Source organism: Bactrocera oleae, chromosome 3 (genome assembly GCF_042242935.1).
Source record: "Bactrocera oleae isolate idBacOlea1 chromosome 3, idBacOlea1, whole genome shotgun sequence".
Classification (NCBI taxonomy): domain Eukaryota; kingdom Metazoa; phylum Arthropoda; class Insecta; order Diptera; family Tephritidae; genus Bactrocera; species Bactrocera oleae.
The window spans coordinates 65,002,588-65,146,766 of NC_091537.1; the positions used below are offsets into that span (position 1 = coordinate 65,002,588).

At 33.8% G+C, this 144,179-nt stretch overlaps 1 protein-coding gene and 8 pseudogenes across 1 annotated transcript; 5 read left to right on the forward strand and 4 right to left on the reverse strand.

The window, feature by feature from the left end:
- Positions 1–24,828: 24,828 nt before the first annotated feature.
- Positions 24,829–29,629, reverse strand: LOC138856113 (uncharacterized; annotated as a pseudogene).
- Positions 29,630–43,768: 14,139 nt separating this feature from the next.
- LOC118682395 (uncharacterized) lies at positions 43,769–44,758 on the forward strand (annotated as a pseudogene).
- A 28,352-nt stretch (positions 44,759–73,110) lies between these two features.
- LOC138856434 (uncharacterized) lies at positions 73,111–78,909 on the forward strand (annotated as a pseudogene).
- Positions 78,910–94,463: 15,554 nt separating this feature from the next.
- Positions 94,464–95,445, forward strand: LOC118682392 (male abnormal protein mab-31-like). Its single transcript, XM_036371054.2, has 2 exons — positions 94,464–94,948; positions 95,004–95,445. The coding sequence occupies exons 1-2, from the start codon at positions 94,464–94,466 to the stop codon at positions 95,443–95,445; spliced, it is 927 nt and encodes a 308-aa protein (XP_036226947.2).
- A 1,095-nt stretch (positions 95,446–96,540) lies between these two features.
- Positions 96,541–100,298, forward strand: LOC138856435 (uncharacterized; annotated as a pseudogene).
- A 16,329-nt stretch (positions 100,299–116,627) lies between these two features.
- Positions 116,628–117,552, reverse strand: LOC138856436 (uncharacterized; annotated as a pseudogene).
- A 1,387-nt stretch (positions 117,553–118,939) lies between these two features.
- LOC138856437 (uncharacterized) lies at positions 118,940–119,827 on the reverse strand (annotated as a pseudogene).
- Positions 119,828–120,224: 397 nt separating this feature from the next.
- On the forward strand, positions 120,225–126,240 carry LOC138856438 (uncharacterized; annotated as a pseudogene).
- Positions 126,241–131,611: 5,371 nt separating this feature from the next.
- On the reverse strand, positions 131,612–135,991 carry LOC138856439 (uncharacterized; annotated as a pseudogene).
- Positions 135,992–144,179: the final 8,188 nt, after the last annotated feature.

Below are 144,179 nucleotides of genomic sequence, written 5' to 3' on the forward strand. Positions count from 1 at the left end.
GAAGGTCACTGGGTGTTGGAAATGGTGGAAGATGGCAGCGAGGACTTGCGGTTGACGTTGGTAATGACAGTGTCAGGTTATGTAAACCAAGTTGAAAAACCAAAATTCACTTTTTAATATCGCGTAGCTCTTTCTTTTCTTCGGACTACTTCTTTTAAACGTCTTGGTATTGATTCGACCAACTTTCTTGTTATGGATGTATCTATTCTATTTGAGTTTTGTTTTTAAAATGGCGCATCTTAGTCTTCTTTTTAAATGATTCCATTGATGCTCTATGGGATTTAGATCTGGACTTTCAGCAAGAGTTTTAATTACTTCAGGGCAATTCTTTAAAAGCCAAAGCTTTGTATTTAATGCAGAATGCTTCTGGTCGTTATCTTGGTAAAACTGGAAAGTCGCTCCGATTCCGAAATTTTCTGCACTAGTTCAAAGTTTCTCTTTGAAATACCAATATATTTCATGTGGTCCATGATTTGGCGAATAGGTTTCATTTTCCAACTCCTGCTGCCGACATACACCGCCAAATCACAACGCCTCCACCTCCGTGTTTCACAGTCGCCACTGTATTTCGCTCTTCCAGCTCTGTGTTGGGTTTCCTGTACACAATTACTTTGCCATCACATCCAAAAAGATTATATTTGCTCTCATCTGCGAAGATCACATTACACCAACATTCAGCGGGCTTGTTTATGTACGTTTTTGAAAAGCTTAATCTTTCCAATCTATTTTTTTTAAAGACATGTGGCTTTTTGCGCTGTAGTCATTCATTTTCAAATAATTTCGAAAGGTTTTGGGTGTCACATCTATATTCAGGCTTTCTTTAAGACTTTGCGAGTGGGGTGGCATTTGTTTTTGGTTTTCTTTTGACCTGGAGAACCAACCAACGCTTGTCTGATTTACAAAAGATCAACCACACCTTGAATATTATATAATGAATAGTTGTAAGTGGCCTATCAACTAATTCGGCTATTTTGCTTTCAGTTAATCCACTTTTAAAATATTTTACGATCAAATTGTTTATTTCTTCAGACACTTCTTTCTTTTTACGACCCATGTTTAATACTTCACTCATTTACTTTAAATATCGCTTTTAAATTGATTGCTGCAAAACAATGTTAAGCAAAATATTAAAACCGATTGTTACTTTTTACCGTTTTGTTGTTTTTATTACCATAAAAGTCATCCAGTTACAAACTAAATAAATCATTGCTTTAAAAAACACTGATTTTTGGTCTTTTATTGGTTTATATTAAGGAATATTTCAAAAATAATTAAAAACATTCATATGTCGAATACTTTCTTTGGCCAGTGTACATACATTTTATTAAGCTATTGCATAGCTTTCATAGCGGGCTTTGAGCGCGGGGTCCGAATCTAGAAATTTCGTAAGGGAAATAAACCAAACACGATCACAAAGTATGCGCAAAATGTTTATATACTTTCAGGCTCATTTTCGCATATCTCAAGCGATACAAATCAATTGAAGAGCAGGGTGAATCCAAACTAATAATATTTAATTCAGGGTATTCAGAAATATCAATGGAAATTTTTGATAGAGACTTGAGTAGTACTTCTTTGATACCAACTATGAAGGTGGAAACTGCGACAATTTCTTCAGCAATACCTAGCAGAAATATTTCAGGTGCTGAACAATTAAAAAGACTTTCAGAAACTGAAAAGAGAAATATAAGAGTGAAGGATTCCGCGAATATACAAAAAAGTCACAGCTTTTGTATTCCATCCCAAAACGGACACTTCTTTCCAACACGATGTTGCCTGAAAAATATAATGAAACACGGGAAAAAAACTTCATAGCATTTAGGAAAATATGTCACACATTTCTGTAACTACATATACATATGTGGACTTCTGACCATCGTAAAGGGGAAGTAGAGAAAGAATCAGCTGATCTATGTCCACAAAGCACAGCTGAGAGTGGTCCATGGAGCAACGTCAAGTCCGCCTAGGGGTTGAGTTTCTATTGACAGCCAAGATGGCTGACTTTTAACCGGAAAATTGTTGCATCTTGCTATTTTCTTTTAATTTATGAAAAATTTGTCCAAAAAATATTGGTTATATGTAAAACTTTAATATGTTTTCAAAATAAAATCAGTTTATTTTAATATACATATGTATGTTCTTAAAGGAGCGGCTATTATTGGCAAATCCTAGAATAATTACGATATATATGTATGACTTTTTTAACTGTGGTAAATTAATAAATATTCACCACAGAAAAATGTAAGGTGCAATTAAGCAACCATGTCAAATAACGGGATACAGAAAATGTTTATTCAACGGCAAGGTTTATAAATTTGCAAAACAATCTTCGTAAAATAACAAATATTATTAAAAATATTAAATAATGCTCCTGATAAAACTGAGCACGCAAAAAATTTTTTTATTAGCAGGTGTGTATTAGTGCACATAAAGAATAAAATTATTTTTTTCCAGAGGAAACCTGTAGAAAATAATAAACCTATTTAAACCCGCCTACAATGTGCATGATATTTATATCGGGGTCGGCTTTAGTTTAGCATCCCACGATTTCAGGGTTAAAAGAGGTATGGTTGGAAAGAGCAGATTCTCCAGATCACGAATTTATATAATTATTGTCGCCGGAAACCTATAGTTTTCGAGATATTTGCATTTTAAGTTGAAAATTTCACAAATTTTATTTTACAATTTCTCGATTTATGGTTAACTTTTCTTTTATTTTGTGCATTTATTATACACTAACACTTCACTACAATGTTGCTACATATTTATTTTATATTAAATATTTGCTTTAAATAAGCATTTTATTTTTACACAATGGTCGTTATAACAACAAATGGGTTATAATATGTTGACAGCTAACAAGTGTCACCTATTATATATATATATATATATAATAGATATGGCTATCATAGGTAAAGTAAAAAGTTCGTTCGGTTTTTTATTGATTTTTCAAAAGATGATAACTTTGTGTACATTTGTCCGAGTTAAGTCAAATATGCGCCGTTTCGTTCGTAAGCTTGTTGCCAACGAGATGCCAACTTCATTATAACTCTCGCAGAAGGCTGCATCCCTATTGCCAAAAAACTCGGAGGGCCAATTTTCACAGGCCTCTCTTGAGGCCAACTTCTCACCATTAAGCGCGTTCGCCATGAACAGGAAAAGATGGTAATCGCTTGGTGCCAGGTCCGGACTATAAGGTGGGTGCATTAGGACCTCCCATCCTAGCTCCCGGAGCTTCTGGCGCGTCACCAAAGACGTGTGTGGCCTGGCGTTGTCCTGATGGAACACAATTCGGCCTCTGTTGATCAAAGATGGCCTCTTCTGGATGAGTGCTACCTTCAAGCGGTCCAGTTGTTGGCAGTAGAGGGCCGAATTGAGCGTTTGGCCATAGGGGAGCAGCTCGCAGTAGATGATTCTTTGCCCATCCAACCAAACACACAGCAAAACCTTCCTGGCCGTCAATCAGGTCTTGGCCACCATCTGGGCCGCTTCCCCACATACATATGTGGCTAAATGACCACTCAATCCCCCCTCGCCGTAAGACACTGTCACACTACACCAATTCACACCATACATTCCACACCAACATACCATATATTCCACATCACTACACCATGCACCAACACGCATACAAATACAACTTAACACCGATCACACCACCATGAAGACATCAGCAGATATATAAGGGACTAAAAGAAGGATCCCACCCGCTTTTTAGCATTTCGATTCGGTTACGACCACATCGCTTTATATCGAGCACGCGCCTCTGCACATCGCTTTCTATCGAGCATCCACCTCTGCACTTCGCTTTATTTGTACGAACGGTGAGTGACATCAAAATTAATTTACTACTTAAGTAAACATGGTCCTTCGAGCCCTAGTGGACGGCACTATGGGGTACAAAACAAAAAAAAAAAAAAAATATTAACAAACAGTGGAAGAAAAAAAAAACCGGTGCATTTATTAAAAAAAAGTGCAGTGACAAAGTGACCAAAAAAAAAAAATGAAGGAACAGTGGAAAAAAAACCCAAGTGCAGTGACAAAGTGAAAAAAAAACCCAAAACGATGCAGTGACAGTTAGTGAAAAAAAAGTGCAGTGTAATAGAATAAAGAAATATATACATATATATTATATGTTATATATAAAACAAACACATAAAATCAAAAATTACTTCAACACAAAAACAAACGGGCGCGAAACTAAAAAACAAAAAAAATCTAAACGCGGCGCAAAACCCGAAAATATACAAAAAAAAATTAATCAAAAACGGGCGCGAGACCAAAAACAAAACATATAGCAGCCAGCAACACCAAAACACAGGAAGAGAGCTGCACAACAGGCATCAGGACAGCTGGAGTGAAGGAAGTTGGGAAAGAAGAACCCAAAAAACCTTCAAAAATTAAACCTCTTACATTCTCCCCAAAACCCCCTTGAGGCGAGACAAAGTGAGTGTATCGTTTTCATTTTTCTTATTATTTATAAATGTATGTTTGTAAATCCTGTATACCATTAAAACTAGGAAAATCCGTTTTAACAGTTTGAAACCACGGGTACAGGAAACGTTAACGGAAAATATATATATAAAAAAAACAAAAACGGAACTAAAAATTGAAGTACTGTATACTTATAATTTTTCCTAACGTTAACGGAAAATTTCAAAAAACCGATACATAAAAAACAAAAAATTGGATTAATATACTTATATACATATATACTTATATTTACACATATATGTATATATATATTATATTAACAAATTATTGATTGCCTAAACTTATGTGCTTACATTTGTATATATATATACACACAACAACCACAAAATAAAAAATAAAAATTCAAGTATTTACTTGCAAAGAATTTCCGGCAGTACCCCTTAGGCTTAATAAAGCAATAAGCAGGACTGCGTAACGATAAGTAAGCTAAAGGCACAATAACAATTACAACTAGAATCCACAGCGAAAAGACAAAAATACAAACATACATATATACATATATATACTTTCAATCGGCAAAGAATAAGCAAATTGCATTTACCGATAAGTCTTATAACTAAGCATTCTCTTATATTTTTACATATGTATGTATATATTATATCAGAATATATTAACATAAGCGCAGTCGATAAAATACCTGCGTATTACAATTTTTATTTTTCTCCACACTCTTCTCTCACGCCGAAAAATATCACGCGTGCACAAATACACATACACACTTGTACATACGGCCAAATCAGTTATGTTGTATGCGGCACCTGTGTGGGCACAAGCACTGACCCATAAAATATATGCCAAAATGGTGATTTCAATGTTCAGACTAAGCGCCATCGGAGTAGCCAGTGCATTCCGCACAGTATAGCAAGAAGCTGTTGGCATTATATCCGGTATAACCCGTATCACCGGATAACTTAGTACCACATATGCTGCGGTCTGAGCAGGTGTGGCTCGCCGTAAAAGACCTGGCCGCAAAAGTTCTAATAGAGCTGAGAAGAGCAGAACGGCTGCGAAAGAGAGAAATGAGAGCAATAGATAGAGTATAAGTACACTGAGATGGAAGAGCCCATAGGCTAAGCTAACCTTGCGAAGAAATACTTTACGGTAGTCCCTCAAGGTACATACAAAGCTGACGGAGTTAAGGGTTTAGCACGTAAGCGTACCGTTGCGCGAGTTCGGCATATTAAAAAATATGGACCGGGCGTGGTCCCGAAAGAGGTGCACTTAGCGCACGGTATGAATCGTGCATGCTGTCACTTGTGGCAGTATCTATCAGAAGATTCCCCCTTCGGATACAAAAAAAAAAAAAAAAATCATACGATCTGCCTATGCTCACATAACCCATATACAGTGGGCACAAATACATATTTTTATTAAATTTAATCGTTTAAATATCGATCATTTTAAAACTAATTGAACGGTGCGGTTAAATCTTAGCAACAAAAAAAATAATTAATTCCATAATACAAAAAAAAAATTTTTTTTTGCTAACAGACAGCTAAATAAAATAATATAAAAATATTCTCAACTAAAAATTGCTTCAAAGTCCATTTTGGCAAATATCCCGCAATACCCCTTGTTCTTTGGCAAACAAACACAAGCAGGATTGCGAACAAACATTTCAGCACAATAATTCGTGTATACCTAGGTACAAAGTGCTTTGATCTCTTCAACGAGCTCTCAATTGCTCAAGTACATAAATACATATCTACAAAACCACGCATTAGGGTGTACCTACATACCCCTACATAAGGACATAAAAACATAAAATAAATACGAGTTCGATTATTAATAAATTAAAAACAAATACGACCAGTAATTATAAAAAACTAAATCCGCGTATTTAAGAAACTTAATTCGAATTAAAAACTCTTATTAACTAAAAGAGTTTGCGGTTATACACATATACGAAAGCTAAAATTAATTTTGTCGAAAAAAAAAAACTCTATTTACTTAAAAGAGTTTCGTTATATACAAGCATATAGCTTGAATTCCATCGGTCGACACTGAGGAATTTTAAATTTATTTCTTTATTTTCTAAATGAGCTCAGATTCAAAAGAATCCAAAGCAACACAGTCGCTAAAAATACCTAAAATGATTTCTGAAGAAAAGAGTCCATGTACACCTGCAGAAGCTACACCCTCAAAGCAAGGTGCTACAAAACAAAAACGGGTGAAAGATATTTCATACACCAAATTTATCTCTGAGAGTGACAGTCTAATACGATACTGCACTCGATTTTCATCTTCGCCGATTCAGGACAATTCTAAATCGGTATTAGAAATCAAAAAGGAAAATCTTGATCATTTCTGGACATGTCTCCAAGCTGCATTTGACGCAATAGTAGAATCTGACGACTTAGATCTACCTGAAAATTTTAAATCCTCGGCTTACGCCAAGTACGAAAACTGCTTCGACCAGTTTGAAGAAACAAAAGCAATAATTTCGGATTAATTAAAGTTAATTAAAGCCATTGCACCTGCTCCACATCCGACAGTGGAGCTGCCACAAATTCAATGTCAAGAGTCAAATTCAGGCATCCATCTCAAGGTGCCCACATGTGATACAGAAATCTTTCATGATGGTTATGAACAATGGCCGTCCTTCCGGGACATGTTTACAGCCGTTTACATAAACCACCCAAAATTAACAAATGCACAAAAATTGTATCACCTCCGATACAAAACAAAAGGTCAAGCAGGCGTCATAGTCAAACAGTTCGCACTAAATGACGATAGTTTCAATCTGGCTTGGGAAGCTCTAGAAACAAGATACGAAAATGAACGAATATTGGTCGATAAGCAAGTAACGATACTAATGAACTTTCCTAAAATTCAGAAAGAATCAAGTGATGAATTTATTAGACTACAATCCACTGTTTCTAATTGTTTGTCGGTTTTATCGACACAAAATATTCCCACAGGCAGCTGGGACCCTTGGCAACTATATGCACCGCAGCATTACCAAAAAAATCGTTACTTTTGTGGGAGCAATCAGTCTCATCTCGGAAAAAATGAACAACGTGGCAGCAAATGAAAGAGTTTCTAACTACCCAATATGAAATAGCGAAAAGGGTAGACAAAAAACCAGCTAGAACTAAAAACATTCAAAACGACCTCAATAGAAGCTTCAATAGACCCCAAACCAATAGCAACAACAATTTAAATCGAAGCTTTTGTAAAAACCAATCGTTCACATCCGAACAGTATGAACAAACGTCATGCGAACTGTGTACAGGAGGGCATTAATCTTGCGAGAAATTCAAAAAATGTTGTCGATAGTAACAATTTTGTGAGAACAAAAAAACTTTGCACAAACTGCTTGTCACTTTCGCATACTCTAAAAGAGTGTGAAAGCAAGTTCAATTGCGTTTATTGTCATAAACGACATCATTCTGTTCTTCATATAAATAATTTTTCCAGTTCACCCCCAAACAGCGCAAATACGAAAAGAGCCACGGGTTTAGTTGCAACAGCAAATCCCGAAAATTGCCAAAAAGCACCATGCTGCTCAAAGGCATTAAAAACTCAAACGCTACACAGCGAAAACCAAAGTAGGATACTACTACCCACAGCAGTGGTCTCCATCGAACACCGAGGAGAACTGTTTAAGCTTAGGGCCTTAATAGACCAAGGATCACAACGATCTTTCATAGCGTCTAGGGCTCAAAATAGGCTACAACTGCCAACAAAACTAGCCAATTTTGAAATTACAGGAATGGGCGGAAGAGTAGTGCAAAACTCAAATAAAATCTGCCCCTTTACCCTAATTTCCCCCCATGCGGATAAGCACATACAAGCAGAAGCTATAGTCTTATCGCAACTAACAAATATGCTTCCAAGCTATCATATAAATAGCAAGCATTGGCAAAAGGTTTCACACCTGAAGCTAGCAGATGCCAACTGCAACACTCCTGCTCAAATAGATCTTCTATTAGGCAGCGATCTCATACCACAGATAATACTCGAAGGTATTGAGAAAATTTCAAATACCCTATTGGCACAAAATACCATTTTCGGTTGGATCCTAAGTGGACTAGTTACGGAACCAGTTACCACTATGACAATTATGATTTCAAATTTTTAAAAAAGTCGACTTTTAGCAACTTTAAGAGTCATAAAATTCCAAGTGGACTCTAAAATCGAAAGTCGACTTTTCGCGCGCTGTTACCATCCCTACGGCCGCGCTTCAAAAAATAACCCTGTGCAATCCAATACCTTAATTTATCAATAGAAGGGAATGAACAAAATTATAGTTCATATATTTCGGGTATAATCCTCTTTTATTATTCATTTTAATTCGCTTTCAAAATATAAATATACATATATATGTATATATATAATAGACATGGCAGCACTTGTTAGCTGTCAACATGGAAGCCATTTGTTATGGTTTATATAACAAAAATTGTGTAAAAATAAAATGCTTATTTAAAGCAAATATTTAATATAAAATAAATATGTAGCAAAATTGTAGTGAAGTGTTAGTGTATAATAAATGCATAAAATAAAAGAAAAGTTAACCATAAATCGAGAAATTGTAAAATAAAATTTGTGAAATTTTCAACTTAAAATGCAAATATCTCGAAAACTATAAGTTTCCGGCGGCAATAATTATATAAATTCGTCATCTGGAGAATCTCCTCTTTCCAACCATACCTCTCTTAACCCTGAAATCGTGGGATGCTAAACTAAAGCCGACCCCGATATAAATATCATGCACATTGTAGGCGGGTTTAAATAGGTTTATAATTTTCTACAGGTTTCCTCTGGAAAAAAAATAATTTTATTCTTTATGTGCACTAATACACACCTGCTAATTAACAAAAATTCTTGCGTGCTCAGTTTTATCAGGAGCATTATTTAATATTTTTAATAATATTTGTTATTATACGAAGATTGTTTTGCAAATTTATAAACCTTGCCTTCAGTTCCGTTGAATAAGCATTTCCTGCATCCTGTTATTTGACATGTTTGCTTAATTGCACCTTACATTTTTCTGTTGTGAATATTTATTAATTTACCAATAATAGCCGCTCCTTTAAGAACATATGTACATATGTATATTAAAATAAACTGATTTTATTTTGAAAACATATTAAAGTCTTACATATAATTAATATTTTTTGGACAACTTTTTCATAAATTAAAAGAAAATAGCAAGATGCAACAATTTTCCGGTTAAAAGTCAGCCATCTTGCTGATTCTTTCTCTACTTCCCCTTTACGATGGTAAGATGTCCACATATGTATATGTTGTTACAGACATGTGTGAAATATTTTCCTAAATGTCATGAAGTTTTTTTTCCGTGTTTCATTATATTTTTCAGGCAACATCGTGTTTGAAAGAAGTGTCCGTTTTGGGATGGAATGCAAAAGCTGTGGCTTTTTTGTATATTCGCGGAATCCTACACTCTTATATTTCTCCTTACAGTTTCTGAAAGTCGTTTTAATTGTTCACCACCTGAAGTAATTGTCGCAGTTTTCACGTTCACAGTTGGTATCAAAGAAGTACTACTCAAGTCTCTTTCAAAAATTTCCATTGATATTTCTGAATTCCCGTTTCTTTCTTTTGACAGCTTAGCATATATAACTTGCTAATAGCAGGTGCTTGCTCGACTATTGCCGAAGGAGTCTCCGCCACACTAAGGGATGATGGATTCCTTCGTCGTAATTGAATATTGAATAATTTATTTTTTATTAATTAAATTCTATATTTCTATTTGCCATAAGAAACTGTATCTTAAATATTATTTGTTTGGATTCAAGCTGCTCTGCAATTGATTTGTATCGCTTGAGATATGCGAAAATGCGCCTGAAAGTATACAAATATTTTGCGCATACTTTGTGATCCTGTTTGGTTTATTTCCGTTACGGAATTTCTAGATTCAGTCCTCGCGCTCAAAGCCTTCATTGAAAGCTATGCACTAGCTTAATAAATGTATGTACATACATATATAGAGTACTCACTCATTTTCTTCCACTATTTTTTTATAATTTTCTTCATCAATAAATGCACCTTGTTTATTCATATTTAAAAGGCTTTATACAGAAATTTTACGCATACTCCTTGAACATCTGTTTGCCTACAAACGTCTTGGGAAAACTTTAGAATACTGTCCGAGGCTTTCGGGAATAAAATGGGTATGGGCGGATAGAGGAGGAATAAATATAGATATAGCCGCGGGAAGCTTATAGTTTTCGAGATATTTAGGTTTAAAGTTGAAAATTTCGACTATTTAAAGTACGTATTTTTTCGTTTTAGAATGAATTATAAATTTATATTTTCACTTTTATATCCACTAACACTTCATTAATTCGTTTTTACACATTCTTTTTATATAATATTATATCATCCAAAAATGGCTTTATTTCTACATTTAAATTATTCTTCAATTTTAGTAATTTTGACAATAACAAAAGGGTTGCAAAATGTCAAATAACCAGTGTTACCTGGTTCTACATCTTTTGTAAATGAAATGAAAGAAATGAAAACCCATGAATACCCCAATTACAGGAATCCAAAACCTAGAAAAATAATTAATTAAATAATTATTTAATAAAATAAAACAAATTTTTTTTATTGCTTGTATGTATGTATGTAAGGTATATTAGTAATTATGCATTATTGTTTATTTTTAATATTACCTTTTATATATTTCCTTTTTCCAAATTTGCTTTCATCAATCTGAACTTTTTTCCCAGGGCCACCAATTTTTCCCAACTTCTCCTGATGGTGCACTTGGTAAAATACTACAGCTTCGCGACAGAAGTTATACCAGTCGCATATGGTAGCGCTAGAAAATCGGTTTCTGATAATGCTAATTTTACGCACCTCCTCATGCGACCAATGCGACGAGAAGCAAAACATTAGATAAAATATCTGGTTTAAGGGTATTTTAGCGTTCTCGAACCAAGTACCTTTAGACCTAGATATTGCCGAACGCGTACGGCATGATCCTTTTCGGCATCTAAATGTTCCGACGGTACTATTCCTCCTTCATATCTTTTTGGTTTGTATGAACCCTTGCTCTTCAGCAAAGGAAGAATCAATTATGATTCCTCTGCCTTGTTTCGAAAGTTATAGTTCGAAATACTTTCCTCATGTTCCACATTCCCTTCAACTCCGCCACTGTAAATACATTACTTCTGCACATCACGCCACGGCTGGTCGATTGTTCTTCAATTAAAACTTGAATAATAACTCTTTTTACACAAATAATAAATCTTTTTACACAATTCTCACTAAACGCGTTTGAATTTTATTTGCCACATATGAAAAAAAAGCAAATGGAAAATATGAAACATACTTTCCTTCAAAAGTAACAGTAGTAATAATACCCTCTATGACAATATTACTTTTCCTCATAGAACTACTTTTCAGCAGCGCTTCAAAAAAATAACCCTGGTCGGTCCAACACCGGGGTTTATCAAGAGAAAGAAACTAAAAGATTTATTAGTGTCCATCAACAATGATTCCTGTATTTAGGGTATAATCTCTTTTTCTTTATTTTTCTTCGTTTGCAAAATAAATTAGTATGGCAACACTGGTTATTTCACATTTACAACCCTTTTGTTATTGTGAAAAATACAAGAATTGAAGAGTTAAAATATTGAAATAAAGCTATTTTTGGATGATATAATATAAAAAAATGTGTAAAAATGTATATATATTCTCCCATGACCATGCATCTTTTCGCGACGATGGCAAAAACTTAAAATCATAAATTGAACACCTTTCTGATATTCCTTCTGGAATGGAAAAGTGTCAACCCCGCAAACCCGCAAACACAGAAAAAGTGACAAAAATGGCAACACAGTTCTTGTCGACTTAAAATATTTTACAATTCTAAAATATTTTTTCATGGCTCGTAAAATCTGCGTCAATATAAGTATATGCATGCTCATACCTAAACATTTCGCATAAATCAATATTTACATACATATGTTGCATGTAGACAAATATATAAAAATTATGAGTGTTAGGTTTATTTCCGTTACGAAATTTCTTGATTCAGTCGCTGTGTTCAAATCCCGCAAAGAAAGCTATATATTATAATTTTTGAATCACCCTGCTGTATCTTCAATTGATTTGTTCCGCTTAAGATATGCGAAAATACGCTTAAAAATATGCAAACTTTTTCGCATACTTTGTGATCGTGTTAGGTTTATTTCCGTTACGGAATTTCTTGATTCAGTCTCCACGCTCAAAGCCCGCGATAGAAGCTATACAATAGTTTAAAAATAACAAAAACCTGCAAATATTATAAAATAAAACTGAAAGTAGAAAACAAGTTGAAAACCTGTAAATAGAATAAAAGGCAAACCGCTAAAAAAAAACGTAAATATTTTTTCATTTTGTTAATTGATAACGCACCCGAAAGTAAGATGTTCGTTAGTCAATCTGTGCCTTTGTCATTGCCTTAGCGCATTTATCGTCTGAAGTAACTAAGTTTTCCAAATTTCCTGCACATCTAGATGACAATCTTCGGGGCCAAGGTTCCAACCTAAATTTACATCGTCATCACTCTCCGATCAGCACCCTTATTTTCGAAATTCTGCTTTAAATTTTTATCGATATTAATCGCCCAACTACTTACAGCACAGGGCTTAAAGTTTCATCCGCCACTATTGCATGTTCTTCAAATTCTTTATGTTGTGTTTTTAATTGTTTAATAACCCCCTTTAACTCTTTGATATTTTTATTTATTTTGCGCATTACTTTGATAAAAACGTGCGGATCGAGTAAATCGTTCGCGGCACATTTCCTCAATATTATGTCGTCCTCTCTATCTCCTACAGCTATCTTAGGACGTTCATAAGTGACAGTGACGGGCGGGCACACCCAATCAGAGTCAGTACTAGATGAGCTACGATTTAGTTTCGAACAGCGTCGCCTGTCTAGATACGCAACTGCTAATGCGTATCTTCTCCAAGGTAGTGGACCCGTCCACAAATACCTGCGTGCTTCGTCGTATCCTAATTATATTATATAAATATGTATATTATAAATACATTAAAATATAAATGGTTTATCATATTTATTTGTTTTATATAATTTTAGCTCACGTGAAGTCAAATATATCAATAATACTAAGTCTTTAACCTATTATTTAACTTAATGAAATACCAATTTTCATTGTAATCTATTCAATCATATTTTTGAATGTAAAGAAGCATATAAAATGTTCGGTTATGCCCGAACTTAGCTCTTCCTCACTTGTTTTATTATAAAAGAAAGTTGCGACAAACTATGATAAAAGACTTTTTGAGAAATCAAGAGCACAAATACACAAACGAATTTATTGTAACTATGATTCATTATCAGATGTTCTTTGGTATGCGCATGAACAAAAATTAAAATAGAAAAAGGTAAAATAATTGACATATGAAAAGAAAATGTAAATAATGAGGGAAATAGTAATGAAAATAGAATTAAAATATCATTTAATAAAAAAAGGTTAATAATAGGATAGGATTTGAACTTAGGCAAAATATTTGATGTTGCAATAAAGAATTGTGCTATACAAGCAGCACTACAGATTACATCTTATTTAAATAGTCTAATGTTTGTATGTTTGTATGTATGTGAATATTCTATTGATATGAATATTCAATCGTATGATAGAATCTGACGAAAGAGAGTATGAACCTGATTGGTTATATTTTAACGGCCAAAATAGAAATGCAGCAAATATTTGGTCTGAAATTGCGTCAAAATAAATGAAGAGAAAATCCAATAACTGCAAATAAGTTGTGAATTGGTTTGAAATTGCATCCAAATATAAAAGAAAAAAAATGGAATTTCAATGTTGGAATCAAATGTACATACCCAAGTATTTACTGTTAAAGACAAAAGTTTATGCACCAACAAACTTTCGCTTTTTGTGCAAAAAGAAGTATTTTAACGCAAATCAACACAAAAAAAATATTTTTTTAATCTCTTAATTGGTCAAACTTTTATTTTGGTTTAAAAGATTTTGTACCTAGTGAGCGGAGACTTTTTCTACCTAGTGTATATATAATATTATTGTTATTACAAGAATTATTATCTTAAATATAAATTATGTTAAAACAATTATTAAATATTAGGTAAAGTAGAAAGTTCGTTCGGTTTTATCTAAGAGATGGCATTATTGTCCATAGTATTAGTGTTACGTGTCGCATCATGTCATACTATACGGCGCTGAAAACGTGTTTTTTCGCGCTAAAAGGACCGCTTGAAGGCAGCACTCATCCAGAAGAGGCCATCTTTGATCAACAGAGGCCGAACTGTGTTCCATCAGGACAACGCCAGGTCACACACGTCTTTGGTGACGCGCCAGAAGCTCCGGGAGCTCGGATGGGAGGTCCTAATGCACACATCTTAAATGTAGTCCGGACCTGGCACCTAGTGATTACCATCTTTTCTTGTCCATGGCGAACGCGCTTAATGGTGAGAAGTTAGCTTCAAGAGAGGCCTGTGAAAATTGGCTTTCCGAGTTTTTTGCCAATAGGGACACAGCCTTCTACGAGAGGGGTATAATGAAGTTGTCAGCTCGTTGGCAACAAGTTTATGAACAAAACGGCACATATTTGACTTAAATCGGACAAATGCACACAAAGTTATCATCTTTTGAAAAATCAATAAACAACCGAACGACCTTTTTACTTTACCTAATATAGGTATATTATATTTATATGATAGGAAATTCGATTGATCCTGTTCCCCAATCGAAAACTGATAAACGAAAATGCTGCGTTGAAGAATGTCCAACGGATGAAGTTTATTTTCAGTAAATTATTTACTAACATTGAAACCAAAAAAAGGTTTTAATATAGCTTAGATAACGGTTAATTCATCAGACACATAAACTTGCACGGGACAAAAGTTTTAATGAAACCACTGAAAAATTCGCATCGCATATGTTTTACAAATTCTTTAGAAAAAAAGTGCCTTTATATTTGATGATTTGGCAACATATACATTTTTATTTGGTATTAGAAGCGATTTCTTCTCTAAGAATGGACGTAGAAACAAAAAAAAATGGGTAAAGGAAAACAAATAGAGAGTGGCACTAAAAATGTAATAATTAAACATTTTCAGGATGAAAAATCTAACCGAGATAGAGAGAAATCCTTAATATATTATTATTAGAATGTATAGAACGCAAATCCGTGGAAAATGGGCCAAGGGCTGGGTGTCCAAGGAAGCTTACTCGGCGAGATGTTAGTTTAATCATCAAAGAAGTGACAAAAAATCCCAAATAAGTACTCCAACGATAGCCGATAGCATCGCTGCAGCTTCTGGTAAAACACCCAAAAACTGCAGCAAAATACTTACGGGAAAATAGCTATCAAAGCAGAGTTCCAAGAAAAAAATCCTCTCATATCTGAGCAAAATGCATGTGGGGGTGGCGTAATGGTTTGGGGGCGATTGGAGCAGCTGGCGTAGGACATCTAACGCTTACCGATGGTATAATGAACAAATATGTTTGCAAAAGTATTTTGGAACAACGTATGCAGTTTTCGGTGGATAGCTTAGGCCTCGGAAGTTCTTGGATAGTGCAACAAGACAATGACCCTAAGCATGTCGACCGAAGATACGAGGAAATTAGTACATTCCATGCCTAAACGTTTAGCAGAAGTTCTAAAATTTCGAGGCTAGCCCACGAGCTATTAAATTAGTTGTTTCTTGAATTATTTGAAACAAAAGTAAATATTTTAAACGAAAAGATATGCTTTAATAACACAAAACAAATATTTTTTTTAACCTCTTAATTGGTCAAACTTTTATTTTGGTTTAAAAGATTTTGTACCTAGTGAGTGGAGACTTTTTCTACCTAGTGTATATATTATATTATTGTTATTAATAAAATTATTATCTTAAATATAAATTATGTTAATACAATTATTAAATATATGATATATATATATGATAGGAAATTCGATTGATCCTGTTCCCCAATCGAAAACGGGAAAAGAAAAATGCTGCGTTTAATAATGTCCAACGGATGAAAAAAAATCCTTTTTTCATTCTGCGTAGATGAGATTGCCTTCAACAGCTGTGTTTTAGCATTACAAATGAGTGCAACATACTCCGACCGTAAAAAGTTATTTATTTGTGACTGTAATTTTGACGCGAATTTTGTCACAAATAATAGACTTAAGGAAGGAGCTATCCCAAAGCATAAATTATGTTATGAAAATGCAGGTAGTTGCAGTAGCTTTTCGTTGAACAGAGTCCTAGGGAGGGAACATTTAAGCTTTAAGGAATTCGAATTATATTCGAATCTCCAGATGAAGCGTAAACAAGATAGAATATTGCGCTCGGGCTTATCAGCAGAACCCCCTTAAACAAAATGAACGCATGAATGCGCTCAGGCATGATAATAGAATTTTGAAACAAAAAGTATTTGAATTAGAGAATAGAACAATTATTGCATCCAAAAATTCTACTGAGGATGCAATAAATTTTTCCAAAATGATTGTCCGTACAATCAATATATAAACTAAAGAACAAACAAATTTAGCTCAAAATATTAATTATATGTCAACGAAGGCACATAACTTCTTGATGGATGATCTTCAGCTTGCGCTGCCACATAAAAAATGTCGACTGCGATTTCGCCCAATTAGATATATTACGGCAGGGATTGATTTTAGGGTTATAGGTAATTTAAAAGCTCTTGTTGGGGAAATGTCCGAACACGAACGGATCTGTGTTATAATATTCGATGAAATTTCAATAAATATCTCGTTTACAACAAAAGTAAGGATGTCATCGATGGTTTCGTTGATAACGGGAGGCGGCAATACGGAATTAAATATTGCCGACAAATGCGGTTTTTTCATGGCGAAAGGTATAGCAGCTAATTGGAAATACGTAATTTCGTATTATGTGACAAAAGGAGGGCTGTCCGCAGTAGATTAAGAAGTTATTTTGAAGAAAAACACTGAAGTCTTGGAAATGATAGGACTCAATGTAAAAGCGATAATTTGTGATCAGGGTTCGATGAACGTCCGATTTTATGGAAATTTAAATGTTATAAAATTCGGACCATATTTTGTAATCAATGGCAAAAAAGTTCATTTTCTATATGACTATTGTCATTCGATTAATTCGGTTATGAATAATTTATTAAAGCTCGACTTAAAAGCTATCGATGGTGCAGCTAGCTTCGAGGTTATAAGGAAGCTGTATGCAATCGATAGTGCGAGTCATCATTTTAAAATATGTCCGAAGTTGACATCCTCCCACATATATCCCAATAACTTCGAGAAAATGAACGTTTCTAGAACTACACAGGTGTTAAACAATTCAGTAGCAGCTGGCATCGACATGGCATTCAGACAGGAATTATTGGGCACGGATGCATATATATTGAAATGCTTGATAGTAAAGTGCTCAACAGCAAGAGTCCGTTCAAGTGTCCCATTTAGCGAAACACTTCGGCAAAGTTTGATGGCTGAAAGACCACCTGCAGTTCATTTCGCATATCGAGGTTCCTAACAATATATGTAAATACTCAATGCTTTTCAGGGTTTATCATAGATGTCAAATTTATATTGTTAGGAAAATTAAACCAAGACGCGCTAGAAAACTTTTTTTTATAAAATTAGGGTTAGTCAAGGGATAAATACCCATCCATCGGCTTACGTTACTCAATTCATAGTCGCTCGTCTTATCTCAATGAAAATATTGAGACGCAAATTTAATAATAAAGGCTCAAACTGCAAAGACGATGACGACCTGAATCTTGATTGGAATATCAGCGAGGAAGATCATAACTCCCTCGATGATTCCGAGCAATATGCCGTTGGTGTAGTTAACATTCCCGATGAGCACTTTGCAGAAACCGAAGAAAATACTGTGGAGCTTCAACTACAGCGTTATTACACTGGATACTCTATATACCAAAAACTTCTCTCCAAGTCCAGATGCGATACCTCTGCAAAAGAGCTGTTGCTCAGGGAAATTTAAATAAGCACCCCGAGTCTTAATACGCTCTAAAAACTGCAAAGATTGCTTCGATCTGCGACTTATCAATCCAACTGACAGAGAGTTGTCGGATGCAGATGAAGTGGTATAAAGAGCTATTCGGAAAATATGCGCGTTATTATGGAGTTCGAGAGCTCATCGAGGATGCCATAGCTGAAGCTAAAACCTTTTTCCGGAATGGTTTTTAGAAGCTGGTGAATGCTTGGACCACCGACGACAACTGTTAAAGTCTTTAGTAACAGTGTTGTTGCATAAAAATGAGAAATAGAGATTATGGTGCACTTATTTTAAACTAAAATTCCATTGATTGAACCTACATATGTAAACTGACGAGCAGAAGAACATATGCCATCGAATTATGTTGGCTGTTGATGCCAAACAAAGCATTTTTTTTATTTAGATGCACCAGGTGGGACCGGTAAAACATATTTGATATCTTTCATTCTTGCTAAACTACGGTCACAACAAAAAATTGCATTAGCAGTTGCATCATCAGGCATAGCTGCTACTTTGTTGGATGGTGGGCGGACAGCCCGTTCTGCTTTCAAGCTACCATTAGATATTCATAACAATCCAAATGCTCTCTCACTGGAAATCAGAGAGCAATTGCTAAAGGTCAAAACCTACTGAACTCAAGCTACTGTCAAAGTTCAGTAGGTCTGACGTTTAGCAATTGGTAAAAGAGGGACGGCGAATGGAGACATTTTTCATATTTTGCTCTTCATTTGTACCGGCCGTTATTACGAAGAATAACATAAGAAAAATAGCACACAGCTTGTGTACATGTAAGTATATTTTAATTTTTATTAGATAAATTTGCATTTACTTAATAATTTTTAACGTTATTTTACAGCCGAAATGCCAAAATCAAAGTGAGAATGGAGAAAGTGTGTTGCAGGCTGCAACGAGGAGGGACGAACTTACAATTTTCCATGTGAGGGAACGGATCTCGAACGGTGAGTACATCACAAAATAAATTAATTAAATAGTGCAAAAAGTGTGTTTAATATGTGATATATGATAAATAATTGTAAAAAGTGTTAAAAATTTCTTTCGATAGTTTTGGATATATTAAAATTTAGATAATTAATTTTTTGAAGCAACGACTGTGCGCATATCATTAATTATTTTGGATGTGATATTAACAATACAATTCAAATTGTAGTTCTGCGTATATTTAAGTGCGAAAGTGATAAAAACAAGTTTTCAATAATTGTAATAAGTGTTAAAATATCAGTTTCGATAATTTACGATTTATCTAAATTTCATTCTTAAATTAATTTATGTCGAAACGGCATTTATTTTTTTATTAAAATGAAAGTTTACGTGTTTTGCCATTTTTTGCACAATTATTATTATATATATTTTATAACTTGAGTATATTATGTTTTTTTTTCTTTTAATAGGCGTATATGTTGGCTCAGACGTTTAGGTGTTTCTGAAAGATTTAATTAAGAAACACCTAAACACATTTTTGCTTGTGAACGGCATTTTTCTTAAAAAAGGCGCCACGCAAAAAAATTGCGTCCAAGGGCCGTTCCCGACATTAATTTAATTGTTGAGCCTACATTTAACGCCTCAAATTCTTTTTTTGAAAACCCCATAGAACTGGGTTTTGAATATTTCGCTCCCCAAATAGAAGAATCTGCCTCAAATGCAAAAGCATCGAGGCAGCTCCTTCCGCTTTTATAAAGGGAAGATTGCGAAATAATTTAGAGCCTCTACCACTTTTTGAGGAGGAACTATTAAATAGTACTGATAAAGTCGAGCAAACAGGTAGGGGTCTGACAGCAGGGACAGATAGGAAGAAGAAATTCCGGGAAGAGAATAGGATTTTAAAAGTAAAATTAGATAAAAAAAAAGAACAGGAGAATAGAAGTATAAAGGCTCAATTGGTCCAAATGGCCACTGAATTATAAAGATGTAGAGAAAACTTAAGAAGTGGTTTATTTAGGAAAGAGTCAGATCCTCTTGAGATAGTTTTCAGCAAAGTTCCTCCTCTGTTAGGTGCTTGTTATACTCTCGCAACCTGTTGCTACAGAGTATAATAGTTTTGTTCACCTAACGGTTGTTTGTATCACCCAAAATTAATCGAGTTGGATATAGGGTTATATATATATAAATGATCAGGATGAAGAGACGAGTTGAATTCCGGGTGACTGTCTGTCCGTCCGTCCGTCTGTCCGTCCGTGCAAGCTGTAACTTGAGTAAAAATTGAGATATCTTTATGAAACTTGGTAGATATGTTTCTTGGTACCGTGAGACGGTTGGTATTGCAGATGGGCGTAATCGGACCACTGCCACGCCCACAAAACGCCATTAATCAAAAACAAATAAATTGCTATAACTAAGCTCCGCCATAAGATACAAGACTCTTATTTGTTATACAGAATCACAATAGGGAGGGGCATCTGCAGTTAAAATTTTTTTTTTAAAGTGGGTGTGGTCCCGCCTCTAATAGGTTTAGTGTGCATATCTATAACTATAACTTCTACCTACAGTGTGAAAAAAGTTTAAATCGGGTGGCAACTCCGCCCACTCCCCATATAACGGTACTGTTAAAAACTACTAAAAGTGCGATAAATCAAGCACTAAATACGCCAGAGACATTAAATTTTATCTCTGGGATATTATGAGATTACTTTATAGGAACGCGTTCAAAATTAGACAGTGGGCGTGGCACCGCCCACTTTTAGGTGAAAACCCATATCTTGGGATCTGCTTAACCAGTTTCAACAAAATTCGGTACATAACGTTATTTTCATATTTCTATGTTATAGTGCGAAAATGGGCGAAATCGGACTACAACCACGCCTATTTCCCATATAACACCATTTTTAATTCCATCTGATTCTTTCACTTTCCACTATGCATATCAAGCAACAATGATTATATCGGGGTAAAATTTTGCGTGAATAATACGTTCAAAGTATGCCACCTTGTGACCAAAAATGGTCTAAGTCGAACCAAAACTGTTCAAGCCCCTAAGTACTAAATATGTGGGCCCCAGTGCCTATAGTTGACCTTCTACCGAAAATATCAGCCAATCCACAAAGAAATCTCAAACGAGTATACCATTTGACTTTGCGAGAGTATAAAATGTTCGGTTACCTCCGAAATTAGCCCTTCCTTACTTGTATTCGAAGTAATTTTATAAATAGTAATCGCTGTAACCACGGTCGGCGTTAAGACAATTTTTTTAAAACAATAGCTTTGGGTGTATTTTTTTGTCGCCATTTGCTTATCGTCACTTAAAGGACCAGTTCGAATTTCCCTCCGAAAGTACTTTGGAAAATTTTGTTACCTACTGGCCTCGTTTCCCAGGTTGCACCCAAAGCAGCATAAAATCGTTAGAGATTAGGAGTAGAGGATTCTCTTTTGAACAAAAGTTCGTGTCCATTTCATGCGATGAAATGTCACTGAAATGTCATTTGCAGTATGATAGAAAATTTGATAGGATAATAGGTAATGAAGATTATGGCGATGAAAATCGCACTTCGAGATTAGCCACAACTGCAATGACCATAATGGTGCATGGTATAGGTGGGGGGCCTTGGTCCCACCCATTAGCTTCTTTTTTCGTGAAAGGAGCCTGCAAAGGGGATGTCCTCAAGAAATATATTCTTGAAGTCATTATTCAACTCCAAAATATAGGACTAATTCTTTGCCATTATGTGACCAGGGCACCAATTTTCAAAATTTTGCTAATTTGTTAGGTTTTTCAGCGTCACGGTCTTTTTTTAACGTTAATGGCAAGGAAATATAGTTTTTTTACGATAGCCCCCATTTAATAAAAAGTAGTCGTAACTGTTTACAAAATTTGAAAAATACGGTTTTCTTTAAAAATTGTCGCGTAAGTTGGTCGAATATTATTCATTTTTATGAAATCGACTCAAAGTCGAGTTATCGGTGTGCGCATAAGTTGACCGATTCTTATGTTTATCCCAATACCTTCCAAAAAATGAAGGTTAAATTTGCATCTCAGGTATTGAGTAATACGGTCGCTTCTGGTATGTTGTCCCTTTATAGCTCGGGACCTTTAAGTTCGAACAGTGGGAACTTTATTAATACCGCGGAATTCGTTTCTTTTTTTAATAAATTATTTGACATTTTTAATAGCAGTTTCGTTGAGGCTATTGTACCCACTAAAAAAGTGTTTGTAGGTTCCCCAGAACAGCTGAGTTTTTAGATGACGCCGAAAAAATTTTAAAAACTATTCGGGTCGTAGATGAGTTAGAAAACAACACAACCAATAATTTTAGTTTTTTAAAGGGATGGGTATTAAATATAAACAGTTTAAGACGGTTGTGGCGATTTTTGTCACACTCAGGATTTCAATACTTGAAGACGAGACGACTATGTCCGGACAGTTTGGAACATTTTTTTGGGCAGATTAGAAGGAGGTATTAGAGTAACGCCTTACATGTTCTCTAGTTTATTTAGGCAATCGTGGGGTTTACGTTATGTAAATATCGTAACAAAAGAAAACTGTGAGCTGCCTTTAGAACCTGATGCTACAGTAATTTCAGAACATAGCAATATTGTTCTACTTAATGTGTGCAATGATTACCTTTTAACCGTCTTTCTTGGCAGGATTTTCCAGGCTTACCACGGCCTGAACACTTCCTCATTAGATCAATTTCTTTAGATAGTACTTTAGAAATTAACTTTTTAAAAGAAAATGCTTTTTGCGGCTAAAATTTTCAAAATGCACTCATGCTCCCTTCCATTACCTTATTTAGGAGATGAAATTCCTTCGGACGAATTCATCTTCATATATCAAAATCAAATAGACAAATGCAATTTAGTGAAGCGGCCTCAGGAGTTTGTTGCATTTGTAAAAATCTTGGAAACAAAATTTTTAGAAGAATTCGATAGTAATTGTCATAAGATAGGAATAGGAGACATTCTTTTTAATAAAATGAAAGATGTTAGGCCCTTTTGTGTTGTGAAAATTGTGACCCGAAAATAGTTGTAGCCCTTTTCATTCGAATAAGAATTTATTTTGTAATTAAATTTTTAAATAAAGAACTTTCTGTCTCTAATTTTAAAAATAAAATTTTGTGTGTTTCACACCTATAGGTTTTTATATTTATTTTTAAGTGGTTACAATAAGGGAACTTAATATACAATATTATACCAAACAAATTTTTTAAACAGATAGGCTAGAACAAAGAGGCTCTAAAATTATAATGCGATTTTTTTTAAGTAAAATTAGAATTTGGGGTTTAAATGTAGGCATATGTATATATGTATATTTTTATATTACTAAATATTTTATTTTATCTGTGATATGAAGTGATATTGTTTTTGTTAATTTTATTTTATATGGATTTATCTGTGAATTGTTATCTTTTGTTTTTTTATACAAATAAATGTATAATGGGTGATATAGGCCTACTGGGGAACCGAGCACCCAAAAATAACTTCGGTAACGCTCCATTTTGCATACCTCCTGGGTGGTGTGGAAACTGCAAATTGGGTATTTTAATTTAAATGCCCAAAAATTATTATTTTGTCCGATCTGGCTACAATAGAAACTGTTATAAAAAAAACGCTAATTTTGAGGCGCTCTCACACTGGAAAGAGAGTGGCATCCCATTATCCCTGCCAGACATACTAAATAATGACTGGCTTAGTAATCGTGTAATTTTAGCAGCGTTGCATTGTTGATGTTGATCTTATTAACTACCAGATACAACAATTATTACCAGGTGATTTAATGTCATTCAAGTCTATTGATGCTACTATAGAAGAAAACGAGGCAGTGAATTCCCCAATCGAATTTTTAAATTCTTTAGATATATCAGGAATGCCATCACACAGTCTTCGATTGAAAATTGGATCACCGATTAGTCTACTGCGGAATTTAAACTCTTCTAAACTATGCAACGGTACACGTTTGATGATCAACAAAAAATTACTGGAAAAGTTATAGAAGCAACTATTTGGACAGGAAAGTTTAAAGGAGAAATCGTTTTGTTACCACATGATGATACCATCCGATTCTCCCATACCCTTTAAAAGACTACAGTACGTTTAGCTGTCGCGATGACTATAAATAAATCTCAAGGCCAAACAATGTCTATTTGCGGCTTAGACTTGGAAAATCCATGTTTCTCTCATGGGCAATTATACGTGGCCTGTTCACGAGTAGAAAGATCATCAAGTTTATTTGTATTAACAAAAGACCGATTGACCAAAAATATTGTACATCGATCGGCGCTTCATACACCAGCAACTGTGATTTTTTACAATTAAAGATATTTTTGGTATATATATAATATACATATATCAAATAAAAATATTTAAAGTATTTATTAATTAAATGTTATTAAAATGTTATGTTAATTTGTGTTAAATTTCGTCTTTTGCTAGCTCCAGATTGGCCAGCGGGTGATCCTGTACGGTTTGGTGGCGATCGGAAACTAATAAAAAAGAATAAAGGGAAGAAAAATCCTGTGTCCCGCTTTAATTGTATTTTAATAGTGCACTCACCACTGAACTTAATATAGCAAGAAAAAATGCAATTGTTACTTGTTAATTTGTATTTAATGTTAAAAGTTATTCTTGCTACTTTACATTTTACGATGATATTTGGAAGTCAAGGGGGCGAATCAGTATCCGGATGAAACGAAGTGACGTGCCGGATCGCCGTCGTAATCGAAAAGGTTTATATAACGAATTATTGTATATACGGTAGCCAGCAGGTTCGTATAACGAAAATGAATAAAGGCAGTAAGTAGGAACCGTGTTGACTGTCGTGTATAATCGAATGTGTAGGATCGCAGTAACAGCTGTTCAATAAGCGTATGTAGATTTAGCGATGATCCCATCTTTTTTATACTCTCGCAACCTGTTGCTACAGAGTATAATAGTTTTGTTCACCTAACGGTTGTTTGTATCACCTAAAACTAATCGAGTTAGATATAGGGTTATGTATATATAAATGATCAGATTGAAGAGACGAGTTGAAATCCGGGTGACTGTCTGTCCGTCCGTCCGTGCAAGCTGTAACTTGAGTAAAAATTGAGATATCTTTATGAAACTTGGTAGACATGTTTCTTGGTACAGTAAGACGGTTAGTATTGCAGATGGGCGTAATCGGACCACTGCCACGCCATTAATCAAAAACATTAATCAAAAACAAATAAATTGCCATAACTAAGCTCTTCAATAAGATACAAGACTGTTATTTGGTACACAGGATCACATTAGGGCGGGGCATCTGCAGTTAAAATTTTTTTTTTTAAAGTTGGCGTGGTCCCGCCTCTAATAGGTTTAATGTGCATATCTCCTAAACCGCTAATGCTATAATAACAAAATTCACTGGAAGCAAATGTTTTAAGCACTTCTATTGACGGTGTGAAAATAGCTGAAATCATGTAGCAACTCCGCCCACTCCCCATATAACGGTACTGTTAAAAACTACTAAAAGCGCGATAAATCAAGCACTAAACACGCCAGAGGCATTAAATTTTATCTCTAGGATGGTATGAGATGACTTTATAGGAACCGCGTTCAAAATTAGACAGTGGGCGTGGCACAGCCCACTTTTAGGTGAAAACCCATATCTTGGGATCTGCTTAACCGATTTACAGTTACGCAGAACTACAATTTGAATAGTATTATTAATATCACATCCAAAATAATTAATGATATGCGCACAGTCGTTGCTTCAAAAAATTAATTATCTAAATTTTAATATATCGAAAACTATCGAAAGAAATTTTTAACACTTTTTACAATTATATATCATATATCACATATTAAACACACTTTTTGCACTATTTAATTAATTTATTTTGTGATGTACTCACCGTTCGAGATCCGTTCCTTCACATGGAAAATTGTAAGTTCGTCCCTCCTCGTTGCAGCCTGCAACACACTTTCTCCATTTTCACTTTGATTTTGCATTTCGGCTGTAAAATAACGTTAAAAATTATTAAATAAATGCAAATTTATCTAATAAAAATTAAAATATACTTACCAGTTCACAAGCTGCGTGCTGTTTTTCTTTCGTTATTCTTCGTAATAACGGCCGTTACAAATGGAGAGTAAAAATTAAAAATGTCTCCATTCCCATTATAATTTTGTTGGATTTCAATCTGCCCGTCCTTCTTTTTCCAATTGCTAAACGTCAGACCTCCTGAACTTTGACAGTTGCTTGAGTTCAGGAAGTTTTGACGTTTAGCAATTGCGCTCTCATTTCCAGTGAGAGACGAGTTGAGCATCTCTTTATCTCTGATGTCTGGGAAGGCACTTTCTATTAGTTCATTTTTAATTTGAACGACAGTACACACATATCTGGCAATCTAACAGGGATAATGGGCTGCCCAACTCTTTCCAGTGTGAGAGCCAAAATAATAATATTTGGCATTTAAATTAAAATACCCAATTTGCAGTTTCCACACCACCCAGGAGGTATGCAAAATGGAGCGTTACCGAAGTTATTTTTGGGTGCTCGGTTCCCCAGTAGGCCTATATCACCCATTATACATTTATTTGTATAAAAAAACAAAAGATAACAATTCACAGATAAATCCATATAAAATAAAATTAACAAAAACAATATCACTTCATATCACAGATAAAATAAAATATTTAGTAATATAAAAATATACATATATACATATGCCTACATTTAAACCCCAAATTCTAATTTTACTTAAAAAAATTGCATTATAATTTTAGAGCCTCTTTGTTCTAGCCTATCTGTTTAAAAAATTTGTTTGGTATAATATTGTATATTAAGTTCCCTTATTGTAACCACTAAAAAATAAATATAAAAACCTATAGGTGTGAAACACACAAAATTTTATATTTAAAATTAGAGACAAAAAGTTCTGTATTTAAAAATTTTATTATAAAATAAATTCTTATACGAATGAAAAGGGTTATAACTATTTTCGGCTCACAATTTTCACAACACAAAAAGGGCCTAACATCTTTCATTTTATTAAAAAGAGTGTCTCCTATTTCTATCTTATGACAATTACTATCGAATTCTTCTAAAAATTTTGTTTCCAAGCTTTTTACAAATGCAACAAACTCCTGAGGCCGCTTCACTAAATTGCATTTGTCTATTTGATTTTGATATATGAAGATTAATTCGTCCGAAGGAATTTCATCTCCTAAATAAGGTAATGGAAGGGAGCATGAGTGCATTTTGAAAATTTTAGCCGCAAAACGCATTTTCTTTTAAAAAGTTAATTTCTAAAGTACTATCTAAAGAAATTGATCTAATGAGGAAGTGTTCAGGCCGTGGTAAGCCTGGAAAATCCTGCCAAGAAAGACGGTTAAAAGGTAATCATTGCACACATTAAGTAGAACAATATTGCTATGTTCTGAAATTACTGTAGCATCAGGTTCTAAAGGCAGCTCACAGTTTCCTTTTGTTACGATATTTACATAACGTAAACCCCACGATTGCCTAAATAAACTAGAGAACATGTAAGGCGTTACTCTAATACCTCCTTCTAATCTGCCCAAAAAAATGTTCCAAACTGTCCGGACATAGTCGTCTCGTCTTTAAGTATTGAAATCCTGAGTGTGACAAAAATCGCCACAACCGTCTTAAACTGTTTATATTTAATACCCATCCCTTTAAAAAACTAAAATTATTGGTTGTATTGTTTTCTAACTCATCTACGACCCGAATAGTTTTTAAAATTTTTTCGGCCTCATCTAAAAACTCTAACTGTTTTGGGGAACCTACAAACACTTTTTAAGTGGGTACAATAGCCTCAACGAAACTGCTTTTAAAAATGTCAAATAATTTATTAAAAAAAGAAACGAATTCCGCAGTATTAATAAAGCTCCCACTGTTCGAGCTTAAAGCTCCCGAGCTATAAAGGGACAACATACCGGAAGCAACCGTATTACTCAATACCTGAGATGCAAATTTAACCTTAATTTTTTGGAAGGTATTGGGATAAATATGAGCATCGGTTAATTTATGCGCACACCAATAACTCGACTTCATAAAAACTAATAATATCCGACCAACTTACGCGACAATTTTTAAAGAAACCCGTATTTTGCAAATTCTGTAAACAGTTACGACTACTTTTTATTAAATGGGGGCTATCGTAAAAAAAAATATATTTCCTTGCCATTAACATTAAAGAAAGGCCGTGACGCTAAAACACCCAACAAATTATCAAAATTTTGAAAATTGGTGCCCTGGTCGCATACAAAATGGCAAGGAATTGCAGTTGTGGCTAATCTCGAAGTGCGATTTTCATCTCCATAATCTTCAATACCTATTCTCCTATCGAATTTTCTATCATACTGCAAATGACATTTCAGTGACATTTCATCGCATGAAATCGACACGAACTTTTGTTCAAAAAAAAATCCCCTACTCCTAATCTCTAACGATTTTATGCTTCTTTGGGTGCAACCTGGGAAACGAGGCCAGTCGGTAACAAAATTTTCCAAAGTACTTTCGGAGGGAAAATCTAACTGGTCCTTTAAGTGATGATAAGCAACTGGCGACAAAAAAAATACACCCAAAGCTATCGTTTTAAAAAAAATTGTCATAACGCCGACCGTGGTTACGGCGATTACTATTTATAAAACTACTTCTAATACAAGCACCTAACTGAGGAGGAACTTTGCTGAAAACTATTTCAAGAGGATCTGACTCTTTCCTAAATGAACTACTTCTTAACATTTCCCTACATCTTTCTAATTCAGTGGCCATTTGGACCAATTGAGCCTTTCAATTTCTATTCTCCTGTTCTTTTTCATCTAATTTTACTTTTAAAATCCTATTCTCTTCCCTTAATTTCTTCTTCCTATCTGTCCATGCTGTCAGACCCCTACCTGTTTGCGCGGCTTTATCGGTACTATTTAATAGTTCCTCCTCAAGAAGTGGAAGAGGCTCTAAAATTATTTCGCAAACTTCCCTTTCTAAAAGCGGAAGAAGCTGCCTCGCTGCACCGTTTGCATTTGAGGCAGATTCTTACATTTGGGCAGCGAAATCTTCAAAACCCAGTTCTATGGGGTTTTCAAAAAAAGAATTTGAGGCGTTAAATGTAGGCTCAACAATTAAATTAATGTCGGGAACGGCCCTCGGACGCAATTTTTTTGCGTGGCGAATTTTTGGAAAAATGTCGTTCACAAGCAAAAATGTGTTTAGGTGTTTCTTCATTAAATCTTTCAGAAACACTTAAACGTCTGAGCCAACATTTACGCCTATTGAAAGAAAAAAAATTATATACGTAAGTTATAAAATAATATAATATAATATAAAATATATATAATTATAATAGTGCAAAAAATGGCAAAACACGTAAACTTTTATTTTAATAAAGACGTACCGATATTTAATTTAGTTAGTTATTTTATAATTATCATAAATATTCAACGATAAGTCGTTACTTCAAAATAATTTAAGATTTAAATTTAGATAAATCGTAAACTATCGAAACTCATATTTTAACACTTGTTACAATTATTTAAAACTTTTTTGATCACTTTTGCACTTAAATATATTCAGAACTACAATTTAAATTGTATTATTAATAGCACATCCAAAATAATTAATGATATGCGCACAGTCGTTACTTCAAAAAATTAATTTTCTAAATTTTAATATATCGAAAATTATCGAATTATATTTTAACACTTTTTACAATTATTAAACTTTTTTAAACACTTTTGGGAATATTATCACACATTTAACACACTTTTTGCACTATTCAATTAACTGATTTTTTGATTTACTCACCGTTCGAGATCCGGTCCCTCATTCGGAAAATTGAATACACGTCCTTCCTCGCTGCAGCCAGCAACACACTTCTTCCAATTCACTTTTGGCATTTCGGCTGTAAAATAATGTTAAAAATTATTAAATAAATGCTAATTTATCTAATAAAAATTAAAATTTACTTACATGTACACAAGCTGCATGCTATTTTTCTTGTTATTCTTTGTAATAACGGCCGTTACAAATGAAGAGCAAAATATGAAAAATGTCTTCATTCGAATAACAATTTTGCAGGATTTCAATCTGGCCGTCCCTCTTTTACCAATTGCTAAACGTCAGACCTACTGAACTTTGACAGTTGCTTGAGTTCTGTAGGTTTTGACGTTTAGCAATTGCTCTATGATTTCCAGTGAGAGACGAGTTGGGCATCTCTTTATATCTGAATCTAATATGTTGCGTATCTTGTTGAAATTCTATTTCACCGTTTTAAAGATTCCGTAATTGCTTAGAATATTGTTGTGCTGTTTGGTCATTTTGGAGTTGTACTTGCATATTTTTAGTCGGTCTGAGTGCTTCAACATTTCTCCATAAAATTTATTGTTTAAGACATGCATTAATTTCATCTGCAAAAGTAGAGCAATGAATAACTGGCAACGTTTGCCGAAAATCACCAGATAATAGTAAAAGAGTACCACTGAAAAGTCTGCCACTATTGTTTAAATCTTCTATATTTCTATTTAATGCTTCGAGCGAATGCTTATGAGCCATAGTACACTTATCCCAAATTATGATCGAGGTCTTCCGTAACACTGCTACCATTCCGCTTCTTTTATTGATGTTCCACAAAGCATTTGGATTGTTATGAATATCTAATGGTAGCTTGAAAGCAGAATGGGCTGTCCGCCCACCATCCAACAAAGTAGCAGCTATGCCTGATGATGCAACTGCTAATGCAATTTTTTGTTGTGACCGTAGTTTAGCAAGAATGAAAGATATCAAATATGTTTTACCGGTCCCACCTGGTGCATCTAAATAAAAAAAACGCTTTGTTTGGCATCAACAGCCAACATAATTCGATGGCATATGTTCTTCTGCTCGTCAGTTTACATATGTAGGTTCAATCAATGGAATTTTAGTTTAAAATAAGTGCACCATAATCTCTATTTCTCATTTTTATGCAACAACACTGTTACTAAAGACTTTAACAGTTGTCGTCGGTGGTCCAAGCATTCACCAGCTTCTAAAAACCATTCCGAAAAAAGGTTTTAGCTTTAGCTATGGCATCCTTGATGAGCTCTCGAACTCCATAATAACGCGCATATTTTCCGAATAGCTCTTTATACCACTTCATCTGCATCCAACAAATTTCGAAGGCTCTATCAGTCGGATTGAAAAGTCGCTGATCGGTGCAATATTTGCAGTTTTTAGAGCGTATTAAAGACTCGGAGTGCTTATTTATATTTCCTTGAGCAACAGCTCTTTTGCACAGGTATCGCATCTGGACTTGGAGAGAAGTTTTTGGTATATAGAGTATCCAGTGTAATAACGCTGTACTTGAAGCTCCACAGTATTTTCTTCGGTTTCTGCAAAGTGCTCATCGGGAATGTTAACTACACCAACGGCATATTGCTCGGAATCATCGAGGGAGTTATGATCTTCCTCGCTGATATTCCAATCAAGATTCAGGTCGTCATCGTCTTTGCAGTTTGAGCTTTATTAAATCTGCAGCATTGAGTATTTACATATATTGTTAGGAACCTCGATATGCGAAATGAACTGCAGGTGGTCCTTCAGCCATCAAACTTTGCCGAAGTGTTTCGCTAAATGGGACACTTGAACGGCCTCTTGCTGTTGAGCACTTTACTATCAAGCATTTCAATATATATGCATCCGTGCCCAATAATCCCTGTCTGAATGCCACGTCGATGCCAGCTGCTACTGAATTGTTTAACACCTGTGTAGTTCTAGAAACGCTCATTTATCTCGAAGTTATTGGGATATATGTGGGAGGATGTCAACTTCGGACATATTTTAAAATGATGACTCGCACTATCGATTGCATACAGCTTCCTTATAACCTCAAAGCTAGCTGCACCATCGATAGCTTTTAAGTCGAGCTTTAATAAATTATTCATAACCGAATTAATCGAATGACAATAGTCATATAGAAAATGAACTTTTTTGCCATTGATTACAAAATATGGTCCGAATTTTATAACATTTAAATTTCCATAAAATCGGACGTTCATCGAACCCTGATCACAAATTATCGCTTTTACATTGAGTCCTATCATTTCCAAGACTTCAGTGTTTTTCTTCAAAATAACTTCTTAATCTACTGCGGACAGCCCTCCTTTTGTCACATAATACGAAATTACGTATTTCCAATTAGCTGCTATACCTTTCGCCATGAAAAAACCGCATTTGTCGGCAATATTTAATTCCGTATTGCCGCCTCCCGTTATCAACGAAACCATCGATGACATCCTTACTTTTGTTGTAAACGAGATATTTATTGAAATTTCATCGAATATTATAACACAGATCCGTTCGTGTTCGGACATTTCCCCAACAAGAGCTTTTAAATTACCTATAACCCTAGAATCAATCCCTGCCATAATATATCTAATTGGGCGAAATCGCAGTCGACATTTTTTATGTGGCAGCGCAAGCTGAAGATCATCCATCAAGAAGTTATGTGCCTTCGTTAACATATAATTAATATTTTGAGCTAAATTTGTTTGTTCTTTAGTTTATATATTGATTGTACGGACAATCATTTTGGAAAAATTTATTGCATCCTCAGTAGAATTTTTGGATGCAATAATTGTTCTATTCTCTAATTCAAATACTTTTTGTTTCAAAATCCTATTATCATGCCTGAGCGCATTCATGCGTTCATTTTGTTTAAGGGGGTTCTGCTGATAAGCCCGAGCGCAATATTCTATCTTGTTTACGCTTCATCTGGAGATTCGAATATAATTCGAATTCCTTAAAGCTTAAATGTTCCCTCCCTAGGACTCTGTTCAACGAAAAGCTACTGTAACTACCTGCATTTTCATAACATAATTTATGCTTTGGGATAGCTCCTTCCTTAAGTCTATTATTTGTGACAAAATTCGCGTCAAAATTACAGTCACAAATAAATAACTTTTTACGGTCGGAGTATGTTGCACTCATTTGTAATGCTAAAACACAGCTGTTGAAGGCAATCTCATCTACGCAGAATGAAAAAAGGATTTTTTTTCATCCGTTGGACATTATTCAACGCAGCATTTTCCTTTTCCCGTTTTCAATTGGGGAACAGGATCAATCGAATTTCCTATCATATATATATATTATATATTTAATAATTGTATTAACATAATTTATATTTAAGATAATAATTCTCTTAATAACAATGATATAATATATACACTAGGTAGAAAAAGTCTCCGCTCACTAGGTACAAAATCTTTTAAACCAAAATAAAAGTTTGACCAATTAAGAGATTAAAAAAATACTTTTTTTGTGTTGATTTGCGTTAAAATACTTTTTTTGCACAAAAAGCGAAAGTTTGTTGGTGCATAAACTTTTGTCTTTAACAGTAAATACTTGGGTATGTACATTTGATTCCAACATTGAAATTCCATTTTTTTTCTTTTATATTTGGATGCAATTTCAAACCAATTCACAACTTATTTGCAGTTATTGGATTTTCTCTTCATTTATTTTGGCGCAATTTCAGACCAAATATTTGCTGCATTTCTATTTTGGCCGTTAAAATATAACCAATCAGGTTCATACTCTCTTTCGTCAGATTCTATCATACGATTGAATATTCATATCAATAGAATATTCACATACATACAAACATACAAACATTAGACTATTTAAATAAGATGTAATCTGTAGTGCTGCTTGTATAGCACAATTCTTTATTGCAACATCAAATATTTTGCCTAAGTTCAAATTCTATCCTATTATTAAACTTTTTTTATTAAATGATATTTTAATTCTATTTTCATTACTATTTCCCTCATTACTTACATTTTCTTTTCATATGTCAATTATTTTACTTTTTATTATTTTAATTTTTGTTCATGCGCATACCAAAGAACATCTGATAATGTACCATAGTTACAATAAATTCGTTTGTGTATTTGTGCTCTTGATTTTTCAAAAAGTCTTTTATCATAGTTTGTCGCAACTTTCTTTTATAATAAAACAAGTGAGGAAGAGCTAAGTTCGGGTATAACCGAACATTTTATATGTTTTTTTACATTCAAAAATATGATTGAATAGATTACAATGAAAATTGATATTTCATTAAGTTAAATAATAGGTTAAAGACTTAGTTTTATTGATATATTTGACTTCACGTGAGCTAAAATTATATAAAATAAATAAATATGATAAACCATTTATATTTTAATGTATTTATAATATACATATTTATATAATATAATTAGGATACGACGAAGCACGCAGGTATTTGTGGACGGGTCCACTACCTTGGAGAAGATACGCATTAGCAGTTGCGTATCTAGACAGGCGACGCTGTTCGAAACTAAATCGTAGCTCATCTAGTACTGACTCTGATTGGGTGTGCCCGCCCGTCACTGTCACTTATGAACGTCCTAAGATAGCTGTAGGAGATAGAGAGGACGACATGATATTGAGGAAATGTGTAGAATATTTCATTTACAGGAAAAAATATTAGGATTAGGGCCATAAAACAACGACGTAGGCTCTGCATTAGACAGCCGCGAACGATTTACTCGATCCGCACGTTTTTATCAAAGTAATGCACTCAAACTAAATAAAAAGATCAAAGAGTTAAAGGGGGTTATTAAACAATAAGAAACACAATATAAAGAATTTGAAGAACATGCAATAGTGGCGGATGATACTTCAAGCCCTGTGCTGTAACATTCGTTGGGATAATCGTCAGAAAACGCACTTTCTTTAGGGACAATAAAGGGCATTGTCATAAAATATTAACAACATGTGCATTAAATCGTACCGTTTCAAGCGTGACGATTTAGGTTTCGTTTTACCAAGCAGAGTTTCCGGTTGAGGTGGCACATATTTTGTTATAAGATGAAATTATCATAAAGTCCGACATAACTTATAATCGAGTTAGGGATACTATTAATATGTTAGTAGATTACGGGGAAGCCCATCAACAAAAATATCGCAGCACTGAAGTCGATTGGCCTTAACGTAAAGGCTTTAATCTGCGATCATGGGGGACCAATCTCTTCAATTTATGTGATTTAATAGTCAGTTTTAATGTTATATAATCTCTTCAATTTATGTGATTTAATAGTCAGTTTTAATGTTATATAAAAACTGTACTCTATCGATCAGAGTGCCACATACATATGTATGTTTATCTCGGCGTCTTTGAAAAAATGTCAGTTAAACATGCAACGTAAATTCTAAGTAATTCGAACGCGGCTGGCACAGAAATGGCCTATAGCCAAAATGTATTCGGCTTTAACGAATATTTAATAAAATAGTGTAAAGCCTACGCAATTATTTGTGAAGAGAATGAACAATCTCTTCGATGATTTTAACTGCAAAAATTGTTCATTAAATACACACATTTAAAAAATGATTCCGGGAAGGTCTAACGCCTCTATGATCACATACAGTTCCCGAATGGTAAGTGCGTGAAATGTATTGACGGTTTCTGTAAAACACTGATAATGATTTTCAATGAGCTATTTAGGGATCAAAAGGAATTAATATATATATGTACATATTCCGTGGGAAATTTAATCAGGATGGGTTGGAAATATTTTTTATAAAGTCCGAGCCAGTCAGGGTATGATCCATCTCCCTGCCCTTGAAATTCAATATATAGTAGGGCGATTAATATCGATAAAAATTTAAAGCAGAATTTCGAAAATAAGGGTGCTGATTGTGAAAGTGATGACGATGTAAATTTAGATTGGAACCTTGGCCCCGAAGATTGTCATCCAGATGTGCAGGAAATTTGGAAAACTTAGTTACTTCAGACGATAAATGCGCTAAGGCAATGACAAAGGCACAGATTGATTAACGAACATTTTACTTTCGGGTGCGTAATGAATTAACAAAATGAAAAAATATTTACGTTTTTTTTTAGGTGGTTTTTATTCTATTTACAGGTTTTCAACTTGTTTTCTACTTTCAGTTTTATTTTATAATATTTGCAGGTTTTTGTTATTTTTAAGCTATTCTATAGCATCTATCGCGGGCTTTGAGCGTGGAGACTGAATCAAGAAATTCCGTAACGGAAATAAACCTAACACGATCACAAAGTATGCGCAAAATTTTTGCATATTTTTAAGCGTATTTTCGCATATCTCAAGCGGAACAAGTCAATTGAAGATACAGCAGGGTGATTCAAAAATTATAATATATAGCTTTCTTTGCGGGATTTGAACACAGCGACTGAATCAAGAAATTTCGTAACGGAAATAAACCTAACACTCGTAATTTTTATATATTTGTCCACATGCAACATATGTATGTAAATATGTACACTAATTGATTTACGCGAAATGTTTAGGTATGAGCATGCATATAAGTACTTATATTGACGCAGATTTTACGAGCCAATAAAAAATATTTTAGATTTGTAAAATATTTTAAGTCGACATGTTGCCATTTTTGTCACTTTTTCTGTGTTTGCGGGTTTGCGGGGTTGACACTTTTCCATTCAAGAAGGAATATCAGAAAGTTGTTCAATTTATGATTTTAAGTTTTTGCCATCGTCGCGAAAAGACGCATGGTCGGCGTTAGAATATTGTCCCAGGCTTTCGGGGATCAAATGGTTATGGGCGAATAGAGGGAGCATATATATAGATATAGCCGCAGAAAACTTATATTTAGTTTTCGAGATATTTAGGTTTAAAGTGGAAACTTTTATCTATTTAAAGTTCGTATTTTTTCGTTTTAGAATGACTTATACACTTATAACTTTCATTTTTATATCCACTTACACTTCACTAATTCGTTTTTACACATTTTTTATATTATGTCATCCAAAAATAGCTTTATTTCAATATTTTAATTATTCTTCAATTTTTGTAATTTTCACAATAACAAAAGGGTTATAATTGTAAAATAACCAGTGTTGGCATATTAATTTATTTTGCAAACAAAGAAAAATATAGAAGAGAGATTATACCCTAAATACAGGAATCATTGTTGATGGACCCTAATAAATCTTTTACTTTCCTTCTCTTGATAACCCCTGGTGTTGGACCGACCAGAGTTATTTTTTTGAAGCGCCGCAGAAGGCCGCCAATGCAAAAAGGAGTTCTACGCGAAAAAGTAATATTGTCATAGAGGTATAACATAATCCTTAACATCAATGCTCTCCAACGGATATTACTACTATTACTTTTGAAGGAAAGTACCGTTGCATTTTCTCCATTTGCTATTTTTTTCATATATGGCAAATAAAATTCAAACGCGTTTAGTGAAAACTGTGTAAAACGATGTATTATTTGTGTTAAAAGAGTTATTATTCAAGTTTTAATTGAAGAATAATCAACCAGCCGTGGCGTGCTGCGCAGAAGTAATGTACTGGCGGAGTTGAAGGGAATGTGGAACATGAGGAAAGTATTTCAAACTTTCGAAACAAGGCAGAGGAATCATAATTGATTCTTCCTTTGCTGAAGAGCAAGGGTTCATACAAACCAAAAAGATATGAAGGAGGAATAGTACCGTCGGAACATTTAGATGCCGAAAAGGATCATGCCGTACGCGTTCGGCAATATCTAGGTCTAAAGGTACTTGGTTCGAGAACGCTAAAATACCCTTAAACCAGATATTTTATCTAATGTTTTGCTTCTCGTCGCATTGGTCGCATGAGGAGGTGCGTAAAATTAGCATTATCAGAAACCGATTTTCTAGCGCTACCATATGCGACTGGTATAACTTCTGTCGCGAAGCTGTAGTATTTTACCAAGTGCACCATCAGGAGAAGTTGGGAAAAATTGGTGGCCCTGGGAAAAAAGTTCAGATTGATGAAAGCAAATTTGGAAAAAGGAAATATATAAAAGGTAATATTAAAAATAAACAATAATGCATAATTACTAATATACCTTACATACATACATACAAGCAATAAAAAAAATTTGTTTTATTTTATTAAATAATTATTTAATTAATTATTTTTCTAGGTTTTGGATTCCTGTAATTGGGGTATTCATGGGTTTTCATTTCTTTCATTTCATTTACAAAAGATGTAGAACCAGGTAACACTGGTTATTTGACATTTTGCAACCCTTTTGTTATTGTCAAAATTACTAAAATTGAAGAATAATTTAAATGTAGAAATAAAGCCATTTTTGGATGATATAATATTATATAAAAAGAATGTGTAAAAACGTATTAGTGAAGTGTTAGTGGATATAAAAGTGAAAATATAATTTTATAATTCATTCTAAAACGAAAAAATACGTACTTTAAATAGTCGAAATTTTCAACTTTAAACCTAAATATCTCGAAAACTATAAGCTTCCCGCGGCTATATCTATATTTATTCCTCCTCTATCCGCCCATACCCATTTTATTCCCGAAAGCCTCGGACAGTATTCTAAAGTTTTCCCAAGACGTTTGTAGGCAAACAGATGTTCAAGGAGTACGCGTAAAATTTCTGTATAAAGCCTTTTAAATATGAATAAACAAGGTGCATTTATTGATGAAGAAAATTATAAAAAAATAGTGGAAGAAAATGAGTGAGTACTCTATATATGTATGTACATACATTTATTAAGCTAGTGCATAGCTTTCAATGAAGGCTTTGAGCGCGAGGACTGAATCTAGAAATTCCGTAACGGAAATAAACCAAACAGGATCACAAAGTATGCGCAAAATATTTGTATACTTTCAGGCGCATTTTCGCATATCTCAAGCGATACAAATCAATTGCAGAGCAGCTTGAATCCAAACAAATAATATTTAAGATACAGTTTCTTATGGCAAATAGAAATATAGAATTTAATTAATAAAAAATAAAGTATTCAATATTCAATTACGACGAAGGAATCCATCATCCCTTAGTGTGGCGGAGACTCCTTCGGCAATAGTCGAGCAAGCACCTGCTATTAGCAAGTTATATATGCTAAGCTGTCAAAAGAAAGAAACGGGAATTCAGAAATATCAATGGAAATTTTTGAAAGAGACTTGAGTAGTACTTCTTTGATACCAACTGTGAACGTGAAAACTGCGACAATTACTTCAGGTGGTGAACAATTAAAACGACTTTCAGAAACTGTAAGGAGAAATATAAGAGTGAAGGATTCCGCGAATATACAAAAAAGCCACAGCTTTTGCATTCCATCCCAAAACGGACACTTCTTTCAAACACGATGTTGCCTGAAAAATATAATGAAACACGGAAAAAAAACTTCATGACATTTAGGAAAATATTTCACACATGTCTGTAACAACATATACATATGTGGACATCTTACCATCGTAAAGGGGAAGTAGAGAAAGAATCAGCTGATCGATGTAAACAAAGCACAGCTGAGAGTGGTCCATGGAGCAACGTCAAGTCCGCCTAGGGTTTGAGTTTCTATTGACAGCCAAGATGGCTGACTTTTAACCGGAAAATTGTTGCATCTTGCTATTTTCTTTTAATTTATGAAAAAGTTGTCCAAAACATATTAATTATATGTAAGACTTTAATATGTTTTCAAAATAAAATCAGTTTATTTTAATATACATACATATGTTCTTAAAGGAGCGGCTATTATTGGTAAATTAATAAATATTCACAACAGAAAAATGTAAGGTGCAATTAAGCAACCATGTCAAATAACGGGATGCAGGAAATGCTTATTCAACGGAACTGAAGGCAAGGTTTATAAATTTGCAAAACAATCTTCGTAAAATAACGAATATTATTAAAAATATTAAATAATGCTCCTGATAAAACTGAGCACGCAAGAATTTTTGTTAATAAGCAGGTGTGTATTAGTGCACATAAAGAATAAAATTATTTTTTTTCCAGAGGAAACCTGTAGAAAATTATAAACCTATTTAAACCCGCCTACAATGTGCATGATATTTATATCGGGATCGGCTTTAGTTTAGCATCCCACGATTTCAGGGTTAAGAGAGGTATGGTTGGAAAGAGGAGATTCTCCAGATCACGAATTCGGCCGCCGGAAACTTATAGTTTTCGAGATAGTTGCATTTTAAGTTGAAAATTTCACAAATTTTATTTTACAATTTCTCAATTTATGGTTAACTTTTCTTTTATTTTATGCATTTATTATACACTAACACTTCACTACAATTTTGCTACATATTTATTTTATATTAAATATTTGCTTTAAATAAGCATTTTATTTTTACACAATTTTTGTTATATAAACCATAACAAATGGCTTCCATGTTGACAGCTAACAAGTGCTGCCATGTCTATTATATATATACATACTGTCAGCGTCAAAAGAAAGTGTACACCATTTTCTCATACATTTCAGTCTTTATCTCAGTATAAAAATATCTAAAAATTTTCAAATAAATTATCATTTATGAATGACTAAATATTGTTCTTACAAAAAATTAACAGCAATCCAAAAAAAATCCATAAATACAAACACAATGCGAACAAAATCAAATATTCTCAGTATTTCACGCGTCAAAACAAAGTGTACAGTTACGGTAATAGGCCTCGCATACTTATTTTACGCAAAAAAATATATCGTTATCCATAGTTCTTTCTTTGTAATTGCTTCATTCTAATGTTATTTAGTATCCTTGTGTAGATAGAATTTTATTTGCGTTTGGAAATTTGCCAAGAGGACATCAATTTGACAGTGGGTAAGCAAACTTCATTGGATGTAAGAAAATTAGTGATCAATTTTAGGAAAGACGGAGAATTTTTCCGCGAAATTGCTTCGATAATTGGAAGAAGCCATAACACAGTGAAAAAAATTATTGATAAGCAAAAAAAGTTTGGAGAATTAGAAGATCCGACACGTTCGGGTAGGCCAAAGCGGCTCAGTGATACAGAAATGCGATCAGTTGTGAGAGCTAAAGATAGATCCAACTGTCAGTGCCGTAAAATTGTCTGAGGAAATGTCCAGAATATCCGGACTGAACGTAAATGCCAGCACGATCAGGCAAGCGTTGCATGCCAATGGTCTCTATGGCCGGGTACCGAGGAAAAAACCACACATCTCTACACAGAAACAAAAGCGACGATTGCAATTTCCGGAAAAATATAAAAATAAGGACAAATCGTTCTGGAATAACGTAATTTTTTTTTACGAAAGCACGTTTGAAGGTTTCAGGAAGAAAAAAAGTACTAAAATTTGGAGAAACAAAAATCAAGAGTTTGAGCGCGCGAAAAGTCGACTTTCGATTTTAGAGTCCACTTGGAATTTTATGACTCTTAAAGTTGCTAAAAGTCGACTTTTTTAAAAATTTGAAATCATAATTGTCATAGTGGTAACTGGTTCCGTAACTAGTCCACTTAGGATCCAACCGAAAATGGTATTTTGTGCCAATAGGGTATTTGAAATTTTCTCAATACCTTCGAGTATTATCTGTGGTATGAGATCGCTGCCTAATAGAAGATCTATTTGAGCAGGAGTGTTGCAGTTGGCATCTGCTAGCTTCAGGTGTGAAACCTTTTGCCAATGCTTGCTATTTATATGATAGCTTGGAAGCATATTTGTTAGTTGCGATAAGACTATAGCTTCTGCTTGTATGTGCTTATCCGCATGGGGGGAAATTAGGGTAAAGGGGCAGATTTTATTTGAGTTTTGCACTACTCTTCCGCCCATTCCTGTAATTTCAAAATTGGCTAGTTTTGTTGGCAGTTGTAGCCTATTTTGAGCCCTAGACGCTATGAAAGATCGTTGTGATCCTTGGTCTATTAAGGCCCTAAGCTTAAACAGTTCTCCTCGGTGTTCGATGGAGACCACTGCTGTGGGTAGTAGTATCCTACTTTGGTTTTCGCTGTGTAGCGTTTGAGTTTTTAATGCCTTTGAGCAGCATGGTGCTTTTTGGCAATTTTCGGGATTTGCTGTTGCAACTAAACCCGTGGCTCTTTTCGTATTTGCGCTGTTTGGGGGTGAACTGGAAAAATTATTTATATGAAGAACAGAATGATGTCGTTTATGACAATAAACGCAATTGAACTTGCTTTCACACTCTTTTAGAGTATGCGAACGTGACAAGCAGTTTGTGCAAAGTTTTTTTGTTCTCACAAAATTGTTCCTATCGACAACATTTTTTGAATTTCTCGCAAGATTTATGCCCTCCTGTACACAGTTCGCATGACGTTAGTTCATACTGTTCGGATGTGAACGATTGGTTTTTACAAAAGCTTCGATTTAAATTGTTGTTGCTATTGGTTTGGGGTCTATTGAAGCTTCTATTGAGGTCGTTTTGAATGTTTTTAGTTCTAGCTGGTTTTTTGTCTACCCTTTTCGCTATTTCATATTGGGTAGTTAGAAACTCTTTCATTTGCTGCCACGTTGTTCATTTTTTCCGAGATGAGACTGATTGCTCCCACAAAAGTAACGATTTTTTTGGTAATGCTGCGGTGCATATAGTTGCCAAGGGTCCCAGCTGCCTGTGGGAATATTTTGTGTCGATAAAACCGACAAACAATTAGAAACAGTGGATTGTAGTCTAATAAAATCATCACTTGATTCTTTCTGAATTTTAGGAAAGTTCATTAGTATCGTTACTTGCTTATCGACCAATATTCGTTCATTTTCGTATCTTGTTTCTAGAGCTTCCCAAGCCAGATTGAAACTATCGTCATTTAGTGCGAACTGTTTGACTATGACGCCTGCTTGACCTTTTGTTTTGTATCTTAGGTGATACAATTTTTGTGCATTTGTTAATTTTGGGTGGTTTATGTAAACGGCTGTAAACATGTCCCGGAAGGACGGCCATTGCTCATAACCATCATGAAAGATTTCTGTATCACATGTGGGCACCTTGAGATGGATGCCTGAATTTGACTCTTGACATTGAATTTGTGGCAGCTCCACTGTCGGATGTGGAGCAGGTGCAATGGCTTTAATTAACTTTAATTAATCCGAAATTATTGCTTTTGTTTCTCCAAACTGGTCGAAGCAGTTTTCGTACTTGGCGTAAGCCGAGGATTTAAAATTTTCAGGTAGATCTAAGTCGTCAAATTCTACTATTGCGTCATATGCAGCTTGGAGACGTGTCCAGAAATGATCAAGATTTTCCTTTTTGATTTCTAATACCGATTTAGAATTGTCCTGAATCGGCGAAGATGAAAATCGAGTGCAGTATCGTATTAGACTGTCACTCTCAGAGATAAATTTGGTGTATGAAATATCTTTCACCCGTTTTTGTTTTGTAGCACCTTGCTTTGAGCGTGTAGCTTGTGCAGGTGTACATGGACTCTTTTCTTCAGAAATCATTTTAGGTATTTTTAGCGACTGTGTTGCTTTGGAGTCTTTTGAATCTGATTATACTTATATTATACTTTTTAATATTTTTTTAAATATTTATTAATAATCATATTTAGATATTGATGAACAATCGACCAGCCGTGGCGTGCGGCGCATAACTAATGTTCTGACATTGGCAGAGTTGAAAGAAATGTGGAATGTGAGGAAGGTTTTCCAAACATTTGAAACAAAGGAGAGCTGCATAGCCTTTGCTGAAGAGCAAGGGCTCATATTAAAGAAAAGGATTTGCAGGATGCATAAGATCCCGATGGTATTATCAATGGCGGGGACTAGTATCGTCGGCACATTTAGATGCCGAAAAGGATCGTGCCGTACGCGTTCAGCAATATCTAGGTCTAAAGGTACTTGGTTCGAGAACGCCAAAATACCCTTAAACTAGATATTTTATCTAACGTTATGCTTTTCGTCGCATTGGTCGCATGCGGAGGTGCGTAAAAATAGTATTGTCAGGGAACCGATTTTCCAGCGCTACCATATGCGACTGGTATAACTACTGTTGCGAAGCTGTAGTATTATACCAAGTGGACCATCGGAAGAAGTTGGGTAAAATTGGTGGCCCTGGGAAAAAAGTACAAATTGACGAAAGCAAATTTGGAAAGAGGAAATACAACAAAGGTAATATTAAAAATAAAAAATAATACATAATTACCTATATATTTTTCTTATTTCAGGCAGAAGGGTGGAAGGTCACTGGGTGTTGGGAATGGTGGAAGATGGCAGTGAGGACTTGCGGTTGAAGGTATGTCCTGACAGTGTCAGGTCTGCTGAGGTGCTCATTCCCCTGATTGAGAAACATGTTGCGCTTGGCACAATCAGTTGTACCGATTGTTGGAAGGCGTATGAATGTTTAACAACTCAAGGGTATGAGCATCGTCACGTAAACCATAGCGATCCTGACAATCCGTTCGTTGCGGAAGACGGGACGCATACCCAACGGATAGAATCCCAGTGGCGAGTAATGAAAAGATTTTTCTCAAAGGATAATTACAACAATCCAGAAGACTTTGCGGATCTTATCATTGAATATGTGTGGCGAAAAAATATTGCAAATAAGCATGAGGATCCATTTGTTAAATTAATTGAGGCAATAATACACACATACAAGCAATAAAAAAAATTGTTTTATTTTATTAAAATAATTATTTAATTCATTATTTTTTAGGTTTTGGATTCCTGTAATTGGGGTATTCATAGGTTTTCATTTCTTTCAGTTCATTTACAAAAGATGACGAACCAGCTAACACTGGTTACAGAGAACGTATATCAGAGAACGTAAAATATAGAGAAGGTTCACAGTGCGGCCATTAGCAAAATATTTCACGTTTCGCAGGGGTACTGAAAACGATGAGGGTATTTCACCACAGAGCACATTTAACAGCAAGAGCCCATACAAAGCTGGATTGAGGGGTAAATGAGAAATATAATGTTAATATATAAATAGAAGAGTATCAATGCAGGACAAAGCTAATATATATATAAGAACATGTGTATTTATATGCAGGTGTTTTTTGGTTGCTTGGAAAACTTCTTGTGTACTATATGCTAGTAGTTAGATTTTTTTCTAAGTCAAATACACATATGTATGTTTTACTGGGGAAAGTAAGATTTTTTCCAAGTCTAATGCACATATGTATGCTTTATTGCGCCAAATTGAAAGTTATAAGGGGATTCTGCTTTTTTATTTGAAAACTTCTTGTGTACTATATGCTAGTAGTTAGATTTTTTTCTAAGTCTAATATATCGTTTACTGGGGAAATTGCTCCAAAAATGAAAGTTGAAGAAGAAATCTTTAACTGTATTTTAGTTCTTAAAGAATTTTGCAGCGAAAGGTTTAAATCGTTCACCAATTCAGTTTTGCGCTTTTTACTTTTATTTAAAATAAAATGGAGAGTAAAAAAGTTAGAAAGTGTCGCGTTCGGGAGTGCACCACAGAATCTTCGGGAAGATTCTTTTCTTTCCCCAGGAACCAGGAGGACTTGCAGAAGTGGGTGGAAAATTTGCAGATCCCACCAACGCAGGACTTACCCACCCACAATGCATTCGTTTGCATTAAGCACTTCGAACGAAGTGCAGTGGGTGTGAAAAAGTTGAAGGCACATGCTGTGCCCACCCTCCACCTTGGTGAGTGCTCTTTATTTTAATTTAAAAGTTGCATGAGGTATTTTTAAACTCTCGCAACATGTTTCTACAGAGTATAATAGTTTTGTTCACCTAACGGTTGTTTGTATCACCTAAAACTAATCGAGTTAGATATAGTGTTATGTATATATAAATGATCAGGATGAAGGGACGAGTTCAGTTCCGGGTGACTGTCCGTCTGTCCGTCCGTCCGTCTGTGCAAGTCTCCTTGCTAGTTGCGAGAGTATAAAATGTTCGGTAACACCCGAACTTAGTCCTCCCTTACTTGTTTAAATATCGCAGTGTATAATTTAATATATGTATGTATGTATGTATAAGCTCATGTGTGGTGATATATGTGTACGGTGTGGTTATGAGTGGTGCTCCCGGGTGTGGTAGGTAGTATTAGGGTGTGTCAGTTTTTGTTCCGAGTGATGTTGTGTGATATGTATTACAGGGGTAGAGTAAACCTATATAGAATATGCAATATTATTATTATTTATATATATTTTTTCTATACTTAATTATATTATAGTATATATATAAATAAGATAGAATTTTTTTAATTTAATTGAATTAAACACATACAAATGGGGAATTAATTTAAAAAAAATTTTATGTGTGTCATTAGGATACGAAGAACCCCCTAAGCATTTGTGGACGGTCCAAATGCCAATTAGAAGATGCTGTATTAGCAGCTGCGTTAAGGGAGCGACAACGCTTTATAAGTTTCCAAGAGAGAAAGATGTTCGACAGAGTTGGGCAAAGGCTTGCAACTTAGTCGTGTCGCCTTCCGATACCCTTTTTATTTGCCGAAATCATTTTGATTCGCAGTACGTCACTAAGTACAAACTTTTGCCTGGGGCTTTTCCCTGTTTAAGATTAGAGCCAGCACTAAGTCGTAGCTCATCTAGTGCTTTTGCGATGGCGCCCCATTAGGTACGTTGTCCCTGGATTCGATGCCAATGTCATGGGAAATTTAGAAAAAATTTCCAAAAAAATGTCCGTTTTAGAACGAAATTGCGTTCTGTTATTTGACGAAATAACAATAAAGTCCGACCTAACTTATAATAGAGTTATAGATGTCATTGATGGGTTTGTGGATTTTGGGGAAGGCCATCGTGAAATGACTTTAGGTAATAAGTGTTGTTTTTTTATGATAAAAGGGTTAAGTTCACATTGGAAATATGTGTTTTCATACTATATTTCCAAGAATGGACTTTCTACAACAAAATTGGAAGAAATTCTGAAAAAAAACATTGTAGCACTAAAGTCAATTGATCTAAACGTAAAGGCTTTAGTCTGCGATCAAGGGCCTGCAAATTCTTCACTTTTCAATTTGCTAAAAATTTCTGAAGAAAACCCCTTTTATATGCACGAAAATTCTAAGATATATTGCTTATATGATTATTGCCATCTCTTTAAGTCCGTCCGTAATACATTTATGATATACGATATTTTAACTCCTCAAGGAATAGCCAGTTTCAAAGTTATACAAAAACTTTACTCTATCGATCAGAGCAATATGTATTTTAAAATATGTCCAAAATTGACAGAGGCCCACGTCTATCCTAGCGTTTTTGAAAAAAATGTCCGTAAAACGTGCAACCCAAGTTCTGAGCAATTCGGTTGCAGCTGGCATAGAAATGGTCTATAGCCAAAATCTATTCGGCTCCGACGAATATTTATTAAAATGTGCACAGCCAACGCAGTTATTTGTTAAAAAAATGAATGACCTTTTTGACGATTTAGATTGCAAAAATTTTGTTTCAAAAAATCCGTTAAAATATCCGCTGTTAAAGAACGACTCCGGGAAGGTCCAACGCCTCTATGATTATATAAAGTATCTTAAATCAATGAAACTTCCGACCAATGCTCAAGTAAAATGTATTAATGGGTTCTGTTCCACAATTATTGGAATGATACAGTTGAGCGAAGAGCTTTTTAGGGATCAAAAGGAATTAAGTTATATATTCCTTGGGAAAATTAATCAAGATGCTTTGGAAATTTTTTTTTATAGAGTCCGGGCAAGTCAGGGTATCAATACCCACCCCTCTGCCTATGAAATCCAATATATTGTAGGTCGCTTAATTTCAATGAAAATTTTGAGACAAAATTTTCAGGACAAGGGGGCTAATTGCGAGGATGATGACGATATATATTTAGATTGGAACCTAGGCCCCGAAGATCGTCATCCAGATATAGAGGGAAACGAACCGGAATATGAGCAACTCGACTTGGAAACATTAACAATTCCAGACGAGAATTTTGTTGAAGAGGACGACAAAGCTGACGTCCAAATCAAGCGGTATTACACAGGCTATGGTATATACCAGAAAATTCTGTGTAAGATCCATTGCGAAAAATGTACTAAGGCAATGACGAAGACGCAAAGCGATTTAACGCTGTATTCGGAGGCCCTAATCAGAGCGAAAAATTATAAGGATGACAGCGATTTAAGGCTAGTCAATCCTAGTGATAGGGTCTTCGAAGTGTGTCGACTGCAGATGATGTGGTACGTCAAGCTCTTCAACAAATACGCGCATTATTCAAATGTTCGGTGTCTGATGTTGTTCGCAATAAAAGAAAAAACGGAAAATGTTTTTCCCCATTGGTTTGACCCAACTGATGAGTGTTTCGCTCATAAAATGAAATTGTTAGATTACTTAGTCACGGTACTTTTGTATAAAAATTCAAAATGGTTTGTGAAGCAAGAGGTAAATAGGGAACGACATCGGAAGCGCGATGTTAAACTAAAAAAACTTAAATAAGTTGCAAGTCAAGACCCTTTGTTTAACGAACATCTTACTTTTGGGTGAGTAATAAATTTATCAAAAAAATAAATATTTACATTTTTTAATGTTTATCATTTTATTCTATTTACAGGTTTTTTTATTTCCACTTTTTTCTCTACTTTCAGTTTTCTTTATGTACTTCCAGGTGTTTTTTTATTCTTTTTTTTTAGCATGACAACTGAGCCTAGCTTTTTTAAACACTAACGTTGAACTTAATCAAGATGGATTAAATTGTGTTTAAAAAAGCAGGTGAAATAAATGACTTATTTTAATTAATAAGTCGTGTGAGAAATTTCCATTGTAAATGGACAATTTCGTAATTCGGCATTATTATTATTTTATATTTTTGTTTAACATTTAATTTCATAATTTTACAAAAATTGTTTTAATTGTTGTTAATTGCTTTAAGTAAAAACAATTAATCAATAAAATTTGCATATATTTTCTGAAAATAATACACTTGTCTTTGATTTATACTATAGTACAAACATACATTTATTTGTATAAACATATAATACGTGTAAAAAGCATATTGGAATATACTTGTACATAAATATTTACGTAGGAACATTCTCTAACAATATATTGAATATATTCTTTAAAAAGTTTTACATATATACTTAGTTATGTGTACATGTAAAGAAATATGAAAGAAAAATAAACTAAATATATAAACTAATTGCTTCATGTGAAATCTCCGTTGTCACGGACAACCAATTGCGGAAGGTCATGTTTTTTGTTTTCATGTCAAAAAGTCAATGTGTCGAAGGACTGACGCGACGACAAAGTGTCACAACATTGTTGTTGGTAGAAAATCCGAGCTGTGCCGAAAAAAAATTAACTAACGGCCGCCGATTGTCACCGCTTTCCTTCCCGCTCTAACAGCTTTGCCAACAAACTATCGTAAATATGTATGTTTATGTATGAGCATGCATACATATTGACGGAGATTTTTGTCATGGAAAAATATAGTAAAATTGAAAAATGTTTTAAAATTGAAAAATATTTTAAATCGACAAAAGCTTTGTTGCCAATTTTGTCAATTTTTTCTGTGTTTTGTGGGCTTGCGTGGTTGCAAGTTTTCCCTTTCAGAGGGAATATCAGAAATTTGTTCAATTTATGATTTTTAGCTTTTGCCATCGTCGCGAAAAGAAGCTTGTAGGCAAACGAAGCGATTGAATTTGAATTGTACTTACATAAGTACATACATATGTATGTATGTAAGCTTTAAATCATGAAAGGTGTGATTGGCATTTATTACTATTTAAATATATTAAGATTTTTAAGATATTATGTTAGTGTGTTATATACTTATGTATGTATGTATATAGTAAAACATAGCAGATATATACATATGCATACATATGTACTTATATGAAAGCATTTCATAATATCAAACATAAGCAATATTTAAAAAGCAACTGCAAATATTCCTTTGAAGTAATATATTTTAACTAAAATGTAATACATTTTTCATGATATCATAGATATTCAGAAAAGGAATTTCATATCTATGAATATGATTGCATATAAACGTATAAAAACATAAGCTAACATGCGGCTGTAATATCAATGCAAACTTCTGAGCATAATTTTCATACAATGCTCAGCTCTGTTCACTCGCCACTGTTAAAATTTCTCCTTCCGAGCCGACTGTGGTGAAACACGCTCATCGCATTTTGTTAGGTTTTGACAATTCACACGCTGGTCCGTAGTTGGACCTTCTCTGTATTTTACGTTCTCTGCTGGTTATTTGACATTTTGCAACCCTTTTGTTATTGTCAAAATTACTAAAATTGAAGAATAATTTAAATGTAGAAATAAAGCCATTTTTGGATGATATAATATAAAAAAAATGTGGAAAACGGTTGGCCTCAAGGGCCATCCCTGCAACTTCCCGCTAATTTCATACGCTAACGTTCAAATTTCGCTTTTTTCACTGGTTTTGAGCTCTTCGAAATTTTTCGTTTTCAATATCTCGCAAGTAAATCAACTGATTTTGACCCGGTTTGCGGCAAACGATGTGTTTCTTCAAGGTTTAGAACTGATTAGTTTTTGGTTTCGATCGGTCGAGTCGTTTGGAAGTAATTTGAAAAACGATTTTTTCGAAAATTTTCGTTTTCGATATCTCGCAAGTACATCAACCGATTTTGACCCAGTTTGCGGCAAACGATGTGTTTTTTCAAGGTTTAGAACTGATTAGTTTTTGGTGTCGATCGGTCGAGTCGTTTGGAAGAAATTCGAAAAAAACGATTTTTATTTTTGAGATTTCTCAAAATCTACTGGTCCGATTGGGTCCAAACTCACACGAAATTCAAGTGCAATGAAACCCTTTGGAATGCCGTTTAGTTTATTCAAATCCACACACACACACATACATCCACACATATATACAGACATACGGACATCATCGTAGAAATGTTCGGGGAAGCTTCCTCGACCCTCAAAACGTCGAGATCTGTTGAGAACTCGATTTTTGCAAAATGGGGTGAAACCAGAATCTTCCCGATTTTTAGAAAATTTTCAATTTTCGTAGCGGGAAGTTAAAAATGTGTAAAAACGAATTAGTGAAGGGTTAGTGGATATAAAAGTAAAAAATAAAAGTGTATAATTCATTCTAAAACGAAAAAATACGTACTTTAAATAGTAAAAATTTTCAACTTTAAACCTAAATATCTCGAAAACTATAAGTTTCCCGCGGCTATATATATATATATTCTCCTTCTATCCGACCATATCTATTTTATCCCCGAAAGCCTAGGACGGTATTCTAAAGTTTTCCCACGACGCTTGTAGGCAAACATATGTTCAAGGAGTACGTGTAAAATTTGTGTATAAAGTGTTTTAAAAATGAATAAACAAAGTGCATTTATTGATGAAAAAATAGTGGAATAAATTGAGTGAGTACTCTATATATGTATGTACATACCTTTATTAAGCTAGTGCCTAGCTTTCATATCGGGCTTTGAGCGCGGGGACCGAATCTAGAAACCAAACACGATCACAAATTATGCGCAAAATGTTTATATACTTTCAGGCGCATTTTCGCATATCTCAAGCGATACAAATCAATTGAAGAGCAGGGTGAATCCAAACTAATAATATTTAAGATACAGTTTCTTATGGCAAAAAGAAATATAGAATTTAATTAATAAAAAATAAATTATTCAACATTCACCTACGACGAAGGAATCCATCATCCCTTAGTGTGGCGGAGACTCCTTCGGCAATAGTCGAGCAAGCACCTGCTATTAGCAAGTTATATATGCTAAGCTGTCAAAAGAAAGAAACGGGAATTCAGAAATATCAATGGAAATTTTTGAAAGAGACTTGAGTAGTACTTCTTTGATACCAACTATGAAGGTGGAAACTGCGACAATTTCTTCAGCAATACCTAGCAGAAATATTTCAGGTGCTGAACAATTAAAAAGACTTTCAGAAACTATAAAGAGAAGTATAAGAGTGAAGGATTCCGCGAATATACAAAAAAGCCACAGCTTTTGTATTCCATCCCAAAACGGACACTTCTTCCAAACACGATGTTGCCTGAAAAATATAATGAAACACGGAAAAAAACTTCATGACATTTAGGAAAATATTTCACACACTTCTGTAACAACATATACATATGTGGACTTCTTACCATCGTAAAGAGGAAGTAGAGAAAGAATCAGCTGATCGATGTAAACAAAGCACAGCTGAGAGGGGTCCATGGAGCAACGTCAAGTCCGCCTAGGGGTTGAGTTTCTATTGACAGCCAAGATGGCTGACTTTTAACCGGAAAATGGTTGCATCTTGCTATTTTCTTTTAATTTATGAAAAAGTTGTCCAAAAAATATTGGTTGTATGTAAAACTTTAAAATGTTTTCAAAATACGATCAGCTTATTTAAATATACATACATATGTTCTTAAAGGAGCGGCTATTATTGGTAAATTAATAAATATTCACAACAGAAAAATGTAAGGTGCAATTAAGCAACCATGTCAAATAACGGGATGCAGGAAATGCTTATTCAACGGAACTGAAGGCAAGGTTTATAAATTTGCAAAACAATCTTCGTAAAATAACGAATATTATTAAATATATTAAATGATGCTCCTGATAAAACTGTGCACACAAGAATTTTTTATCAATAAGTAGGGGTGTATTAGTGCATACAAAGAATAATAAATAATAACTAAAATAATTTTTTTCCAGAGAAAACCTTTAGAAAATAATAAACCTATTTAAACCCGCCCACAATGGACATAATATTTATATCGGGGTCGGTTTTAGTTTAGCATCCCACGATTTCAGGAATAAGAGGGGTATGGTTGGATAGAGGAGATTCTCCAGATCACGAATATATTATTGAAGCCCTAAACTTATAGTTTTCGAGATATTTGAATTTTAAGTTGAAAATTTCACAAATTTTGTCTTACAATTTCTCGATTTATGGTTAACTTTTCTTTTATATTATGCACTTATTATAAACTAACACTTCACTACAATGTTTCTATATGTTTATTTTATATTAAATATTTGCTTTAAATAAGCATTTTATTGTTATGTTGACAGCTAACAAGTGTTGCCATATCTATTATATATATACATATACATATAAGTATATTTATATTTTGAAAGCGAATTAAAATGAATAATAAAAGAGGATTATACCTGAAATATATGAACTATAATTTTATTCATTCCCTTCTATTGATAAATTATGGTATTGGATTGGACAGGGTTATTTTTTTGAAGCGCGGCCGAAGGTCGCCAGTGCAGAAGGGAGTTTGACGCAATTGAATTTTGAGCACCCCGATAATGGACCGACCAGGGTTATTGTTTTGAAGAGCGGCCGAAGGCCGCCAGTGCATATAGGAAATCTAAATAAAAAAATTTATGTTAAAGAGTTATTCAAATTGAATTGGGAAATATTGTGCATTTAAGTTATTCCGCAGGTTTTTACATTTTTCCGTGATTATCTAAATTGTGATAACTTTAAAAAACAAATTAATGCAAGTACATCAGGTATGTTATAAGAAATTTAAAATTGTTAGAAATATTACTTAACACTTTTAAATAGATTGTACCGAACCGTCTACCAGCCGTGGTGTGGTAAAAAAAACCAATGTTCTCACAGTGTCTGAAATCAAGGAAATGTGGAATTTCCCTAAAATAATCCAAAATTTCAACACTAGTGAGAAATGTACATACATATATCGTTTGCAGAGGAGGAGGGCTTAATTTTAAAAAGCAAATTATGCCGTACGCATAGGATACCTATGTTGGTATCGATATCCGATAAGAGCACGGTTGGCATATTCCGATGCCGGAAAGGTGCCTGTCGTAAACGAACTGCGGTGTCGAGGTCGAGTGGGACATGGTTTGAAAACGCAAAAATACCACTGCCTCAGATTTTTTATATAATTTATGCATTTGCATCGCACTGGTCCTATTCGCAAGCTCGAAAGAACAGTTTTATTTGGGAGCCAATTTTATCCAACGCTACCATATGTGACTGGTACAATTACTGCCGCGAAGCGGTAGTTTTATACCAGGTTGATCACCAGGTAGCGGTAGGTAAAATTGGCGGCCCTGCTAAAATTCTTCGAATAGACGAGAGTAAGTTCGGGAAACGAAAATATTTTTCATAAGTAATTATTTAATTTTTTCTATTTTAAGACGGAGAGTGGAAGGCCACTGGATTCTAGCGATGGTAGATAATGGGCGTGTAGACCTTCGGCTGGAAGTGTATCCTGAAAATATGAGGCCTGCTGAAGTGCGCATACCCTTAATTCAGATACACGGTGCACAAGGTAGCATCATATGTACTGATTGTTGGAAGGGACGCGTAAACCATAACAGTGAAGATTTTTCAAATTTGATATATGAACACATATAGAGTAAAAATATAGCAAATCAGCCTCACGATCCATTCGTGAAACTACTAGATGCAATAAAACATACGTATAAGCCATAAAATTTATTGTATTAAAATGGAAAATTTATTCCATATAATTTTGTAGATGGTATTTTTTATTTTTTTGATTGCTTTCATTCGTTTAGATATGGCAACACTTATTATCTGACAACATGGAACCCATTCGTTATTGTTCATATAACGAAAATTGTGTAAAAATAAAATGCTTATTTAAAGCAAATATTTAATATAAAATAAATACGTAGCAACATTGCAGTGAAGTGTTAGTGTATAATAAATGCATAAAATAAAATAAAAGTCAACCATAAATCGAGAAATTGTAAAATAAAATTTGTGAAATTTTCAACTTAAAATGCAAATATCTCGAAAACTATAAGTTTCCGGCGGCAATTATATATATTCGTGATCTGGAGAATATTCTCTATCCAACCATACCCCACTTAACCCTGAAGTCGTGGGATGTTAAATAAAGTTTTCTCTTTATATCGTTTTGGAAGGATTTTATAAAAAGTTTCGCTGTCTTTGGGATGAAATTTACATTACATATAATTTTATTAATAGACAGCCTTAGATTGCTTTAGATTGCGTACTTAAATTCGATTGAGCGATTTAAATTTAGATAATGTATGACAACGATTTGGAAAGTGAAAGTGGGAGCGGTGTGTTTTGAAGCATTGTCGTGTTAAAAGACAAATGATCCTTCAAGTCCCAATCTAGCCGCACTTTCGTTCAAATTTGCTTTTAAAATGTTAAGGTAATTATATTTGTTTATTGTGTGTATGTTTTACCGTGGCAGTCATATTCCGTAGTTCAAGCTCAGTATTCACTTTTCTCCAAACTTTTTCATGTCCATCCGAGCAAAAAATATTGTATTTACTTTCGTCCGAAAAAATAACAGAATTCCAGAAATGTTCGTCTTTAATTTCGTGCTCTTTCACAAACTTCAATCTTTTTTTGTCTGTTAGTGTTGCTTATGAATGGCTTTTTACGGACATTGCGACCATGGTAGCCAGCATCATACAGTACTCGAAATAGTTTGGAGATTGCAGGTTTTACTCACTTTTGGTGCACTCTTCTTTGGGTTTACCTGCATCAAATATTTTTGGCCGCCCAGATCTTTCCTTATTTTGTGTATTTCCCTTTTTTATATTTTTCTATAATTTTTTGAATAGTAGAACTACTTTTATTTATTATTTTTCCAATTTGTCTCTGACTTTTTTGTTCTTTATGTAGTGTTATTATAACATCTTTTAAATCTTATGATATTTCTCTTTCGGGCGGCGCCATGATCAAAATTTTAATTAAATTACGGCTAAAATTTTATTAAAACTTGTAAATCTTTATATCTTAAACAAAAAATTACCATTTAGAGATTTTGAAACGAACAAATAATGTGTGCTAGTCGAAAACATACTGAAATGGTAAATTTTATACATATTTATTTGACGTGATTTTTGGTTTTTACTGAGAAAATCAAACAGTTCTTAATAACGGGAAATATGAATGACATCGATCTATCATACTCAGGAAGGCTAATTAATATGACTTTTTTTACTCATATGCATAGTGCATACTTATTTTTGTGATACACTGTATGTAAATACATATGTAAGTCGCCGGAATTCTGGAGAGTAATATTTTCGGATGGAAGCAAATTTTGCATTTTCGGCATAAAAGGTCGACAAATTGTGTGGCGCAAGTCAAGAAATGCCCTTGAAAAGCAAAATCTTTTTGGTACAGTTAAACACGGAGGTGGCGGAATTATGGTGTTGGGTTGCATGGCCGCTGGTGGTGTGGGTCAGCTTGAATCCATCAACATTCTAAAAAACAATTTTAAACAAAGTGCAGAGAATCTTGGATTATCTTTGACGTTTCGATTCCAACAAGATAATGACCCGAAGCATACTGCGGAAATAGTTAGACTTTTGCCGGCCAGATCGCGGTTTTGACGTTAAAATTCCGGTTTTTTTTTTTAATTGTTTACGACGCGCTAGGCAGAAGAATAAGTTCTTTCAATAGTTTGCCCAATTTTTCTGAAACTTTCGCCATCTTTTCACAACTTAATGATAATTTTTCTTTCCGACAGACTAATTTCTTTTCCTTTGGTTTCCATTTTTTTTTAAATATTATTAAAACGCATCACGAGCTCTTTAAATGACTTATTATATTAAGACACAATAGAATCTACGCAAAAAGAATAAACAAATTCATGGGAAGTTATCTTATTATAAATCCCGTTATCTCAAAAATGAAAATAGGAATATACATTTTTGTTTTTGCATTTTGAACTTAAGAATATAAAGAAGAAATACATGCAAAAAATTTTAACTGATTTACCTATTTACATTGTGTTTTTACTTCATTTAAAAAAATTTGTGTCGGGTGAACGCAGACTTTATTGGCTATGTGTATGTATATATTCACGCAAATCAATAATTATGCTTATACTTAAGTATATACATAAATATGTACTTATACATATGTACCAGGGTGCTTTTTTTATACTCTTGCAACCTGTTGCTACAGAGTATAATAGTTTTGTTCACCTAACGGTTGTTTGTATCACCTAAAACTAATCGAGTTAGATATAGGGTTATATATATATAAATGATCAGGATGAAGAGACGAGTTGAAATCCGGGTGACTGTCTGTCCGTCCGTCCGTGCAAGCTCTAACTTGAGTAAAAATTGAGATATCTTTATGAAACTTTGTAGACATGTTTCTTGGTACCGTGAGACGGTTGGTGTTACATATGGGCGTAATCGGACCACTGCAACGCCCACAAAACGGCATTAATCAAAAACAAATAAATTGCCATAACTAAGCTCCGCAATAAGATACAAGACTGTTATTTGGTACACAGGATCACATCAGGAAGGGGCATCTGCAGTTAAAATTTTTTTTAAAAAGTGGGCGTGGTCCCGCCTCTTATAGGTTTATATATATATTTCCTAAACTGCTAATGCTATAATAACAAAATTCACTGGAAGTAAATGTTTTTGACACTTCTATTGACGGTGTGAAAATAGTTCAATTGGGTGGCAACTCCGCCCACTCCCGATATAACGGTACTGTTAAAAACAACTAAAAGCGCGATAGATCAAGCACGCCAGAGGCATTAAATTTTATCTCTGGGATGGTATGGGATGACTTTATGGGAACCGCGTTCAAAATTAGGCAGTGGGTGTGGCACAGCCCACTTTTAGGTGAAAACCCATATCTTGAGATCTGCTTAACCAATTTCAACAAAATTCGACACATAACGTTATTTTCCAGGCATCAACCACTTCAATCACTCGTATATTATTTCATCAAAAAGCACAGTAAAGTTCGAGGCTTTGTATCACGCCTGAAAGCTACCTCAATAAAAGTTTTTTTTTAATAGAATGGCATCCGTTGCTTTCAGTTCTTTTATATTTGGTATCTTATTTTTTCCTAGTAGTATGAGTCGTTTTAAATAAATATGTAGATCTGCTTTCGTTTGTTGAGCCCAACATATTTGAATTTGACTTATGTATGTAAGGGGTGTTTTTTTCGAGGTATAGAACACTAAGTTGGCATTACTGTTCAAGATGGCGACCGATTTCACAGCTATCAAGTGATTTATTTTCAGTTTGGTTTGGCAATTTATCATGAATAGACTCACGACTGAACAACGCTTGAAAATGGTGCAATTTTATTTCGAATTCATTTTATCGTTTGATGCGATGAAGCGCTTTTCTGGTTGAATGGCTACGTCAACAAACAAAACTGCCGAATTTGGAGTGAAGCTAATGCTCAAGTATGTCGAAACACCGTTACATCCAGAAAAACTGACTGTTTGGTGCGCTTTATGAGCTGGTGGAATCATTGGTCCGTACTTCTTCAAAAACGATGATGGCCAGAAAGTTACAGTCAATGGTGATCGGTATAGAGCCACGATTACCAATTTTTTCATTCCTCAATTAAACAACCATGATGTCCAGCAGCAATGGTTCCAACTAGACGGCGCAAAATGACACATAGCTCGTGCCACAATAGCTTTATTGAAAGACACGTTGTGGACCTGTGAATTGGCCTCCAAGATCTTGTGATTTAACACCGCTTGACTACTTTCTGTCGGGATATGTAAAGTCATTGGTCTATGCGCATAAGGCACAAGCGCTTAACCATTTGGAAGACAACATTCGCCGTGTTATTGCCGATATACAGGAACAAATGTTGGAAAGAAACTTCTAATGGGAATTCAAAAAAGGTTGCAATAAACGTTTAACACATAGTACATACATACTTTCCAGAAAAATTATCAAGCGCACTCGTTCAACCGCGTTTAGCTGAGCAAGAAATTCCGAATCACCATTAATCTATTAATATCTTGTTACTGAGTAATTCTCAACTACTTTAAAGAAGTTGTAGCATAAGAGGCTGCTTGTGTGTTGAACAAAGTATACACCGAATGGCGGCTTATTCAGTTATGCTTAGTTGACCTTTGCGATTATTCGTAATGCGAATAGCTCGCGGGTGTAATTTTTGGTAGCCGGGAATATCGTTGGCGCCTCCCGACTAAGAAATATTGGGGTTTCCAATAGGGCTGATGTGATTTGTTAGTGTCTTTTAATATATCATGGTCCTTAATTTTTTTCAGTAATGTTTCATCGTGGAAAGATAAACGCAAGAACAATGTTTACAATTTCAACATTGAAAGATAAACGCAAAACAACGTTCACAAATTATTCATTTTTATTATTAAAATAATCGTTCTCCAATTGCAACTTTTCGTGCGCTTTTGCTATTTTATGGTCGATATGGTTATGATGAGTGGTGCGGTAAACAAAACTGTCGATTCTAATGCGAAGTAAATCCACAAATTCATGAACAACCATTAGTGGTTATGTGGAATCATCGGTCCGTACTTCTTCCGAACTGAAGCAGGTGACATCGTTACAATCAATGAAGAGCGGTATAGATCGATGATAACAAACTTTTTATGGCCGCAATTAGAAGAAGTTGATCTTGACAATATCTGGTACAAGACGGGGCTAAGTGCCATACAGCACGTGCAACAACCGAACTATTGCGAAAAAAAAACAAAAGTTGTGATTTAACACCATTAGACTAATTCTTGTGGGGTTATTTGAAGTCGTTATTTAGCAATAAACCAGACTGTCTTCAAGCTTTAGAAGTCAATATTGAACGTTCTACTCATGACATACGACATAAGTATTCGAAAGTTGGGTTCATCTAATTCGTTCGTGCAAAAGAAGTCGTGGAGGCCATTTGAATGATGTTACATTCAGAACTTAATTGTATCGATTGTACTTCACATTATATAAAAATATTGGCATTTTCTTAACAATTAACGTTTCAAAGGAAACATTTTAAGCCATAGAAAACATTACTTTTTTTTTTAAAAAATAAACATATCATTCATATTGGAAGATTCTGTACAATTTGTGTGGTTTAGATGGCGGATTTGTTCAACTAAAGAAATTAGTGCATTCTTAATTGAACCATAGGCAATGACATAAATTAAAATTAGTATTTAGTGGGATATCCTTTTTTTTTAGAAAACAGCACGAATTTCCGGCAGCAGGCTTGCATTGTCGCAGTCACAGAATTAAAACCATTGTATAAACCTCCAAGTATCTAAAAGATTAGCTAAAGAAAGCTAAAGATTAAATTTACATAGTATTATTTAAATTATTATTTATTGTATTGAAATATTATTAAATGTTTCCAATTTTATTTTTTAACTTATATGTTTATGTTTTTGTGAGTGAAAATTCTTTGTCTGTTGAATATTTAAATTCTTAGTTTACCGGTTTAGTCCTGGAGAAACAAACACCCAAAAAAGATCGGTAACGCGCCTATATTGCAATCTCAGAGGTGGTGAGGAAAAGCAATGGGAAAACTTTAGTTTAGCATCCCAAGATTTCAGGGTTAAGAGGGGTATGGTTGGATAGAGGAGATTCTCCAGATCACGAATATATATAATTATTGCCGCCAGAAACTTATAGTTTTCGAGATATTTCCATTTTAAGTGCAAATTGTTAAACTACAACCTTTTATTTAAAACTCTGTGTCAACAAAAGGCATATTGGATCAGGTGATCACGGCTGTTTCACACACATAGGAAAACAGCTGATTCTATGGCTACTTATAGGCTTATAAAATGATTAAAACCATTTCTAATTTTACTTACGACAACGGACAGCTGTAGTGGTGCCGCTAATATGCAAAATGTAAAATTATTCAAAGTTCTAGTAAATCTAATGTTATTGAGAAGTATTAAATAGTACTGATAATGTAATAACAATTAATAATTTAATACAAATTAATCGACCTATTTACTAATTTTTGGCACAAAAAATTGCACTTTAAACAAAATGTTTAAATTTCATTGACGTGAAAGGTTTTAGTACGGCAACAACGAAATTGTGTACATCAGCTGTTTGATATGTCGCTGCCGTCTTGAACAAGACGCTAGCTTCAATTCGACATTTGCCGAAAAAGAAAATTTCGCTGTCGTGTCGTACCGTCGTTATGTGAAGATAACTTACTGTTTGAATTTACAATTTCGCGGAAAACATATTTTTATGCTCCACAATGATAACAATAATTTTATACTAATTTTATAGGGAGAGATGAGGTAGCGATCCCCAGTACTTCCACTGGTTCCAGAGGATCAAGAGAAAAAACAGCTCAATATTATCGTGATTACTCAGCAAGAAAGCTAGCAGAGAAGGAAAAAAAGTTATCAAATACGGTAACTAGTAAACCTGTCTACAAGTTCTGAGCCTTCTTCAAATTTTGATTCCTGTAGAAGTAACGTTTCAAAAACAAAGCCCTTTGCGAAATGAGATGATCAAATCACGGGAAATTCAATTTGCACATTAGATAAACAAGTATTTATTAACTCCAAAAAAGATATTTCGATAATTAATTCTCAAAGTCTTCGTGCACACGCTAATGATTTTACCGATCGAGTATTTCAAAATACGAATATTTTGATGTTATCAGAAACGTCTTTGAGCGATGAAGAACCTCCTGTACAAGTACAAAATTTTGAATTTGTTTTGTGATTTCAACGTAATGAAATTCGAAATTCAGGTAACATAATTCATAATGAATAGGATAGATATTACGCTGTCAACATCAGCAAGAATTTGGGATTTATGTGCAGTAGAGTTTGCACTCTCAACTCTTTGCATAATCAACCCCAATGATAACAATAGTAAGAAATTATTTCTAATAGCTATTTATCTATCACCAAATGCTTCGAAAAGTTATTCATCGCTTTATTGCCACTATAAAATTTAGATTCACAAACTCTGTACGATTTTATTGGAGAACGGGATAAAAAGTTATTCATCGAAAAAGCTTTATTGCCACTATAAAATTTAGATTCACAAACTCTGTACGATTTTATTGGAGAACGCTTAGAATATTGTAAAAAGCCGGTAATTCCTGCGGGTGATTCTAATGTAAATTTTCATTGTCAGAAGCTACGTTATTACTACAATTCCTCAAAGATAAATTCTCTTTAGAAATAATTATTAGTAGGAATAATCGAACCACAAAATTTCCCCAAAAAAATTAATATTGTAACGGATTTCTCGATAAATCGTCTACCTGTAACTCACTCTTGAGCTCGATCACTGGATTGTTAAATAAAAGTCCCAATTTAATGGCTACAGACTTATCTTTATTTCTAATTCCAACAACACTTATTGCTCGTTATTCGAGCTTACAACTTCTTGCTTATCTCTCAATTGTTCTTATCACGACAACACTCTAACTAGAACTGTCTTTGCTGCACAATCCGGCAGCCCTTATTTAGTAAATCTGTAACAAAACATTGCTTCTAGAACATTCTCGCAACTACGAATTCGCTAACTAGTTGCTTCTGGCAGTTTATCGTTGATTCGATTTTGTTCTATCATCCATGTTCGTCACACTGCCCTCCACCTAAGTCTGATCGTCCCGATTAGACATATTTGCGATATCAAACACAACGCTTTTATGTCCCCCATCTCGTCTTCCTTGACTACCAAAACATAACTATTTCCTAATTTATTGGTGGGGTATGGACCATCTTCACACACGCCTATTTTCTCAACTGGCGCACGCGAATTGTGCTGTTTCATCTGCCCATGACTCCTGAACCTTGATCCTTTACCTACAATGTTCTCAGCATATTTCGCAATCCTTTCTATAGCTGATTGACAACCATTCCAATAAAACCTTTGCTTCAAATTCTCCAAGGATTTCATGTCTCTCAAGTGCCCTCCTCTTGGACATTTGTACTGCGCGTTAAGAACATCACGAATTTCAACCCTTGGAACAACCACAAGTACTCGGAAGGTTTGCCCATTTTCGCTTTTCCATACTCGATGCAAGCAGCCATACACTAACTTGAAACTGCTCCGTTCTGCCCAATATGATTTTGTGACTGGCCTTCCTGTAGTTATTTCTCCAATCGTTGTACAGTGGTTGAACTCGACTTCATGTAATGACCTTCCAATTCTGGATCTTCTTGCAAAGAGTCATCCGTTTCAAGTTAAATTTTATGCTGATCCTCCACCTGTGATGGTATACACGCTTCCTCCTCTTCCAACTGTAAGGACACTTGTGCTGGTATACAAGCTTCTTGCTCTTCTAACTGTGAGGAACTTTTTACTGGTTCACACGCTTCCTCCTCTTCCAACTGTGAGAACACCTGCCCTGACATACGCAGTTCCAGCTCTTTCGACTGTGAGGACCCTTGTACTGGTACACACGCTTTCTCCTCTTCCGACTGTGAGGATACCTGCGCTGACATGCGCCCGTTCAGTTCTCCGACGGCGAGGACACTTGTGCTGGTATACAAGCTTCTTGCTCTTCATACTGTGAAGATCCTGGTTCACATGCTTCCTCCTCTTCCAATTGTGAGGATTCCTGCGCTGACATATGCACGTCGAGCTCTTTCGGTGCTGACAGCTGTGCTGAAAAACTTTCAAAGAATGATTCCAACGCAGTATAAATAACCTCTACTGAACATTCTGGACCTTTTTGCAAAGAGTCATCCGTTTCAGGTTTAATTTTATCCTGCTCTTCCACCTGTGAGGACCCCTGTGCTGGTATACACGCTTCTTGCTTTTCCAACAGTAAGGACGCTTGTGCTGGTATACAAGCTTCTTGCTCTTCTGACTGTGAGTACCCATTTACTGGTTCACATGCTTCCTCCTCTTCCAACTGCGAGGACACCTGCACTGACATACGCACATCCAGCTCTTTCGACTGTAATGACCCTTGTACTGGTACACACGCTTCCTCCTCTTTCGACTGTGAGGACACCTGCGCTGACATGCGCCCGTTCAGTTCTTCCGACGGCGAGGACACTTGTGCTGGTATACAAGCTTCTTGCTCTTCATACTGTGAAGACCCTGGTTCACACGCTTCCTCCACTTCCAACTGTGAGGATACCTGCGCTGACATATGCACGTCCAGCTCTTTCGATGCTGACAACTGTGCTGAAAAATCCTCAAAGAACGATTCCAACGCAGCACAAATAACCTCTACTGAATATTGAGTCACTTCCTTCTCTTGTTTCTTTGTTGTCTTTTCCTCTAATTCCGATTGAAAGACATATTTCTCAACATTAATGTTCTTTTCTTCCATGGCTCTTCTTAACAGCGACTGTAATTTGGACTTTACTCTCTTTGTTGCCAAGCCACATTTTTGCAGCTCCTTTTTCAGTTGTGGAATCTTCAGATCGTTAAACTTGGCCATTTTCAAACAATTCTCTCTTTGGGAATTTATTTGACAATCCCACTTCTGACACCAATTGTAACGGATTTCCCGATAAATCGTCTACCTGTAACTCACTCTTGAGTTCGATCACTGGATTGTTAAATAAAATTTAATGGCTACACACTTATCTTTATTTCTAATTCCAACAACTTACACTTCTTGCTCGTTATTCGAGCTTACAACTTCTTGCTTATCTCTCAATTGTTCTTATCACGACAACACTCTAACTAAAACTGTCTTTTCTGCACAATCCGGCAGCCCTTATATAGTAAATCTGTAACAAAACATTGCTTCTAGAACATTCTGGAACTAGTTGCTTCTGGCAGTTTATCGTTGATTCGATTTTGTTCTATCATCCGTCTTCCTCACAATATAGATAGAAATTAAACATTTCATATCTTATTTTAGCTATCATAATTCCCTTGAAATATTATTAATATGAAAGTGTGTGTTTGCCAAACATGTTGTGTATAATAATATTGTTTTCAATATGTTCATGTTTCTAATTTGCCATCATGAAGTTGCACTTTTATCGTGCGGGGCGACTGTACTTTAAGGAATAATTGTGATCCTTTACTCCTTTTACTCTGAGGTAACCAAAATCAAAGAAGAATTACTACAAAGTATTTTGTATATAAAGTGAAAACAGTTTCTACCTTCTCAACTCCTGTGGTCTAACTTTACTGCGATATCAATATAAATTGAGGTTATAAGAGGATGTGAACGTTTTCCTTAGATGTTTTCTGTACTCTTGCAACATGTTGCTACAGAATGTAATAGTTTTGTATCACCTAAAACTAATCGAGATAGATATAGAGTTAGAGGCCGTCTGTCCGTCCGTGTAAGCGATAACTTCAATAAAAATTTAGATATATTGAGATTGGTATACTGTTCCTTGGCAAAAAACTAAGAACGAGTTCGTGGATGGGCGAAATGCCCTGCCACGCCCATATAACTCTATTAATCGAAAACGTATAAAATGCTAAAACTACGCACTAAATTAAGATATAATCCTCTAATTTTATACAAGGAATTGCAGAATTAAGGGGTACCTGTGGTATTGTATAAATCTCCTAAACTATTCAAACTATTATAATCAAATTTACTCAAGACAAATCCTTCAAGCACTCCAAACGTATGGGGGCTAAGGGAAAAATTGCAACCCATTTTTGACATACAGACATACTATTAGCAGGAAAGGATTCTCTCCTAATTTCAATTATTATCTCACACATTGACCGATATTTTCGGTAAAAAGTCAGCCTTAGGCGGTGGCGCTTGTATAGTTATGGCCCGATTTTGACAATTTTTAAATCTGAGATCGCATACCTTAAAGGCACTATTCGTGCAAAGTTTTATCCGGATACATTAATTCGTGCTTGATTTGTGTACTGGAAACTAAAAAAATGACATGAACTTTAAAGATGTGGGGATTGGCGTGGTTACTGTAAAATTTCTTTCATTTTCGCACTGTTACAAGGGAATGTCAAAATAATTGTATTTACCAAATTTAGTTAAAATTGGTAGAGCAGGTTCGGAGATATGAGATTTCACCTAAATTTCCTATAAAGCTGTCTTGTGTCATCGCGGATATAAAATTTAATGTCTTTAACGAATTTAGTTATTGATTATTCGCATATTTAGTAGTTTCTAACAAAACCCTTATATAGGGAGTGGGCGGGGTTTTTAAAAGAATTCACCCGTTTTCACAGGGTGGAGTACCGGGTGGCATTAAGAGTTTTTATAAGGAGGCAGATTAGAGGTTGTGGACACGGCGGACCTTCTTAGGGCTCGCGTCTGGTTGCTGGCAGAACCATCCTTCGCAAGTAATATTGAAGAGATAATAAATTATTATAACCCGACACTACCTACACATGACTAGAGGGTAATAAGGCTAGAGAGAATCTAGGAATCTTATTGGCAAGCGCTGATTCTGCTAAATGCGGAGTCCGTCGGTCCTCTTGACGAAATAAAGAGTGTCATAAGCTACGAGTACAAACGTGTGGTCCTCAATATCCTCCCAACAGATGCCAAAGCTGATGGCGCTCAAACTATAGATTCGGTGAATATGTCAGAAAGGGATGGTCAAACTACCTTGAAAAATTATCCCGTCCTATTGGACATAGCAAGTACTGGGGCGGTTCGTCAATCGGCGACTCCGTCTTCAGTCTGGAACCGCTGTTCGGAGAGGTCCGTGGTTGAGACGTCGCAAAGAAGAACCAGCGTAATCATTGTAAAATCAGAGAACGTCAATGAATAGAGGAGCAAATGTTAGCTGTACTAAAATGTTAATTAAGATGAGGGAACATCAACAACGCGCAAGTTCGAAAATAAAACTTCAACCATCCTATCAATTTACGCAACGAAGTACACCACTCTATAAGCAAAATGTATATACATACACATGCACAGATGTTCATTGGTATGCGCATAAACAAAAATTTAAATAATAACAAGTAAGGAAGGGCTAAGTTCGGATGTAACCGAACATTTTATACTCTCGCAAAGTGAAATGGTATACTCGTTTGAGATTTCTTTGTGGATTGACTGATATTTTCGGTAGAAGGTCAACTATAGGCACTGGGGTCCACATATTTAGTACTTAGGGGTTTGAACAGTTTCGGTTCGATTTAAACAATTTTTAGCCACAAGGTGGCATACTTAAATCGCATTATTCACGCAAAGTTTTATCCCGATACAGTCATTGTTGCCTGATTTGCATAGTGGAAAGTCAAAGAATCAGATGGAATTTAAAATGGTGTTACATGGGAAGTAAGCGTAGTTGTAGTCCGATTTCGCCCATTTTCGCAATATGACATAGAAACATGAAAAGAACGTTATGCACCGAATTTGGTTGAAATCGGTTGAGCAGATCTCAAGATATGGGTTTTCACCTAAAAGTGGGCTGTGCCGCGCCCACTGTCTAATTTTGAAGACGATTCCTATAAAGTCATCTTATACCATCTCAGAGATAAAATTTAATGTCTCTGGCGTGTTTAGTGCTTGATTTATCGCGCTTTTAGTAGTTTTTAACAGTACCGTTATATGGGGAGTGGGCGGAGTTGCCACCCGATTTCAACTATTTTCACACCGTCAATAGAAGTGCTAAAAACATTTGCTTCTAGTGAATTTTTCTTATTATAGCATTAGCGGTTTAGGGGATATGCATATTAAACCTATTAGAGGCGGGACCACGCCTACTTTAAAAAAAAAAGTTTTAACTGCAGATGCCCCTCCCTAATGTGATCCTGTGTACCAAATAACAGTCTCGTATCTTATTGCGGAGCTTAGTTATGGCAAGATATTTGTTTTTGATTAATGGCGTTTTGTGGGCGTGGCAGTGGTCCGATTACGCCCATCTGCAATACCAACCGTCTCACGGTACCAAGAAACATGTCTACCAAGTTTCATAAAGATATCTCAATTTTTACTCAAGTTAGAGCTTGCACGGACGGACAGACAGTCACCGGGATTTCAACTCGTCTCTTCATCCTGATCATTTATATATATATAACCCTATATCTAACTCGATTAGTTTTAGGTGGTACAAACAACCGTTAGGTGAACAAAACTATTATACTCTGTAGCAACAGGTTGCGAGCGTATAAAAACGAAAGAAATTGACTTCTGACAGGAAAATATTAATAATGAGGGAAATAATATTAAAATAGAATTCAAATATTATTCGATAAAAAAGGGTTATAAAAATAATTAAATAGTATATTATAATTGTTTTTAAAATAAATTCGATTAATAAAAACTATCTGAAATAATTATGTGGCAGTGCACCCCAATCCCTCCTTGCCTGCGATCGTTCAACTCGCAAAAAGCAAAAAGCGTAGACAAAAGTCATTGCTTGTGCGGGGCAAAAAGAAGCAAGCATCAGCGTACGTGTACTTATAAATGTATGTGTGATTATCACATTTGTGTAAATACGCATAATAAGGAAATATTCAATAAACCTAAACATGAACATATTTTCCTGATATATTTTAATTATATCAGGAAGTAAAATATGCTATTTAAGTAATTGAATTGAGATATGCTAATTAATTCCAATTAATAAAATAAAAAATTAAATAAAATTTCAGTTTCATGAGTTTTAGGATTCGAACGTATAGGTTCGTATTCGGATTGTGCTTAACCCCTTCCCGCCACCTCAAAAGTGGAAACGCGGCCGCTTAGCCACCATTTCATTGTTATCCTTTTCGCATATTGTGTGGTGTATTTTTCTTTTTCGAAGTTATATTTTTCGATGTTCCCTCATCTGGAATTACAAATTAGTACTCCAAAATATTTCATTTAAATTTGGTCCTTCTCTATTCATTGACGTTCTCTGGTAAAATTCAAGACAGATTTGCGTTGTTGTCCAATTCTGATTTTGAATGGTGTCACAAAATCTGATTGGATTTGCGTCTTTTCGAACATATGCAAAACCAATATTCGAATCAGTCTACAAATGTGGGTGTAACTTAGGAAGCGTTTTATACATTTGAAATGCTGAATGAAGTCTACTAAAGTTTACAATGAGTTGAGTGAGAAAAAATACATACATATGTTATACTATGTTCGCACCGACACAAAATTCGTGTTTTCATAGACAAAAGAGGTTTTCACGCGAAAACTTGTGTTTTCATCCATACAAAATCTGTCAAACGAAACCCCAGTTTTCGCTGAAAACCCCTTGAAAACTTACATTCCACTCATTACGATCGGTGCATGCTCTAGTTTAATCGATATTATTAGAAGACATATTTTGCCAGCCCTAAATGTCAGTTGGCAATTTGTTTACACTCCATAATTGGACTAAACGTACCCTACAAGAAACTGCTGATGGGTTCACGAATTCACTCTCATTTGATATGTCAGTACTGTTAATTTACATTTGCATTTTTAAACATTGTATAAGCCTACAAGTAGCAAAACAATCAGCTGTTTTCCTATGTGTGTGAAACAGCCGTGATCAGCTGATCGATTATGCCTTTTTTTGACACAGAGTTTTAAATAAAAGGATGTAGTTTAACAATTTGTTTATGAACATGTATTTGTAATGGAAATAATAATGAAAACTTTCAATAATATTTTCGAAACAAAAGATTATTATATATTTACTGCTTTTCCTCACCACCTCTGAGGTTGCAATATAGGCGCGTTACCGATCTTTTTTGGGTGTTCGGTTCCCCAGGAGGCCTATATTCACCCATATAATATATACACTTCTAAAACAATCTACTTTTCATAACAATTATTTAGGTACATGAATCAGGTTCATGAATATTAATTACATTAACAATATAACATTAACAATATAAGTTGAAATATTCAACTTGATTTGAACAAAAACGAAAATAAATATATAAAAATCAGGTACAATTCAATTGTATTCATGAACAAATATAAGTGAAAACAATCTACTTGTAATAATTTTAGCAAAAACAAAAATATATATAAACAAGTAAGGAAGGGCTAAGTTCGGATGTAACCGAACATTTTATACTCTCGCAAAGTCAAATGGTATACTCGTTTGAGATTTCTTTGTGGATTGGCTGATATTTTCGGTAGAAGGTCAACTATAGGCACTGGGGTCCACATATTTAGTACTTAGGGGTTTGAACAGTTTCGGTTCGATTTAAACAATTTTTAGCCACAAGGTGGCATACTTAAATCGCATTATTCACGCAAAGTTTTATCCCGATACAGTCATTGTTGCCTGATTTGCATAGTGGAAAGTCAAAGAATCAGATGGAATTTAAAATGGTGTTATATGGGAAGTAGGCGTAGTTGAAGTCCGATTTTGCCCATTTTCGCACTTTGACATAGAAGCATAAAAAGAACGTTATGCACCGAATTTGGTTGAAATCGGTTAAGCAGATCTCAAGATATGGATTTTCACCTAAAAGTGGGCTGTGCCACGCCCACTGTCTAATTTTGAATGCGGTTCCCAAAAAATCATCTCATACCATCCCAGAGATAAAATTTAATATCTTTGGCGTGTTTAGTGATTGATTTATCGCGCTTTTAGTAGTTTTTAACAGTACCGTTATATGGGGAGTGGGCGGAGTTGCCACCCGATTTCAACTATTTTCACACCGTCAATAGAAGTGCTAAAAACATTTGCTTCTAGTGAATTTTGTTATCATAGCAGTAGCGGTTTAGGAGATATGCACATTAAACCTATTAGAGGCGGGACCACGCCCATTTTTTAAAATAAAACATCTAACTGCAGATCCCCCTCCCTAATGTGATCCTGTGTACCAAATAACAGTCTTGTATCTTATTGCGGAGCTTAGTTATGGCAAGTTATTTGTTTTTTATTAATTGCGTTTTGTGGGCGTGGCAGTGGTCCGATTACGCCCATCTGCAATACCAACCGTCTCACGGTACCAGGAAACATGTCTACCAAGTTTCATAAAGATATCTCAATTTTTACTCAAGTTAGAGCTTGCACGGCGGACGGACGGACGGACGGACAGACAGTCACCCGGATTTCAACTCGTCTCTTCATCCTGATCATTTATATATACATATATAACCCTATATCTAACTCGTTTAGTTTTAGGTGATACAAACAACCGTTAGGTGAACAAAACTATTATACTCTGTAGCAACAGGTTGCGAGAGTATAAAAATTAGGTACAATTCAGTAACAATAACAATAATCAAAACAAACTACTAAGTAATAAATAATATTTACAAAATATTCTAAATCACCCACAGCGAAATACTAAATAAAAAAAACTCTATCAAAGGAATAGTGGTGGAGAGAAGGGTCCTATACTTGGTACATGAAAATACTTAGAAAACAAAAAAGTATGTAATAAGCGTACAAACCTAATCACAAAAATTCTCATTTCAAAATCATAGATCCAGGTAACTATGGTGGTTAATGCGGTCTTCGGATAAACATTTTGACAAATATAAAAGAATTCAGACTGACAGACATATATGTAAATTCCGACACATGTAGGCAGACAAACGGACGTGATTATTTATGTGTAACACACAAGAACTTAATGTTTTTGAAATCACTTTGTTTCACTTTTTTGTTAAAAGCATTTACTAAGAAATATGTTCTAATTCTAATGAATAGACATTTTATAGTATCGGAATTACAATTTTCACAACAATAGTATGGTTCTACGTCCACCATTTTTTCAAATAATAATTGGGAAAAGCCGATTCTGTGACAAGTTGAATCAAAATGTTGTGTATAAATATCTTCGATTTTTGACAGAAAATCTATAAGCTCAGAGGGTGGTTTTACTATATGGCAATTACTATATTGCTTTTCTAAAGTGAAGAAAAATTCTTCTTCAGTAATACCACCATCAAATATTGGCAAAGGCATTAAACAATTATGTTGTTTAAAATATTTATAATACAAGTATCCGCAAAAATATACAAAAGCATTTTTATGCAGAAAGCTGCTTTCGTCTACATCCACATTTACCTCGATTTGTATATTTTGAAATGAGGTAGAATTGGTAGGTCTTGGTAAACCTTGAAATGTTTGCCAAGAGGTGTTTTGAACCAAAGCGTCGTTACAGGCGCTTTGGAGGGAGCTATTACAAAATGACTCACACTGGTCAACTGGCAAGAGTTCGCAATTCCCTTTGTCTACACATCGAATATATCCTATGCCCCAGGCTTGTCTGAAAAGATATGAGAAACGCTGCGGAGTTATTCTCACATCAAATCCCCCCCCCCTCTACGTATATGTCCGAAAAAATTCTCTAGTCTGTCCTGAGTCAGTTTTCTAGTCATTAAATGCGTGAATCCCTTATGTGACCAGAAGCGCCACAAACGTCTTAAGCTACTTATATTAAGAAGCCAACCTTTTATAAAGCTAAAAGTATTTGTTGTTTCGCGACCGAAAGAATCGTACACTTTTATAGAGTTGAGAAACTCATCGGCTTCTTCAAGAAATTTTAATTGGTCCGCAGTTGCCGAAAAGGGTTCTTTAAAATTCCCTACTGCTCCAAAGACATTACTATCAAAAATATTGAATAATTTATCAAAAAAGAGGACGAACTCGGCTGTATTAATAAAAGATGGAGACTTAGAACTATTCAGTTTCCCGGAGCTATAAAGCGCGAACATAGCACTTGCAACAGAATGACTAAAAACTTGAGAAGCTAATTGCACGCTCATTTTTTGAAAGGGTTTAGGGGCAATGTGTGCCAAGGTCAACTTATGGGTGCAACTAATGTCGTTTGGGGTACCATTTTCATATACATGAACGATATCAGACCATTCCACTGGACGCCCATTAACAACGACTTTATTCTTTTTATTTTCTAAGCAGTTTCGTGAACTTTTTAAGAGATGAGGAGAATCAAAGAAGTAAATGACTTCAGAGTCATTCACTTCGAAATAGGGCCTATCTTTACATACTCCTACTAACCTAGCAAAATTTACAAAATTTGACCCTTGGTCACTAACGATTTGGCAGGGACACAATCCAATACCCTGGAGTTGACCTATGGCTTCGAATATATATTTTTTCATTATATCTCCTTTGCAAGCTTTGTGCACAAAAAAATATGCTAAAGGGTGGGTCCAAGTTTCTCCACCAATACCTTGGACGAAAAGTGTTAAAACACTAGAAGCTACTCGAGAGGTACGATTTTCATCACCGTAATCCTCCAACCCAATAATCCAGTCCCTATTTCTCTCATATTGAAAATGAATTTTCAGAGACATTTCGTCACAGCATATCGAAACATATCTCTGTGCGTCTGTGAAACCACGGCTTCTCAACTCCAGGGCTTTAATACTGCTAAAATTGCAGCCAGGGTTACGTGGCCAACCCTGAACAAATTGTTCGAGGGTAACTTGCGATGGCCAATTAAAAATGGGCTGTAAATAGCTATACGTAATAGGTGATAAAAATTTAACAGCCAGAGCTAATGTTTTCAATTCCCTATCATACCTAAAACCCTTAGAATTACGGGGTGAATTTTTTAGACAATTTCTCACACATATCGCAAGATGTGGAGGAAGTTTGTCGCAAAGCTCTGTTATTTGTCTATTTTCTTCCTGCCCAACTATAGACACATTTTTTTTACACTCTAAAATTTCTATTTTACTTTCTAAAGCTCTCACCTTATTGCGTAAAAATTCTATTTCCTGCGATTTTTCGTCTAGCTCCTGCCGATACATTCTTTTCCTAGGTGTCCCTTCTGTCAAATATCGCTCTGTTTGCGTTTGCCTACTATGAGCCCATGTTTTAGCTATTTGAGAGTTACCTAAAGAGGAAGAACATGCGTGATCTTCATTATATAGAGGTTGAAGGGATTTACCCAAGGTCTCAACCTCTAACATATTAGTGTTTGAAGTCGAGACAGTTCTAACTGGGGAAGAGCTAAGATGAATCGGCTTTAAACTTTCACTACCTAATTTAATGTATTGTCCGTTTTGGTCAATTATACTACCTACTTGTCTACAACAACCTATTGCCCTGTCTATTTTCACTGCAGGTGATAATACTCTTAAATTTATATCTGGTACAGCCAATTTGGATAGAAGCCGTCCCTTCCTCATCTTTAAGGAGAAATGTCTTTGGCACGCAAACAAATATTTTGCCGTTGGATTCATTACGTCCAACAGCTTGATCCATTCGCGGCGCCTATTTGAAATTAAACAAAAAAAAACGTACATTAACGAAACCGACAAAGAATTTTCACTCACAAAAACGTAAATATGTAAGTTAACGAAACTAAACTAAAACAAAATATTAATATCTTTAGAACTAATAACCAATACAAACTGAAGGTGAACGTTTTCCGCGTAATTTTTTGTCAGTTTTATTATTTAACATTATTGCAACTACCTAAAATACAAGTATAACACACAGTATAGCACACTTTGCATTAAACTACTCATTTTATTTCACTATAAACAAATACTTCAAAATTAATGTTATAAAATTTAACACGATTTTAAAACTTTTTTTGTTTTTTATAAAATAACGGTTTAGGACGACCCTATTCACTTTTTATTTGCACTATTTAATATAACTATTTATTAAACCTATTTATATACTATAATATTATAGACTTATATTTACTTATTTTTATGTATAAAACTCACCTGGACACTTCCCCTTCTGATGGGAAGGGATACAGCGGTACCTCCAAATCGCAACCAGCAACACACTTTCTTCTAGGCATCCTTAAAATCATTACACAAATATTAACAAATCTAATATATTAATGTTGTTATACTTACTCCGGCTGTCTCCTTGAATAACTAAAAACACTAAACTGCAATATTTAAAAACTTAATTGAAAACTTAATTTATTATGAGTGAAACTTAATTTATTTCAAAGCTTCTTATGCTTAAAACAATGTCCGTTGAAATGATTTTTGACATCACACAGTTGCACGAAATTCATAGAATTTACAAACCGTTACACAATAATATATTTGATAAAATTGGAAACATTTAATAATATTTCAATACAATAAATATTAATTTAAATAATAATATGTAAATTTAATCTTTAGGAATTAAAACAACCAAAAAATATTTGAATATGGAATAAAAACATTCTTAAAGTTATAAATTTTAGAACATAACACGGCAACACACTATAGCAGATTTCTGTCATTTGGACGTTTTAGTAGTAGAATATTGTTTGGCAACCCGTACAAAGTGTGACTTTAGTAGCAGAATATTGGTTGGCAACCCGTACCAAGTGTGATTTTAGTAGTAGAGTTTTCGAGGCAACCCGTACCAAGTGGGATATTTTTGCAGTGTATTAGTGAAAATCTTAGGATTTGTTACTTGTAGATTTATACAATGTTTTTAAATTCAGAACCATCCACTGATTGGAGAAAGACGTTCGCAGAGCTATTGAGAGGAGGAGATGGCATCAAGTGAAAATTTATTTTTATATTTTCATATTTTATTATATTTTTTGTTGCATTTCTTTTTTTTTTTAAATTATTATTGTAACTGATTTTGATTAAAAGTTTAAAATTTATTAAAGAAATAAAAATTATATTATCTACTGCGCAAAAGAATTTTTTACTTCTGATAGCGTTTCAGTCATAAGTTACTACAATTTTCAGCTATGACGGATTTATGGTCAGCAATGACTCAGAAAAAGACATGAGAGTGGGCAGTATAGATACATAGTGAATCAATTCCGAATACCCATGTGATAAAGAGAGATGCAAACTCACACACATACGTTTGTTTACATCAGTTTTTGCACAAGGCTCTTAAGAAAATGATAGAAACAAAATTTTTTCAGCTATGACTGTCATATTACCCATCAGCTGACCGTCACTGTTCTTGTAGGGTACATAACAAATGTAAACAAATAGATGTGTGAACTGTCAATGAAAACTCATCGAAAACACACAATGTCGGTCAGAACGACTTTGGTTCCACAATCAACAAATTGTGTTTTCAAGAGGATTTCAATTCGGTGCGAACATAGTATAACGGTTTAGGACGCTATTCATTTATTTTATTTGCACTATTTAATATAGCTATCGATGGTTTCGTGGAAAAGGAAGACGGCAATAGGGAATTAGATTTTGGCGACAAATGCTGCTTTTTCATGTCGAAAGTAAAAAGGAGGGCTATCCGCAGTAGATTTAGAAGTTATTTGGAAGAAAAACATTGAAGTCGTGGAAATGATAGGACTCAATGTAAAAGCGATCATTTGTGATCAGGGTTCGGTGAATGTTCTATTATATGGAAATTTAAATGTTACAAAATTCAGACCATATTTTATAATAAATGGCAAACAAGTTCATTTTCTATATGACTATTGCCATTTGATTAAGTCGGTTGGGAACAATTTTTTAAAGCACGACTTAAAAACCATCGATGATATAAATCATAAAATAATAAAGGCTCAAACTGCGAAGACGATGACGACCTAAATCTTGATTGGTATATCAGCTAGGAAGATCATAACTCCTTCGATGATTCCGAGCAACATACCGTTAATGTAGTTGACATTCCCGATGAGCACTTTGCAGAAACCGAAGAAAATACTGCGGAATTTCAAGTACAGCGGTATTACACTGGATACTCTATATACCAAAAACTTCTCTCCAAGTCCAGATGCGTTAACTGTGCAAAAGAGCTGTTAAAGACTCAAGGAGATTTAAATAAGCAATCCGAGTCTTTAATACGCTCTAAAAACTACAAAGAGTGCACCGATCTGTGACTTATCAATCCGACTGACAGAGCCTTTGAAATTTGTCGGATGTAGATGAAGAGGTATAAAGAGCTATTCCGAAAATATGCGCGTTCCGAAGCTGGCGAATGCTTGGAGCACCGACAACAACTGTTGAAGTCCTTAGTAACAGTGTTGTTGTATAAAAATGCGAAATAGCTGGCTGAAAAAAAGCAGCAAGAAAATGTGCAACGCCTAAAAAACCGTAAATTAAAAAAATTAAATAAATAAGAAATAGGGATTATGGTGCACTTATTTTAAATTAAAATTCTCTTAAGTGAAGACAATAGGTAAAAGGTGTATTTTTTTGTGTAAGTGATCAATAATATATGTACATAAGTACATACATATTTAATACAAATTTATTAATATTTTATTAATTTTTCTTCCACATTTAGATGTTCTTCTATTTTCAGCTCTTCTTAATTTTTTTTCTGGTGTAAATAAGTTTAGTTTAGAAGGTTTAAGTAGGTTTGTATGTAGTTATAGATGCATTTCAAATATATATATGTACCTAAGTATATATGTAGATCTACTTATATTAAACCAACAATGTATATAAGGTATTTAATTGGATAAGGATTAATGCTGTATTGGTTAAAATCGCTTCGAAAATTTGCCAATATTTGCCTTAAACAGTAAATGACAAACAAATATTATTATGGAATATCCCGAAGAGAGTACATATACCATCGCGGAGTTTTCTGTAGACCTTTTCAATGTGTGCAATACTTAGTACATAATTTTGATAAATCTCGTAGGGTTCAGCCTGCGTTTGCAATGTAAGCTGAAAAAATGTTATTATCACATTAGAAACCTTTACCATAACAGTATTTTCCGACTACTTAATGGATGTTATAATACCGATAAATCTTCCTCTTCAATCACTCTATTAAAAAACCCGCATCAAAATCCGTTGCATAGTTTTAAAGGTTTAAGCATGCATAGGGATATAGGGACAAAGAAATTGACTTTCTTTAATTCTATGAATTGATGCCGAAAATACGAAAATGCGCAGTGGGGCGGGCAGCGTATTTTTAACTTTCCTTGTATGGAAAAGGATAGACAGGGTGGCCCAAAAGTTTAAAATGTTAATGGTCGATTTTTTAAATTTAGATTTTGAAATTATTAATATTGTAAGGGTATGGTATCCACTAATCTAGAAAATATTCTATTAATGCATGATATTATTAAATTTTTAAACGTTTTTATTTAATTGTATTAAAATATTCATTGCATTACTTAGTGTAGGATTATTAAAAAAACATTTTATATATTAATTGTAAACGTTTTACTAGAATAGTAGAAATTATTTGCTGCAATCAAATTATTATCCGTTTAATTAGAAAAGTTTAGAACTATGGTTGTAAGACTTAGGACTTTTTTATTTATATTTTGCACTTCTCCATTCCCGGAAGTTGGAAAGGAAACTAAAAAAAAAATTCCGACTCCGGACATACATTTGTCAAATGTGTCCGAACCCAGTTTCGAAGAGGTTTTTAGTCCCAATCCATTAATCGAATTGCGTAAAGAAGATTTTTTTACCAGTTGATACGGCAATCGCCCGATATCTCCAACAACTTAATGTGGGAAAAGAAGCCCAGGAATAAATAGGGTGATAGAATGTATTGTAGAGATATAGGAATCCAAACAAATTTTAATTTAATCAGATGCCCTTAGGGAACAGAAATTGGTGGAGGAAAATTTTGAGTTAAAAATAAACTAGAAAAAAAGGAAAGGGAAATTAGTTACCTCAAATATCAATTAGAAGATTTAGCTAGGAAATTTTAAAGATTACAAAATGAGTTAAAGGAGAAAGAGGAAGGTTTTGATGTAATAGGTCACTTTTTTAATGATTTTCCTCCACAGATAAGCGCCATTGTGCAAAATACAATATTAAAAATTTTAACCGAAACCCTAAAGGTTGTGGATACGACAATTATTTTAAGTCATTCCTTAGGTTTCTGGATGAAAGAACTCTGAACGAGTTTGTTTCGGATTGGCCCCGTGATCCAGGATGTATTGGTAGCAGCATTAGATGTTTAGAGTTAAGAAGCTTAAGAGTCATATGCAATATTTACCTAAATTTCACAAAATTGTAGGAGTTGAGGATTGTGGCGATGAAAATCGCACAAATAGAATAGGTAATAGTGCAATGACTCTGATGGTCCAAGATATTGGTGGAGCACCGTGGTCTCACCCCCTATCATATTTTATTGTCCATGGTTCCTGTAAAGGGGATGTACCCACGAAATATATTTTTGAGGCCATTACCCAGTTACAAAACATTGGTCTTAATCCATGCCATTTTGTTCGTGACCAGGGATCTAATTTTTTCAATCTAGCTATAGTCTTGGGTGTTTCAGAAGACATCCATACTTGAAGTAAATGGTAAAGATGTATTTATTTATAATTCTAAAAATAAAGTAAGTAAGTCTCGTCCGATAATTTAGTCCGATATAGTGCACTTGTATAAAAAAAAAAATCACAAAATTCTATTCGCTGTGCACCGAAACTTTCAGTTGCACATATTTCTCCTAATTATTTTCAAAAAATGAATGTCAAGCTTGCAGGAAAAGTCTTCAGTGACATAGTCGCTTCCGGAATGTTATGCATTTATAGTTCCGGTAGTTTAACTTGTCTTTCGCCTAGTTTTTGCAAAACGGCGGAATATGTTTTACTTATTAATAAATTGCTTGACACTTTTAATAGTAGCAATTTTGAAGCTATTTTGTCGAGAAGCAATACACAGCAAAGGTGGGAACACTAATTATTAAATTTACTTTTAAGCTAAATTTTTTTGAATTCTCTGCTATTTTATATTTTTATTTGACGATCTTTGTTTTAGACTCTTTATTTTGAAGCTAAAAAAAAATATATTCGATTTTTGGAAAAATATATATTTATAAGTATATAATTTGCTATTTAAACATAAATGGAAATATAATAACATTGTATGATTTCGTACCTATTTATTTCATTAAATCTGCACTGAAAAATCTACTATGAAATTTATATTTTCATTTGATGCGGAGTATATATAGTTACATATGTACATGTCCGATTGTCTGTCAAAAGAGTCTCAATTAAATAATTTTGCACTTATGTATTTAATAATTTTTAACTTTATTTTACAATCGAAATGCCAAAAGCAAAACTAACTGGAAGTGGAGTTTTGAAACCGATAAATTATTAAAAAAAAAAACTTTTGGAAATATGTTTCGAGGGTTTTCGATATATAGAAATTTATATTTATATTTATATTTATTATTTATGATATGATATGAGAGTTTTATATATCGCCGCCCCAATAGCTTTGGGAGTATTTTTTTTTTGTCGCCAGTTGCTTATCGTCACTTAATGCACCAATTAGATTTTCCTTCCGAAAGTACAGAGCAGCATAAAATCGTTAAAAAGATTAAGAGTACGGGGTTCTCTTTCGAACAAAAGTTCGTGTCGATTTCTCGTGCTGAAATGTCACTTAAAAGTCGTTTGCAGTATGATAGGAAATTCGAAAGTGTAATAGGTGTTGAAGATTATGGCGCTGAAAATCGCACTTCGAGATTAGCCACAACTAAAAGATCATAACGGTGCAAGTTACAGGTGGAGAGCTTTGGTCCCACTCGTTAGTTAATTTTTCGCTAAAAGATTCTGAAAAGGGGATGAAGTCAAAATATAGTATATTATTGAAGCTATTATTCAACTGCAAAATACAGGACTAAATCCCTGCCATTTTGCTTGCGACCAGGGTACCAATTTTCAGAACTTCGCTAATTTGTTAGGTGTTTCACCGTCACGGTCTTATTTAATGTTAATAGCAAGGAAATATATATTGTTTTTACAAAAGCCCTCAATTTAAAAAAGTAGTCGTAACTGTTTAGAAATTGTAAATAATAAGGCTTTCCGTAAAAACTGTCGCGTATGTTAGTCGGATATTGTACAGCGTGGGCCCTTATAACTGTCGCATTTGTTTAAAGCTTCATTAGATTGAGCCAAGTAAGTTTTAACATTTTCCCGTTATACATTTCTGTTGTCACATATTTATGTCTTGAATATACGCAACAAAGTTTTAAGTTTCATCAATTGCTATTCAGTTTTTATAAGCAACGGAATCAAAAAAAGAGCTGGTGAAAAAGTTACAATTGCAAGGAAAAACAATAAATAAAGTTGTTAAGATCCTCAAGGAGGCTACTCCGTAAATCTTTGCGAATAGCAATGCGTTGCGAAAATGAATTACGTTACGAATGGAAATCGTTACTCTGTAACGCATTCACGTTACTGACCGAAATAAAGGAAATTGAAAACGAAATCAATAATTAAGAAGTGTAAAAAAAAGGAACAGAGTGCGTTGTGGGAGGTACTTATATACCAAAAATTAACTAGTTGAGCGGAAAATAATAATAGACAATTTGAGTTTTCAAACTTGTTTGTTCTCTCAACAATTATTTCGTGCAAAACTTTTGTTTAAGCAAGAAATCATTCAAATATGTTTTGGATAGCATAAGCAGTAAACTGAGAACTCCACGCAGGTGCACAGGAATACCAGAAATGGTAAAACTGGTGGCAACTTTAAAGTTTTTGGCACAGGGAGGATGGTGCACAGCAATCGAGAAAGCCCTGTGTTTAAAACGTATAACATTTTAATTCAATTCATTAAAGCATTATCATAATAAACAAGTAAGGAAGTGCTGCTGTAACAAGTAAGGAACCTGCTTAAACCATATCTCAGACGAAGAAATACTTAAAGAGCTTAACGCCCAAAACATAATAGATGTCTACAAATTAAAAAAAAAACGTAAATGATACCAATGAGATTCAAATCATGTCAAATTCTTGGCCATACAGCCAAACCCTGTAAAAATAATCCAAGCTGCGTAAACTGTCATCTCTCCCCTCTGCCCCAACAATTTGCATGATGCGAATTGCGCTAATAAGCACGCGGCCTCTTCCAGTGACTGCCCAAAATACATTGAGCACAAAATTATACTAAGAATAAAAAGTAAGTAAGTTCTAAGTTCGTGTGTAACCAAATATTTTACACTCTCACAACTTGCAAGGATCAAAGCCCGGGAAATTACTTCAGGTGTTGGCAAAATTTGATATTAAAGGAAGTATTGGTCCGATTCAACCCATTGTTGACATACTATTATTGAGAGTTTCTTTTATTTATTTTATTATATTAATTTAAATTATATATCTTACACATTGACGGATATTTTCGGTAAAAAGTCAACTGGGGTCCACATATTCAGTGTCTAGGGGCTTGTGCATTTTTAGTTCGATTTAGACAGTTTTTAATCATAAGGTGGCATACTTTAAAAGCATTATTTATGCAAAGTTTAACCCCGATATAATTATTGCTAATTGACTTTCATAGTGGAAAGCGAAGGAATCACATGGAATTTAAAATTGTGCTATATGGGAAATATGCGTGGTTGTAATCCGATTATTGCACTATAACATAGAAATATGAGAAGGAATTTAGTTGAAATCGGTTAAGCAGATCAAAATATATGGGTTTTCACCTAGAAGTGGGTGGTGCCACTCCTGCTGTCTAATTTTGAACGTGGTTCCTATAAAGTTATCTCATACCATCCCAGAGATAAAATTTAATATCTCTGGCGTTTTAGCGCAATCAGTAGTCTTTAACAGTACTGTTATATGAGGAGTGGGTGGGGTTGTCACTCGATTTCACCCATTTTCACACCGTCGATAGAGATGCTAAAAATATTTTTCTCAGTGAATTTTTTTTATTATACTTGTAGCTTTTGCGGTTTAGGAAATATGCACATTAAACCTATTATGAGGCGGGACCAAGCTCCTTTTTTAAAAAAAATTTTACTGCAGATGTCCCTCCCTATATCAAGCGTCATTAAAAAAACGTGATTCATAACAATGTCGGTAGGGGTGCTTAAGGGATTTTTTTTGAGCGTATTTGTTTTTTTTTTTAGCATGAATGGTTTGGGTAATATGTACATTAAACCTTTTTGAGTGCGGACCACTTCCAATTTTTTTTTTAATTTTTAGCTCACAGATGAACCTTGGTACTACGATCGCTTATCTCAAATTACAGCTTTATATTTTAGTTTACTGGTTAGTTATGGCACTTTATTAATTTAGTGGCGTTCTGAAGGCGTGGCAGTGGCCGGAGTACACCCATCTACCAAGTACCAATTTTCATTACGATGTCTCATTTTTTCCCCAAATTACAGACAGATGGATAGACGGATGGACAGACAGACATCCGGATTATAACTCATCTCGTCATCCTTACAAATTTCTGTTCCACTTTTCCTTTTAAACAATGTTTCATATTCAGCAGTTTTAATAACTTAATTTATATGATACATACTATTTTTAATGTAAATTTCATAAAAATTTAATTTATTTTAAAATAATGTTATTATACTATATATATTACATAACTTTACATATTTTTACAAAAACTCTCCCATATAACGGTTTTGTTAAAAACTACTAAAAGCGCGGTATATAAATAACTAAATGCTTCAGAGACATATAATTTTAGATCCGACATCGTATGAGAGGGCTTTATAGCAGCCGGTGTCAAATTTGGACGATGGGCGTGGCTCCGCCTATTTTTAGGGGAAAATCCATATCTCGAGTCTTATTCGAAGGATTTCAACCATATTCGGTATGTTACATTACTCTGATCCCTACATTATAGTGTCAAAATAGGCGAAATCAGACGAAAGCCAAACCAACTTCCCATATAACACAATTTTAAATTCCATCTGATTTTTTCACTTTCCAGTATACAAAACAATAACTAGTCAATGTATCTGGATAAAACTTTACACAAATAGTGCCCTCAAGGTATTTCATCTTATGCCCAAAAATCGGAGCTTAAAAAAACTCCAGACGACAAATATGCGAATCCCAGTACGTATGACTGACTATGACGAATATCGGCCAATGTGACTATTATTGAAATTCGAGGAAAATTTTTCTTTGATAATTATAAACCTTTGTGTCAAAAATGGGTTGAATCAGATTATTACTTTTCTAAGACCCCATATACCTAATTTAAAGATTTTTGAACTTCAAGTTGACTTTGTAGCACATACGAGTATATCGGTCAATGTGCTAGTTAATTTAATAAAATTAAGAGAGCGTGTTTTTCTGTTGTGCCTGAAATGAATAAAGTCTGGCGAAAACTTGCCTTAGTCTCATATAACTGATATTAATGATTTTGGAACGACCGACGAACTTTACTTCATATACATATATGCTCATATTTATATATTAATAAAATTCCTTGAAAATAATTTCCCAAGTATACCTGAACAATGTCAAAAATTAATACAATCAACCCTTCCATTTCTCCACCTACCTAAAATATAGTAATAAAACTAAGTGAGCCTATGACCTTCAAAATAAGTTAATATGATACCAAATTTGATTGCAATCCCCTCACGATTTCTTTGAACAATGAAGTTGAACACCTTTGGTACATTTTTTAATATTGTCGTCACCTGAAGGTATTTCCCTGGCTTTGATCCTTGCAAGTTGCATGAGTATGAAATGTTCGATTACACGGTAACTTAACCCTTAATTACGTAGATTTTATAATTTTATTGAGGAATTGTTCATTCATAACTCATAATAACATATTTATTGTTGTTGTTTCTTATTTTGTTTGTAATTATCCACGATTATGTGAAACTTTTATATAGTTCTCAGTTATTAATAATTATACTGTAATTATTTTTTAGTAATTATTTCAGAATTTGTATTTATTATCGACGCAACATAGTGTGGCATTTTGATTTTCTTTTTTTGAGGTGGAAAAATTGCATTTAAAATTTTAAATTACCACTAAACAGGCATAACGAATCTCGAGTGTCGCGCACCCAACAAGGTTATGGCGCACCATACGACACACCGTGGAAGCCGCTTTTCTGACGTCCGTCGTGACCCCCTCATCTTCGCTATCTACCATTAGTCCAAAATGTTCACACAACCTATCATTTACGTAGCCTTGCGTCCCGTTGTTTGCAATTGTAATTCCCTCAACTTTTCTTCTAATTGGGTAACCGATATGGAAAAAGTTTCATCCCTCTTCATATCGAATGTCAACCATGGCCTTACAATGTTATTAAAATATAGAATTTAAATATACGGCGATTCGATTGAGAATAGAAATATGAATACTGAATGCAGTTGTTGTGGATGATTTCATATATTAAAGAAAATCAAGAAATATCAATATAACTATTACAAATACTTGTTAATGCATAAGTACAGTTATTATGCAATTAGAATTAGAAATATATATTTTCAAAAACAATTTTTTGCATTTTATACTCAAGTTGAATTTCATTTGTAATTGTGTAATGCATACTGTAACACAGTTTAATTTTAATTCAGATTGTAGCTGACTTATTACATTACACATAAATGATTATGGCGAAAACTTGAAACTTAATTAAAAAATATGTGTGCAGCGATTACTTTGTATATATATGATATGACTATAATTTATATAGACTATATATTATATTCATTAAGATCATGTTCGTTGCTCAATTTTTATTGAAAGTGTTGAAAAATCTCGACTGTACCTTTATATTTTAAAATGCAACCGCTTCTTCTGCTTGTTGGCATTTTCAGCTTACGCTTACTGCGATTTGTTGATACCTGTTGCAGACTGTAACTGTTATTTCCCCGTCGTTCTGATGGCGCTAATGTTACTGCGTTGGCATTGGTTATATTTCGCGCTTCTACCATAATTTTCGTAGCTGTGGTTTTTCCACTTTTTTTTCATTCACCAACTCGCTGCGTACATCATTCCATACGTAGCTGAACCTTAAATGATTTCCGTAATGTCAAAGGAATAGATGCGGATGCAGTCCGATTTAAGAAAGCTAAGAAAAAACCTGTTTTCTTGATATATAACTGGTTGTCACAAAATTAAATATATAATTGGCGCAGTCAACGTTAATCGTTCCAGGTGCTGTGATGTGAAAATACAAAAAAGAACAAGTAAGGAAGGGCTAAGTTCGGATGTAACCGAACATTTTATACTCTCGCAAAGTCAAATGGTATACTCGTTTGAGATTTCTTTGTGGATTGACTGATATTTTCGGTAGAAGGTCAACTATAGGCAATGGGGTCCATTTATTTAGTACTTAGGGGTTTGAACAGTTTTGGTTCGATTTAGACAATTTTGGCCGCAAGGTGGCTTACTTTAATTGCATTATTCACGCAAAGTTTTACCCCGATATAATCATTGTTACCTGATTTGCATAGTGGAAAGTGAAAGAATCAGATGGAATCGAAAATGGTGTTACATGCGAAGTAAGCGTAGTTGTAGTCCGATTTCGCCCACTGGGCTGTGCCACGCCCACTGACTAATTTTGAACGCGGTTCCTATAAAACCAATTTATACCATCTCAGAGATAAAATTTAATGTCTCTGGCGTGTTTAGTGCTTGATTTATCGCGCTTTTAGTAGTTTTTAACAGTACCGTTATATGGGGAGTGGGCGGGGTTGTCACCCGATTTCACCCATTTTCACACCGTCGATAGAGATGCTAAAAATATTTTTTCTCAGTGAATTTTTTTACTATGCTTGTAGCTTTTGCGGTTTAGGAAATATGCACATTAAACCTATTATGAGGCGGGACCAAGCTCCTTTTTTAAAACAATTTTTACTGCAGATGTCCCTCCCTAATGTTTTTTATCTTAATTTGGAGCTTGGTTATGGCAATTTATTTGTTTTTGATCAATGGCGTTTTGTGGATTTGGCAGTGATCTGATTACGCCTAACCAACCGTGCTACGGTATTAAGAAACGTGTGTACCAAGTTTCATAAAGATATCTCAACTTTTACTCAATTTGCAAACGGACGGACAGACAGTCGCCCGGATTTCAACTCGTTTCTTCATCCTGATCATTTATATATGTATATATAACCCTACAGTTAACTCGATTAGTTTTAGGTGATACAAACAACCGTTAGGAGAATAAAACTATTATACTCTGTAGCAACATATTGCGAGAGTATAATAATGAAATAGATGTAATTAAAGGAGGAGCAATATTAGTCTCTGGAAACAACACAGTTGATGACTATGCCATAAATGGAGTTTACCTTGTTACTTTTGAAAATTATGCAAATATTAACAATATAATATATGAAAATGTCGATTGCAAACTTTGGATATATTTAAAGAACAATCATGGTAAAAATTTTGAGATTGTAGAATATATTGAAACAAATAATAAATAACTAAAACTTGAAAAAATAAATACATATGTTATACTTTGTTCGCACCGACACAAAATTCGTGTTTTCATAGACAAAAGAGGTTTTCACGCGAAAACTTGTGTTTTCATCCATACAAAATCTGTCAAACGAAACCCCAGTTTTCGCTGAAAACCCCTTGAAAACTTACTTTCCACTCATTATAATCGTTGCCTGCTCTAGTTTAATCGATATTATTAGAAGACATATTTTGCCAGCCCTAAATGTCAGTTGACAATTTGTTTACATTCCATAATTGGCCTAAACGTACCCTACAATAAACTGCTGATGGGTTCACCAATTCACTCACATTTGATATGCCAGTACTGTTAATTTAAATTCAGAACTATCCACTGATTGGAGAAAGACGTACGCAGAGCTATTGAGAGGAGGAGATGGCATCAAGGAAAATTTATTTTTATATTTTAATATTTTATTATATTTTTTTTTGCATTTCTTTTTATATTTTAATATTTTATTATATTTTTTTGTGCATTTCTTTTTATATTTAAATATATTATTATAACTAATTTTGATTAAAAGTTTGAAATTTATTAAAGAAATAAAATTATATTATCTACTGCGCAAAAGAATTTTTCACTTCTGATAGCGTTTCTGTCATAACTGACAATTTTCATCGTGCTTTGTTTGTTTCAATACTGATTTCGACAACTATCAGATTCTACAACCCCCCTAATTATTAAAAAAAAAAAAAAAATGGTGAGCGTACATAGAACCGTCTACTATTGTTGTGAAAATTATAGTTCTGATATCATAAAATGTTTATTTATTAGAATACGAACATATTTTCTAGTAAACCCTTTAGAGTGAAACAAAGTGATTTAAAAAACGTAAAGTTCTTGTGTGTTACACAAAAATAGGAGTCACGTCCGTTTGTCTGCCTAAATCCTACTTGGTTTTAATGTGCACGGATTATTGCATTTAATAGCTTAGCTAGTGTATATTCAGCGCTCAAAAATATTACAATAAATCACGAAACCAAACATAAACAATCTTAATATTGCCAACGCAGACATTTTCTTACATTTTTTTTCGAAAATCCTTAATATTTTTACTGAAAATAATCTTTCTTTGATATGGTGATGCCGTTTTTGCCACCGCGGTCGTCGATAAAATTAGAAATAGGTCTATCTCAAAAATCGTCATGGTGTTAATCTTCATATACAATCGTGTGTCCGAATCACCGACGGCATCGCCGAGTACGACGAATATTCACAGTCGCCCGTATTGTGTTTATGCTATAACTGCATGGAGCATAAATTTCAAAATTATCTGCAAACTTAAAAAATAAAAAAAGATATATAAGTATATGATATGCTCGATATATGATACAAAGTATTCTTGATTGCTTTTAAAAGCGTTTTTTTTTTTAGCTATTTAAACCATACTCATTTTTATTATTTTAGCCACACGTGGTGCGTGTTTTCATTTTCGCTAAAGATGTGTTTGAATAAATTTGTTATTCAAAGGACAGCATGCATAGTTGATGATTTTTGCTGCATAGTTTTACGGGCATTTTTTTTTTGTTTGTTTTGCAGCATGAATGTAGTAGTCGATGTTTTTAGCTACATAGTTTTAGGTAATTTTTAAGCTATTGCATAGCTTCTATCGCGGGCTTTGAAGACTGAATCGAGAAATATTTGCATACTTTTACGCGTATTTTCGGATATCTCTAGAGGAACAAATCAATTGAAGAAACAGCAGGGTGATTCAAAAATAATAATATTAAAGATACAATTTCTTTAATGGCAAATTAAAGTACTGAGTTTAATAAAAATTGTATTAATATAAATAAATTATTCTATATTCGGAGTCATAATATTATTGTATTGTAGTCAAATTATTATTATTTTGGTAAATAGCTATCCCGCCTTATGAAACAGTATCTCATTTGACTTGAACAATACTACTGAACTCAAGCAACTGTCAAAGTTCAGTAGGTCTGACAATTAGCAATTGGAAAAAGAGGGACGGCCAGATTAAAATCCTACAGAAAAATATGTAAACAAAAAGATTTGTGCTGCTGTTGAAGCAGAGAACTTAAATGAACAAGAAGGTGCAAATTGAATTTTGTATGATGCTCGATTGGTTGGCTGAAAAATTGAGATCAAGGAGTTCACATTTTCTGTAATATTTGCTGTTATTTAACAGAAATGAGAATTTATAACAACGTTCTCTAACAAAATACGTATCTCCCAACGTAAAGAGAAAAATTAAATACCTCAAACAAAAAATATGATTATTTTTTGCCATATAAACGATTTTTATCATGAAAAATTGATAAAATATGATTTTTTTTGCACAAATGCTACATTGATAAAATGTGAAAGATTATGCAAAAAATTATATTTTACTATTTTCATAATTTTCTAATTTCAATTGTTACAGAATTAATAATTTATGTATGTACATATGTACATCAATATGTTATATTATATAATATATTATCAATTATCAATAAATACATTCGAGCGCACTGCTCTATATGTAAATAAGTATGTACTTATGTAAAAATATGCGTATGATTTAAAATATTTCACAATTCTAAAATATTTTTCCGTGTCTGGCAAAAATTTTCGTCAACATGTATGCATGTTCATATAAAAACATACATACCTACAATGATTTGTAGGCAAGGCTGTTAGAGCGGCAAGGGAAGCGATGACAATCGGCGAGCGTTCGTTTATTTTTCGGCACATCTCGGATTTTCTACCAACAACACAATGTTGTGACGCTTTGTCGTCGCGTCAGTCCTTCGACAGATTGACTCTTTGACATGAAAGCAAAAAACGTGTCAACGGAGATTTCCCATGAAGAATTGAGTATACATAAGTATATACATACAAATGCATACAAATGTGCAAACGACATAATATATGTAAGTACATATTTACGTACATAATTACTTTTACACATGCATTTGAAAAGAATAAATATAGTTTAAAAAAACTAAAGACACACGCTTTTAAAGAATATCGAACGAAAAAGTTGAAAATAATTTTAAAAATTAACTTAAAAAAATTTCAACTTTTTCGTTCGATATTCTTTAAAAGCGTGTGTCTTTAGTTTTTTTTAAACTATATTAATTTTCAACTTTTTAGTTCGATATTCTTTAAAAGCGTTTTTTTTTTAGTTTTTTTAAACTATATTTATTTATATTTTATTATTTTTTAATAAATAGTAGCTGTAGCTATCTACACTATGTACATTTTCGGACGAAGTATCACAGTATGTAATGTATGACCAATATATGGTATGACCAGAGAATGTTGATGAGTAGAGAAGGAGCAAATGTTAGCAGTACTAAAATGTTAATTGCTAAGAAGGAACATCGAAAACGCGCAAGTTCGAAAATAAAATGTCACCACAGCTGTCAACTTACGCAACGAACTACACCACTCTATAAGCAAAATGTATATACATACATATGCACAGATGTTCTTTGATATGCGCATAAACAAAAATTGAAATAATAAAAACGAAAGTAATTGACCTCCGACAAGAAAATATAAATAATGAGGGAAATAATATGAAAATAGAATTAAAATATCATTTAATAAAAAAGGAATATAAAAATAAAAAATAGTATAATATATAAAAATATGATAGGATTTGAACTTAGGCAAAACATTTCATTGCAATAAGGAAGTGTGCTATACAAGCAGCACCACAGACAATATTCAAGCTCTTGAGCCTAATCTGTGAATTCAAACAGCTATTATTGTTTACTTGCTTCAAATGTTCATATGTCCATATGTGAATATTCTTGAAATTGCCTTCTTTCATTCGCATGTCCAAATATATTTGCATATATGTACACATATGTACATATGTATGTCCCTCAATATGTCTTTCGCAAAAAATCAAACATTCGCGCAAGTGACAAAAAAACGTAGACGCACCAGCATCGGCCAATAATATTCAAGCAAACTCGCGGCTTATTTTCTAAGTATTTTATATTACAACGACAACAAATTCATTCATAAGGAACGTGCGCTGCTTCAAAGCAAAGTGCGCTTGTTCATAACTCTGCGCCGCGCTATTTTTTCTGTGCGTCTGGTAAGCCACATTTGGTTTTCATATAGAATTCCTACGCATATGCGAAATAAATGAATGAAATTGAGTAAAACGAGAAAAATTCAATTTTACAATTTGACAGCCACCACTGAAAATCCTACCATCCCCCTCGCATTTGTATGTCCACAAGCTGCTTCCTCACAACATTTGCTAAAGATCAGAAATTGAAGAATTTGTCTGATGTTCACTTCAGAAAGGAGAATTGGCAACATGTCCTATTCGAGTTTAAATAATATTTATATTTTTTCATATTATGCACTATTTATGGCATTAAATTATAAAATTTATATCAAATTGACATTCATATGAAATCATTAACTACTTCTATATATTCTAAGCACAGTCCATATAGTACTTTTATATGTTTACTTATTATCATTGTTTCATAGTTTTTCGATTTAGCCCATTTTATCTAAATACCACGCTATGAAAATGCAGCCAAATTGGTAATCGCAATATTTCAAAAGAGCATAAGTCAACTTTCAATAGCAAACCACTGCAAAAAGGACAAACGAGACAACATAGCCGATCGACATTGTCGCAAAATTGTCGATTGAAACAAATTTTGTCAACTCCGCGACGATGCGCAAAATTTGGCGTCAATATGTATGCGAGCTCGTTTGTATGTATGTATATTAATATGTATGTTTGTCGGCAAAGTCGTCATTTGGTTTTTTTCAACAACACAATGTCCGCGCGAACTCGCCGTTATTTCGTTGGCTTGCCACCATGCACATAGGCGTGTTAAGTGAGGGCTCATAATATATTGATATGTTGCTTAATTTGTATTGAAAAATACTGATGCATTTATGAATTATTTTCGTAATATAATATATATTATATATATATATATATATATATATATACCAATAAATTCATACCTATAATCGTTTTCAAACTGAATTCGATAAATAAAATATATATCTGAAATAATTATGTGGCGGTGCGCCCCAATCCCTCCTTGCCTGCGATCGTTCAACTCGCAAAAAGCAAAAAGCGTAGACAAAAGTCATTGCTTGTGCGGGGCAAGAAGAAGCAAGCATCAGCGTACGTGTATTTAAGAATGTATATGTGATTATCACATTTGTGTAAATACGCATAATAAGGAAATATTCAATAAACCTAAACATATGAACATATTATATTTTCCTGATATATTTTAATTATCTCAGGAAGTAAAATATGTTATTAAAGAAATTGAATTATGATATGCTTAGACTCCAATTAATAAAATAAAAAAGTTAAATAAAATTCGTTTTAGGATTCGAACGTATAGGCTCGTATTCGGATTGTGCTTAACCCCTTCCCGCTTACGACCTCAGCCACCACAAAAGTGGAAACGTGGCCGCTTAGCCACCGTTTTATTATTATCATTTGTTTAATAAGTATATTGCTTACGCAACGCACATACATAAGTTAGAAAACTAGCTTATTAAATGTTTATTTTATTATGAATTCTGGGGTTTTTACCGGTAATACAGATTTTTAATTCAAAAGGTTTTTCATAATTATAAATTTGTCATATCATAGAAATTGAAAACATAAATCTAAATAGGTATGCGCAACGATTTTTCATATAGGAATATTCGTTGTGTCTATTTATAGCATTTCGCATATTGTGTGGTGTATTTTTCTTTTTCGAAGTTATACTTTTCGATGTTCCCTCTTGTGGAATTACAAATTAGTACTCAAAAAGTTTTCATTTAACATTTGCTCCTTCTCTACTCATCAACATTCTCTGGTATGACTCATCGTTATGAATTCGATTGTATTTCATATTTTCTCGGCTCTTTTTACCAGAATTCTATCATCTTATAATTGTGTCTTGCTAAAAATATAAATGAAAATTTTCTATTAATCATTTTAGACACAGTTGTATGAACTTGTGCTTGATGATTTGTGAATCGATATTATATTATTGGCGACCAACTGATAATGACGGCTCTTATGAAATATTTCTTAGTCGTTCCATTTCGTCTAACGCTTCGTTGTTACTTGGGGTCTTACCTGTCAACTTGGAGCAGTCAAGTTCTTCAATCTGAATGCCGTCCAAAGATCTGCACCGGCTAAGTGCTACATATGCTTGTCCAGCAGCAAACAGCCGAGATCCTAAATAAATGATTGCATGATCAACTGTAGAGCCTTGCATTTTATGATTTGCCATTAAAAATTTTTATCCTAAATATTATAATTTTTGTTGTCCGTTCAGTTGATTTGTTCCCTTTGAGATGCCAAAATATGCCTAAAAGTATGCAAATATTTTGCGCATACTTTGTAGTCGTGTTGGGTTTAGTTTGATTACAAACAGACAGACACACATAGAAATGAAGCTAATAAAAGAGTGTTAAAAAGTATGCAAACATTTTGCGCATACTTTGTAATCGTGTTGAGTTTAGTTTTTTAGTTACAAACAGACATACAAGTGAAACTAATATAAGCGTGTTAAAAATTGAAGCATGAATGTGAAATGCCGACGGCAAAACACAATTCTGTACTTTTGTGACTCCATAATGGTGTTAAGTAAATGAATGATTTTAAGAAATATATCAAAATATTTTTAAATTATTATTAATAACTCACAATAAAGTAAAAATGAATAAACATAAAATAATTTAAAAATAAGGGTCGGCTTTAGAACAACGTCCCACGCTTTCGGGGATAAAATGGGTATGGGCGGATAGAGGAGATCCTCCAGATCAAGAAGATATATAGATATAGCCGCGGGAAACTTATAGTTTTCGAGATATTTGGGTTTAAAGTTCAAAATTTCGACTATTTAAAGTACGTTTTTTTTTGGTTTTAGAATGAATTATACACTTATATTTTTCACTTTTATATCCACTAACACTTCACTAATTCGTTTTTACACATTTTTTTTTATATTATATCATAAAAAATAGCTTTATTTCAATATTTTAATTATTCTTAAATTTTTGTGATTTTCACAATAACAAGATGGTTGTAAATGTCACATAACCAGTGTTGCCATACTAATTTATTTTGCAAACGAAGAAAAATAAAATAAAAAAAGAGATTATACCCTAAATACAGGAATCATAATTGTTGATGGACACTAATAAATCTTTTAGTTTCCTTCTTTTGATAAAACCAGGTGTGGGACCGACCAGGGTTATTTTTTTTTAAAGCGCGCCAACGCCAAACAAATTTCTGCGCGAAAAAACTTGTGTAGACCCCGGTGTTGGATCGACCAGGGTTATTTTTTTTGAAGCGCGGCCGAAGGCCGCCAACGCAAAAAGGAGTTCTACGCGAAAAAGTAATATTGTCATAGAGGGTATAACATAATCCTTAACATCAATGCTCTCTAACGGATATTAATACTATTACTTTTGAAGAAAAGTACCGTTTCGTTTTTTCCATTTGCTGTTTACTTCATATTTGGCAAATAAAACTCAAACGCGTTTAGTGAGTTGTGTTAAAATTATGGAAAAGGATAAATTGTAAAAGTTATTATTCAAGTTTTTATTTTAAAAATGAGTGGAATTTCAACTGGTAAGTTATTATACTTTTTAATATTTTTTAAAATATTTATTAATAATCATATTTAGATATTGATGAACAATCGACCAGCCGTGGCGTGCGGCGCATAACTAATGTTCTGACATTGGCAGAGTTGAAAAAAATGTGGAATGTGAGGAAGGTTTTCCAAACATTTGAAACAAAGGAGAGCTGCATAGCCTTTGCTGAAGAGCAAGGGCTCATATTAAAGAAAAGGATTTGCAGGATGCATAAGATCCCGATGGTATTATCAATGGCGGGGACTAGTATCGTCGGCACATTTAGATGCCGAAAAGGATCGTGCCGTACGCGTTCAGCAATATCTAGGTCTAAGGGTACTTGGTTCGAGAACTCCAAAGTACCCTTAAACCAGATATTTTACCTTATGTTTTGTTTTTCGTCACATTGGTCGCATGAGGAGGTGCGTAAAAATAGCTTTGTCAGGGAACCGATTTTATCCAGCGCTACCATATGCGACTGCTACAACTACTGCCGCGAAGCTGTAGTATTATACCAAGTGGACCATCGGAAGAAGTTGGGTAAAATTGGTGGCCCTGGGAAAAAAGTACAAATTGACGAAAGCAAATTTGGAAAGAGGAAATACAACAAAGGAATATTAAAAATAAAAAATAATACATAATTACCTATATATTTTTCTTATTTCAGGCAGGAGGGTGGAAGGTCACTGGGTGTTGGGAATGGTGGAAGATGGCAGTGAGGACTTGCGGTTGGAGGTATGTCCTGACAATGTCAGGTCTGCTGAGGTGCTCATACCCGTAATTGAAAAACACGTTGCGCCCGGCACAATCATTTGTACCGATTGTTGGAAGGCGTATGATTGCTTATCAACTCACGGGTATGAGCACCGTCGGGTAAACCATAGCGATCCTGACAATCCGTTCGTTGCGGAGGACGGGACGCGTACCCAACGAATTGAATCCCAGTGGCGAGTAATGAAAAGATTTTTCTCAAAGGATAATTACAACAATCCAGAAGACTTTGCGGATCTTATCATTGAATATGTGTGGCGAAAAAATATTGCAAATAAGCATGAAGATCCTTTTGTAAAATTAATTGAAGCAATAATACACACTTACAAACCATAAAAAAAATCTTTTTGTTTTATTGAAATAATTTCTTAACTTTTTATTTTTTTTAGGTTTTGAATTCCTGTAATTAGGGTATAATCTGTTTTCATTTCTTTCAGTTCACTTACAAAAGATGTCGATAAGGTAACACTGGTTATTTGACATTTTGCAACCATCTTGTTATTGTTAAAATCACAAAAATTGAAGAATAATTAAAATATTGAAATAAAGCTATTTTTTATGATATAATATAAAAAAAATGTGTAAAAACGAATTAGTGAAGTGTTAGTGGATATAAAAGTGAAAAATATAAGTGTATAATTCATTCTAAAACAAAAAAATACGTACTTTAAATAGTCGAAACTTTGAACTTTAAACCCAAATATCCTTAAAACTATAAGTTTCCCGCGGTTATATCTATATATCTTCTTGATCTGGAGGATCTCCTCTATCCGCCCATACCCATTTTATCCCCGAAAGCCTGGGACGTTATACTAAAGTATTCCCAAAAATAATAATAAATAATATTTCAATAAAAGGGAATATATTTCAAATGGCATATCAATATTCCCAGTTTTGTTGACATATTATATTCTCTTCAATATTCGTCGGTTGGTTATGTTAAGAGAGCGCATGTTTACAGATTCACCGCTGTTATAAAAGCGAGAAATGTTATATGTTTCTCGTGCATGTGTGGTGAACTCCTTGATAAATTCCTACAAATTGTTCGCTGTCGAACCTGCACCTTCTCGTTCATTTAAGTTCTCTGGTTGAAGATCACTAACAAAAACTGGAAAACAATGAAAATGAAAGAAAACGCGAAATTGAAATGTATGTGATGATATATTTTGTGATGTCATGCTAAGTGGTATTGATTTTCAATTGAAAATTTTCAAAAACATTTATTAATTGAGAGCTAATACATTTATTCTTTTGATTATGTATTGAAAGTTCAAAAATCAATTGTTTAATATTATATATCACAAAAAAAAGAGGATAAAAAGTTTCTGCATATGTTTAGCGTATACATGTATAATAATAATTAATCTTAATAAATAATGGGTATTTTAATTTAAATTCCCAAAAATTATTATTTTGTCCGATGTAGCTACAATGGAAAATGTTATGAAAAACCCTAATTTTAAAGCCATGACCATTATCCCTGGTTTCAATCATGGTAAAAGGGAGTCGAGAATGGGCACTCTCAGTACTTTCGCCACCTCTGAGGTGTACGTTCACAATAAAACCAACATGGCCGCCTCTGGTGAGTAGGGGTGGCGAGGGGTTAAAACGGGTTGCGCATAACAAAAAACGCCGTAATAATTATTTAATTAATTATAATATTTTCAATTTTGGTTATAGAATGATGTTTAATGATGTAATCGAAATATGATATTATACCATGTTGATATAGGTAAATATGCGTCATATTTTTAAGCATTTTAATTAACTTATTAATGCACAAACTGAAAATTAAATTTAACTATTAGTGGACAGGAAGGAATAACAATTTTAACAGAATTTGTCATAATAATTCATATAATCAAAAAAGCAACACTTGTTGTCATACATGTCATAATAATTCAATTAAACATTAAAGCAAAATTTATCATTTTACATACTTACATACATACATACATACATACATACATCCATCCATATACATATCAATAAATAGTTACTGTGCCGATGTTTTCTCTAATTTAAGTATAGATTTATTTAAAAATTCTATTAACGTTTTATATTTCAGCATTTAGCGGTTGATATACTTACATACTTGTGTATGTAAATTCTTTTAATAAATATTTTTTTATGACATATTTGATTTTATATTGAACAATAAATATATTTTGGTAAATGGTTTCAAAACTATATACATATAAAAATTGGAACAATTTTGCTATTTCAACTCCAATAAAGTCTTCGTACAATTCGCTTTTGCTAGTAACTTCTCGTTCTAAATAATAATAGGCAACTCTTCTTATAACGGTACTTTGATAAAGTGAACAAAGTGTGCTTAGAGGAATATTTGAGTGATTCATTCGAAGAGTAAAGTTACGTGAGCTTATCATCATTTGCATATAAGGCAATCGGAGATCGGCTAAAAATTAAGCGAATGGTTACTGCAGATCCATTTATAAGTGCTCAAAAAATCACTACAGAGCTTCACCAATTCAGCCAAAAAAAAGTTAACCTGGAAACTGTGCGAAAAGCTATCATTAATGCTGGGTTTAAGTCTCATACACCTCGTCGAAAACCACTTGTAAACATAACAAACCGTCCAAAACGCATTGCCTTCGCTGAGGAGTACCAAAATGCATCTCCTGTGTTTTAGCGGCAGAATTAAAGTATGGAGAAAAACGGGAGAACCCCAAAATACTATTAAAACAGTAAAGCACGGAGGTGGTGGTGTGATGGTATGGGGTTATATGGCTGCTAGTGGCGTTGGCAACCTCGAAATAATAGAAGAAGTTATGGACCACCGTGTGTACATAGAAATTTTTAAACGAAATATGAAGCCTAGTGTAGAAAAATTGGGCGTGTCTGAAGCATTTTATTTCCAGCAAGACAACGACGCCAAACACAGTGCTCATAATACAAGGATGTACTTGGCGTGCAATGTCCCGCATTTGCTGGAGACACCACCATAGAGCCCTGATCTTAATGCAATTGAGCATATTTGGAACTTGCTAGAGAAACGGATCAGGACTCATCATATTAGATCAAAAACTCGCCTTGAAGAGGTTTTTCAAGAGGAGTGGATGAAAATCTGCACCGTCTGTTCGTTTAGCTTTTTGCTGTTTAATTTGTGGTTTATAATTGGACAACATTACACAATACAATAATAAAGAAAGTTTATATCTCTTGAAGATAAAATCGAAATTCTAAATCGATTAGAAGGCGGGGAAAAGATTTATTTAAGGATTGGTTTTATAATTGTTTTATCGGGTGGGCTTTAGTTTAGCATCCCACGATTTCCGGGTTAAGAATGGTATGTGTATAAAATTATTGCCGCCGGAAACTTATAGTTTTCGAGATATTTGCATTTAAAGTTGAAAATTCACAAATTTTATTTTAAAATTTCTCGATTTATGGTTAACTTTTCTTTTATATTACGCACTTTTTATACACTAACACTTCACTACAATGTTTCTACATATTTATTTTATGTTAATTATTTAAATATTTGCTTTAAATAAGCATTTTATTTTTACACAATTTTGGTTATATGCACAATAACAAATGGGTTCCATGTTGACAGTTAACAAGTGTTGCCATATCTATTTTATATATATATATATATATGTATATATATATATATATATGTATATATATTTATATTTTGAAAGCGAATAAAAATGAATAATAAAAGAGGATTATACCCCAAATACATGAACTATAATTTTGTTAATTCTCTTCTATTGATAAATTATGGTGTTGGACCGACCAGGGTTTTTTTTTGAAGAGCGGCCGAAGGCCGCCAGTGGAAACAGGAAATCTAAATAAAAAAAAACGTATGTTAAAGATGGTATATCACTCTCTTTAAACTTCAATTTCTATAACGGAATTTTCTATAACTAAACAAGGTACCGTTTCTTTTTTTGTCCGTTTTGTCATTATTTTCATATTCAAATTTAATTGGTGAATATTGTGCATATAAATCATTAGGCAAGTGTTTATATTTTTTACATATTTTTTTAAATTGTGATAATATTTGAGAAAATGAGTGGAAATACATCAGGTATGTTATTAGAAATTTAAAATTATAACAAATATTACTTAAGACTTTTAAATAGATTGTAACGAACCATCAACCAGCCGTGGTGCGGTAAAAACAACCAATGTTCTCAAAGTGTCCGAAATTAAGGAAATTTGGAATTTCCCTAAAATAATTCAAAATTGCGACACTAGTGAGAAATGTATATCGTTTGCAGAGGAGGAGGGTTTAATTTTAAAAAGCAAACAATGTTGTACGCATAGGATACCTATGTTGGTATCCTTATCAGATAGGAGCACGGTTGGCATATTCCGATGCCGGAAAAGTGCCTGCCGTAAACGGACTGCGGTGTCGAGGTCGAGTGGGACATGGTTTGAAAACGCAAAAATACCACTGCCTCAGATTTTTTATATAATGTATGCATTTGCATCGCACTGGTCCTATTCGCAAGTTCGAAAGAACAGTTTTATTAAGGAGCCAATTTTATCCAGCGCTACCATATGTGATTGGTACAATTACTGCCGAAGCGGTAGTTTTATACCAGGTTGATCACCAGGTAGCGGTAGGTAAAATTGGCGGCCCTGGTAAAATTGTTCAAATAGACGAGAGCAAATTTGGGAAACGAAAATATAACAAAGGTAATAATAAATACATTATTATTTATTATTTATTATTAATTATTTAATTTTTTAATTTTTTCTTTTTTAGGACGGAGAGTGGAAGGCCACTGGGTTTTAGGCATGGTAGAGGATGGGAGTGACGACCTTCGGCTGGAAGTGTGTCCCGATATTGTGAGGTCTGCTGAAGTGCTCATATCCTTAATTCAGAGACACGTTTTACAAGGTAGCATCATATGTACTGATTGTTGGAAGGCGTACGACTGTCTGTCCAGTCACGGGTATGAGCACCGACGCGTTAACCATAGCGATCCAGAAAATCCGTTTGTTGCCGAAGATGGATAAAATCCCATCACGCAGAGGATAAAATCCCAGTGGCGCGTAATCAAACGGTTTTTTTTAAAGACAATTATAATAACAGTTAAGATTTCTCGAATTTGATTTATGAATACGTATGGCGTAAAAATGTTGCAAATCAGCATCACGATCCATTCGTGAAACTATTAGATGCAATAAAACATACCTTTAAGCCATAAAACCTTTTTCTTTTATTAAAATGGAAAATTTAGTTCATAATATTTTGTGGAGGGTAATTGGGTTTTTTATTTATTTTGATTGCTGTCATTCGTTTGGATATGGCAACACTTATTATCTGACAACATGGAACCCATTTGTTATTGTGCATATAACCAAAATTGTGTAAAAATAAAATGCTTATTTAAAGCAAATATTTAAATAATTAACATAAAATAAATATGTAGAAACATTGTAGTGCAGTGTTAGTGTATAAAAAGTGCATAATATAAAAGAAAAGTTACCATAAATCGAGAAATTTTAAAATAAAATTTGTGCAATTTTCAACTTAAAATGCAAATATCTCGAAATCTATAAACGGCAATAATAATAATAAAATTTCGGCGGCAATAATTATATATATTCGTGATCTGAAGAATCTCCTCTATCCACCCATACCCCTCTTAACCCAGAAATCGTGGGATGCTATACTAAAGTTTTCCCGTTTTATCTCCCATACCATGGAAAAACATTTGCATTTCAAAGTTTTTATTGGTTCTTAATAACGCTGGTTGCCACAACATATAACTGGATCATCAATATGTAAACATTATTTTCTTTCCTCCCAACTGCAAGTCCTTAATACAACCTTTGGACCTTTGTTCAAATTTCTTTAGACGATTACCAATTTTATGTAGAAGTTCTGAACTCACCATGCTAATTTCATCAATGATCAGTACTCTGACATATCTGAAGAGATATCTATACAATTGCAACTTCTGATGACAGAGGCAAAAAAATTTTGAGAGCTGTGTAAATAGTTGTACCATCAATAGTCACGGCAGCTTTGCCGGTTGAAGCACATATAATATAGTCATTGCAGTAACCATTATTATCAGTGAACCTGTTGTAAATTTCCATAATCAATTTGATAACGAATGGTTTTTCCGTACCAGCTGGTCCCGTAAAAAAAAATTGAAATGGTTCTTGAATTGAAGTCTGCAAATGATGAATTATAGTCATTAGAATATCTCTTTGTTGATCATTGGTCATTCGCAATAAATCTTAGAATTGTTGATAATCCATTAAATTTTATCTTTTTTTAGCTATAGCGCCAAGTTTATGCAGAGATGCATTATGTAAATCAACGTTAGCAGTTGAGTTTAGATCGTAGCAATAAGTCATAAGAATATCTTTCATGCAATATATCAACCGCTCTTAATAATTCTTCGTCTTCTTGTTCTTCATCGTTTTCTCGACACAACTGTCTACAAATTTCTAAAGTTTTCTCTAAAATTCATCACAATTTGTGTAATCAAAATTTTCGTATTTTTTTTTGTTGGCATAAACGGTGCACCAAATCATTCTTCCATTTTATTAGGATCCGTTGTATGTTACTAGTTTTATATTATATTTCCAGCCGCCTCTGACGCTGACACAGAAACTAATTCGTCGATTAATTTAATTACTTCAGGATCGTTGCTTAATAAATCTTCAGGAACATTTTTCAACCAAAGAAGAATATGAGTAGCCCACATACCACGATGTTGAAATTCTATTGTTTTGAAATAATGTACTACTCTATATCTTCTGAATGCACTTCTTTTCTTTGATTGCAAAACTTTTCTCAGACAATTTACCATTTTATTAAAATAAATATACGACAACCACTCTTTAATGTGGCTCTTATTAATAAGTCCGTAGACATATGTAACTAGTTTTGTGAATCAACTTCTTTTTCAAATGTACATAAAAGTAATGGTCATCTTGAATGTTTCTTGGCAATTGTTTCACCATTGTATTAATTTCGACAGGAACATTAATTATCTGGCCATAAATACTGTACTGTTCATTAACGTGTCTCAATCTACGAATCTGCATGAACGGTATTCTCGGTGAAATCAATCGTTGCTCGATAAGGTTTAAGGTTGGTAAATGTGATGGAATTTTCGGATATACAAAACCATTGTATGTTGACATGAGAGGAATATTTTCTTTTTCCAAAAATGTATAACACGTAGAGCAGATTTGAACAATTTTACCAGATGTGTAATTCTAAAAAAAAACAAATTCGTATTCTCAAGATATAGAAAGAAAAGTATAAAGTGAATAATTAAAAAACAAGAAAAAACGTTAACTTCGGTTGCACCGAAGCTTTAATACCCTTCACAGATACAAAGTTTCCTTACAATAACTTGATTCAGATCGACGAAATCAGACGAAATTTCGTGAATCGGTATTAAAAAATAAAATTTTATTTCATGCAGGCACTTTACTCCGATCGTTCAGTTTGTATAGCAACTATAGGCTATAGTCATCCGATCTATACAATTTCTTCGGAGATTCCATTGTTGCCTTAGAAAAAAACTCATGCCAAATTTCATGAAAATATTGCGTCAAATGAAAAAGTTTCCTATACAACGATGTGCTTCCGATTGTTCAGTTTGTATGGCAGCTATATGCTATAGTGGTCAGATATTGGCCGTTCAGACAAATGAGCAGCTTCTTAGTGAGAAAAGGACAGGTACAAAATTTCAGATCAATAGCTTAAAAACTGAGGGACAAGTTTGCATATACACTAGGCAGAAAAAGTCTCCGCTCACCAATCCGTGGAATGTGTTTCAATAAAAATATTTAATAAAATATATGCGTTTTTGAAGTTCTTTTCAAAATATCAGATGCGCATGCTAATAGCATACAGTTGCCATATTTCATGGAATTCCTATGCGCGTTTGCAAAGTTAACGGCAGTTTTTGAATTCTACTAATGGAGAATAAGCAGACACAGTGTCCTCTCACTGCTTATTACATTAGTTTATTGTAGTTTCTACGCGTTTAAGACCTGATTATTTTTTGTGCGTTGTTGTCAATAATACAGATTTAGATAATCGAAGGAAAAATCTGCAATTTGAATTGATAAGCATGAATTTGTGTCTAAGGTGGCGCTACTATCTCCGAATTATTTAGATTGGACCACTGTAGCATATACGTAGTAGGGATGATCGATATTAGAAAAACATCGATATGTCTAAAACATCGATGTTTTTGGAAACAAATAAAACTGTCTATAATATTTATAAAATGTTTTAATTATTAGAAAATTACATTAAATTTAAAATAGCCCACTCTTCCTGAGGCACCTAAAAATCACAAAAATAATAACAAAAATCAACATTCCCTGTATTTTTTAGGGACACTGTAAAAAAATTAACTTTGATAAGTTTTTTCCTTTAAGTCTGTTCCGTTGCTGGTACAGAAGCTGACCAGCGGAATTTTTAAATAAATTTGCAACCCCAGAGGCATGCTTGTGTCTCATTGACCAGACAAAATATTGTTATTTTGGTTGACAAGTTTATAATGGTCTTGCCATATATCTACAGTGTCTTCTTCGACTGGTCTTGTCTCTGTTAGTTGATCATTTTCGTTTGTTTCATTGGTCTGAATATCTGAAATCAATTCCTTGATACTCCTAATGCCTCTGGAACAGGCTAATGCATCTTGGAAATGTATATTTTTGAACCGGGGATCCAAAAGAGTGGCGATAGCAAGGATATTCACGTTTTCTGTTTGTAACAATCGTTTCTTTATTTCTTCAATTACGCTTTTTTTTAAATTATCTCCAATTGTCTGTTTTGGTTCCAAGCCTGTCACTTTTATAGTAAGTAATCTGGTAAGTGGGATAACTTTACTACATGTTACATATTTTTCACCACAGACTTCACGAGTAGTTATTTCAATTGGTCGTAAAATCTCACAAACTTCAGTTAAATCAATAATTTGTTTGACATTCAACATTTCTGGTGCACTAGTGTGGCAATTAATAATATTATTGATTGCAGGGCGCAGTTTTAAAAATCTTTCAATCATCTAAAATGTTGAGTTCCATCGAGTGGACACATCTTGTATCAGTTTCAAATCAGATTCTCGCCTCAATTCATCACTAGCAGCAATACATTGTTTAAACCACGTTACAATTCTTTTAATAGCAGCTATTAGGTAAGGCAAATTAGGCGTTTTATCGATGGATTTTTGTGCCACCAAATTCAACATATGGGCATAGCAGTGTATATGACGACTTCTACCAAATGCAATTTCTATTGCTTTAACAATATTGGCCCCAGCATCAGTGACAACTGCCACAATTTTATTTTGTTCAATATTCCATTCGTCACAGACCTTCAATAATATATTCGCTATATATTCCGCAGTATGAGATTGCATTAAATCATAAACTCCCAACGATACAGATTCTAATTTATCCTCCTCATTACAAAATAGAACAGTCACTCCCAAAGAACTTCTAGTTTGCATCATGTCTGTCCAAATGTCTGTCGTTAAAGTCAAACCACTCACGTTTTGAAGTTTCCCTTTGAAGTGTTCACTAATAATGTCATATTTGGTATTTAACATCCTTTACAAAGTAAATCGTGAAGGCACCTTGTACAATGGACAAGCAGTTTTCATTAAATTCAGAAAACCTTCATTTTCTACAATTTGAAAAGGTTGTGAGTCTTTGCAAATCATGTATAAAATGATATTCGTCAACCGAATTCCCTTTGAGCCCATATCACCATATTGAGATATTTTACTAAAGCTAGAGCTTAGAGTTGGTTGGGAGAATAATTTTTTGGCACTATCTGTGTAACTTTTTTCAGAATCACAATCACTCCCTGATTTAGATATTTCCATTGTAACTGTAACATTAGCCGTACTAGTTGAAAACACAGCACTAGGTTTTTTAAAAGTTGTTGGAGTGGAGGATGATGTAGTTCTCACAGGTTCATCTTTGGGCATTAAATTCTGATGTTTTTTTTCCAAATGACATTTCAAATTGGTAGTATTACTAGCAGTTTTTAAATTTTTTCCACAGGAACGACATTTGGCGCTAGTATCATTTATTTTTTCAAAATATTTCCAGTATTGACTCTTTGGTGGCATTTTATAATACCTGAAATTAAAAAAAAAACAATAATCAAATTATTATATGCATCTTCGTTATACCTACTTATTTATCATAATCTGAATCTGAATTAATGTATCTTTATGATTTAAAACTAGACATTCATGAGCAAGCGTTACGATATGATGGACGTGCCTGAAATCTGAATAATAAATAAATAAATGACGAATCTTTAAAATAAGACAATGGCTGTAACTCAGACTAAAAAAAATATCAAGACGTAACTTAGCTCCGTGACGCTAGATGGCGCCCAAAAGAATAATTGACGTTTCGATACTTTCATTCTAGTAACATCGATGCTCCGATAATATCGAAGTCAACCCATCGATGTTAAAACATCGATGTTTTCCAGTAAAACATCGATGTTTCTACAACATCGATGAATATCGATCATCCCTAATACATAGCTGCCATACAAACCAACCTATCAAAATCAAGTCAAATGTTTTTATACCCTTTAATGATATAAAAATGCAACAAGCTTCGGTGCAGCCGAAGTTGACGATTTTTCTTGATTTTATTTGCTTTCTTAATATTTCCGAAATTTTTAAAATGTTTTTAAACAAAACGCTCCACGATACGCTGCCGACGCGCAGCTGAGCAGCTGCAAACTTAAGGCTATGCGTGCATTGTCACTTGACACTTTGGCTGTGCGTGGTGAGTACTAGTGGGCTGTGTGTAGTGGACGTGTTGTGGACCCAGAGAACTTATAAAAACGAGAAGGTGCAAATTGAATTTTGTATAATGCTCGATTGGACGGCTAACAGAGCTGGAAAATTGAGGTCAAAGAGTTCACCATTTCCTGTAGTATTGCTTTGCAGAAATGAGAATTTATAACAACAGTTTCTTGCAGAAATACGTATCTCCCCACATAAAAAGAAAAATTAAATACTTTAAACAAAAAATACAAATGCCACTTCACATATGCATGATTATTTTTTGTCATATAAACTATTTTTATGATAAAAATTGATAAAATATGATTTTTTTTTTTACAAATGAGGCATGATAAAATGCGAAAGATTATGAAAAAAAGAAATTTACTTTACTTTTTTTAATAATTTTCTAATTTCAATTATTACAGAATTAATAACTTCTGTATGTAGATATGTACATCAATATGTTATATTATATAATATAATAACTTAGAAGTTCTCTGAGTAAATCACACAACAACAAGATTTTTATTCATGAACGCTGGCGCACATGCAATAAGCTAAGTCGTTTGTTTCATAAACAGCAAATGCCTTACACATCTCCCCGAGCATGCGTTTGCCTACAAGCCTCTTCTCGCGACGATGGCAAAAGCTAAAAATCATAAATTGAAAAACTTTCTGACGTTCCTTCTGGAAGGGAAAAGTGTCAATTCCGCAAACCTGCAAAGACAGAAAAAATTTACTTAAGTATATGACAACATAGTTCTTGTCGTTTTGAAATATTTTACAATTCAAAAATATTTTTCCATGGCTCGCTAAATCTGCGTCTATTTATAATATACTTATGTATGCATGCCCGAGAATAAATAGAGAAGGCGCAAATGTTAAAAGTACTTAATTGAGCTTTTCTCAACAGGGAACATCGAAAAATACAACTTCGACTCTTCTGAAATACACCACACAATAATCGAAACGGGGAAAAGGCTATAAATAGACACAAAGAATGTTCTTAAATGAATTATGCGCATGCTGATTTACATTTGCATATAACCAAAAAATCATGACTTTTGTAATTTAAAATATTCCTTCAAATTATAAAAGAGGATAATTGGTTAAAGTCCCAGAATTTACAATAAAATATGTTATTAAAAGAAAAATTCTTCAGCAAATTTGTGTGCGTTGCGTGAACAATATCTAATATGCAAAGGATTAGAATAAAACAGTGGTGAAGCGGCCGCGATTCCACTTTTGCGCTGGCTCAGGTCGTAAGCTTGAAGGAGTTAAGCCATTCCGTATACAAACGTTTGCGTTCGAATCCTATAAAGCATAAATCTTAACTCTTATTTTGATTTTATTTTATTATTTGACATTTTAGCTGATCTCAACTCAATTACTTGAATAGCATATTTTTCTTCCTGAGATCATTAAAAGTATTCAGAAAAAGTAAGGAAGGGCTAAGTTCGGATGTAACCGAACATTTTATACTCTCGCAAAGTCAAATCGTATGTTCATATGTTTGGGTTTCTTGCATATTACCTTATTTATGGGGATTTATACAAATGTAAAAATCACGCTTGTTGTACTTACATTTTTACGTAAATATTAGAATATTATGCAAATAAGCCCTAAGATAACAGTCTTTTATACTCTCGCAACCTGTTGCTACAGAGTATAATAGTTTTGTTCACCTAACGATTGTTTGTATCACCTAAAACTAATCGAGTAAGAAATAGGGTTATATACATATATAAATGATCAGGATGAAGAGACGAGTTGAAATCCGGGTGACTGTCATTCCGACCGTCCGTATGTCCGTGCAAGCTCTAACTTGAGTAAAAATTGAGATATCTTTATGAAACTTGATAGACATGTTTCGTGGTACCGGGAGACGGTTGCTATTGCAGATGGGCGTAATCGGACCACTGCCACGCCCACAAAACGCCATTAATCAAAAACATATAAATTGCCATAACTAAGCTCCGCAATAAGATACAAGACTGTTATTTGATACACAGGATCACATTAGGGAGGGGCATCTGCAGTATAATTTTTTTTTAAAGTGGGCGTGGTCCCGCCCCTAATAGGTTTAATGTGCATATCTCCTAAACCGCTAAAGCTATAATAACAAAATTTAGAACCTCTACCTACAGTGTGAAAATAGTTGAAATCGGGTTTCAACTCCGCCTACTCACCATATAACGGTACTGTGAAAAACTACTAAAAGCGCGATCAAACACGAAACACGCCAGACACATTAAATTTTTATCTGTGGGATGGTATGAGATAACTTTTTTGGAACCGCGTTCAAAATTAGACAGTGGGCGTGGCACCGCCCACTTTAAGGTGAAAACCCATATCTTGGGATCTGCTTAACCGATCGGTGCATAACGTTCTTTTCACATTTCTATGTTATAGTGCAAAAATGGGCGAAATCGGAATACAACCACGTCTATTTCCCATATAACACCATTTTCAATTCCATCTGATTCTTTCACTTTCTACTATGCATACCAAGCAACAATGATTATATCGGCGTAAAACTTTGCGTGAATAATACGTTTAAAGTATGCCACCTTGTGACCAAAAATTGTCTAAATCGAACCAAAACTGTTCAAGCCCCTAGGTACTAAATATGTGGACCCCAGTGCCTATAGTTGACCTTCTAACGAAAATATCAGTCAATCCACAAAGAAATGTCAAACGAGTATACCATTTGACTTTGCGAGAGTATAAAATGTTCGGTTACATCCGAACTTAGCCCTTTCTTACTTGTTTTCTATACAAATTATCAATACGATAATATAATATAAATCCTCCGTTGAAATGCCTCTGTCCATGGTGGCATGCCATTGAAGTGACGGCGAGTTCGCGCAGAGACGGAGCGGAGCAAAAAATTGAGTTCTGACAAAATCTTGGGAAAAACCAAATGACAACTTTGCCGAAAAACATATGTATATACATACATACGAGATCGCATACATATTGACGCCGAATTTCGCGAAAGTTTACACGTTTTGTTTGAATCGACAATGTCGGTCGGCTATGTTGTCTCGTTTGTCCTTTTTGCAGTGGTTTGCAATTGAAAGTTGACTTATGCTCTTTTGAAATACTACGACTTCCGATTTGGCTCCATTTTAATAGCGTTCTTATTAAGAAAAGTGGCCTAATCGAAAAACTATGAAATAATGATAATAAGTAAACATATAAAAGTATTATATGCAGTGTGCTTAGAATTAATGCTTAGCTTAATGGCAACTTTATGTAAATATTTTAATGTAATGCCATACATTGTGCATAATATGAAATAAATTAAAATAATATTTCAAATCGCTAATAGGCCATGTTGTCAGTTCTCCTTTCTTAGGGGAAGTCTAATCTTCAATTTCTGATTTTTAAGAATTGTTGTGAGGAAGCAGCTTGTGGGCCACATACAATAGGGAGGGAGATGGAAGGATTTTCAGTGATACAATTTGTAAAATTGAGATTTTACTGATTATTCAATTTTCCTGAAGACATTCAAATTCAATTTCATTCTTTTTTATTTAAACTTCGCGCATTTGCGGTAGGAATTCCATATGAAATCCAAATTTGGTTGACCAGGCGCACAGAAAAAAGAGCGCAGTGCAGAGTTATAAACGTAGGCATTAATTTTTTTAATTTACGATTTTTTAGGCGTTGCACATTTTCTTGCTGCTTTTATTTAACCAACCATTTCGAATTTTTATACAACACTGTCACTAAGGACTTTAACAGTTGTTGTCTGTGCTCCAAGCATTCGCCAGCATCTAAAAACCATTCCGGAAAAACGTGTTTGTACTATCATTTATGGCATCTCGATGAACTCTCGAACTCCATAATAACGCGCATATTTTCCGAATAGCTCTTTATACCACTTCATCTGCATCCAACAAATTGCAAAGGCTCTGACAGTCGGATTGATAAATCGCAGATCGGTGCAATCTTCTTAGTTTTTAGAGCGTATTAAAGACTCGGATTGCTTATTTAAATCTCCTTGAGTCTTTAACAGCTCTTTTCACAGTTATCGCATCTGAACTTGGAGAGAAGTTTTTGGTATATAGAGCATTCAGTGTAATGCCGCTGTACTTGAAGTTCCGCAGCATTTTCTTCGGTTTCTGCAAAGTGCTCATCGGGAATGTCAACTACATTAACGGCATGTTGCTCGGAATCATCGAGGGGGTTATGATCTTTCTCGCTTCCAATCAATATTCAGGTCGTTATCGTCTTTAAAGTTTGAGTTTTTATTATTAAATCTGCGCTTCAATATTTTCATTGAGATAAGACGAGCGACTATGAATTGAGTAACATAAGCCGATGGATGGGTATTTATCCCTTAACTAGCCCTAATTTTATAAAAAAAGAAAGATTTCTAGCGCGTCTTGGTTTGATTTTCCTAACAATATAAATTTGACATCTATGATAAACCCTGAAAAGCATTGACTATTTACATATATTGTTAGGAACCTCGATATGCGAAATGAACTGCAGGTGGTCCTTCAGCCATCTAACTTTGCCGAAGTGTTTCGCTAAATGGGACACTTGAACGGGCTCTTGCTGTTGAGCACTTTACTATCAAGCATTTCAATATATATGCATCCGTGCCCAATAATCCCTGACTGAATGCCATGTCGATGCCAGCTGCTACTGAATTGTTCAACACCTGTGTAGTTCTAGAAACGCTCATTTTCTCGAAGTTATTGGGATATATGTGGGAGGATGTCAACTTCGGATATATTTTAAAATGATGACTCGCACTATCGATTGCAAACAGCTTCCTTATAACCTCGAAGCTAGCTGTACCATCGATAGTTTTTAAGTCGAGCTTTAATAAATTATTCCTAACCGAATTAATCAAATGGCAATAGTCATATACTTAGGTAATGAACTTTTTTGCCATTGATTATAAAATATGGTCTGAATTTTGTAACATTTAAATTTCCATATAATCGGACATTCACCGAACCCTGATCACAAATGATCGCATTTACAATGAGTCCCATCATTTCCAATACTTCAATGTTTTTCTTCAAAATAACTTCTCAATCTACTGCGGACAGCCCTCCTTTTGCCACATAATACGAAATTACGTATGTATTTCCAATTATTATTAAATATTAAATTTCCTATTGCCGTCTCCTTTGTCAACGAAACCATCGATGACATCCTTACTTTTGTTGTAAACGAGATATTTATTGAAATTTCATCGAATATTATAACACAGATCCGTTCGTGTTCGGACATTTCCCCAACAAGAGCTTTTAAATTACCTATAACCCTAGAATCAATCCCTGCCGTAATATATCTAATTGGGCAAAATCGCAGTCGACATTTTTTATGTGGCAGCGCAAGCTGAAGATCATCCATCAAGAAGTTATGTGCCTTCGTTGACATATAATTAATATTTTGAGCTAAATTTGTTTGTTCTTTAGTTTATATATTGATTGTACGGACAATCATCTTGGAAAAATTTATTGCATCCTCAGTAGAATTTTTGGATGCAATAATTGTTCTATTCTCTAATTCAAATACTCTTTGTTTCAAAATCCTATTCTCATGCCTGAGCGCATTCATGCGTTCATTTTGTTTAAGGGGGTTCTGCTGATATGCCCGCACAATCCGAGCGCAATATTCTATCTTGTTTACGCTTCATCTGGAGATTCGAATATAATTCGAATTCCTTAAAGCTTAAATGTTCCCTCCCTAGAAGGACTCTGTTCAATGAAAAGCTACTGCAACTACCTGCATTTTCATAACATAATTTATGCTTTGGTAGCTCCTTCCTTAAGTCTATTATTTGTGACATAATTCGCGTCAAAATGACAGTCACAAATAAATAACTTTTTACGGTCGGAGTATGTTGCACTCATTTGTAATGCTAAAACACAGCTGTTGAAGGCAATCTCATCTACGCAGAATGAAAAAAGGATTTTTTTTTCATCCGTTGGACATTATTCAACGCAGCATTTTCCTTTTCCGTTTTCGATTGGGGAACAGGATCAATCGAATTTTCTATCATATATATATATTATATATTTAATAATTGTATTAACATAATTTATATTTAAGATAATAATTCTCTTAATAACAATGATATAATATATACACTAGGTAGAAAAAGTCTCCACTCACTCAAATTAATTGGAGAAAGTGTGTTGCTGGCTGCAGTGAGGAGCGACGAACATTTAATTTTCTATGTGAGGGACCGAATCTCGAAAGTAGCAAAAGTCCCATTCACAGTAGTTTCGCCACCTCTGAGGCGTACGATCACAATAAAACCAACCTGGTGGCCATGGTGAGTTAGGGTGGCGAGGGATTAAATCGGGTTGCGCGTAGCAGAAAACGCCTTCATAATTATTTATAAATATTTTAGATTTTGGTTATTAATTGATGTTTAATGCTAACAATATGTTGATATAGGTAAATATGTGGCATATTTTTAAGCATTTTAATTAACTTATTAATGGACAAACTGAAAATTCAATTTAACTATTAGTGGACAGGAAGAAATAACTATTGTAACAGAATTTGATATTATAAGTAATAATAATGTATATAATCAAAAAAGCAAAACTTGTCATTGTCATAAAAGTGATAATAATTCCTTTAAACAATAAAGTGAAATTTATCATTGTACTTATATCAAAAAAATCGTTAATGTGCCGATTTTTTCTCTTATTTAAGTATAGATTTATTTAATCACAAATTTTATTTACGTTTTATAATTTCATTTATTAATATTTAATTATATTTTTTCAGCATTTAGTGGTGGTGGACACTATTTTATTACAGCTCTTGACATAAAAAATTACTATATTATTATATAGTTCTTAGTTTAGTTTTAAAATATATAGACTTCGAAAATAAATTATTTGTTGAAGTTGCAATATCTTTATTGTAGATATATTTCTTTTTTAAAAAGTAATTTAAAATTAATAGTAATTAACTCAATAGCAATACTGGCAACACATTTGAATTAGGAACAATATAATAATTTTATGTTTTTTTTTATAGAAACATTTCCGAACAACTTATTTTGGATCAACGGGTCAGTATTATTTTCTATAATTTGAATAAAAAGTATTTTCTCATTTTTTTTTGTTAGATCTCCACTGTTGGCAATGCATGCACATGAAATATATATATTTATAAATGTAAGTATTGTTGTAATATGAATTTTTTGAATGTTTTTGTTTTATTTTTATTTATTAATTATATATAATTTTGTTATTTAGTTTTACGGTATATGGGTGAAAATAGGCCTCCTGGGGTACCGAACACCCAAAAAAATCAGTAACGCGCCTAATTGCATACCTCATGGTGGTGTCGAAAATGCAATATAGATAAGTACATATAAGGAAATGTATAAAAATCTAACGAAATAAGACATATAATATTTGGCACAGAAAAAATCCTGTTTTTATTTAAACAAAATATTTATATTATTAGGTTAGATATTTAAATTCTTTCAATGAATGCAAATAGAGGTGTTGCAAATGAAGAAATTGCCCATGATTCTAACTTTTGTTGGGTGTGAGTACTATAATACTCGCCACATATTAGCTTTGAAAACAATTAGATGCACACTAAAACATTTACTTTGGTAAAAGCAATTTGATCGTAGGACTATTGTAATTTGCATATAAACAGTTTTGTATCATTTAAAACGTAATGTTTGTTTCTTTTCATCGGAACATATTTTTTGCAACTTCCCTTTCCAAATCGTTGACATACATAAATCAGTTTCCAAATTTAAATCACTATGTAAGCAATCTAAAGCATCAGGGCGTCTATTATTAAAATTATATGTAATGTTAATTTCATCCCAAAGACACCAAAACTTATTATAAATTCCTTCCAAAACGATATACCGATCATGCACTAATGGGCGGGTTCACCCGACACATTTATTAAGTGAATTAAAAATTGTAACGTCTAAAATACAAACATTTCCCATTTATATAAAAAAATAAGTAAACAAAATTAAATATTACTAAAATACTTAAAAGCTATAGCTTAGTATAATATTTATATATATATATACATACATATATATATATAGACAATAGTAATATATAAAATGCCAAAATTTGCCAGAACCCAGTTTTGAATATACTCGTAAAAAAAAGAAAGAAGGCAAAGAAGAAATAGGACACAAGAAATGGTCTCGAAAATTATATATCTATATATTAATTTTGAAGCAATTTTGTCCCAAAAACCTACATATGCGAAACACATAATATTTTTGCCCTAAAGTGAGGAGTACTTAGGTCCCTATTGAAAAACTTAAGTGAAAAAAATATACGTATCCTAATATATAACGCTAGAATAGCATTACTGTTGCTATTATCGCAACATTTATATGGGCTGACATTCTTCATTTTGTCGAACAATAATTGCCCTACACCTATTCTGTGACAAGTGGAATCCAATTCTCTAACAAAAATTGCTTCTACTGCTTTCAAATAATCTACAAATCCCTGTGGCGGCTTAATCAAATTGCACCTGTCCACTTGCCTTTCCTGCGTAAAGAGATATTCTAAAGAAATTTCGTCTCCTAAGTAGGGTAAGAGTTGGGAGCAAGTGTGTGTTTTAAATATTTTTAAATATAAGTAGCCGCTAAAATATGCAAATGCATTTTCTTTTAAACTTCAAAATTGCTACTATAAGAAATGTCAAACAATTTATTAATAAATAAAACATATTCAGCCATATTGCAAAAACTAGGCGAAGGACAAGTTAAACGACCGGAACTATAAATGGCATGGATAATATGATCCGAAACTCTTTGAGTCGAGAGCGCTGTAAAAGTCCACATTTTTTTATAACATTTGACAATGGTGCCACTGTGGAAAGAAATAAGTTAGGGAATTTTTATTACATTTTTTGGGAATTTGTAATTTCCACACCACCACTGAGGTATACAAAAGGCGAGTTACCGAAGTTAGTTTTGGGTGCTCGGTTCCCCCGTAGGCCTATATCACCCTTATAGGTACAAAATAAAATCACAATTATTTCCAAAATTCACAAATAATATAAAAATATACAAAATTCATCATATAAGAAAAAACTTAAAATTTTATAAACAAAATATCACATTCACATATAATAAAGCTGTGGACAGCAAATATTTAAAATAAATAAATAAATATAACTAATGCCTAATATGTACATATTTACATATTTACATATATAAAAAATATCCTACACCCAGTTTTCAGTAATAATTAATTATTTAAAACTATAAGGACCGAGAAGAAAATAAGAGCTTTGAAAATAACTCAACTTTATATATTTACATAAGTATATGGGAAAAAAATTCAAAAAATAAAGTTTACACACATATGCTTCCGTAGTGATTTGAAGATATTTTACCACCTACTCCTAAAAGCCTAATCTACCTACAAGTGAGAAACGCATAAAATTTTCGACTTAAAATTAGGGGTGCTAAGGCTTCTATTATAGAATTTTGCTAAAAAGAAAATTCTGATTTTTACGAATAATTTTAATACTAAATCTGTGTTGATGTTGTCACAACAGGAATAGGGTCTGACACTTTTTAATTTATCGAATAAAATCTGCCCTACACCTATTCTATGACAAGTTGAATCAAATTCCTTTAGGAAATTTATTTCTAATTTTTTTAAATAGTCTAAAAATTCCTGCGGCGGTCTTACCAAACTACACCTGTGTCTTTGTTGAATAAAATGAAATTGGGTTGAAATATCTTCTTCTCCTATATATGGTAAGGGTTGGGAGCAAGCGTGTGTCTTATAAATTTTTAAATAAAGATAACCGCAGAAATATGCAAATGCATTTTCTTTTAAAAAATCGACTTCTAAATCTAACTCTAAATTTTCTCCTCCTGCTATCCGATTAAAAATATGGCCTGGTCGTGGTAGACCTTGAAATTCTTGTCAAGAAAGATCCCGTACCACATTGTCATTGCACACGCTTGCTATTATTTGGTGAGACTGTGCAATTGAAAAATTTTCGTTTTGTGGAACGGGTTCGCAGTTACCCTTTACTACGATATTGGCATATCTTAATCCCCAAGATTTTTTGAAGAGGTTACAAAACATGTAAGGTGTAATGCTTACACTTCTTCCACCTCCTCTTCTAATATGTCCGAAATAGTGTTCTAAGTTGTCCTGGCAAAGTCTTCTCGTCTGTAGGTTAGTAAAGCCTGACTGTGACAAAAACCGCCACAAACGTCTTAAACTACTAATATTTCAAATTCAACCCTTAATATAATTGAAAGAATTTGTTATGTCAGACCCATTTTCGTCTTCTACTCTTATTGTCTTTAAAATTCTTACTGCCTCATCTAAAAATTTTAACTGGTCGTCTGACCCCGAAAATATTTTTTTGTTGGCAAAACAGCTTCAAAATTGCTACTATTGAAAATATCAAATAATTTATTAAAAAATAAAACATACTCGGCGGTATTTAAAAATCGAGCATTAGGGCACGACCAAAGCCCTGAACTATATGAAGCGAGCATACCAGAGGCTACGGTATCGCTCATAACCTGGGACGCTAGCTTCACACTCATTTTTTGAAAGCTATTCGGAAACATATGTGCTTCAGACAGCTTGGGGGCGCAACGCACGGGATTTTGGGAATCCTTATTATAAAAATAAATAATGTCATCCCAACTCACCGGACGCGATTCAAAACTGACTTTATTTTTTGAATTTTTTAAACAATTCCTAGTGCTTTTTAGAAGGTGGGGGCTATCAAAAAAAAAAAAATATCCTTGCCATTGACCTGAAAATATGGGCGCTCTTCTGTTACTCCTAAAATCCTAGATAAATATACAAAGTTTGATCCCTGGTCTGAAACAAAATGGCAAGGTATGAGACCTATGTTTTGTATTTGGGTGATAGCCTCAAATATATATTTTTTGGCAATATCCCCTTTACAGGATCCATGGACAATGAAATAAGAGAGTGGGTGTGACCAAGGCATTCCACCAATACCTTGAACCATAAGAGTCATTGCGCTATTACCTATTCGCGACGTGCGATTTTCATCGCCGTAATCTTCTACTCCTATAATTTTATCGTATTTAGGGACGTATTGCACATGGCTCTTAAGTGACATTTCGTCACACAAAATCGACACGAACTTCTGATCCTGCGTGAAACCCCGGCTTCTTAACTCTAAACACTTTAAAGAACTATTACTACAACCGGGGTCTCGGGGCCATTCGGAAACGAACTCGTCAAGAGTTCTCTCTTCCGGAAATCTAAGAAGAGGCTTTAGGTGTCTATATGCTAAAGGTGAAAAAAAATATACACCTAAAGCCAAAGTTTTGAAGTAATTGTCGTATCTACGACCTTTTGGTTGACGGCTACAATTTACTAAACTATTTTTTATAATACTATTTATTTGAGGAGAAAAATTTCTACCTAAAATATCCTCACAACTATAACCCTCTCCTCCATTTTTAATTTCCCTCTAAAGAATTTATTTTCTTTGACATTTCTTTCATTTGAAATTTTAAATAACTAATCTCCTGATCTTTTTCTTCTAATTTAACCCTCAAATTTGCGTTTTCCTCCATTAACTTTTCAATTTTTCTCGCAAAGGATGTCAAGCTAAAACTAGTTTGACATCCTTTTTCTAATATAATATCGCCCATGGAAATATTTTCCAAAACTCCTATTTCCTGTGGTTGTGCGTCTTCGGCTACAGACGCTAGTAATAATAGGTCGCCCGAACCTGAGGGGTTCTCGACCATTTTAGGTTCAAAATCTAATATGCCTAATTTAATAGTCGAATTAGGCTCCACACATTCTACCTGAAAACTGGGTGTAGGAGGTAAATTTAAGTTCGGAACCGCAGTTGGTGACAGTCTCTTCAAATATTTCACTTCATCAGAGAAGTGACGGTCACAGGCATACAAATATTTTTGATTGGTATCTCCTACACCCAGTCGTTGCGTCCAAAGTGTATACCTAAATGCAAACAAATATACCCTAAACCTTAATAACTTTACTTATTATACTATATTTGAAAATAAAAATCTACTAAATAAAACTAATATTGCAACATTTATTAGTATTTACGATACTTTCTACTCACGTTTCATTTATTTACAATTATATTTTATAATTAAAGTACTATTTACATCTACGCTACTCAAAACAATATATTACATTGAATTCATTAAATATTAATATTCTATTTTCTAAATTATATTACAAATAGCAAGTATGCTTGCTATATTTATTTTTACGTACTAAATTGCATGTAAATAATTTTTAACACATGGAACACTTTATAATAAATCACTTCTAATTTTAAGGAAATCATTATATTTTTCTACTTATTAAAATAATTTACGAACCTGGATCCTTCCTTCTCCTTGTTGGGAAAATTGAAAAACCGTCGCGCTCCTACGCACCCAGCCACACACCGATGTTTGCATTTAGGCATTTTCCTATAATTTGTTAGGAAAACGTTATATTATTTAGGGTACATATATTTGCTACGGCTTTAATAACTTACTTACCAATTTTATTTTATATATAAACACTTATACAAATATTTTTAATTAATAATATCCCATTCACTATTGCTGCTTCAGCATTAAAATTACTTACGAAAAATAATGAACTGATTTTGTCAGTTAATTTTAACGGGATTTTATCTGGCAGTTCATTGTTTTGGTTGTCATCTGTTCAGTAGCTCATGAGCTCGTGGTTTTTTTTGGCAGCACTGAAAGTGCATGAGCTCTCTCGAAAGGCAAAGAGAGGAGTTTCGAATCATTTTATCTATGCCGGAAGCGACTGTGTCAGTGAAGACTTGTCCTGCAAGTTTGACACAAATTTTTTGAAAATTATAAAATATGTGCATCTGAAAGTTTCGGTGTAGGATTTGTGAATCTTTTTAATAAAAGTGCACCATATCGGACCACCTTATCGGACGAGACTTGAAATTTACTTTATTTTTAGGATTTTCGAGACAATTTCTTGTATTTTTCAAAAGGTGGGGGCAGTCATTGAAAAAAAATACATTCTTGCTATTTACTTCAATGTATGGGTGTTCTCCTGAAACACCTGGACAATAAAATATGATAGGGGGTGAGACCACGGTGCTCCACCAATACCTTGGACCATCAGAGTCATTGTACTATTATCTATTCTGCTTGTGCGATTTTCATTGCAACAATCCTCAACTCCTACAATTTTGTGAAATTTAGGTAAATATTGCATGTGACTCTTAAGTGCCATTTCGTCACACAAAATTGACACGAATTTTTGTTCTTGACTCAAGTTCCGGCTTCTCAACTCTAAACACTATTACATCCTGGATCACGAGGCCATTCCGAAACCAACTCGTCCAGAGTTCTCTCGTCCGGAAACCTAAGGATTGGCTTAAGGTGTCTATAAGCTAAAGGTGAAAGGAAGTACACACCTAAAGCCAGTGTTTTAAAATAATCGTTGTATCTACGACCGTTCGGGTTTCGGTTAAAATTTTTAACATTATTTTGCACAATGGCGCTTATCTGTGGAGGAAAATCACTACAAAAGTGACCTATTACATCAAAACCTTCCTCTTTCTCCTTTAACTCATTTTGTAATCTTTAAAATTTCCTAGCTAAATCTTCTAATTGATATTTGAGGTAACTAATTTCCCTTTCCTTTTTTTCTAGTTCATTATTTAACTCAAAATTTTTCTCCACCAATTTCTGTTCCCTAAGGGCACCTGATTAAATTAAAATTTGTTTGGATTCCTATATCTCTACAATACATTCTATCACCCTATTTCTTCATGGGCTTCTTTGCCTCAGATGCTAATAACATTAAATTGTTGGAGATATCGGGCGATTCCGTAACAACTGGTAAAAAATCTTCTTTACCCAATTCAATTATTGAATTGGGACTATAAACCTGATATAGGATAGAACACATTTGGCAAATGTATGTCCGGAACCGCATTTTTTTTTTAAATTTCTTTTTTAACCACATATGAATGGAGAAATGTCGATCGCACGCAAACAAATATTTGTTTTTAATATGTCCTACACCCAAGCGTTGCAGCCAAATCAAATATCTAATTAAAATACAAAACACTGAATTGGAATATATCACAAATATCATCACTATTATAATTTATTGTACGCAAATAATTTATTTGAATTTACTTTTATCAATATAATACGTACCAGTTTGTTCACTGAAATTCTGTTTCACACTGAATTCTGTTGGTTATTTATAGCGGTATTATTTCTGGCATCCCGCCTTTTTTGACATCAGCTGTTCGAAATTCCCTGATTTTAATAAGAGAATAACAGAAAAATCAGCGAAAATGAGAGAGTCTCGCATCATGTCATCCTTGGATTCGGTACACGGTTTTGCGTCGGTGACTGTTTGTGCTATTAAAACATTAATATAATAAAAAAAAAGTAATTCACAGCAAGTATTAGAAAAAATTACTGTCAAGTTCAATGTCATTGAAAGAAAGCAGCCTTATTACATCATGTAAAAAATATAATTCAAATTTTATATGTTGTTGGAGGCGTCGCAATTTTTAACATTTGCTTTGTCTTTAACGTTTATATTATCTTAATCTGTATAATTGTATCTATGGATGCATGTTTGTAACTTTTTTCAGTGACACTGAAACTAGATTGCAGTGTTGAAAGAACTAACAGTTTGATAGGCACTGAAAAAAAAAGGCCTAAAACTATGTAACTAAAAACATCAACTACCATATTCATGCTGCAAAAACAAAAACGAAAAAAATTAACATAAAAATATGCAACTAAAAGCATCAACTATCCATGCTTTGTTTTGAATAAAAAATTTATTCAAATACATCTTTAGTGAAAACACCGCCAGTGGCTAAAATAATAAAAATGAGTATGGTTTAAATAACTAAAAAAAAACGCTTTTAAAGCAATCAAGAATGCTTTGTGTCAAATGTATTATATCAGAGAATGTTGATGAGTAGAGAAGGAGCAAATGTTAAATGAAAACTTTTTGAGTACTAATTTGTAATTCCACAATAGGGAACATCGAAAAGTATAACTTCGAAAAAGAAAAATACACCACACAATATGCGAAATGCTATAAATAGACACAACGAATATTCCTATATTAAAAATCGTTGCGCATACCTATTTAGATTTATGTTTTCAATTTCTATGATATGACAAATTTATAATTATGAAAAGCCTTCTGAATTAAAAATCTGTATTACCGGTAAAAACCCCAGAATTCATAATAAAATAAACATTTAATAGGCTATTTTTCCAACTTATGTATGTGCGTTATGTGAGCAATTGCTTATTAAACAAAGGATAACAATAAAACGGTGGCTAAGCGGCCACATTTCCACTTTTGTGGTGGCTGAGGTCGTAAGCGGGAAGGGGTTAAGCATAATCCGAATACGAGCCTATACGTTCGAATCCTAAAACGAATTCGAGGTGTGCATGGTGGCAAGCCAACGAAATAACGGCGAGTTCGCGCGGACATTGTGCTGTTGAAAAAAACCAAATGACGACTTTGCCGACAAACATACATATTTATATACATATATACAAACGAGCTCGCATACATATTGACGCCAAATTTTGCGCATCGTCGCGGAGTTGACAAAATTTGTTTCAATCGACAATTTTGCGACAATGTCGATCAGCTATGTTGTCTCGTTTGTCCTTTTTGCAGTGGTTTGCTATTGAAAGTTGACTTATGCTCTTTTGAAATATTGCGATTACCAATTGGGCTGCATTTTCATAGCGTCGTATTTAAGTAGATAAAATGGGCTAAATCGAAAAACTATGAAACAATGATAATAAGTAAACATATAAAAGTACTATATGGACTGTGCTTAGAATATATAGAAGTAGTTAATGATTTCATATGAATGTCAATTTGATATAAATTTTATAATTTAATGCCATAAATAGTGCATAATATGAAAAAATGTAAATATTATTTAAACTCGAATAGGTCATGTTGCCAATTCTCCTTTCTGAAGTGAACATCAGACAAATTCTTCAATTTCTGATTTTTAGCAAATGTTGTGAGGAAGCAGCTTGTGGACATACAAATGCGAGGGGGATGGTAGGATTTTCAGTGGTGGCTGTCAAATTGTAAAATTGAATTTTTCTCGTTTTACTCAATTCATTCATTTATTTCGCATATGCGTAGGAATTCTATATGAAAACCAAATGTGGCTTACCAGACGCACAGAAAAAATAGCGCGGCGCAGAGTTATGAACAAGCGCACTTTGCTTTGAAGCAGACGCACGTTCCTTATGAATGAATTTGTTGTCGTTGTAATATGAAATACTTAGAAAATAAGCCGCGAGTTCGCTTGAATATTATTGGCCGATGATGGTGCGTCCACGTTTTTTTTGTCACTTGCGCGAATGTTTGATTTTTTGCGAAAGACATATTGAGGGACATACATATGTACATATGTGTACATATATGCAAATATATTTGGACATGCGAATGAACGAAGGCAATTTCAAGAATATTCACATATAGACATATGAACATTGAAGCAAGTAAACAACAATAGCCGTTTGAGTTCACAGATTAGACATAAGAGTTTGAATATTGTCTGTGGTGCTGCTTGTATAGCAGATTTCTTTATTGCAACGTGAAATATTTTGCCTAAGTTCAAATCCAATCATATATTATATAGTCCTTTTTTATTTTTTTAACCCTTTTTTATGAATTGATATTTGAATTCTATTTTAATATTATTTCCCTGATTATTAAATTTTCCTGTCAGAAGTCAATTTCTTTCGTTTTTATTATTTCAATTTTTGTTTATGCGCATATCAAAGAACATCTGTGCATATGTATGTATATACATTTTGCTTATAGAGTGGTGTAGTTCGTTGCGTAAGTTGACAGCTGTGGTGACATTTTATTTTCGAACTTGCGCGTTTTCGATGTTCCTTCTTAGCAATTAACATTTTAGTACTGCTAACATTTGCTCCTTCTCTACTCATCAACATTCTCTGATTATATCTATGTATATCGAGCATATGACATTTATATATTAGTATTATTATTATTTTTTTAGTTTGCAGATAGTTTTGAAATTCAGCACTTATGCAGTCAGTTAAATGCAATCATCCGTGCACACTAGTAGGTGATAGCCGCATAATTTTGAAAACAGGTTCTAAAACAATTTTCTTTTTACAAAGTAATAAATAACATTTACAATATATTCTAAATCCCACACAGCGAGATACTTATTGAAAAACCCTATCAAAGGAATAGTGATGAAGAAAAGGGTCCTATACTAGGTGTACGAAAATACTTAAAAAACAAAAGAAAAAGTACGTAATAATAGGGGCCTAATCAGGAAAATTCTCATTTCAATATCAAAGATCCAATTAATAGCATAAACACAATACGGGCGACGGCAAATATTCGTCGTACTCGGCGACGCCGTCGGACGGATTTTCGCCGAGTGTTGCCGCCATGTAAAACACAATACGGACGATTTTCGTCCCAGCTAGTGTATATTCAGCGCTCAAAAATATCACAATAAATGACGAAACCAAACATAAACAATCATTATTGTTAAAGAGGGTATATCACTCTTTTTAAACTTCAATTTCTATAACGGAATTTTCTACAACTAAGCAAGGTACCGTTTATTTTTTTGTCCATTTTGTCATTATTTTCATATTCAAATTGAATTGGTAAATATAATATTGTGCATACAAGTTATTCCGCAAGTTTTTACATTTTTCCGTATTCAGCTAAATTGTGATAATTTAAAAAAAAAATTAGTGCAAGTACATCAGGTATGTTATAAGAAATTTAAAATTCTTATTGTACAAATATTACTTAAGTCTTTTAAATAGATTGTAACGAACCGTCAACCAGCCGTGGTGTGGTAAAAAAAAAAACCAATGTTCTCACAGTGTCCGAAATAAAGGAAATGTGGAATTTCCCTAAAATAATCCAAAATTACGACACTAGTGAGAAATGTATATCGTTTGCAGATGAGAAGGGCTTAATTTTAAAAAGCAAATTATGCCGTACGCATAGGATACCTATGTTGGTATCGATATCCGATAGGAGCACGGTTGGCATATTCCGATGCCGGAAAGGTGCTTGCCGTAAACGAACTGCGGTGTCGAGGTCGAGTGGGACATGGTTTGAAAACGCAAAAAACCACTGCCTCAGATATAATGTATGCGTTTGCATTGCACTGGTCGCAACCAGAGGTTCGAAAAAACGGTTTTAATAGGGAGCCAATTTTATCCAGCGCTACCCTATGTGACTGGTACAATTACTGCCGCGAAGCGTTAGTTTTATACCAGGTAGCGGTAGGTAATTGGCGGCCGTCGTAAAATTGTCCAAATAGATGAGAGCAAATTCGGGAAACGAAACTATAACAAGGAAGTGTGTCCTGAAAATGTGTGGTCTGCTGAAGTGCTCATACCCTTAATTCAGAGACACGTTGCACAAGGTAGCATCATATGTACTGATTGTTGGAAGGCGTACGACTGCCTGTCCAGTCACGGGTATGAGCACCGAAGAGTTAACCATAGCGATCCAGACAATCCGTTTGTTGCCGAAGATGGAACACATATGCAAAGAATAGAGCCTCAATGGCGCGTTATCAAACGGATTTTTGAATTTAATTATAATGAATTTCCTCTATCCAACCAGACCCCTCTTAACCCTGAAATCGTGGGATGCTAAACTAAAGTTTTCCCATATATAATACTATACAAACATAAAAAACTATAACAAAAACAAAACTATTCATGAAAAAATATCACATTTGTATAAAGTATTACAAACAAACAAACAAATTATAAATAAACTATAAAAAAATTTATACGTAAAAAAAGAAAACATTTCATAAACAATATCATATTTGTATTAAATATAATATAACAAAATACAAAAATATATAAATAAATAATAATAATAAATACTTTCCGAATCAATGTCTATTATGTACACAATGTAACTAGGTAAATCAGTTAAAATTTTTTGCATGTATGTATTTCTTCTTTATATTTTTAAGTTCGAAATGCAAAAATAAAAATGTATATTCCCATTTTCATTTTTGTGATAACGGGATTTTAGTGTAACGAGAAGTAAACATATGCACCAGTCCCAATTCATTAATCGAATTGGGTAAAGAAGATTTTTTACCAGTTGTTACGGAATCGCCCGATCTCTCCAACAATTTAATGTTATTAGCATCTGTGGCAAAAAAAGCCGAGGAAGAAATAGGGTGATAGAATGTATTGTAGAGATATAGGAATCAAAACAAATTTTAATTTAATCAGGTGCCCTTAGAGAACAGAAATTGGTGGAGAAAAATTTTGAGTTAAAAAATGAACTAGAAAAAAAGGAAAGGGAAATTAGTTACCTCAAATATCAATTAGAAGATTTAGCTAGGAAATTTTAAAGATTACAAAATGACTTAAAGGAGAAAGAGGAAGGTTTTGATGTAATAGGTCACTTTTGTAGTGATTTTCCTCAACAGATAAGCGCCTTTGTGCAAAATAATGTTAAAATTTTTTAATGAAACCCTAACGGTCGTAGATACAACGATTATTTTAAAACACTGGCTTTAGGTGTGTACTTCCTTTCACCTTTAGCTTATAGACACCTTAAGCCACTCCTTAGGTTTCCGGATGAGAGAACTCTGGACGAGTTTGTTTCGGAATGGCCTCGTGATCCAGGATGTAATAGTAGCAGCATTAGGTGTTTAGAGTGGAGAAGCCGGGGCTTGAGTCAAGAACAAAAATTCGTGTCAATTTTGTGTGACGATATGGCACTTAAGAGTCACATGCAATCTTTACCTAAATTTCACAAAATTGTAGGAGTTGAGGATTGTGGCGATGAAAATCGCAGAAGTAGAATAGGTAATAGTACAATGACTCTGATGGTCCAAGGTATTGGTGGAGCACCGTGGTCTCACCCCCTATCATATTTTATTGTCCAGGGTTCCTGTAAAGTGGATGTAGCCAAAAAATATATTTTTGAGGCCATTATCCAGTTGCAAAACAGATCTTAATCTATGCCATTTTGTTTGTGATCAGGGATCTAATTTTCTCAATTTAGCTAGAGTCTTGGGTGTTTCAGGAGAACACCCATACATTGAAGTAAATAGCAAGAATGTATTTTTTTTCAATGACTGCCCCCACCTTTTGAAAAATACAAGAAATTGTAACATTAAATTGTTGGAGTTATCGGGCGATTCCGTAACAACTGGTAAAAAATCTTCTTTACACAATTCGATTAATGAATTGGGACTAAAAACCTCTTCGAAACTGGGTTCGGACACATTTGACAAATGTATGTCCGGAGCCGCATTTTTTTAACTTCCCGCTAAGAAAATTAAAAATTTTCTAAAAATCGGGAAGATATTGGTTTCACCAACATTTCTACGATGATGTCCGTATGTCTGTATGTGTGTGTGGATGTATGTAATCCTCTTATAACTTTTAAACGGAATTCCAAAGGGTTTCGTTGCACTTAAATTTCGTGTAAGTTTGGACCCAATCGAACCATAAAAATTTTGAAAAATCGTTTTTTTCGAATTTCGAAACGACTTGACCTGACCGATCGACACCAAAAACTAATCAGTTGTAAACCTTGAAAAAACACATCGTTTACCGCCAACCGGGTCGAAATCGGCTGATTTACTTGCGAGATATTTAAAAACGAGACATCGTTAACGAAAGAAATCACCAAAATTGATTAGTCTTTGAGAAATTTGGGAAATAGTGTTATATAAACTCCCATTAAACTTTTGAAGCAGTTTTGGAGCAGTGAAAAAAGCGAATTTTGAACGTTAACGTATGAAATTAGCGGGAAGTTGCAGGGATGGCCCTTGAGGCCAACCGTTTTCCACATTCTTTTTTTTAATTTCCTTTCCAACTTCAAGTGAATGGAGAAGTGTCGATCGCACGCAAACAAATATTTGCTTTTAATAAAGCGTTGCAGCCAAATCAAATATTTAATTAAAAGATAGATAAAAAAGTCCTAAGCTTTATAACCAAAATAAATTTAATGAAAATTCAGCAAATTTCTAGTACTAGTTCTACACTTTTCTAATTAACGGATAAAATAAAAATCTGATTGCAGCAATTTATTTCTACTACAATAGTAAAACTTTTACAATAAAAATATTATAAATTTTTTAAATTATTTCCACACTAAGTAATACAATCAATATTTTAATAAAATAAATACATACGTTTAAAAATTTAATAATATCATGTATTAATACAATGTTTTCTAGATTAGTGGATACCATACCCTTACAATATTAATAATTTCAAAATCTAAATTTAAGCAAGTAAGGAAGGGCTAAGTTTCGATTTAGACAAGTTTTGATCACAAGGAGGCATACTTTAAACGTATTATTCACGCAAAGTTTTACTCCGATATAATCATTGTTGCTTGATATGCATAGTAGAAAGTGAAAGAATCAGATGTAATTGAGAATGGTGTTATATGGGAAATAGGCGTGGTTGTAGTCCGATTTCGCCTATTTTCGCACTATAACATAGAAATACGAAAAGAACGTTATGAATTTGGTTGAAATCGGTTAAGCAGATCCCAAGATATGGATTTTCACCTAAAAGTGGGCGGTGCCACGTCCACTGACTAATTTTAAACGCGGTTCCTATAAAGTCATCTCATATAATCCCAGAGATAAAATTTAATGTCTTAGTGCTTGGTTTATCACGCTTTTAGTATTTTTTAACAGTACCGTTATATGGGGAGTGGGTGGGCTTGTTACCCGATTTCACCCATTTTCACACCGTTAATAGAGGTGCTAAAAACATTTGCTCCCAGTGAATTTGGTTATTATAGCTTTAGCAGTTTAGGAGGTATGCACATTAAACTAATTAGGGGCAGGAATACGCCCAATTTTTAAAAATATTTTAACTGCAAATGCCGCTCCCTAATGTGATCCTTTGTACCAAATAACAGTCTTGTATCTTATTTCGGAGCTTAGTTATGGCAATTTATTTGTTTTTGATTAACGGCGTTTTGTGGGCGTGGCAGTGGTCCGATTACGGTCCCTCGCATCCCACAACGCATTTTCGTATTTTCAGCATTTTTCTACAAAATACAAAACACTGAATTATAATATATCACAAATATCACTATTATTATTTATTGTACGCAAATAATTTATTTGAATTTACTTTTATCATTATAACAATACGTACCAACTTGTTCACTGATATTCTGTTTCACGCTGAAGTCTGTCGGTTATTTATAGCGGCATTATTTCTGGCATCCCGCCTTTTTTGACATCAGCTGTTCTTTTGATTTTAATAATCAGGGAAAGAGAATAACAGAAAAATCAGCGAAAATGAGAGAGTCTCGCATCATGTCATCCTTGGCGAGAGGACAACGAGGAAAGACGAAGGGACCGTGCCAGTCGTGTTCGGGTGGCACGCTTTGTGTTCTTGCTAGACAAAAATATTGAGTAAGGAAATTATGAATTTTTAATACTTAAAGGATAGGATATCCAGTTATAAATATGGCCTTAAAATATTAGTAGCGGGTATTCAATACATTCTGGTGGATTAGGGAATTCCTGTCTTAAGTATTTCTTTGAAACTATTAAGCGGGTAGGTATTATGCATATTGTTCTACCAAATCCATTTTAATTCATTGCAGGCAAAATGTGAAACCATCATCCCAACATACAAATGAAATATGCAACACGCTCTAAGTGTTGGTCAGTCGAACCGCACAAATATTTTCGAAAATTTTATGAAAAGGAATGACAGGAAAACTCGAATTAAGTTGCTAGACTCTTTTTGGCTTGTGTGAATGCACAGAGCGACACCAAAAGAGAATTTTCCAAAAATGAATGTCTAAAGAGTCCCAATGTAAAAGCACACCAAGTAAACAAAGGCACCATTAAGTCTGCGTGCAGTTAGCTTGAATTGGAAATACCGTTAGTTCTCATGAATTTGTTCGTTCTTTTTGTGTAGATTCTATTGGTGTGTTTTATTATAATTAGTCTTTTAAAGAGCTCGTGACGCGTTTTAATAATATTTAAAAAATGGAAACCAAAGGGAAAGAAAATGGTCTGTCGGAAAGAAAAATTATTATTAAGTTGTGGAAAGATGGCGAAAGTTTCAGAAAAATTGGGCAAACTATTGGAAGAACGTACTCTTCTGTCCAGCGCGTCGTAAACAATTTAAAAAAAATCGGAATTTTAACGTCAAAACCGCGATCTGGCCGTCCGAAAATATTATCAGCCCGGAAAGAATGGAAAATAATAAATATGGTGAAAGTAAACCCTCGAATTACGTCCACAAAGATTATTGAAAACGTAAATATATATAACCATTAAAAAAAAAAATAATTTGTGCCGAAAATAAACCATACATTTCACTTGTAAACAGGCGAAAGCGCATTGAATTTGCTCATAATTGTATAAACAAGTCGCCGGAATTCTGGAGACAAGTAATATTTTCGGATGAAAGTAAATTTTGCATTTTTGGCCTAAAAGGTCGACAAATTGTGTGGAGCAAGTCAGGAACTGCCCTTGAAAAGCAAAATCTTGTTGGTACAGTTAAACACGGAGATGGCGGAATTATGGTGTGGGGTTGCATGTCGGCTCGTGGTGTGGATCAGCATGAATTTATTGAATCCACAATGGATAAATGGAGTTATTTAAACATTTTAAAAAACAATTAGAAACAAAGTGCAGAGAATTTTGGATTATTTTCGACGTTTTGGTTCCAACAAGATAATGACCTGAAGCATACTGCGGAAATAGTTAGACTTTGGCTCTTGTACTTATACAATGCTCCTAGACAAATTAAAACGCCCCCTCAATCATATTGAGCATCTATGGGATTTGTTGGAAAAAAGGACTTAACAACAGCATACAATAACAAATAAAGAGGCTTTGCGAAGTGAAAGAAGAATGGTCCCAGATTACCGCTGAGGAAACAGATAAGTTGGCAAGATCAATACCAAATCCATTGAACGAGGTTTTAAAACAACGCGGCTATCCAAAAAAACTATTTAATTTAATTTTTCTTTATAATTTTTAATACTTTTGTAACTAATTTTAAAGCTGAACGCAGACTTAATGGTGCCTATAATTACTTCTCCTTACTCTAAAATCCCGTTATCACAAAAATGAAAATGGGAATATACTTTTCTATTTTTGCATTTTGAACTTAAAAATATAAAGAAGAAATACATGTAAAACTTGAACTGAATTACCTATGTATTGTACATTGCGTTTTTATTTCACTTAAAAAATAGTGTCGGTTGAACGTAGACTTTATTGGCTATGTGTATATTTTTATTGTTTTCTAACTGTCATAAATTTTCCGGTCAAAAGTCGGCCGTCTTGGCTGTCTTCTCCATGGACACCTCTCAGCTGTAGCTTTGTTTACATGTGATAGTATCTCTGATGGTTTCAATGATAAAAATTCCTAAATAACCTACATACATACATGTATAGAGAAAAAACTTGAATTAATATCAAAGGCAAAAAAAATCTAAGGCTCATCTAGAAGCCGATAATTTCTTTAAATCCTTAAAAATTACTGATAGTATAGGTCGTGATATCACGAACACATTTTCTTTTATTAAGTAATGGCTTCTAAATATAAAAGGCTTACGATATTTGTGGAGGATTTTATCCACTAAAAAATTCGATGCCTTCCAAAAGTTCTGGGGCCTTAGTTCCGTTAACTATGTGACTAAGGGAAATTGCGAACTTTGCCTAGGAAAGAATATGAATCCTGAATTACTAGCACCCTTTAAACGTTTTAACTGGCGGTAGTATTTTGTCGTTATCACCGGTAATACACCGGTAGCCAACGCCTTAGTGCACAAACAGTCACCGACATTCCTCCCTTTTGTACTTACCGCCCGTATCAAACCAAATCTGTCCAAAAAAAAAGTTATGCCCGTAGTTGCAAAGCAGAAATCAGTTGTTTCCTTTTGTTTTCATTTCACCAATGTTGCCATTGTTATCTTTATATACACGAGTTTTCACTCATTTAGTTTTTTAGTTATAATTTTTCATAATGTATAAGCTCAAAATTAAAATCCAACTACTAAAAATAGTTAAATATTTATAAATAAGTGTATTCGACTGTGATTTTGAGTTATTTTAAGAATATTTCAAATATATTCAAGTTCATTATTTAATTACTACAAAATAACGAGATTGCCAAGCCTGCGTTGCAAGAGATTGCTCTCTCACTCTCAGATCACTCGTTTTTACGGAAAAAAATCCAATTTTCGCGGATATCCTACCGTATGGTCTGTTGAAGCGGTGGTCACTGTTCATTTACATTGCGCTCTCATAAGGTAGGTCGTATCAGCTGATTCGGTACACGGTTTTGCGTCGGTGACTGTTTGTGCTATTAAAACAGTAATATAATAAAAAAAAAAGTAATCCACAGGAAGTATTAGAAAAAATTGCTGTCAAGTTCAATGTCATTGAAACAAAGCAGCCTTATTACATCATGTAAAAAATATAATTCAAATTTTATATGTTGTTGGAGGCGTCGCAATTTTTAACATTTGCTTTGTCTTTAACGTTTTTGTTATTTTCACCTGTATAATTGTATCTATGGATGCATGTTTGTAACTTTTTTCAGTGACACTGAAACTAAATTGCAGTGTTGAAAGAACTAACAGTTTGATAGGCACTGAAAAAAAAGGCCTACAACTATGCAACTAAAAACATCAACCATATTCATGCTGCAAAAACAAAAACGAAAAAAATTAACATAAAAATATGCAACTAAAAGCATCAACTATCCATGCTTTGTTTTGAATAACAAATTTATTCAAATATATCTTTAGTGAAAACACCACATGTGGATAAAAAAAAATAAAAATAAGTGTGGTTTAAATAACTAACAAAAAAACGCTTTTAAAGCAATCAAGAATTTATGTACATATTTACATATATCGATCACATTTCTTTATTATTATTATTATTATTTTTTAAGTTTGCAGATAGTTTTGAAATTCTTGCACTTATGCAGTCAGTTAAATGCAATAATTCGTGCACACTAGTAGGTGATAGCCACATAATTTTGAAAACAAGTTCTAAAACAATTTTATTTTTTCTATGTAATCAATAGAAATAAAATTTTTACTAAATAAGGAATAGTGATGAAGAAAAGGGTCCTAACCTAGGTGCACGAAAATACTTAAAAAACAAAAAAAAAGTACGTAATAATAGACGCCTAATCGCTAAAATTCTCACATCAATATCAAAGGTTCGATCAGTGATCGCAACCGTACGATAATTTTCGTACATATGCGATAATTTCATGCAGATTGTACGATAATTTTCATTATGACGCATTAAAAATGTATCTTATTTCTACCCTCGCAGACAATTGGGCGATTTTTTTTTTATAGGAAATATTTCTTCCGTCTTTTTGCTCACAACGCCATCTGCTGGTTCGTTCAACGAACAAATAATATCGATATTGTGGTTTGATTTCGATTATGTTCAGACTTCACAGACTTTGCATATTTAGTGTTCGAATGTTGGCTGTTATTCTTGTTATTGTATTGAGCTAACGTTCTCGCGTTCAAGATTTTAAATAGTAATTCGAAAAAAACTGTAACTGGAAGCTCAACGCGATTATGTTTCTATATTAAATGATTGTGTTTTTATATTAATGAGTAAGTATGTCAATCGAAAACTTTAATTCATTGGCAATAAACTATATATAAACTAACATTTTCACTCTGTAGCTGTAAAGTGAAAAATGAGTTCTTTACGTGAAGATTCCGAAGAAATAATTAATACTAAACCAACTGATGTTGATTTGGACATTACACCTCCAAGAAAAATTGCAAAAATTAGCAATAATTAAAATAATTATAGTCATTCTTTTTAAAAGTACGATAATTTCGTTTCATGTACGATAATTCTACGCTACTGGTACGATAATCGCCTCACTTCAAGATGTGAACACTGGGTCCAATTAATAGCATTAACACAATACGGGCGTAGGCGAATATTTGTTGTACTCGGCTCGGTGATACGAACACACAATTGTATATGAAGATTAATACAATACGCGACGGCGGCGAATTGATGAAAGTATAAATTTCATAGTAGATTTTTCAGTGCAGATTTAATGAAATAAATAGGTTAAAAATCACACAATATTATTATATTTCCATTGGTGTTTAATACCAAATTATATGAATATATCCTGTTCCAAAAATCGAATATTTTTTTTCAACTTCAATATAAGGATTCTAAAACAAAGGTCGCCAAATAAAAGTATAAAATAGCAAAGAAGTCAAAAAAATTTTGCTTAAAAGTAAATTTAATAATTAGTGTTCCCAACTTTGTTCTATATTATTTCTCGGAAACGTTTTTGCATGCTTCGAACTCATAAGTCGTATTTTTTCAAACTGAAAGTTCGCAATTTCCTTTTCATTGTACTAATAAAAACATCCAAACCAAAACTTTCAATCAACTCCCTCGATGAAATTTCCATTTGAACCGCGCGAATAAGCTCACCAGCAAAGACTAATCACTCTCTATTGAATAAATATTTTTTGCGTATAAATAATAGCTGTACCTTTTATTCTAAATGTTTATTTATTTAACGGTACATCTTCAAGGCTTGCGTATTTAACTAACTATAAACAGGTATGTACATACATATGTAATAAATGGTACAAACTATCACAGAGACGCAAATATGTCTTTAATGCCTTGAAACCAAAACGACTGCACGACAGCGAAGTTTCTTTATCGGCAAATGTCTTCTGAAGACAGCTTCTTGACATTTTGAAGACGGCAAGCGAACTTCGAACAGCTTATGTCCATACATAATTTCGTTTTATCATACTAAATTAAATATTTTGTTTAAACTGAAAATTTTTGTGCAAACAATTAGTATATAAGTACATATGTAGGTCGATTTATGAATTGTTATTACAAATGATATATCAGAGCCATTTTATGCTTCTGTTGGTAAAATAACGTTAGACTTATTGGTTTTGAATAACTTTACATTTCACATATTAATGTCAACAATACGGCTACCCATTGTCGTCGGCAATATTACAAACGGTTTTAATTTAGAGCCAGCGACAACTGCAAACCTGCTGCAGTATAGTCGAGCGGTCAAGGATGACATGATGCGAGACTCTTTGTGACGAGAGAGAGCTGTTAAAAGCCACAGTTTTTTTATAACATTTGCAATATATATGATTTTTACTGGTGCCTACGAAATGACGCCAGACACGATAACGGGACAATTTGAGGGCGTCATGTCTTTCATATTCTTGGAAGAGACCTTGCATAGCTCTTGGATATATATTTTAATAAATAAATTTCGAATAATTCTGGCAATAAATTCAAATATTCGGCTGTTAATCATGGTGCATACTTACTTTAGTGATACACTGTATAACGCTAGAATTGCGTTACTATTAGTATTATCACAACATTAACATATGTAAGTATATAGGCTGGCATCCTTCATTTCGTCAAACAATAATTGCCGTGGAATTAAATTCTTTAACAAAAATTGCTTCTACTGCTTTTTAATCGGTTCGCAGTTTCTGTTCGTTACTAAATTAGCGTAACGCAATCCCCACGATAGATTGCAAAATATGTAAGGTGTTACCCTTACACATCTACCACCGCCTCTCCTAATTTGTTAAAAATTATTTTCTAGACTGTCTTGACAAAGCTGTAAATGTTGGAAGCCTGAGCGTGACAGGAGTCGCCACAATCCATTCAATCTTAAGGATCCCACCCTCATAGTAGTTGAAGCAGGAAGTAATGTCAGCCCCGGTGTCATCGCTAACCCTAATTGTCGTTAAAAGTTTTATAGCCTCATCTAATGACTGTATTTTTTCGGGCGTTGCCGAAAAAACTTTTTTGCTAGACAATAGCTTCAAAATTGCTACTATTAAAAGTGTTAAACTATTTATTAATAAGTTAAACATATTCCGCCGTATTGCAAAAACTAGGCGAAAGACAAGTTAAACTACCGGAACTATAAATGCATAACATTCCGGAAGCGATTAAGTCACTGAAGACTTTTCCTGCAAGCTTGACATTCATTTTGTGAATAAAATTTTGTGTATTTTTTTTTTATAAAAGTGCACTATATCGGACCAATATATCGGACGAGACTTACTTATTTTCATTTTAGAATTATAAATAATTTTAGAATTATAAATAAATACATCTTTACCATTTACTTCAAGAATGGATGTCTTCTGAAACTCCCAAGACTATAGCTAGATTGAAAAAATTAGATCCCTGGTCACGAACAAAATGGCATGGATTAAGACCAATGTTTTGCAACTGGGTAGTGGCCTCAAAAATATATTTTTTGGCTACATCCCCTTTACAGGAACCATGGACAATAAAATATGATAGGGGGTGAGACCACGGTGCTCCACCAATACCTTGCACCATCAGAGTCATTGCACTATTATCTATTCTACTTGTGCGATTTTCATCGCCACAATCCTCAACTCCGACAATATTGTGAAATTTAGGTAAATATTGCATGTGACTCTTAAGTGCCATTTCGTCACACAAAATTGACACGAATTTTTGTTCTTGACTCAAGCCCCGGCTTCTCAACTCTAAACACCTAATGCTACTACTATTACATCCTGGATCACGGGGCTATTCCGAAACAAACTCGTCCAGAGTTCTCTCATCCGGAAACCTAAGGAGTGGCTTAAGGTGTCTATAAGCTAAAGGTGAAAGGAAGTAACACCTAAAGCCAGAGTTTTAAAATAATTGTCGTATCTACGACCGTTAGGGTTTCGGTTACAATTTTTAACATTATTTTGAACAATGGCGCTCATCTGTGGAGGAAAATTACTACGAAAGTGACCTATTACATCAAAACCTTCCTCTTTCTCCTTTAACTCATTTTGTAATCTTTTATATTTCCTAGCTAAATCTTGAAATTGAAATTTGAGGTAACTAATTTCCCTTTCCTTTTCTTCTAGTTTATTTTTTAACTCAAAATTTTCCTCCACCAATTTCTGTTCCCTAAACGCCCCTGATACTAAATTCAAATTTGTTTGGATTCCTATATCTTTACAATGCATTCTATCAAATAACCCTATTTCTTCCTGGGCTTCTTTTGCCACAGATGCTAATAACATTAAATTGTTTGAGATATCGGGCGATTCCGCAATAACTGGCAAAAAATCTTCATTACCCAATTCGATTATTGAATTGGGACTATAAACCTCTTCAATACTGGGTTCGGACAAATTTGGCAATGTATGTCCGGAACCGCATTTTTTTTAAATTTGTTTTTTAACTTCATATGAATGGAGAAATGTCGATCGCACGCAAACAAAAATTTATTTTTAATATGTCCTACACCCAAGCGTTGCAGCCAAATCAAATATCTAATTAATATATAAATAAAAAAGTCCTAAGCCTTACAACCAAAATAAATTTAATGAAAATTCAGAAAATTTCTACTACTAGTTCTACACTTTTTTAATTAAACGGATAAAATAAAAATCTGATTGCAGCAATTAATTTCTACTATTATAGTAAAACTTTTACAATTAAAATATAATTTTGTTTTAAATTAATCCTACACTTAGTAATACAATGAATATTTTAATAAAATTAAATAAATACCTTTAAAAATGTAATAATATCATGTATTAATAGAATATTTTCTAGATTAGTGGATACCATACCCTTACAATATTAATAATTTCAAAATCTAAATTTAAAAAATCGACCATTAACATTTTGAACTTTTGGACTAACCTTTATCCTTCTCCATACAAGGAAAGTTAAAACTATGCTGCCCGCCCCACTGCGCATTTTCGTATTTTCGGCATCAATTCATAGAATTAAAGAAAGTCAATTTCTTTGTCCCTATATCCCTATGCATGCTTAAATCTTTAAAACTACGCAACGGATTTTGATGCGGTTTTTTTAATAGAGTGATTGAAGAGGAAGATTTATCGGTATTATAACATCCATTAAGTAGTCGGAAAATACTGTTATGGTAAAGGTTTCTAATGTGATAATAACATTTTTCCAGCTTACATTGCAAACGCAGGCTGAACCCTACGAGATTTATCAAAATTATGTACTAAGTATTGCACACATTGAAAAGGTCTACAGAAAACTTTGCGATGGTATATGTACTCTCTTCAGGATATTCCACAATAATATTTGTTTGTCATTTACTGTTTAAGGCAAATATTGGCTAATTTTCGAAGCGATTTTAACCAATACAGCATTAATCCTTTTCCAATTAATAAATACCTTATATACATTGTTGGTTTAATATAAGTAGATCTACATAAGTATATACTTATGTACATAAGTACATATATTTGAAATGCATCTATAACTACATACAAGCCTACTGGAACCTTCTAAACTAAACTTATTTACACCAGAAAAAAAATTAAGAAGAGCTGAAAATAGAAGAACATCTAAATGTGGAAGAAAAATTAATAAAATATTAATAAATTTGTATTAAATATGTATGTACTTATGTACATATATTATTGATCACTTACACAAAAAAATACACCTTTTACCTATTGTCTTCAATTAAGAGAATTTTAATTTAAAATAAGTGCACCATAATCCCCATTTCTTATTTATTTAATTTTTTTAATTTACGGTTTTTTAGGCGTTGCACATTTTCTTGCTGCTTTTTTTCAGCCAGCTATTTCGCATTTTTATACAACAACACTGTTACTAAGGACTTCAACAGTTGTTGTCGGTGCTCCAAACATTCGCCAGCTTCGGAACGCGCATATTTTCGGAATAGCTCTTTATACCTCTTCATCTACATCCGACAAATTTCAAAAGCTCTGTCAGTCGGATTGATAAGTCGCAGATCGGTGCACTCTTTGTAGTTTTTAGAGCGTATTAAAGCCTCGGATTGCTTATTTAAATCTCCTTGAGTCTTTAACAGCTCTTTTGCACAGTTATCGCATCTGGACTTGGAGAGAAGTTTTTGGTATATAGAGTATCCAGTGTAATACCGCTGTACTTGAAATTCCGCAGTATTTTCTTCGGTTTCTGCAAAGTGCTCATCGGGAATGTCAACTACATTAACGGTATGTTGCTCGGAATCATCGAGGGAGTTATGATCTTCCTAGCTGATATTCCAATCAAGATTTAGGTCGTCATCGTCTTCGCAGTTTGAGCCTTTATTATTTGATGATTTATATCATCGATAGTTTTTAAGTCGTGCTTTAATAAATTATTCCCAACCGACTTAATCAAATGGCAATAGTCATATAGAAAATGAACTTGTTTGCCATTGATTATAAAATATGGTCTGAATTTTGTAACATTTAAATTTCCATATAATAGAACATTCACCGAACCCTGATCACAAATGATCGCTTTTACATTGAGTCCTATCATTTCCACGACTTCAATGTTTTTCTTCCAAATAACTTCTAAATCTACTGCGGATAGCCCTCCTTTTTACTTTCGACATGAAAGAACAGCATTTGTCGGCAATATTTAATTCCCTATTGCCGTCTTCCTTGTCCACGAAACCATCGATAGTTATATTAAATAGTGCAAATAAAATAAATGAATAGCGTCCTAAACCGTTATACTATGTTCGCACCGAATTTAAATCCTCTTGAAAACACAATTTGTGGATTGTGGAACCAAAGTCGTTCTGACCGACATTGTGTGTTTTCGATGAGTTTTCATTGACAGTTCACACATCTATTTGTTTACATTTGTTATGTACCCTACAAGAACAGTGACGGTCATCTGATGGGTAATATGACAGTCATAGCTGAAAAAATTTCGTCAGCGCGCAGAACAAAGTTTCTATCATTTTCTTAAGAGCCTTGTGCAAAAACTGATGTAAACAAACGTATGAGTGTGAGTTTGCATCTCTCCTTAACACACAGGTTTTCGGAATTGATTCACTATATATCTAAACTGCTCACTCTCATGTCATTTTCTGAGTCATTGCTGTCTCTTTTGAAAATTTGTTTTAATCTCGCATCAACAGAGCTAAACATAGGAGCACCTACAATCGATATTTCATCAATTATGAATAATTTTAGTCTGGAATACAATGAATTAACTGTGTCATTGCTAAGTGGCCTCAACTCTCTATTCAACTGATTAACATGTAAAGAGAATATTGAATAAAGGGTCATTCCACCTATTCCGAATGCTGCTTTACCCGTAGGTGCGCAAAGAAGAACTTTTAAGGAACTTGGATTGGATCCAGGTGTAGAATTGTAACGATGGTTAAGAGCTTGATATAATGCAGATATCAAACGACTCTTTCCTACACCTGCACTGCCGCCAATGAACTCATAAAATGGGAGATTTGTTTTTAGGTGGTGCATGAAATGTGTCAAATAGGTTCTTTGCTTAGTATTTAGACTTTGAACTAAAGAAAATAATTCCTCAACTGGAATTAAGGGGGGTAGTTTAATAAGTCTAATATTGCAATCAGATTCAGTGCCATTATCTGTTGAATCTTCGCCATGCAAGTCTAGCAAATTTATATTTGGGTTTATTTCTGGAAGTGCGAACACTCTGAACTCATTTTCCACGATAGGTAGTTCATTTTGAGCACCTTCGTCCAAGTCTATTTCATTATAAAGACTTTCTAGAACATTTTCAAGTTCTCTTTGCTCAAAAACATCATGTTTTCTTTGATTTTCCTCAATTATAATACGATGTGTTATGCAAGTCTGCTCATTATCGTTTTCAATGAGATCTTTCTGTTCATTCCGCCAAGGATAGTAAAGCATTAACATTTCGCGGAAATACTCAACTCTGGCCAAATCTGGGTTAAACCTTCTATACCGAATAATACAAGGTTTGATACGTTTTTTCACAAAACCGCTACCGTCTTTAAGAGGCATGACAACCCCGCTTTCTGGTAAATTATCGTCTTCCCTCTCTTCTTCTTCATGATCACTATCTTGTGCTCTTCTACTAGATCTAACATATTTATACCTAGATGCAAAATCAGCTAAACAAAGAGATTCTAACTGATCGGATCTTTGAATATAACGGTCTAAAATACCGGCTAGGAATATTTCAGTCGAACCTGAAGGAAGGTTCTGAAGTTTCGCTCTAGGTTTTACCATTCGAACACGTTCCTCAGGTCGAGAGGTATTTATAAATATTTCTGCATTACTTGCTTCCGAAAGATGGAGCCCAATGCAGCAATATACTGCTTCTTGTGCAGATATTTCTGTGCCTGATATAAATTTGTGACCTATATGTTTAAGTTTTTGCTTAATAGTATAATTTCCAGCATTTACCTCTGATACAGCTTCATTTCAGAGCCTAGAAATTCCCCTGTTACACTTGTTAATATAATTCATTATATATGAACAGCAAGCATATGCATCCAGTATATATTGGTTATCCATATTTGCTCTATGGAGTTCCAAAATCAGAGGATTATAAGCGTTTATAAAACGATCCTGTAATTTTCTTATTAGAAAAATTTTGGGTTTTGTTAAACTTGACCTAAGGGCTAACAAATAGTCATTAAAAGACATATTTATTCTACTATCAGACAGGAAGTGTTCAAAATCGGTTAAATTAGAAATGTCTTCTGTAGTCATATTTGAATTTAAAACGTATTGAAATTTGAAAAAGTTTTCCTTGTGTCTTTCTGAATTTTGACTTGTTTCTTTAAGAGGTAGCAGTATTTGCGTTGAAGGCATTGGTGGATATGGTATACCAAAACGACAAAACTGTTGTCCTCTTATTTCCCTAGTACAAGACCGATTGTGGTTATGCTTTTGATAACCCAAATAATTTTCTAAGTGGCTGATCGAGCCATCGGTAGAAATATAATTGTCAATAAAACTAATGACATCAGGGAATGTCTGAGGATCTTGAAGGTTGATCCTGGGAGAATTATTAATGTGCCATGTACATGCGGAGAACCTCTCTGTTGAAACTTCACTCTCCAGTAGAAATTTGTAGCAAAATGCTCTCCAAAAATGCCGGCGTTATCTTTAAAAAGCTTAAGAATTTGTCGATAGCGGTAGGCAAAATATCTAGCACAAGTAACCGCGTCTGACCGAATTAAGCGATATCTATCTTGGGTTGTTAAATTGTTGGCTTCCTCTTCCGAAATATCTTTAGAATCAACAGTTTTAGAGAGGATGACCAAAAGCTCAACCCACCGAGATTCTGCAGCCGATAAAGTGCTAAAGAAGGTTGGAAGCCCAAATTGGCGAATCATAGCGATTGCCTTCTTCTCAGCTTCCCAGTGCGCAGGTGAGGATCTAACGCCTTTCAAAACCTTGTAACCATCATCGTGTTGAATCAAGTTTTGAACCAAGTTTTCGTTTAATAGATTTTGGGCCGTAACTCGGTTGCGACCTGAAAACTTTCTAAGGCAAATGGATTTACTATTCTTAATATGTAGCAGTTCTAATTTTTTGTAATCATAGAACAACTTTGGAATGGTACACGCTCTTCTGTCAAAACGGCGAATTTCAGAACGTATTATCTTGCTATACGTTTCAGAGCATGTACGCTTCTGCCCAACGTATATTGTTCCAAATGACAACTCTTCTGAATTATTATCTTGAATTATGTCAATTGGTCTTTTTCCTTCACCTGGAGCTTTAACTAAACAGTTATAGTCTAAGTTTTCTACAGGAATATTCTCCAAAAGAGTTTCTTGACCGCCTGGATTCAACTCTGAAGGTAAAAGACCCGTGGGAATATTATTACCTGAGGAATTATCATGAGAAGTTTGTGCCGCATGAAAAGATTGAACCAATCGGGAATCCTCTGCAGATGCAACAAATGGAACTTCTTCTTGGTCATTAAATTCTGAAATCCAGTTTTCATTAATATGTATATTGTGCTCACGATACAGAGGGGTATTCACTAAGAATTGTAAAGCTTCCATAATTTTTGCGGGGCGTATGGTATCTATCATGTAATCATGATTGTACTCAAAACGCCTTCTTAAGTGAATTTGTATAACATAAGCCTCATCAAAGGACCTTGGTAGAGATGTCACAATATTGTTAACAGAAATTGGTATATTAACAACAGCACCTTTGAGCAACTCTGACCTTGATATCCTAACGGACGGATTGTCATAAAAGCCAATCTAGGCATTATGAGACGTTCTTCAATTAGGGTTAAACCTTTCAAACAATTCGGTATTTCAGGAAAGTCTAGACCGTTAGCTAAACATATTTTTGGAACGTTCCTTTTAACAACCGCATTTTTGCAAGTAGCACAAAAATTGTTTGTTTTTTTGCATTAAAAAGAAGGCGGATGCAGCATTCGGGTGACCTTGCGCAATAGTTTCGAAATTTAATTTGCGAACTTGGTGTGAAAACCATAATACATATATGTATATAATTTTCCGCAGCAAATACATTATGCTGCTTTCTCCTGATTTCAGGATTTCTTCTTGCATGTTCCCTTTGCATTTGATCACGAATGCGCTCTAAATTCCTATACTCAGGATTTCTTGCGCGGAGTTCCCTATGATCTCTAGTGTTCCTACTTTGGTAATCATAACGTACCTCAAGATTTTCTCGACGAGATCTATGACCTCGAGTAGTTCTTATTTGCTCTTCAGAGCGAATTTGGGGATCTTGCCGCCTTGTTCTATGTTGAACAGTATTTGCAACTTGCTCAACAGATCGAACCTCGGGGTCTTCACGCCGAGACCTATGACCTCGAGTATCTCTTATTTGCTCTCCAGAGCGAATTTGCGGATTTTCCCGCCTGGTTCTATGTTGATTTGTATTGATAATTTGTTCGGGCAGACGTACATCGGAACCTAATCTACGATTAGCGTGACATACAGTATTTTGTGACTGCTCACTATCTCTATATAAAGAGTTTGCACGAAGAACTCTCATACGTCTTCTATTCTGAAGACGACTTAGTAATATAGATTTTCTACTTAATCTAGGCATGATTAATTAATAATAAATGGATTAATCTATAAAATACTTATAGATAATAATTATATAATTCAGTCTGTCCGGGTGTTAAAAGTTGGATCCTAGGTGCTGCTCTCTTTCACTGTTTCCTTGTAAGTCCTTGCCATGCTATTGCTCGTCACTGTACACTGTACTGTGTAATACACTAAAATTAGTTTGAATAAAGCACTTTGCTTGTAAAGACATCTAGTGGAACTGAAACTACAAACACAGTGTACTGATATTTATTATACTCTTGCAACATGTTGGTACAGCTTACGTACTTTTGTATACCTATATATTACTTAGCTATTCACTAACATAATATATATAATATTTTAGAAATTAGTAGTTTATTTCATTGTATTGAAATTAAGTTCTCGGAAAACCCCTCCGTAAATTACTTTTGTTAAACGCTTTCTAAAACAGGGGGATCTATGGTACCTATTTTGAAGGGTCTACCCATGAAGGCTAAATTAACAATAACTTACAAATAATTAAGTATGGTATGCACATATAATATGTAGAGCAGGTATGTAGATTTTCTTCTTTCTGTCTTAATATCTAAACCTTTCATAAGCTGCCAACGGCGCTGGGTAAATCCAAAAAAGTACTTAAATGTAATTTTTTTGAGTTTACAGTTCACCTCATGACCTTCATATTAAAATGTGTCGCAAAACTGAAATAATAGACAGTGGCATGTAAACCGATGGGGTCGCAGGTTATCTATAACCACATAAAAAGGGTCTTTATACTACATTACTAATATTTATTTCATGCAATTTTTTCTAGAAAGATTTATTTTGCTCTATACAAAGTCCAGCACTCTAAGAAACTTATTTAGCATTGTTGTCTGGTATGTTTTATAATAAGTTCAACATGATGGCTGAGAAAATATGCCTAACCACTGATTATCACCAAATATTAGAAGAGATATATGTATGTATATAGAAATCTATATCTATCACTTTAGGTGATGCAAACAACTCTTTGGTGAACAAAACTATACTCTGTTGCAACATGTTGCGAAAGTATAAAAATGTTGCGAAAGAATAAAACATTCATTACTCGATTATTATTTGATATCTTATTAACTTATGTTATTGATCATAGATTTATTTTGTGTCAATACTATTTTTTTCTCCGAAATGTTAACTTTTATAATAAGAAGCTATTTAACTAAAACATGGTATATGTGATATAAACTGAACCAAAGGGGTTAGATTTAATATGTGGGGTATACGAGGTTGCTGTTGTACCAGAGGAGCGGAAATCAGAATATTAGGGTTATAAGGTTTAAACAAAGTGTAGACCAATTTCATTCATATGCAGCGAT

Bases quoted from the DNA above. Each gene is read 5' to 3' on its own strand.
- LOC118682392 (XM_036371054.2), top strand. From the start codon at position 94,464: ATGTGGAATGTGAGGAAGGTTTTCCAAACATTTGAAACAAAGGAGAGC. The intron at 94,949-95,003 runs AGGAATATTAAA...TTTTCTTATTTC, and splicing joins GGAAAGAGGAAATACAACAA to AGGCAGGAGGGTGGAAGGTC.